At 36.5% G+C, this 144179-nt stretch overlaps 6 protein-coding genes across 16 annotated transcripts; 1 reads left to right on the plus strand and 5 right to left on the minus strand.

The window, feature by feature from the left end:
• Nucleotides 1–7133: 7133 nt before the first annotated feature.
• Nucleotides 7134–13985, minus strand: atp6ap1a (ATPase H+ transporting accessory protein 1a). Its single transcript, XM_030138586.1, has 11 exons — nt 13834–13985; nt 12957–13083; nt 12228–12302; nt 11914–12107; nt 11309–11349; nt 10946–11031; nt 10689–10838; nt 10431–10588; nt 9400–9450; nt 9026–9263; nt 7134–8256 (listed from the first exon to the last, which is right to left on the minus strand). The coding sequence occupies exons 1-11, from the start codon at nt 13962–13964 to the stop codon at nt 8047–8049; spliced, it is 1461 nt and encodes a 486-aa protein (XP_029994446.1). The 5' UTR covers nt 13965–13985; the 3' UTR covers nt 7134–8046.
• A 1248-nt stretch (nt 13986–15233) lies between these two features.
• tafazzin (tafazzin, phospholipid-lysophospholipid transacylase) lies at nt 15234–20150 on the minus strand. The gene is made up of 11 exons (XM_030138588.1): nt 20102–20150; nt 18494–18640; nt 18250–18378; nt 18123–18168; nt 17945–18030; nt 17784–17864; nt 17645–17686; nt 17045–17107; nt 16844–16896; nt 16549–16626; nt 15234–16406 (listed from the first exon to the last, which is right to left on the minus strand). Exons 2-11 carry the CDS (start codon nt 18600–18602, stop codon nt 16305–16307), a joined length of 789 nt encoding a protein of 262 aa, XP_029994448.1. The 5' UTR covers nt 18603–18640; nt 20102–20150; the 3' UTR covers nt 15234–16304.
• Nucleotides 20151–20363: 213 nt separating this feature from the next.
• Nucleotides 20364–29502, minus strand: si:dkey-150i13.2 (mitochondrial carnitine/acylcarnitine carrier protein). The gene is made up of 9 exons (XM_030139251.1): nt 29267–29502; nt 26778–26870; nt 25435–25562; nt 23442–23532; nt 23084–23201; nt 22654–22726; nt 22452–22561; nt 20996–21117; nt 20364–20848 (listed from the first exon to the last, which is right to left on the minus strand). Exons 1-9 carry the CDS (start codon nt 29378–29380, stop codon nt 20786–20788), a joined length of 912 nt encoding a protein of 303 aa, XP_029995111.1. The 5' UTR covers nt 29381–29502; the 3' UTR covers nt 20364–20785.
• A 1926-nt stretch (nt 29503–31428) lies between these two features.
• Nucleotides 31429–35812, plus strand: ndnl2 (necdin-like 2). Of its 7 annotated transcripts, none has more exons than XM_030139300.1 (11): nt 31429–31515; nt 31747–31843; nt 32307–32426; nt 32505–32568; nt 32646–32725; nt 32839–32933; nt 33018–33097; nt 33185–33227; nt 33325–33387; nt 34244–34358; nt 34560–35812. In XM_030139300.1, the coding sequence occupies exons 2-11, from the start codon at nt 31793–31795 to the stop codon at nt 34653–34655; spliced, it is 807 nt and encodes a 268-aa protein (XP_029995160.1). In that variant the 5' UTR covers nt 31429–31515; nt 31747–31792; the 3' UTR covers nt 34656–35812. The 7 variants fall into 7 exon arrangements, with proteins under 7 accessions (XP_029995160.1, XP_029995164.1, XP_029995161.1 ...); XM_030139304.1 differs by having other exon boundaries at nt 31437–31515; nt 31771–31843; XM_030139301.1 differs by having other exon boundaries at nt 31440–31484.
• Nucleotides 35813–36986: 1174 nt separating this feature from the next.
• On the minus strand, nt 36987–58564 carry LOC115422768 (6-phosphofructo-2-kinase/fructose-2,6-bisphosphatase). 2 transcript variants are annotated; one of them, XM_030139297.1, is made up of 14 exons: nt 58024–58564; nt 51699–51824; nt 47982–48078; nt 47751–47817; nt 45669–45743; nt 45519–45575; nt 43554–43675; nt 40942–41149; nt 40721–40867; nt 40539–40643; nt 39003–39132; nt 38601–38663; nt 38013–38077; nt 36987–37935 (listed from the first exon to the last, which is right to left on the minus strand). In XM_030139297.1, the coding sequence occupies exons 1-14, from the start codon at nt 58103–58105 to the stop codon at nt 37876–37878; spliced, it is 1404 nt and encodes a 467-aa protein (XP_029995157.1). In that variant the 5' UTR covers nt 58106–58564; the 3' UTR covers nt 36987–37875. The 2 variants fall into 2 exon arrangements, with proteins under 2 accessions (XP_029995157.1, XP_029995156.1); XM_030139296.1 differs by lacking the exon at nt 58024–58564 and adding an exon at nt 52563–52730.
• A 2387-nt stretch (nt 58565–60951) lies between these two features.
• Nucleotides 60952–119788, minus strand: LOC115422839 (neural cell adhesion molecule L1.1-like). Of its 4 annotated transcripts, XM_030139417.1 has the most exons (30): nt 119625–119788; nt 103413–103817; nt 100397–100411; nt 97050–97152; nt 94827–94996; nt 90298–90420; nt 89577–89747; nt 89311–89425; nt 87487–87671; nt 86092–86223; nt 84691–84693; nt 81077–81217; nt 78603–78714; nt 76741–76901; nt 76291–76450; nt 75390–75517; nt 75187–75294; nt 74198–74404; nt 72852–72922; nt 72535–72760; nt 71404–71510; nt 70862–71111; nt 70001–70123; nt 68768–68944; nt 67734–67847; nt 67475–67630; nt 67259–67390; nt 67071–67143; nt 65601–65612; nt 60952–63854 (listed from the first exon to the last, which is right to left on the minus strand). In XM_030139417.1, exons 2-30 carry the CDS (start codon nt 103549–103551, stop codon nt 63596–63598), a joined length of 3873 nt encoding a protein of 1290 aa, XP_029995277.1. In that variant the 5' UTR covers nt 103552–103817; nt 119625–119788; the 3' UTR covers nt 60952–63595. The 4 variants fall into 4 exon arrangements, with proteins under 4 accessions (XP_029995277.1, XP_029995276.1, XP_029995280.1 ...); XM_030139416.1 differs by lacking the exon at nt 84691–84693 and having other exon boundaries at nt 81077–81221; nt 86093–86223; XM_030139420.1 differs by lacking the exons at nt 84691–84693; nt 100397–100411 and having other exon boundaries at nt 81077–81221; nt 86093–86223.
• Between the last annotated feature and the right edge of the window lie 24391 nt (nt 119789–144179).

Genomic DNA, 144179 nt, shown 5'->3' on the forward strand with positions numbered 1-144179 from the left:
TTCTCTTCTTTACATTATAAACAGTCTTTATGGACACTCCAACTATTTTTGAAATCTCCTTTGGTGTGACGAGTGCATTCAGCAAATCACACACTCTTTGACGTTTGCTTTCCTGATTACTCATATGGGCAAAAGTTTCTGAAAAGGTATGGATAATAGTGTTAGGTATGATTATGACATCAATATATGTTTGGTTTCAAAACAATTGACGTAGTGCCTGCTGAGAACAAACAACTAAATGTTCATTGTAAATTTTGCTTCCCCACCCTGTATATATATGTGTACTACAAATAGCTCCTTTAAGTTGACATTTTTAGCCAAAAAAAAAAAAAAAAAAAGTTAATATGTAGAGCTGTAGCCAAAAAGTATAAAACTGACTCCACTGTCACAAAATGACCTAGGATTTATAACTACATCACAGATCTGGAGTTACATTCGGCCATCAACATGAGTGGGCACAAACAAAATATGTCCTCCTATAATTATTCACCTGTCTGAAGCATAAAAGGCTTGGTGCTCTTTTGCAGCTCCATCATTTGACCCAAACTCAAGACTGTCAAGTACCTAATATCAAACCATTTAAATATATGCCGTCATATTGGCTTTAATTTCATTGGAAATAATCTGTCATCTTCAGCCACATTAAGCAACATGTTCACACATACATATATACTCATGAAATAAACTTAATCTGAGAGATGTTGTTTTCGTCTACTGCCTTTTTTTTTTCATTTCAATACCTATTTTTACTAATTCCATCATTCATTTCTTTATATTTTACTGGATTTGTTTACTTCATTGGTGATCTATGGATATTCATTTGCCTTGCTCTGATTGGTCTCACACAAGTATGCCAAAATATTGAATGACTCAATAAAACAAGTACAACTAAAGTAACATTTAAACATGTTCTCACAAAACACAGATTTCTTACTTTCTTTTTGTTTCAGTGTAAGTAATACAATGAACAACATGACAACCATCTTTTTGTTTTTTCTTTACCTTTTCACAATAGAGAATATAAATGCAATTGCTTTCTCAAGAGGCAGTAAAAAAATATAATAATTAATAATTTACTCTTCAAAACTAGCACAACAAGTAAATAAACATCATACTGTAGTCAATCATTACAAGAAAACAACATTGTTGATTTAATTTTTTATGGTTAACAACACACCTGCCAGCTTTTAGACTGATTAAGACAACCATAAAATGATCACAAAGAGCAGAATGTGCCAACTTTTCTTTTTTGCAATAAATCATATATTACTGCTTCTTTCTAATGGAAAAGTTGCTAAAATATATTTTCAATCAGTAAATGATTCAAACACTTGATTTTATTTCAAAGTGACCTTGATTTGCTGATTAAATAAGAAACAAACAAAATAAAAACTAAGGTAAGAGCAAGAGTTCACTAAAAACATCAAAATAAAAGTGAAGGAGATTTAGGGTGAAATTTTTAAAATGACCAAAAGGTTTGACTGTATTGAATGATTAGTTTGTCTTTACACAGTGGTGCAACTCTCCTATTAAACCTCATCATTACAAGACCTTTACCACATATTAATGCAAGTATTGACAGAAATAATGTTGTGACATTGTATGAACTTATTGAAACAAAGCCAACGTTAATATGTGCATTAATTAAAACTACAGTTGCCCAATGAAACCTTAGAGTATGGGACTTTAGTCGGCCAGACTGTGTGTTTTACATTTATTCCTTTAAACTGTGTCAATGATGAATTTCCAACCATGTAGAATTTCCCATCACAAAATATTCAAATGGAGTTTTTTTCTTTATTTCACTTTGTATATAATTGCTGTGTCAGTTTTAGCACCAGACCTTTAATAAACATTCGTAGAATTATATCCCGTTATATTATGCTCTCATGTGTTTGTGATTAACTCACTGCTGTAATACCGGAGTTTTCCATTGTGACATCAATAAAGTTTATCTAATCTAATCCTAAATCCTATTTTGGGGCATTTATGGTTATCACTGACTTGACTCAGCTGTCTGACTGATAAACACAAACTATTAAAGCTCTCCTACTGGTCATCTCTCATGTATTTGAATCATCTTCTGGTTCAATAGTATATATATATTAGTGGATCTAACATCATCAGTTCATTCTTCACCTGTGACTGGATTTTCTGAAACCATGCTCTGCCTCAGACTTACCACCACCCTGTGTGAGTACATTACATCACATTAACATCTCATGAGATATTCAGAAGTCACAAAAAAGAATCTAATGTCTGTTTTAATAAGCTGTACTGTATGTCAACACACACTTGAGCGCTGATGTTTGTTTTCCAGGGTTTGCAGCAGCTTTCTTGCTAATGAAAGCAGGTAATGTAGTGATTAAATGAGAGTATTGGAATGTTCCTGCATAAATGTCTGTCTTAGACTTTCACCAGCTTGGTTTGATCACATGGATATTTTTACAAATTAATCAACACACCACTTATCACCTTTATCTAAGTGTTTTATTAAACATTTACACTTCTATAATTATCTGTTATTTTCTATCATTGTTTTGCTAATCTCCTCTTAGCTAAAACAGCAGGGTTCTATGGTTGAAATAAACTTAACTAATGGCTGAAAGACCACATGAAAAGCAGTCTGTAGCTTCACTTTAGTTTAAGAACCCAAAAATTTTCTACATAATATTTAATTTGTAAACAAATCTTTTGTTTCAGACTTCTCCAGAGCTCAAATGAGCGGCGGCTATGATGAACCTCTCTTTTCATACAAAGTTACCACATGTGATGATCTGGACAATGTTCAGCGTCTCAGCTGTGGTAAGTCTGACCCCTCTATTACCTTCACAACACTAAATAAATATGCAACTATAGAAATAAAAATAACAAAGCACACTTTTGGATGTTGCACATTAGCTATTATAGGTTAGAAGTTGAGTTATCTGCCATGGTCTATAGTTGTCACACCTTAATTTTGCAGAAATGTTGCAAGCAGATATGTCAGCATTCTTAGACAAAAGTGGGACATTTATAGTATCTGAGCTTGTGAGCTTTAAATGAATAATCATGCCATATTATCGCAAGAGTAATAAAGGCACTAACACAACTGACTTGCAGAAGTATGTATCTAAAATCTAGTCCAGGGGTGTCAAACATGCAGTCCGGGAGTCAAAACTGGCCCGCCAAAAGATAATATCTGGTCAATGACATGAATTTGTTAAATGCAAAAATGACACTGAAGATATTAAGAGTCAACGGTGTCAAAATCATTTTAGTTCAGGTGCCACATACAGACCAATATCATCTCAACTGGGTCAGACCAATAAAATACTTGCATAAAAACCAGTGGTGTAGTGGTCCCTGAAGAAGTTGGTATACTCTCAATTTTTGGCTTCTTTTTTTTTTTTTTTTTTAATTTTTTTAAAGTAGTCTAGAAAATCGTTGTTTTAGAAACAGTGACATATAAGACTACTCAATTTAGTTTACCCAAAAAATCCATCAGTAGTATTTGCTCACTATTATAAAATTATCATGACTTGATCAGGAGCAGTTTGTAGGTTTTACTGGTCACACAAACAGCTGCATGAACGTAAATGTATTCAACATGAGGCAAACATAGGATGACGTTAGCCTTTCATAACATTAGCCTGCCCACACAGTTAAACTATTGCTGACAAAATCTCTTCTGTAAATGTGCAGTCATATGGCCAGTAGTTTAAAACAGTGACTCATTTGGAAACTACTTTAAAACTTACCTCAGAATTATGTATTCCATGAAAGTACAGTCGGTTCTCTCGATATGTGTCACTCACTTGAAATACGTTTATTCTACCTTTCTCCTTCGCATTTCCCATAATTGTGCATCTTTCAACGAGACGTGCAGTGACCTGTCAATCAACTGGGGTGGCACTGGCACCTGAGGTGTCCAATCAAGTTTCAGAGGTGGCCAGCCCCAGTTAGCAATATTTTCCTTGGTATAGCCCGCCCTACTCTGCCTCTGATTGGCTCATCAGTCCTCATGCCTAAAGTTAACCAATTTAGTCAATGAAGGTAGCGAGTACTAGCCAATTAGAGGCAGAGTAGGGCAGGTCATGGCTTCACCATCCTAGGGGAAAACATGGGCAATTTAGCTCAGATACTAGTGAATGGTGTGCATCAGGGGGATTTAGAAGTGGGTATACGCAATGCTGACTGAAAAATAAGTGGGTATACTCCATTTACCCCTGTATACCCTGGACTACACCTCTGATAAAAACCTATAAATAATGGCAACTCCTAATTTTGTGCGTGTGTGTGTGTGTGTGTGTGTGTGTGCGTGTGTGTGTGTGTGTGAAAAAAGCAAAATTATATGATGAAAATGTTTACACTTACAAACAATTTTTTCATAACAAACTGAATAATCTAAACAACAATGAATTGGTCAGGCTAGGTACCACCCTGAGCTGGAAGTACAACAGTCTGAGTGTGATAAGCACTAAAATATCCTCTGACCCATAATCACACGACTGAACTCACTTAAGAACTGATATATAGATGATAAAACTGATATATTAAGCTGGTCTGTCTTTTCCTTTTCCAACCAGATACGGGAGTGATCAATGTGCAGTCGGCTCTGTATGGACGAGCAGACAGGGAAACATGTAGTGAGGGCAAACTTCCACTGCAGCTTAATAATGTCGAATGTTCTCAGCAAGGCACTCTGGACGTCCTCAAGACAAGGTACAGCCTAAATCAAGGGTGTCAAAACCTGCCCGCCAAAGGTTGTGAAGTGCAAACATTACACTAAAGATATCAACAGTCAAGGGTGTCTGACTCATTTTAGTTCCAAATTCCAGAATTCAAACTTACTACTAAAGTAACTTTACCTTTTTACACTAAAACAAGGAGAGCATTTAAGAGTTCTCAAAATTTGTATTTTATTATATTATTATTTTACTGGTCCAGCCTGTTTGAGAACAGCTGAATGTGACCCCTGAACTAAACTGATTTGACACCCATGGCCTAAATCCAACTAATTTAACAGGAAGTCATTCTAAAAGGATTGGGACAATCTTTACAGGTGTTATATATTTTATTTTTATGGCATCATATATTTCTTAAATGTTGTGTTCTTTCCAAAAGATAAAAGCACATATTTAAGTTTTGCTTGTTCCTGAATCCATGCTCTTTATGATTCCACAGATGTGATGGTAGGAGGGTGTGTGAAATAAACACAAACCTCATCCGTACTTCTAATCCCTGCTTTGGCACCTATAAGTACCTGGAGACCACATACACCTGCAACCCAGCAAGTCAGTACCATTCTGTATAAATTAGGGGTATGAAATATAAGGCCAACAGTGATCCAGTCCAATACTATCATAATATCCTATAAATAATGAAAACTCCAAATATTTCCCTTTGTTTATGTGGAAAATGTAAGATTACAATGAAATGTTTACATTTACAAACTATCCTTTCACAAAAACAAATATGAACAACCTGAAATATCTTAAGAGAAGTCCAATTTTACCAATATTCTGCCTGTTACTAAATGTTTTGTACATCTGTAGACCCCAGATCACATATGTTAAAGGACAGTTTGTAGATGTAAATATTCAAAGTAAATTTACTTCTTTCACTCTAAAACATAGAGAAAAGTTACGAGTTGACAATATTTATAGGTGATTATGATATTATTTCACTAATCCTACCAGACTTGAGATCATAGTGGGCTGTCTGTGACTCTTGAACTGAAATACCCCTAGTATAAACCTAATCATTCACAAAGCTCACTATTAATTGCAATATCAAATTTATTTAACATTATGTTATCAGACTGATGCAATGTATACAGGATTTGTGCTATCCATAGTGAATAGTAATAGTCAATAATAATAGTGTTAATTAAGAAAATCAAAATAACTAGACCAAATACTTCAAAACAGCACAACAAAAGCTTAATGGCTGCTTAGATATGACTCAGTGTTTAGAGATTTGTCCTTGTTTAAGCCACTTTTTTTTTTTCCTAATGTGACTCCTGTTACTTTGACAGCCCACAGTGTGACATGTGAACACTCGTTGGCCCACCTCCAGTGTTGTAAGTTTACACTGTATCTGAATATTTACCCCTGATGTCTGCACATTTCTTCTAAAACACTTCTTTATTCTTTCAGACTTGGGGAGGAAAATATTTGTCTATGGTGCTCATTATGGGCGCCATGACCGGACCACATGTTCTTACCAACGACCTACATCTCAGATCCAAAACGTGGCCTGTTCAATACCTGCCAGCCAAGTAGCTCAACGGTACAATGGGTGAAAAGTATTCTCTATATATGAGTTAATATTTGCTTTCACACACATTTACCAGCCTCTATTCTCTCATCCACAGCTGTAATGGGAAAACCAGCTGCACTATCAAAGTAAGCAACTCAGTGTTTGGAGACCCCTGTGGGGACACTTACAAATATCTGGAGGTGGCGTACATCTGCCAGTGTAAGTGGTTGACATTATATGCTTTTTTTTTTTTTTTGCTACCACACAATAACATAAGCCAAACACAACTCACTCATTTCTTGTTAATTTCTTAGCTTTTTTAGACTTTCTGCTGTAATTAATTAATTAATAATCAAAACTATTGCAACAAATAAATTAACTTTTAATAAAACATAATGCATTTTTGTGCTATCAGTCTAAAGTAAATGTGCTCTTTTGCAGATTTGTGAAGAATTGGCATCACCACGTATACGTCTTTTTACCCTTTACAACAAATACACTCCATTCTAGTCTGCTTGTTTTCATTCTGTTCTGCAGTATTAGAATGCTCTGGTGTAAAGATAAAGTTTGTATCACTGGCTTTAAAGGTTCATTAAAGTACCATTTAATAATAGGTCATAAAATGTTATTTGTCATTTTATTCAATAACTTCACATTGAATTACTTTCTGTATATCATGAATGGAAAAAAATCTATGGAGAAGCTCAAATTGTAAATGACAAAATTTACACTTTATATATTTAGGGGAAACTGTACAAATGGAAGTACAAATACATTGGGATAAACTAATGTCACTTAGAGGCAAATCAACTATCTGCAATCAATAGAAGATTCTACAGCTCCTCAATATTTAGCAAATATGTTCTTATATTAAAATAAATATGAAAAACTTCGTCTTTATACATGTTTTATTGGGTTCACAGCAGCAGCACGACACAGGACCATATTCAGGACCTTACATCATTGATATTCACGACAAATGATCAAACAAAATAAATTAACAAATAAAAGTAGAATTTACTTTTTCACATTAAGTATATGTCAGTGCACATCAGATGTGAAAGCTTAGCTTGTATAATAAATAAAACAGCATTCATGAAACAGCGATTCAAGCTTGGGATTTGGAAAAAACACCAGATCATTCAGAATCTATGGGATATTTCTAACTTTGCTGTAGTGTTTGCTTTTAAAAAGATTTCAGGTTTTTTTTGCCATACCAAAAAAAAACAAACGTAGAGAGTTCATCAAAATGTCCTGATCGAGAATACTGAGGTTAAAAGAACACAATGGATATGATGCCGAACTGTTTTTCATAAAGAAAACGTGTTCCCTTCATTCAACAACTAACTTTCACTTGTCTACTCACAGACACAAATACAACTGTAAACACACAGAAATTATTTTGACCAATAAATAGCATTTTCTATTATTCATAACATTTTTCACAAGTTATTTTTGTCCCTTCTATGTACAATTCGATCCCTTTCATGTGGGAGGTGAATCCCAATCTATGGCAGCCTGGGAACAATATCCTTTAGTCTCAGGATGCACATTTTATAGTAACAACTGGATTGCAATGGCGACACATAATGTACTGATATATAAACCCTTATTTTAATGACAACACTACTAATTTGCTTTGATAATGCCCAACTACACATGAAGGGTGAGTGGAATGTTTAAAGGAGAGTAAAGGGTAAGAGAGGAAGCAGTAAAATAAGGGAGAATTGGAGGGAGAAAAATAAAGAAATGGAATGGAAACGGAAGTGTAGGGACACTGCATAAGACTGGACATGTGGTGTGTTACTCTGTCTGGGGCACAGAGATGGCTGGGCCCTTGGGGTCATCAAAACGGTCCATTGTACGGAGCTGCATGATCATGTGCAGACCATAGGTAAGCACTAGGACCATGAGGAGGCTGGTCATCAGGCCCATCCAGATGCCAGGGGAGAAGAAGCCTGCGCAGTCACTAGCATAAGAGAAATCACTGCCTGTCACATTAAAGCCTTGGATCTGTGGAGAGAATAAATAAAAGAAATCAAAAATAAACTCTTGACTCATGTTTCACCTTTTACTGGAGTTTATCAATAGATGATAAACTCTTGGGGTCAGTAGAACAACTATTTCTTAAGCCCATTTCAAAACAAAAAGGATGAGATGAAACCAGATATCAGATGTTACAGGGAAAAGTGAATAAAATGAACATCCTATCTTCCATCAGAGTGTATACAAAGGTGGACAGAACCATTATGACCATATCAGCTACTGGATTTGGACTATTGGTTTGAAGCCAGAAGTCTGCATTTTGGTTGCTGCTATGTTACCTCCATGGGGCCAGAGGAGACCATACTGGGACAAAAGTGTGGAACAAGGGAAGTACAAGGGGTCATGGGTGAGCTAATGCTAACACTAGCTTACTGACACAGAAAAATGTAGACTTCAAAAACTTTCATAACAGAGTCATTTGATTGTCTTGTTACAGTGACCTATTGAGAACAACTACAGTCAAGCTGTCTTTTTCTATTGGACCACCAGAAGACTTATGAGAGGGTCCAAATAAAAGGCATGGGAGTGGAATGCTGTTGGTTTTTTCAGATCCAGCATCAAGTGGTCATCAGTGGTCTCTTGTAATTTAATCTGTTATTCTAACAACAATTTATGGTCAAACACCGGTCAGAATGAAACTATACCTGTTTATTGACTACAGAATTAAGACAGAAGGTAAAAAAAATAGATATAAACACTTTTTTAGTATAAAATTGTTAAGGAAGAAAACATTTACCTGGAAATCTTCAAATGTGACCCTCCACTGATTGGATGGATCTTTGGACGACCGTGGAACAAGCAAGGGCCAACGGAAGCTGGTGACCAACTCACAGCGGTAGGAGTACTCAGCAGGGGCGTAAATGTTTCGGCTGCCATTGAATGTGGCTTTAGTACCGTCATACTCCAGCTCCACAATGTCTAGTGTGAACCAGCGACGCGCAGACACCTTGTAGTAACGCTGACTCATCCCAAAGCTATATACATAGATATATATACACAAGTATTAACAGATTCGTCCAGGTAAGTGGCAGATTTTTTTTTTTTAAATAAATATATATAAATGTTCATGAGCAAGTGCACAGGTAAACATATATGTTTTTGTGGACTCACATCAGTTTGAAGCTGCGGTGTCCAAGGACATTTTCATAGTTAAGAACCAACCTGCAAAGAACAGGGAGGAAGAGGTTTGTATAAAGAAAAATTCTCTGATGACTTCTATATTTTTATGATTGAATAATTAATCACAACATCTGTAAACATCTGCATCAGCTACAAATAAGTTCAAATGTAGTGTAGTTTAGGCACTAATAACATTTTAAGGGTTGTACTATCTTAAATAAGTGTAAGATAACATAGGTGAAGACAAGTCAATTATACCATCTGTTTTATTTTCTCTGTATCAGATTACAGAATTAAATCCCTGTAACAGTACACAAATGTTAATATAGTAACACACTAGAGTGGTAAAGCTCGTAACTTAAATTTGACATTAGACACTTACATTTGAGGTTTGGCAAGCAAATACATTGGGTTATAAAATGTATTAACACCTAATAATTTATTTAACAGTTTGCCACTGTAGGCCATCATGTGTTAGTTGTAAGGATACAGTTTCATGTGGTCAACAATAGGGTTCTCTCATGTAACTCTATGTTGTGGTTGAGGGTTTCACCACTTGGTGCCAATGTTATTTCCCACTAGCTGTAGATTAAGTGTAGTTAGTGCTTAATGACAAAGCTTTGTCTTAGTTTATGAACCATTGGTTGTCTATTTATTAGTGACTTCAGCTATTATTAGCCATTAGTCACCAAAGTGTTTAAAGATAACAGGTGTGAGTGAGATGCAGCTTCTTAACCTTCAGTGACAAGTATACTTTGAGAATATACAGACACACCATTTTCATTCAGTATTTGCTCCACACTCATCATTTCTATAATTGTATTACTAGTTATTAAAGTACAGATCATTTTTTGTTAAACAAAAAAATTGTCATTTATTGTTAAATACTGTAAAAACTGCTCTCCTAAGTTGTCCAGGTGTCAAACTAAACAGGAGATAATGTTATACCCTAATAGAAGGCCTCAGGTTAATAACTGTTACAGAAGTCAAAACACTTCATGTCAGTTACAACAGTTATGTACCTTGCTTTGGTTTTATCACAACTTGAACCATGAAGTTTGGGGCTGGCTCCCTCGCCAAAGGTAGATGAAGTCAGGTCATGGTCTTCCCAGTTGCCACTACGCAGGATGCTCACTGACAGACCTTTTGCCCACAAGAGGATACAGGTATTTTCATTTTCCTATAGAAAGAAAAAAATAAAAGTCAGTGGGTACAAAGGGTGGTAGAGGAATGAAAATATAAAAGGGGTTTCCAACACAGACATAAGACAGCCACCCCACCTTAAACTCCACTGGGCCGTAGACCCCAGCCTTCTCCTTGATCCTACGCTGCCTCTCTCTTTCTCGCTCCCTGTCTTTATATGGACTCCTGTACTGCAGAAGAGAGCGTCCTCCACCCACACCTGCCTCCAGAGAAAGAGATGCCGCCTCCTGTAAGCAAACAGAGAGAGATGAGCGGGATCAGTCAGTTAGGTCAGAAAATATAGACTAGATACCCAAGATGACACTGGATTAAACACACGAACACAGGAACCCACCCTTGAGGGACGCAGGGCTGTGTAAATAGCTGTGTATGGAACAGCCTGGGTCTTCATGATGCTCAACACCTGGCCAATCACCTCATCTATAAAAATAAATAAATAAAATCACAAGTTCAACTACTGAAATGGAAAATTTGAAATGCAAACAAATTAATGACATTCCTATTATACCAGAAACCTGAAAAACATCTTTACTGCATGATGGTTTACTTAGATGCTTTTTCTGTTTTTTTTTTTTTTTTTTTTTTTTAAATTTGCTACCAAATTGTACAGTTTGTGTGGGAAACAAATGTATAAATTTATGTCAGAGGTAAAAAAAACCCAAACAAAACAACAACAACAACTATGTAGCAGACTCACCATTCCCACTGAGAACCTCTTTTGCAGACATCAGATCAGCCCTGCCACAATGTCAAATGATGAGATATTTACAAAAGGGAAAGGACAATGGACACTAGGAATTTAGAGCTGGAGTTAAAGTAATGTCTGAATTTCAATAATTAAAATACCAGTTGTAAAAGCAACAACAGCCTAAGTAGTAAGAAAAACCAACTGTAACATTGGAGATTCACTGTGTCTTCATCCATGCATAAGATGTACAGTAATTTAAAGGTAAATTTGGCGATTTTTTAAAATACATTTATTAATGTCAACAAATCCAATAGAAAGACCAACACAGAAGTGAATTTTTCCCACAAACAGTATATTTTATGTATCCATGACCCAATGTAGCTGCACTATTTCCAATGTCAGACACATTAATGAACCTCTTGTTCCACTACTATATTTCTTCCGTACAAAAAGAAATAGATTACCACTTTTTGCAAAAACTTTGAAAGCACAATTCTGTCATTATAGATTGTTCTACAGTTTGTTTATTTTATTTACAGGTTTGAATCCTTTTGCTTATTTGAGTTATAGATTGCTAACTGTATTTGGCCATGACAGTTGTCTACTGCACCTACCCAATGCCATAAGGCAGCCTGAACACCAGCAGGGCAGGTGAGGAGGCGTTGAGTCTGAGCTGACTTAAAGTCTCAGGGTCCATGTACAGAGGAGATGTTTCTAACTGGTCCTGCAGCTGGCCGATTACTGCATTAGAGGCAGGCCAAGACACAGCAGGCAACACCACAGAAGAGGCTGAAGACCTCAGAGCCCCCTATGGCACAGAACAGACATAAACACGCATGTTGGTGACAATGAAGTTCAGATGGCATACTTAGAAATTCATACTCTCACACAAAAATATTTCAGTCAGCTACACTGAATAGCATCTTACCTCTAGGTTTGGAAATACACTATCCTGCTTGTTTCCAAAAGCCCCACCATACATAGTAAAATCTTCAATGCTCATCTGGACAGAAGACAAAAAAGAACATGAATATTCAAATAAGTTAAATATAGGATTGCTGTGAGTACTGAGATAATATTTACTGCTGTGATGATTACAAAAAAAAAGTTTATTCTCTTCATAGATTCACAATTCAAAGTAGCCTGTTTTAGATCATTAAAAATTAAACCTCTATGAAAAACTTCACAAGAAATAATACCAGACTCCAGTAGCAAGTGCCTATAACAATGACTTATTTATCTGTTTATTTTGTTTTCCATTTCTCATATTTTGTACCAGAGACAGGACTGATTTAATGTTTCTGAGCCCTTTCTACAATTCTACATTTAGATGAGCACAACTTCAATCATCAAATGATTTATATAATATTAGATGAGACATGATGAGGTGAACTTAACCCCTTAAAATACATAATATATAATAACAGATAAACATCAGCCACTGCCATTGGTGAAATGTTATCTTATTTGGCAACAGCATCCATTATATACTGACAAATACTAATGTTTGGTCTATGTATCCCAATATAATGACCTTTTGTCATTCTTTTCCATAGAGTAAAGCACTTTTAGTTAAAGAAGTCATGGTTAAATTATGTGGTAACACAACAAGAAGTGCACAAATACCACACATGGTTGTGCATGGTTTTATTTGTACCTTGTCCTGAAGAAACAGTACTACATTTCGGGGGCCAACGTTGAGAGCCTTCTCTAGGTACGAAGCCAGCTGCTGCTGTCCAACAATGTGACCGGCTGTTGGAGGGGACTGCGTTGGCATGGAAATCCTGATGGAGATTAAACCACACACAAAAAACACATAGACTTGAAAGTAGATCTGCAACCAAGGGTTATTTTCACCATCAATGAATGAAACAAAGCCTCTAAACAAAATTTTAAAACATTCAGGTAAGAGCAAATGTGGTGCTTGACAGGAAAAACTAGTAAATACAATAGCAGAAAAACTGTAAGCAATATTTTTTTCATTGATATCATCTTTAAGACTGCAAATAATGGAATGTGTAGAAAATAGTTTTGTGATAAACTGATTAACAGACCATTTCAGCTAGCTATATATAAAAAAGTGATAAATGGGTGTCACTACAAAGGCCCCTTTATTTAACAGAGGGACTAGCAGGTGCAACATAGCTGTATTTGGTTTGATTTCAAAGCTAAGGTGGAAAGCATGTAAATTAACCCATAAAAATAAAGTTACTTTATTAAATATGTTATTCATTTGTGTGTGTTTCAGACAGTTGACCTGAGCGACATTTTGGTCGGTTTACGACATCTGATAGGGCACCTGGCATTCACTAGATAATTACATTACGGAGCTTAATTTACTTATTTTAATGTAATGCACCACAATGTGATGATTTGTAATATTTGAAAGGCTTACAGAGGTCAGTGTACATTTTGATATCATATATCCTAGCTAGCAAATGAAGCACAAGCCCGTAAAACCGTTAACCCAGGTTCGCTGCACGACACCGCCGCTATTTAACAAATAAATGAATGAAAATAAACCCATTACTCACCCTTCGCTTGTCCACAGAATAAGCGGCACCTGCTCATCGCAATTTCCTGAATTAAATACATTTAATAAACCGAGAAAAACGGCCAAACACGGAGGGATGCGGCTGAGATGCAGTATCCTTGTCGTCGCCATCTTTATCCAACTGACAGCAGGTGACGTGACGTCAAAGAGGTCATGTGACCGTGATGAAGACGACGCTCCTCTGCCTCCTCATCCTCACTCACAAAATACATCACAAATAAATGTCGCAGCATCAGATATCAACATCAGCCAAACACAGGGTTTCCTACAGTTTAAGACAAGGTACATTTCAGATTTTTCCAGACATTTTAATGCTTTTTGTCAAATCTGAGGCTGCATTCAAAATAACCAACACTTTGGGGGAAAAAAAATCACAAATTAATATTTCTTAGCTCTCATCATGTATCAACCTGATCTGAGATGCATGAAAACAATAGAAATTTACTGACATACTGTATGTTGTCTTATATGTATGTACAGTCGCAGTAAAAACGATTAGACCACCCATTTTTTCTTCAATTTCTTGTTCATTTTAATACCTGGTACAACTGATATCTAGCCATTTTCCATGGTTTTCTTGCTAATAACCAAAATCACATAAGTTCTTACATCAATATCTATGGCATTGTACTGTCAAAAATAGTGCTTTTAGGCATTCCATGTTTTCTTTTCTGTCTGTTTTAGTCACATGATACACACAAGAGTTAGTACTTCATTGCATAACCATTGTTTCTGATAACTTTTGATTGTGTAATATTTTTTTCTGCGACTGTATATATGTATCTTGTCTTGCCAGAAGTCCATGCAGATGTGTGGGCAGTGGGACCTCCAGCCACATTCCCCTAGTGTAGTAGAGTCCACAACTAACTCCCTCTATGGTGGTCAGTGGAACATTTTTGGTCATGGATGCACCAAGGAAGATGTAACCCTATACCACCAGAGCTCCCAGTAGATGCACCCTGCAGTAACCCAAACATAGAGCACTGAACACGCTTTTAATCTTAATATACTTGTTCACGTCACGTTGCTATGATAATTGATATGGCGATTATTAAAACTTTTTGGGTCTATATGTATGATAGTTTAACAAAAGAACCCCCTCATGACATACAGCTGTTATAAAGCCAAGACTTAACATGAATGTTCAGGTCAAATAAGAAATGCACAGGATTTCTTTTCTTTGCTTGTTGTTTTTGTTGTTGAGAAGTGCTCCTTGCACTGGGTTATTTGGCCTTCAGTACTAAACCTTCATGTGAACCTCTGTGTACAGACTCCTGTTTGAATTTCAACTTACACACATGCAGTTTTCACATCGAATATACAATACAGATAGATAGATCGATAGATAATACAGTCCATGTCACTAGCATTGAGTCACAATTTTAATTTAGAAAAAAAAAACTTTATTGGCATTCACATAGGAATGAGTGGCAATCATATTAAGGCAACACATTTATAAAATAACCACAGGTATAGTCATTGTTGCCATTTCTCTCTTACAAAACTCAGTAATCTCTGTGATATAACAAGATATATACATCTGTGATTGGGTCACATCCAGAGTTTCAAACAGTCCACAGAAAATCTTGTAGAAATGTCTATCTACAGCACTCAGAAATGATTTGAATGTACAGTTGAACAAAACCCAATTTCCATGGGACACACGCTGAGGTTAGGAAAATGTGACACAGCATTCATCTGGTTCTACTGCGTGCAATGGTACAATTAGCATTTCTGAGGTAATATCTAAAAGTCTAAAAATCATTTAACATGAAAATCAATTTTAAATGGTTTACTCAGATGAATGGTTATTTTCCTCTTTTAGATGCGGTTTCACTTGTTCTGTTTAACTGCAAGTTACAAATCTATAATGCTCCATGTGTGAGCATGACGAACATGCTACATGCCAATATGGACCATTTTATTTATACATATAGTAGCTTAGTGAAGCGCCACATGATTATTTGTGGGGTAACAGCAACTCGGGTCATTATTCATTCTTAAATACAGCAACAATTTTCTTCCAGTTCAGTTAAAAAGTAAATACTGAAGCTTCAAAAGGCATTCACAATCTGTCACTGTAATTCATCAATTCAATGACACAAACAGCAGTGACTGAATAAAACCAAAGCCATCATCCAGTTATTTATCCATTAAGTTTTTTTGGTTTTTCTAACGTGAATCAATTAATCCTGGTGGATGAATCAAATAAATCATGCATTAGCTAAACTAAAAATATGACTAACTTCCCTCAGACAGTTACCATGATGCAACAATACCACAAATGCATCATCTATTTGAGCGGAGGGGAGTTCACAACAAAAGACACAAGTTGGCACCAGTTTTGTGTGTAATTGGACTCCAAATAGTTGTGGAAATACCCTTGGTTTTGGATAACATATCAGTCTTGTTTATGTGAGGAGTGCAGCAGACAAATGGGATGGCCCAGACTCAGGATTTGGTCTGTATGTGTCCATGGAGGGCTTCAGCCTGGGCTTTCAGACTCCGAAACTCCACCTGGATGAAATCTGTCAAAGTCTTCCTCATTTCCATCTAAAAATAAAAAAATCATAATACATGACAATGATTTAAACAAATTACACCTTTTTTGTGTTAAATTACAAACCACCATAAGTATCCCATTGCTATTGATCCACCCAGTGTGCACCCAATGCGTTTCAGATTATATCCTCACCGGGCTCTTATTTTCAGCTTGGAGAGATTCAACAAGGTCTTTCACATTGAATGGTTTCCCCACAAGGACTGTGATCTTCTGAAAGCAAACCATCAGTGGCAACAGTCACTTACAGGTAACAAAAAGCCATGATATATAAGTCAGATGTAAACTTGCATAAACAAATCACACATCAGCTCTTGAACTTCAAATGTGACCTTTCAAGTATGGCTCAAATACAGTCTTTTCCATATCTGTCCTAACTGTTAAATATCATGTATTTTCTTTTATCAAAGGTTAAGTGTTTATTTCCTACCTTGCTCCTCTGAGGAATGTAGGGTTTCGCATTTGGCAGGACATCACTCAAACCTGAAACCAAACATGAACAAAAAGGACAACTTAGTATTTGGCATGATTTAATAATGAAACAATTAAAAATATTAACAAAAGTATACCGGTTTATTGTTCTCATAATATGGTATTATAATTTAGATAATATGGCTGGGGCATTACTCACCCACATGCCACAGGGGCAGAATAACTGGATTCAGGGAACACTCGGCTATTAGTCGACCCACACCTAAAACACAAAGCAGGATTCTTAACTTGTTCCATACTTAAAATCGACATAGTGACAAAACTGGTTTACAAGCAAAACGCTTTGAGAATAAAAGTAATGAAACTTTAATAATGTTGGGTCACTATTAAAGAAAAATAAAGTGAAAAGTGCTAGTTGTCTATAAATCAAGATACAGTACTGGACCAAAGCTTAAAATTCTATCAATTAATAAAAGAATGGGGTTTACTCAAAATAATACTTATTTCTGAGCAACTAGTTCTATAGCAAAACACCGTCTACACATTAGAAAACATTCAGTTTTCAGATTCCTAGATTTCTATATCTAATACATATATAAACCTATATATACATGATGAAACTTCATCGTATATATTAAAAACATTAAACAAACAGCACATTTGTCATTTGTTTTCTAATACATCTTATCAAAGTATGTAAGTTTTAGAATATTTTACCTCTAAAGCAAATACTTTCCAGTGCAACAAGAAGCAACAACATATAGTGCATCCTCAACTGGTAGCACTAATATTTACTCACCCCATTTTAACCGTATGAATTCTTCAGTCATGTTGACTTTGCCTGTTGAGATAAATGACAGGGGAGGAGCTAATTTTTCTTTACCATTTCAAAAAGGAAACATGAAAGAAAATAAATATAACAGGGTAAGACTTCAGACCTTCTGGAAAAATGTGCACCCATTCTCCCTGGTTTAATTTCTCCAAAACAAAATCCATGCCTTTCTGGTAAACACCATCACCTAAAGAAACACCATCACCACTGTGAATTTACATAAAAACACACCACTAGACCTAAATACAGGAGATAATTCTAACACACCTCTACAAACAGGAACACACTTGCCACGGCTGAAAAATTTTGAGTGCAGTTCTCTTGTGAAACAGATGTCAGACGCTGCTGGAGTCCTAACAGATGACAGGGAAACAATTACTTTTAAATATAAAATCTTACCAAAACTTTGAAATTTCTTCTATAAGTAAATGAGGCACAAACTCACCAGCGCATCTTTTTGAAGTTCCATAACTGTCGAAGTCTTAATACACCTGTAGAACACATGCTGCATTAGTTTATTATTTTATTTTTTAATTTTTGTGTCTTGTGTCTGACTGCTGGTCAGTCTTTACCCCAGATGTGTGGGTCATCCATACAAGACTGGTGATTGGACAGAGTGATGAGAGGTGTGTCTGAGGGCCTCTGGTCAATCAAATTTAACAAAACCTCTTGATTGTGGACTGTCAAGTAGTTCATGTACTCTGTTGGAATGAAAATGGTAAAACAAAATGTAACTTAAGGGAAAAAGTGTGTAAAATTGCACAGGAATTCAGATATTGTGTGTATGTTTAGATATATGTTAATGTTCCATCTTACTGGTCCAGAAGTAGGAGTAGGATCCCACCATGCCCATGATCAATGAGCTGGATATCCTCCATGCCAAAGCAGGGCATTGTGGGAATGGCCATCTGACCTCCAGGGGCATTACAGCACTCCACAGGCACTACATCCACACACATTCACCTGGCAGCACACACAAGAATGCAAGAATAATTACAAGGAAATTAAAAAAAACTTCACCTTAATTAAAGATTAAGGATTCAGTCTTTCCCAATAACAGGATGTAACTGATGAATGGCTCCAAATAACCCTTATTTACTTTGTTGATAAATCTGTTGATCAATTAATCGTTTGATCTATAAATTGTCATAAAATGGTTAAAGTGTTTCCCCAATGTTGTGTTGGATCAAAATCCCAAACATATTAATTTGACTGTAACAGAGGAGGACAGAAGTCAGACAATATACAGACTTAATCCTTACTGTCCCTACCCTCAGTGCATGGTCCGGTTCAACTTTGACCCATAAAAAGACGTGGGTAAGAAATTTTGATGACCTTTCTGACATGAATAAATGGGTAGTTTATGCTTAATTAATGTTTCAGGAAGCAGTCTTATTTTCAGGCTTTACACTGATCCTTTCTGGAGAAAAGCATCTACTATCACAGTTTTCTATGCTACCTAGGACATAAAACCATACTGATGATTTAAATATATTTTACTGAAACTGAAAAGGACCTAGACAGCTTTCAAAGTTGTACAAAAATCTGTAGAACCACAAAAAGCTCACTTTTAAAACTATTTAGTTTTTCCAACTTTTGGGTTAGTTTCAGCTTTAAAGATCTTGCCATTTGGAATGTTTTTACTTCTGTTAAACATGAGTGAAATACCACCCGGACAGTATGTAAGGGGTGAGAAGCTGTCATCGAAGAATTTGTCAAACCTGTATCGATCATCACAAGAGTTGAGAATATGTAGTTGTCAGCCTTTTTTTTATGATTTATGGACATTGAATAGTACTGATGATACTTTCTATTATTTTTCTATGGATGTGCATGCTTGAGTTTTATACAATAAGGAATAAAAATACAGAGTTAAAAGGTCACAACAACGATTCGATTCCCAAACTTACGAAAACTAAGGGAATATAGCTACATAGACTATTCATCCACTACACTACCACACTGTGGGAGTCATAACCAGTTAAGTTTGTGGTTGTTTAACTCTAGACTCATATCAAAGTGTCAACGCGTTATGAGGTCAAACAGACGGGGTTATGGACTCACTAGCAGCTAGCTGATGTTAGCCAGCTAGCTAGCACTAGCCAAAGTTCACCCATCACCTTACTGAGCTCGAAGAGAAAGTGTTGCTAAAAATATTATTAATACATTGTTTAAAGAGTGGTGCCCTTGGGTGAAGTTACAGACATTTTACACATTCATTCAACGGGATCAACAGTTATCAGTCTGTCATCCATGAGTCTGACACTGTTAACTACACCACGTAAAACCTAAAATATCATCATTTTCATTCTTAAATTATATGAAGAGCTGTTAAAATATGTATTATGGCATATCCAGTCTTTTTAAATCCATAAATAACTTGTGAAGTCTACACATCACAGTATCAAATAGTGATATATTTACCTGACGCTTCACCTCTGGTTTTCACTGACTCCGGAAACGGAAACGCCGCAATGAATTATGGTTATTGTAGTTCTTAAGCAGTACCCTGATACAATTACATATAGAGCCATAATAGTCTGTGATGTTTATGTACAGATTTTATTAAGTTGTTTCATATCAGAAAAATACAAATAGACAAATATAACTAACAAAATGGCAAAAAAAAGTATACATTCACTTTGTTTGGCAGCAGATTATAAAAAAAAAGCCTGTAATGCATCCAAATAATTAACACTTACTCTTAGCAGAGTTCAGGATTTCATTATTATAAATACTTCAATTTTAACATACTCTTTTACAAAAAAAATGTAAACCTTTAAAAATGAGGTTTAGATCTGATACTAACAACACTCTATTTAAAACCATACATTTACAAAGAAAAAAAAGGAAAAAAAAAAAAAAAAAAAAGAAAAGAAAGAAATTATACCATTGCTCAAAAAAGTGAGCAGAAAATCTTAATCTGAATAAAGTTACATTTAAAAGAAAACTCAGTTTAAGAATAATTAGTCACATTTCACTATCCTGAATTGAAACTCCAGAGACACAAGGCACTTAAAACACAGTTTGAGGTCCAGAGAGACTCAGTAGTAACTCACAGCAGAGCTTTCCATGAGAGGCAACCAGACTGGAGAAAAAAAAGGTAATTCACCAACTGGGTGCAACCATGTTTAATCCTTTTAATGCAAACTCAAACCCCAAGAAACAGGCCTGGAAGACAGAGAATGAAAGCATATTTCAGTAAATAAATAAATGACAGGTGATGGTCATAGTGATAGTGATAGTATTAGTCTTGTTATCAGAGAGTAGAGTATGAGAATAGAAAAATAAGAGTGTGAAATAAGAACAGTTAATTACAGCATTGGCAGGAAAGGCTCGCAGAAACACAGCATTGAATCCTTTGTATAGTGCTGTTGGTCCCTCCTCTCTCAACAGCGTTCTCAGGACATCAACCAGACCTCTGTACTTTCCATCTGCAGCTGAACACAGACATACAAAGTTACACAAGAGTGATCTTTGTCTTTCGGTGTGTTTTATAGCAGGTGTATACCACAAAGGCCACTTTCTCAGGAGCAAGGTCAGGATCCAAAAGTAGGTCGTGAATTGGTTGTAGCGCTTTGACGACTAACATTAATAACTGATTTAAAGATATGACAAAATTATTAATCTGATTATATAAAATTGAGAGATTTACTTATATAGATAATAACAAATGGCTCACACACAAAACTGAAATCATTTAGAATTAAGTTTTCCACAAATGGCTTTTATGCGAAAATGGTCCATTGTGTAAAGCTTCACTTACTTTGTGTGTATTAATAGTTCTTAAGAATCAATTATTAATTGAGTTTTAATACGGAAATGTGCTCTGAATGCAGATGATAATGGTAAAATATTGTCTACATTTTGTTTAGACAAAGAGTCATGATGACATTGTATACTGTATGTGCTCATGAGCATTTTAAAAATAAATTTGGCTGGTTTGCATTCAATAAACTGACTTAACCTTGATGGGAAAATGTGAATCCTAAAATGAGAACTATTGAGAATATCCACATTAAAGGAGTGACATTTTCCTTTTTTAAATGGAATTATGCATTTCAAAACATTTCCCTGTGGTCTACATAAACTGTAAATGCTATGCTTGGGTCTGAATTCTTCATTAATTCGACTCCACAGGTCTATCTTCAACCCTATTTCTGAGTAATGACACCAGAAAGGTGGTTTTGAGCGCTGGCCCTTTAAATACAAATGAGCCACTTCACACCCCACCCCCTCCATGTTGTTGGCTGTGCTGCTCTGTCCCGTTCAACCAACAACTGAACATTTTAGGTAATTGGCTCAAAGTTCGGACATATTTTCAGTATGGACTACAACCGCTGCTGCTGATAAACAGTTATGTCGTACTCGGCGAAATGTTCAATTGAAGTCTTGACCTTATATGTGCAAATGCTGTGATGTAACTAGTTATAGATGTAACAAATTAAGCAGGAATTAAAACAGGTTGTAGAAATCCACTCGATTTTTGCCTAAATGAATATAAAGATAGTTTTGCAGCACCTGGAGGGTTCAAATTCAAACTTTATGAACTATTAGGGTCCAAATACACAAATAAATGAACCAAATACTAACAAAACTGGGTTTAGCAAAATATGACCCCTTTAAGATGCTTCTGTTTTCATTACATGTTTCTATTAGAGACACAGGACAGATGTTTTTATTTTGCTTGCACCTCTGTACTATTTACATTTTGTTCATCTTCTAAAGTGTCAACCCTGACAACCTTTGACCTCTGTCCCTCTATCCCTCTAACCTGTCTGGAAGTTGGATTTGAGGACATCTGGGGGAAGAGCAATCGTCCAATTCAAGATCCCAGCGATGCCACCGGCGAGAAGAATCTTTGGTGTGCTGAGCTGTGAAACACTGACACACAAACATAAAATCAAAAGTTAGGTTTACAGGATCTAGACCCTGCATTTTACCCTTATACACTTCTTCACTGCAGCCATACTGACCTTTGACCCTCAGGTGTCAAGAAGTTTTTGAGGTATTCATAAGTTAAGAAGTACAAACCATTAGAAGGCACATCTATGAAAGAGAAAGACAGAGGGAAGTGGAAATGTCAAGATAAATGTTGTTTTTTCGATTCAATAACTATAAACTACATCATAATGAATGGATGTCACATAAAAAAACTAATTAAAACTAACTGAATTGGAGAAAAAAAGTCAAAACTAAATAAAAATAAACTATAATGTAAAATCCCAAACTTATAACCTTGAACATTATCCCAGCTTCTACTCCTACTTTATGGATCTGCTAAAAAATGTCTGAGATTCCTTTTTGGCCCGTGCCCTACTCTTACAACAGACATGACCTTCTGACAGACAGGACAAATAACAAATACATGCAGTACACACAAACACAATCCACAGTTAAATTTACCTCTAATGAGTGTAAGCACCGTCCCTTTGTAGACACTACGGATCCCTTGCTCCTTATAAAGCCTGACAGCGCAGTCTAGTGGACCTGCATATTTGGACTGCCCACTGCTGGCCTGGACCTACAACAATTCAATAAATTAATTTATGTTCACCTAAAGAAAATTATAAAGACAAGGCAGACCGACACTCATGTTTACACACATAAGGCTGAAGTCTCCAGAAACAGAAACCACCACCAATAATGGAATTTGACTGAATCTGTGAATCTGTGCATCTGCTGTTGACTGATTAGTTTGGGAAACCTCAGCCAGTCGAATAGTGTGACTAAGTCCATTATTCAAAAAAAAACCAATACTTACCTGCAGTAAGCATTTGATCCTTTCTCCTGGAGCCACTATCACTGTAGTGAAAACCCCGGCCAAACAGCCTGACAAGAATATCTGTGTGTGCCTGTATAAGATAGAATAAAGTCAGTATACAGAGTTGTTTCATAGTAACTCTATGTAAAATACAGCTGGATAAATATCACTGACTGTGTAAAGACTATGTCTTATACTGAAAAATGTACATGTAAAAAATTAGCATGCTTTTTTTTTTCTTCTCTGAAATCACTTCAGCTCTCCTTAAAACTAAAAAAAGTTCAATGATTTTCAGGATGAAATCAATGTTACTGTTAATCTCTGACATGTCCAAGACTGATAAAAAACAATGCCACGACCATTCAACATGTATAATATGAAATATATTTTGTGATGTTTCAAAAAATAAAACAAGCGGCATTTTTGAGATTTAGGTCATGTATTTTGTACAAAAAAAGACCTAAATCTCCTTATGATGGCTCTAGTCTATGGTTTATAGAGCATAATAATGAATGTGTAGATACTTAATTTATTTTATGGATATTTTAATGAACAATTTTAAAAAACAGATGTCATCTCTTAAATATGCCAAGAGTTTCAATTATTTCGGCCACCACTGTATACAGTTATTGTTTCAGTGCAAAGGGGCATTAAAAGTGTTATATTTACTTATTTACGTGTTTTTTTTACTTATTTTTTGTATGGAAAATGACCTAAATCTCCTTATAATGGCTCTATTCTGTGGTTTATAGAGCATAACAATGACTGTAGATATTTAATTAATTTCATGGGTATTTTAATGGCCAATTATTAAAAAAAGGGAAAAAAACAGATGATATCTCTTAAATATGCCAAGTGTTCTAATAATTTTGACCATCACTGTATACAGTTATAGTGTTACTGAGTGTGTCATCCACAGTCTTTCAGTCATCATACAAAAATCTACTGAAACCAGTTTGTTAGTGTTCTCCTAGTCCAGTGGTTCCCAACCTTTTTTGGCCCCATTTTAATATCACAAATTTCTAGCAACCCCACACATTCAAAACGGAGACATTTTTTTGCTACAGTGTATTTGTTTTTGCAAATAATGTTAATTTTGGACGATATTTAGTCTATATAATGTATATTATTATGGACGGAGGCAGAGAAGCCAGGTGTAGATTACTGCACAAAGTGAGAATTTTATTTTTCTTGGTCATATGTACAGTCAGTCCAGCTTGTATTTACAAGGCTGACAATTAATACTGAACAAACAATAACTCAAACTATGAATTATGGAAGAGCTGCAGCATCTGAAACTGACCACAATGAACATTTGAAAGATAAACAGTACCACAGTGCTTCAGTTTCAGCTTCAGAGTTTGTCATGTCTTTTATGGATTGTCTCTCTCAACTCACCATATATTTTTTTATTAGTAAGTTTGTTTGTTTTTGTTTTTTTTTTTTTATCAATTAATAGAAATTTCAGGCAACCCCCTTTGAATTCCAGGCGACCCCACGTGGGATCCTGACCCTATGGTTGAAAAACACTGTCCTAGTCTTTCCAGAATCTGTAAAGACTTTGAAAGCTGTGTAATGTGTCCTTAGCTTTAGAAGGAAACACGGTGGCCCTGGACACGTGCTGTACTGCTACAATAACACACAAGGAATGAAAGGACGCACAGAGTCAGAATAGCAACAGCAGGCATCAGGGTGCTGTTAAGAGTCAGGGTAATATGAGGAAGGGGGTGTAAAGGGGGTGTGCTGCTTTAAGTGAGCGAATGATTGCAGAGGGAAGAGCGTCACTGTACTGGTTATATATATAGAGCTCATATTCCGGGTATTACAAATGCACACTGTAAAGGAAGCACTTGGCACACACATAAACATGAGACACTGGCATGTGCATAAGCAGATAACAGAGACAGAGCCATAAAACAAGATACTAACGCGCTGATATCATCATATATCTGCTGTTTACATTGAGTGCGCTGTATGTTAATGTTTTACTAACGTCAGGGGTTTGCTGGGGTCAGTCTGCTGGAGCTGCTTCCCCAGACCGAAGCCGAAGAAACTGATGGCCATCATGGGAGCGACACCTGCCAGGGGGGCACCCATACCTTTGTACAGGCCAAGGACACCCTGGACACACACATATGCACACACACAAAGTGAATTAAACTGGAAGTAGTACAGCAAGTCTTCACAAGTAGTTAACTTGTACTGTTTTGAAGTATTTAACATATTACATGATTACAATGAGCAAAACTGTTCTCACTAGTTAAAGTTAATGTTACACCTTCATCATATCTGGAAAAAACCTGGTGATTCTGTGAAAACGGCACTAAACATGCACTTTTATTCATACGTCATACACTGTTTGGATTTAACTCTTTCATGCACGAATGATCATAAAACTGAATGCGATTATTTCTCCTCAATAACACACAAATGTGTCTGATTGCATTACTGAGTGATACATATATTACAATCGACCATTTGTAGCTTAACCCACAAAGACCCAGTGTTACTTTCGTGGCAGTTCCCAAATGAATTTTTCTGTCTATTGATCCTTTCTAAGTGATTTATCATCATTTATTATAATATTATTTCTTATATTTAGTATTTTTTTTTCGGTGAAAATCTGGTATTTTCCCACATATTAATTTCTTGATCATGTAGATTTTCATGAAAGTTCAGATTAAAGTTGAGGGTTATTATATCAGAAACAGAGAAAACTAAGGAAAAAGTGACTTTTTCTGCAAAATACATCATTAACTGAACGTAAAAACAAGTGTCTCCAGCCAATGTTATTTATCAAATTCCATGGGTTCTACTGGTGAATCAATGTTGTAGAAGACGACGGTGTATCCACGTTCTTTACGGAGCCTCTGAACGTCCAAATGGGTCATATCTGATAACCATGAAATAAATGAAAAACTGCATTTTACACCAATTATTTACATGGATTGATAGGATTAGTGGATTAAAAAAATTTAAACATAATAAATCAGTAGATGTGTTTGATTGCCAGGGACTGTTTGGGTCTTTATGAGTTAAACATGATTTTAATCAAAAATATATATATTTTTTTAACTTAGCCTCTCTCCATAAAACTAACATGATTGATTTAGGAAAGCATAACATAAATGTAACTGTAGTAGATATATATTAAGACAGACAATCCATGTAGTAATTTTGGCTTCAAAGTACTATATCTAGACCAAAAAGGAGTAATTATTGCAAATATTGTGGTTTTTAGTGAAGTTTGAGAGTGACACCATGCATGAAAGGGTTAAATCCATTAAGTAATGTGGTAATTATACACCACATTAACAAGTCTGTGTGTGTGTTTACCTCTTTGGATACAGTCTTGCGGAAGCAGTCATATGTTCCAGTGTAGAGCACATACTGGGCACAGGAGGCTTTGGGCTGCGTCTGTAACCTTACCTGTACAAAACAGTATTAATAAACAGGCTGGCCGACATATACGCACTAAACCTCTCACGTGTTATCGTGTGTGTTTTTGGCGGGATTGTTGAGACGGACTACACCCAACAGTATCTGCTGCTCTGTGTGTCTGATAAAGAACAAACTGACTGAAGGAGGATACAAATAGAATAACTGAAAATATTGCAGTGTGCATACCTCCTGACAGAAGCAGACAACAGCCAGTGTATGGGTAAATGCATGGAAAGTTTGGTTATGAATAGAAATGTCACAACGACCCCCCCCCCCCCCCCCTTAACTCACAAATGTTTCTATTACCTTTTCTCTTAAAATGTAGAACTCTAATAAATATAAAGTAAGTCACCTTTGCATCTCTTTGTGCTTCTCTTACACATATAAAAATAAATGAAGAAATGACTCTGCTTGAGTTCCAGAGAAAAAGTGGTGCAAAAATGTTAAGTACTGTGATTGAATCGATGCTCACAAACACTTGAACCTGCTACTTTTCCTACAAAGATGATAGTTGGAAAGTAAAAGAAGACAGCACCTCCTTCAAACTTTAAAACCTTACATTACTTTTTCTTTTTGACATTGAATCTCCAAATGAAGCAACACTTCAACAAACAGTTCTACTATTTCATGTGCAGTTATTTTCACTGTACATTTTCCTTTACTAGCCTGTAAATGTCTGATTAGATGTAGAATTGTTTATTTCTATTATATGTTTACTATTACTATATTTGCTCACTTTACTGTAAATGCTGCTCTGGCACTTACATTTTCCCACTATAAAAAAAAAAAAAAAAAAAAAAATCTTATCTTATCCAGTGGTGGCCAAATTATTAAAACAGACAGATATTAGAATTATTGATGGGGTTTTTTGCCTCCAAAACATGACTTAATTTAATGATGATCATGAAACTTGCAGATGGTTGCTCTGAGCACAACAAATATCATATTATCTAACTGTTTTTATCCATTTTTAACTTCAATATTTACTTAATGAACAGGACAGTCCTTGTACATTCAACAAAATCACACAGCTGTGTTCTTAGAGTCACATCACCATCAATTTCAGCACAATCACATCTGACAATGATCACACCAGTAATATGACTATTTCTGTGAAGGAACATTAACAGTGAAATAGACTTGGGTTTTTTTGAGAAGAAAATGGCCTAAATCTCCTTGTGATGGCTTTGTTCTATAGTTTATAGAGCGTAATGATGACTTTGTTGATATTTCATTCATTTTATATGTATTTTAATGGGCAATTTATAAAACAAAAAACAGATGTAACCCCTTAAATACACCAAGTATTTTAATAATTTTGCCATTGTATATAGTTATTTTTTCAGTACAGAAAGACATTAAAAGTGTTACACTTATTTATTTATTAATGTATGCATGTACTCTATGTATGTAACTTTTTTCACTTGTTGTAAATAAAATGCCCTAAAACTCCCTATTCTATGGTTTATTGAGCATAATTATAGCTTTGTTTTATGGGTATTTTATTGTCCTGAGACCCAGCAGTGCATTTTTGTCCTCTGTAGGGGACAAAATTTCACAGTTTTACTTGAAAAATGGACATTCCAATAATTAATAAATACATAAATAAATAAATAAATAAATAAATAAATAAAATGTTAAAAAATTTATCTGAAAAAAACTGTTGCATCACGCAATTTCCAATCAAGACAATTGTTTAAATGTAAAAAAGCTAAAACTTTCACTTTCCTGGGTCTCAGCAGGTTAATGGACAATTTAAAACAACAACAACAACAACAACAACAACAACAACAGATTAAAGCTCTTAAATACGCCAAGTGTTCTAATAAATTTGGCCACCACTGTGTATCACTGTGATTTTGCATCATATTTCGAGGCAAAAGACAAAAAACTTGTAGATCTTGAGAGTTTGGTCAAGTGTTATTTCTCTTCTTGGGACCATGTGTATGACCTTGGATTTCCACGACAATTTGAGGCAAGATCTCCACAGTTCACCTTAATTTGAACCTTAAATATCTGTTGTTTATCTCTTTCTTTCTTTTTTTTGTTTCTTTCTAAATTGGATTGTGGTTTCTCTTGCTTTTGCATCCTTCTGTGACACTGACTATCCATTCATCATGTAATACTATACTACTCCCAGACAATGAAATCTGTTCTTGTAGCTGTAGTGAGCGGACCTTGGTGACACCTTAAGCTGGTTTAGCGGTAATCTGTGGAAAACGTCTGATCACTGACTTTTTCTGGGTTGAAGTGCGCGCATGGCTTTCCTGCGTCAAAGTTCAACATCTACAAGACGCGCCTATGTAGTTGAAACATTGAAACAATACTTTGGAAAGTGCAAATATAAGTGCAAACAGGGTGTAAACAGTGTGTTTTTGGGTCACCTTGATGGTGTCCAGTGGGTGTCCGGCCAGCAGCAGACACGCTCCACCGACTCCTCCAGCCACGAAGTTCTTGAGCGGAGAAACTCTCTCGGTGATCCGCTTCTCTTCCCCCATCCTTTCCCTACATGGCCACTCCAGAGCACGGGCCACAGTCCACTTCACAGTCCTCTGTCACGCACAAGCAGACGCGCACCCACAGCCCTCCTGTCTCACGCTGTGGGAGTGGGAAGACAGACCCAGACTCAGCTGTCTGTCTGCTGCCACGTACTGTGCGTCAGTGAACTTTGACTCCTCTGATAGCTGACTACTGAACGGATTTTTTTCTCCTTCTCCTGCAAAAATGATTACTTACATTCACACATGTGTCTTAGTCGTGACATAAAACACGTTTTATTTATGTTTATATACGTTTTATTTAGTTATTAGACTCTGGGTGTGTGCTCTGTTTACTGAAACACTGCCCTCTAGTGGTGATCTGAGGGTAAGACAACTTAATTACTATAATAACTGCTACAAATACTGCAATTGCAACACTACTACTACTACTACTACGACTACTACTACAATTACAACACTACTACTACTACTACTACGACTACTACTACTACTATTACTACTACTACCACTAATACTACTATTACAACTACAAGTATTAGTACTAATGCAATTACTATTTCTACCAGTATTACTATTGCTACTACTACTATTACTATCACAACAACTAGCCCATGAGTACTACTACTACTACTACTACTACTACCACTACTACCACTAATACTACTATTACAACTACAAGTACTAGTACTAATGCAATTACTACTTCTACCAGTATTACTATTACTACTACTACTATTACTATCACAACAACTAGCCTACTACTACTACTACTACTACTACTACTACTACTACTACTACTACCACCACTAATACTACTATTACAAGTACTAGTACTAATTCAATTACTACTTCTACCAGTATTACTATTACTACTACTATTACTATCACTACAACTACTAGGGCTGTGTATTGGCAAGAATCTGGTGATACAATATAAATCACAATACTAGGATCACAATACGATATATTGCGATATATCACGATACTGTTAACAAGGTGATATTTTTTGTTTTGTTCCTTTTTGTAAAGGATTATTTCCGGGAAAAACTTATAGTGCAGCATTTGGATCAATAAAGTTTAACATGTGGCTTTACCAGTACAAGAAAACACACACACACACAAAAAAACCAAAATAAATAAATAATGTTTTGCAGACATTGCAGTTTAAGATCCTGCTTAAATGTTCGTTTTCTATTGCGAAAAGAATACACAGTGTTCAGTCCCTGACTCATCCAACATCAGAACATTATTTTTGTGCATTCCCAAAAAAAAACAAACAAACATTTGCCTCTTTCAGACAGTAAAAAAGTGCTTTTAGGATGCTTCCATTATTTAACAAAACAGCGTTATCAATTTCGAAAACTAAGTTTATGACCTGCAATATCACAATAGTACTTTTGTAGTCTACAAACAACAGAACAAAATATCCATGTGAATATAGAAATAAAAGAGCTTGAAAAACAAAAATGAGCCTCTGCCATGTCTGCATTTGAATAAATACCTAAAAATATCGATACAGTACTCTTAACTATCGATACAGTATTGTGAAGTGAAATATTGCGATATATTGTGATACCAATATTTTCTTACACCCCTGACAACTACAACAACTTGCCTACTATTACTACTACTACTACTACTGCTGCTGCTGCTGCTACTACTACTAGAAGTATTTTTTCCTCAGTTTTGTTTTGATATAATAATCTTTAAATTTACTCTGAGCTATTATGAACATCTACTTTATCAGAAAATTCCATATAGGAAAATTATTGCAAAATGCAAAGGATGATATCATAATAAATAGTGATAGATCAGTTTGTAAAGGTAAAAAGTTTGAAAGTGACCTCAAAATACTTCTAGTTTTTACGGGTTAAAACTGTTTATAAAATTTACTCTTCTGTCTCTCTCCTGGCATATAAAAAAAACAGGTTTAGTTGATAAGCTAAAAGATTCACGCAAGTTAGATATGGTTTCGTCAAAATAATCGCCGGATAAAATAGCAAAAAATCAAAAATCCTAAGAACCGCCTGGGAAGCACACTGTTACGTCATCATAACGCGCCTTACAGCACTAGCGGGAATTTGACAGTTAAGAAACAACAAAAAGAGTTTGGAGTGATCACATCCTACAGAGTAGGTTGATAATTATCAGGTAGTAAAGATACATTATTATTGTAATTTAATAAGACTGGGGAGTGGACGATAGATGACTTAAATCGTTGTCCTGGGTTTTGTTTTGTCACAGCTAACGTCTCGTGGCTAATGTAACTTTAGCATTAACTGATGTCTGCAGTAGCATCTTCATATGTTCCTCTGCTGTTTAGTTTGTTGTGTTGAGATTGGTGTGTTTTGTTTATAGTACAGCAGCGTCTATGGTCTTCTTTTAAGGTGTGTCTCAGACAGGGTTGTCATGACGCAAAGGAAGAGACTATCTAACACACAGATCTCCTCACAGAGCAGAGTAAGTACATGTAAAAATCCTAGGTTTTTATACTTTCTAATGTCTCAGCTTCTGCATCGTTATGAGTGATTTTTATTCATTACAGGGACCTATAATTTCTTAGCCCTGCAAACCGAATGTATGGTCCTTTTGTTCTTAATAGTCACACGGTTTAGACCGCAAACAGCATTTATTTTCATTGTCAGTTATTTTCTGGGTTTACTGTTTGGTCTGTAAAACGTCACAGAATGGTGAAAAAGGGTTACTCAAAGCCGAGATAACACAGACATATTAGTTACTGGTTACTGTCAAAGAAGAGGAAAGAAATCATGAAATAGTCATATTGAAGAGACTGGAATAAGAGGACTTTTTTATCTTAAAAAGTTACTCAACCAGTTTATCAATTGTAATAATAGTTTAAACTTGATCTTCATCAGACTTCTGTCAACATGATTTTTATTTTGTTTTGTTTTCTTGCATGTAGAGGCGCTCTGAAGTTGCAGTAGCTGAAGAAGAGGATGGTGACTTAACCTTCACCCAGCCAAGTACATCACAGGTCCAGAGAGGTCTGGAGAGGCTCACGTCCGCACAGGTCGACCAGAAGGTAATGGACTCACAGAAATCTTATTTGAGCTTGTTTAATATTAATGATGCATGAATACAGATTGTTATTTTCCCACAGACAGCTGAGGTGGTGCAGTATTTTTTGGTTAAGGACCAAAAGAAAATTCCTGTTCGCCGTGCAGGTAAAATACACAAATATAAGATTAGTTGGGTTTTGCCTCTGAGGCCTGATAAGTAATTTTTTCCCTTTGTCTTTCAGATCTGGTGAAACATGTGCTGAAAGACTACAGAAATGTATATCCTGAGATCATGAAGAGAGTAACACAGAGTTTAGACCAGGTTTGTTCTGTCTCAGAGGATAAATGGCGACACTGTGATGAGCTTAATATTGTCATATTGTGCAATATTACAACTATTAACTGCTAAATGTTCTTTTCTGCTCTAACAACCAGGTATTTGGCCTTAAACTAGTAGAAATAGACACCAAAAATCACATATACATACTGATCAATAAATTGGAGCCAGCTGAGGGAGCCCCATTGGACAAGTGAGTATCTCCTGTAATGTATTCTGACTTTTATGTGTATTTGTTGCTAAAGTAACTAAACCATTGTTTTTCTTGTAAGTGCAGCAGCCCAACCAATCCAAAGATGGGCCTGCTGTTTGTCATCCTGAGTGTCATTTTCATGAAACGAGGGGCTGTCAAAGAGAGTGAGTGATGCTTGATGAATCTACTTAATTTACTATTGTGAGCTATTCAAGTATGTGAAAAATGGCTGATTGTGTTTTACTTCCCAGACGTTATCTGGCATACACTCAAGAAGCTGCGCGTCGACCCTGGGTAAAGTATCATATCTGTCTTAATGAACTTAAAGAATGTTAAGACTTTTATTTCTATTTATTATTTCATAATTAATGTATGCTGTGTTGATCTTTAGAGAAAAACATGAGGAGTTTGGTGATGTGAAGAAGTTGATCACAGATGAGTTTGTACGTCAAAGGTGAGCGTCAGTAGTTGTCCCATAGTTTCAGTTACCATGGAAAAGCTTTAAGCTAATGCATATCCCCTCCCCCCACTTGAAGTGCCAATAAGGGGGGCTATCTGGACTGTTAAGCTCATAGACCTCCCCTCAAACATAGCTCAGCCAACTAATCCAATAAACGTGTGATCAGAAGGTCACAAGTTCAATCCTTGCCTGGATCAGAGGGGTTCGAACACTGTATGGGTGTGTTCAGAGCCAGTGTCTGTCAGACTATAGACTCTGGTTTATACCACACCACAGAGCAGATGGAGAGTGGACAAAACCAGATCACTGCAGCACAGTGTCTGGACCACCACAACCTCCAAACATTCTATCATATTATGCTTCATGTCAGTTTGTTTTAAAGGTCCCACTGTCTAACATTTACACAGAATTAAGAGACTGATTTTGTCATCATTGTTTAGCTGCCTGAAAATACAAATTATTGCATTTCTATTCTCTTAAGATTGAAATTTTTAATCTACAGGAGCAGACTGTCTTTCTCCATGTTTCTACATTAGCTCTCAACAGATTTTTTGTCTCCTTGTATCTGTTTTATGATGGGCTGCATCCAGCAGTACAGTGTATTATTGTGTCTTACTATATTCGAGTGTGAACCAGAATTAATATCCTCAATTAATAATTCCAAAATGTACAAAATATAGATAGATAATAGAAGTTATTTTCATGGTGCATTTGGACACTTATAGCTAAACCTTTACCAGATGTCAAGTCTTATGACTGACTGAACTTTCTACACCAGTTTACACTCCACTAGTCATCATGTACAGTATTTTCCTTTCCTTTTTGCTCATCTTGATTTGTGTATGTTCAGATATCTGGAGTACGTCCGAATCCCTCACACAGACCCAATTGAGCATGAATTTCGGTGGGGACAACGTGCTGACCTGGAAGTGTCAAAAGCCAAAATTCTAGAGTTCATGGGTGAAGTAAGTCATTCCTTGTGTCATCAGGTTAAATAGATCCACCCACTAAATTCACTGTGACTAGAAAATTACAGTTGACATACATACTTACATACAGTAAACACACAGTGAGTGTAGATTAGTTTAAGCAGAAAAGGGAATATTCCTAATGAATTGCGGTTTGATGTTTCTGATGGGAGGTCTGTGTCTTACTTTTCATTTCAGCTTCATAATCAGGAACCTCAGAGCTGGACCCAGCAGTACCGAGACGCCCACTCTACCCCCAATTCAACCCAGGCCAGCACCAGCAGCCAGAGATAACCAGTTGTTTTATTGCATATTTTAAAATTTATTTTAGATGTGAGCGTTTGAAGAAGCTGCACCATATGCCATTTAAAGAGTTTATTTTTTGGTTTTTTAACATTTTCTTCTTGTTCTCGTCGTCCAAACCTACTTTTACACTGAGAAATATAAAAGTACCAAAAAAATCAATCAAAGTTCTGGTGACAATACTTACTAAATACAGCTTTGGAAATATCAAGACCACAGGTTTCTCCTTTTGACAACTGGTTAAAATAGTAAAAAAATCGTTTTTATCAGACATAATGCAAAGAAAGTCCACAATTGTGTCTAAACACTACAATAGTGATGTTTCAACTATGGAAGAGTTCACAAGTCAGTTTCATTAAATTGTTTTTAATCAGACATTCCATGTGTCTTGTGTGCTCTCTCTACTGGTCTATCACATTTCTGTTCAGGCGCTTCATGCCATTCTTGTTGCAAAAAGGGCCTGTGACCATCCATCTTTATCATATACCAGTTTCACAAAGTGATTCTTGTCTAGAAATCTGCAGTGGTCTCGTTCCAGAGCTGTATAAGTATTTTATGTTCGGAAATAATAAATTCCCAGCACACAGAAACAGCTTGTTAGGTACCAAGTTTAATTTTTATTACTTGGGATTCAGTTTTATTTTTCCAAGTTCAGAAAATAAAATCTTTCACAACATCAACTATTGCCACTGTTTTCATTCATTTCTCTCACATATGTTCATTGGTGTACATACCACTTTGACATCCTAGCAGCTACGTACAGTACAACAGAGTCCAGAACAAACTGGCACAATTGCACATTTACATAAAACATTTTTACCTCATAAAATGTACACATTTACTGCAGAAAAGATGAACATGTCTTATTAATGGGTGGGACTGTATCATTAGTCTGACTGTTAAGGGAAAAGTGCACATAATAGTGTCATGTGCTGGCATCTGTTAAAAATGAGGATCCCCTGAGGTAAGATTTTCTTTTGCTGCCCCAGACAAATCACAAACTAATTATAAAATGTACTAATAGGCTGTAGAGAAGCACAAAGGATCTAGACCTAAAGTCAAGGTAAACCTGATTACAACACAGCTATAATGAACAGGTCAATGCACTTCAACAACTGACCACCTGTGAAATATTAGAATATATATATATATATATTAAAAAAAATACAACAATGACACATTGCACCAGATTCGTCATATTCCTATTACGTTTAAAACATACAACAGGACACACTCGTCGTCCAGTGTGTATCTGAGTATTGATGGTGCATAGAATAATCATGTTTTGTAATTAAATGAGGCACATCATGGTGTTGGGCAGTTAAGGTGACGATTTTAACGTCCGTTTATTTTGCACAGCCCTGGTTTGTCGCATCTAAAGCATTTATTACTGAACTAGTTCAACACCATCAGAACCCCACAATTATAGATTTGTGTCTCTGTTATAAACACTACAACTCTAAAGCCTCCTCACTGGTGTCAGATGTGAAGTGTTATGATGTCTAAGTAGAAACTAATTCAACAAATTTCATGATACAAAATGACTCAAACCAACATGACAGATCAAGGGACTGCCTGTTTTGGTGTTTTGGCTGCTTTAATATTGGCTTATATCAGGGGTGTCAGTCATTTTATTTCAGGAGATACATTCAGCTCAATTTGACCTCAAGCAGGCTGGAAAAGTAAAATAATAGTACAATAACCTATAAATAAGGATCCAAATTTTTCTTTTTTAGTGTGAAAAAGTACAATTTTAATAATATTATGCCTCAGCTTTACACATATGCATTAAAACTTACACAGTAGCTCTACAAATACACAAAATATTTAGTAACAGGCATAATATTGTTAAAGCTCCACTTATTTTTCTTAAGAAATATCAGTTTGTTCACAGCTGTTTAGATTATTTATTTTGTTGAAAGGATAGTTTGTAAATGTAAACATTTTCATCATGTCATCAAAAGAGAAATTTTGGTGTCATTATTTATAGGTTATTATTCAATTTTTACTGGTCCAATCCACTTCACAATCCACATTCATCCTGCGGGGCAGACTGGACCCGTTAATGGGTGGGTTTTTGCCGCATGTTTGACACCCCTGGCTTATATATTATTAAAAGTTATGGCTGGACAGTATATATAGTTTTCACTTTTTTCAGAGTAAAAAAAATGCTAAAATATGTAAAAATAAGATTAGTTCTTCCTCTTGAGACGTTATTGCTCGAAAAAAAAAAATCTAAATGTTGCAATATACAGCTTTGGAAACAATTACTGAACTACTTTGATGTGATGTTGAAATGTGTCATCTGACTTTCCCTTTTTCCTGGATCTTGGTGGAATCGGGCCAAATTTTCTTCAGGGTGTTGTAATGCAGCAACTCAAATTGTCCTCTTCATAAAAAACTAAAACATTCATCTTCTCATCATGCAATTGTTTCCTTTTGTTTGATTTCTAAATGACTTTGGACTGTCTTAACTTTATATCTGTGGCTGATCCACATTATGAAGGTGAGTCATCCAGTGTAAAATTCACACTTTAAAAATTTCAATATTTGAGGATTTTATACATAATTTATAAAATATATTTGCAATTTTCACATTTTATCATGTCTGTTGTATTAAACTACTTGAGGATGAACTTATGTGGTCTAATAATTATTTCCAAAGCTGTATTAATCGTGAATGTTCCTCCTATTTCTACCTACAAGTGGTGCTTTTTTTTTTTTTTATTTAAATAATTTTCTAACAACTAATGCACATCTACTTTCGTGCGAGTGGTGTTTTGTTGTTGGCATTACACATATACGATACAAGGAAATTACTTGTAAATTATCCACAGCACAAAAAAAAATTTGTATCACTTAGTCCTAATTAAAGGTAACGGTGACAAAAAGAATGAACACAGACAGTGATTAGACGAATGAAATGACGGGAAGACGAGGGACTACACTAAAGAGTATCTGAACAGTGATACTGGTCACTTATTCATCAGTAGTTCATTTTTCACAGTAAAGGAAACTTCATATCACAGACGTTTGGCCTGAGCCCCGCATTATAAAGTGCATTTACAATGGAAATAGGCTGCCATGTCTCAAGTTCCTCCATCACAAAGTTTCCTATTTCCTAAAAGTGACCACAATAAAAATGATCAGTATGATTATTTCAATGGAGAAAAGGCCACTTTACATCAGGGCAGATTGAAATGAAACTCCTCTAAATGTGATCGGGCACAGTCTCCAAGGCGTCTGCCGTGTCTCTGTCAACATCCACGTTCTAAAAATATAAATAACAATGTAAATATTACAGATTTGTGTATTTTATTCAGTATGCCTGTGTGTATTTTTACCCACCACTGGTTTGTCCCTGTGTGTGTTGACAGCTTCAACGTTGAGGAAGACAGACTCTACTTTACACCCTAAGAGAAAAAAAACACAAAGCAGTGCAGTGAGGTTATGGTAAAAAAAGGTGCATGATGAGTGAAAATTAAAGATTTTTTCATTTTTTTATTCTGAATATTAAAAAAAACAAAAACAACAAAGGAAAAAAAAGAAAAAGTTTTTAAAAAAACATTCAAAAAGGAGCGGGATGTATTACAACTTATATACTCCTGCCCCCTTACCCCATCTTTTTCTACTGATCATAAAGTCCCATGTCAGTTCCACAAAGTACCTTAACAAATCTTACACGTCTGAATAAATTCTAAACGATCCTGCACAAAACGGAAAAAAATATTATACATATCAAAAATAAACTCTGTCCATTTCATAGCCATATTATGCATATAGATAGACTTCACTTCATATGTAAGTAGGCAAAAAAGATTCCAGATCCAAAAGGACACTCCAATATATTGAAACAAGTCAAACAAAAAAGAAAACATATTTAAGAGAAATGAGATAAAGCCGTCATCACATAAGATGTAGATCATAAAAACTGACCGTAGGCGACTGGTGTGAGCTTTAGAACGGTGTGGAGAGGACACTTCAGGTACGGCAGCTCATCTTTTACACAAAGGAAAAGAAAAAGTTCAGTTAAAGTTAAGATACAAATAGTCAGAAATCATTTTGTAGTTTTAATCTGTGAAATTACATCAGTGCATAAAATGATAAAGCACAAGAAAAACTGAACAAGCCCTAAATCCATGTCTTCAGAGAGGTGAGTAAATCAAACACTAATTATTTACAACAGTGGCTAAAATCATTAACACTCAGCATATTTAAGAGATTTCATTTGTGTGTTTTTTCTGTCTTTTTTAAATTGGTCATTAAAATAGTTATGCAAGACTACACTCAAAGTAAAACTTGGATGGTTTTAGTGCAAGTAGAAAGAACTCATCTCACCTGCACTCTTGTCTAAGAAGTAAGCGAGCAGACATCTCATAACAGCCTGGTGACAGATGACTAAGACGTTCTCCTGCCTTTCCAGCTCCATGATGACTGGCTCCAGACGCTGGACGAGGTCTTCATACGACTGGAACCCAGAGACAATATCAATGTGTAAACACACTGCAAAAATTTGCAGCAAAAAAAAAAGGCAAATAATGACAACTCCAAATTTCTTATCCTTGTTTTTGTGCAAAATAGTAAAATTAGATGGAAAATTTGACATTTACAAACTATTCTTTTACAAAAAAATGTGAATAGTGAATAAAAGGATGTGAATAAAAGGATATTATGCCTCAGATAATCATTTACATTCATGCATTACAACTCACAGATCGCAGTGGATTTACAAAGACAAAACATTTAGCAACAAGCTAGAATTGTTAAAATTCCACTTCCTTTTTTTTAAAGAAATATCAAGCTGTTCAGGTTATCCACATTTTTTGTGAAAGTAGTTTGTAAATGTAAATTGTATTCGGGGGGGGGGGGCTGGCGGGAGTTCTACATAAGTATCTCTCTCTATATGTATCAGTCTCTCTGTCTCTCAAATGTCCCTCAGTATGTACAGGCCATACGACTGCAGGTGCTAATGTTAATACTGATATGTCGGGACTACAGGAGTAAATGCCGTGTTCCTGTTTTTAACTTTAACTTTTAACCCATCATGCAGTGTAGTACTGTGCTACAGTGATTGTAAGGCAATTGTATTCCAAAATGACTAATATCTCCAAAAATATTGGTCCTATCAACTTGCCAAGACATCCGTGGGGAACCTCGGGTCCTATTAATACTGATATGCAGGGACCGAAGCTAGTAAATGCATTGTTCCTGTTTTTAACTTGATTTCCCATCGTGCAGCGTGGTACTGCACTTCCGGTCTGAGTTATGTGATTATAAGACTATTATATTCAAAAATGACTAATATCTCCAAAAATATTGGTCCTATCAACTTGCCGAGATATTTAAAGTGGAGATGGGACTATTCCTCAACTGTAGGTACCAGTTAAAAACATCTCCATTTGTCAGAATCTTGCTGACACACACACACACACACACACACACACACACACACACACACAGCCACTCTGAGACCTTCCAGTATTATGATATAGTTTTTACTGGTCTGGCCATTTGAGATCTAATTTGGCTGTATGTGGTCCTTGAACTGAGTGTTAATATAATCACTTTGCAAGTTCATCCCGTGGGCCGGATCAGACTTTTTGGTGGTCTGGTTTTGGCCCGCAGGACGTATGTTTGACAACACTGGTTTAAACCTACAAAAGCTGCAGCAATGTGCTCTTTAATTTATCATGAGTGTAGTCTGGGAAGCATGATATTAAAGTAGCACATGGGTCAGAGATGAGTCCTCATGACCCAGGTTTGACCTCGTCCAGCTGTTTGGTTTCAGCCTCATCACGGTTAAGAAATCACTTCAGTTCCCAGATGCAGAGGAGGATCCTGTGTCATGGGTCAAAAATGATGACAAAGCCTCACCTCTCCTTTTGGGTAACGGTAGCGATACTTGTCTTGGTCCCTCAGTGCAAATTCTTCTGGGTAATTCTCCTGGATCTCTTCATAGGTCATCTCCTCACATACTCCCTGATGGAGGATCAACAGGGGTTACACATGAACGACAAACATGACTTTATTTACTGCAGATGTAAATACTGACTCACAGCATCTATTTCATTAAGGGCCTTCCACTGTTCATACTGGACCCCCAGAGCCTCTGCGGTCTGGATGGTCCTCTTCATGTGGCTGGTCCACACCTTTAAGTCTCGGATACACTGACCACGCATGTACGTACCAAGAGCATTGGCAAACTGAAAGACACCGACAAGATGACGTTACATGACGGAGATAAAAACAGTATCTCCTGTATATAATGATTTCTTACGTTTGCCCCGCGTTGTGAGAGTCCAGAATCTCCTCCGATCCGACCCACGAGGTTGAGTTCACTCTCTCCGTGGCGGCTCAGGTAGATGGATCTCGGCGTGACATGGATGTTCATGAGGTAGTAGACTATTCTGCTCTGGATGTGGTCCTGCACTCTGTTCACTAGGTACCTACTGCCCACATTGAAGATCTTGATATAAGATAAGTTCCTACATGAAGAAAAAGACAGAAAGAACATTTTTTATAACCACACCATCGTAACATGTGGACACCAAAGCTCAACAAAACAGAGATTTAGCCAGAAACGTCAGCAAAATTACCCTAAATTGGCTTTTTTTTTTTTTTAAATTGTTCATGAAATTGGAATTGTGCGTTGATTTATCAGTAAAAATATGTCATTTTCTAGATATTTTAACAATACAGCTGTAAAATCATGCACATCATTTCAACAACAAAATGTCATTGCCACACCTAAACCCTCCACAAATCTAAAGAAAATTGTTGAAGTATGGAATAAATATGACACTGGCTAATTATTTCAGTTAATATTTTCCTTCCTTTTAGCATCCTGCATTATTAACCCTTAGGGGTCCATGATGACAGCCCCGTGACTGAAACACATGATATTTTCAACACGTGGTAGCGTTAGAAGTAGACCAGGGAACGACTGCATTCGAAAGTGCGGACTGGAAACACTCTGCCACTTTTCATTTGATGTTGATAGAGCAAATACAAGCGGAGATATGACATTTTGAAACCTGAGCAAACAAACATGAATAAAAGTAAGAAAATGAGGTGGGGGGGTGTTATATTTCTACTATATCTTCGTCATTTTTTGTCCTTTTTCAAAATGGGAAAAAACTGGCCGAATCTGCAGATTCTAATCCACACACTGCATTAGCATTGCAGGTAAGGATGAGGATGACCCCACCTGAACTGGATGCGGAAACCAGGAGGACCAGAAGTGGGGGGAGGTGGGAGAAAACTGGAGAAAACCCCAATTTAAAGATATGCTTCTATGTCAAATATTTGAGTATAGTTTTAATTTATTACAATTTTGATTTTATGTACCTAATATTTGGGACCAATATTCACTTTTAAAGTCTCTGAAAAGGTTTGTTAAGCATCTTTGTGTTATTTATGTAATAAATTATATAAATTCTTCAAATCTGATTTTTTTGTGTGTGTGAGTGTTTTTTGTCCTTCTGTGTTGCTATAGTAGGTTAAAGTAAAAAAGTAATAGACGAGATAGATGAAGTTGTAAAAGCTGAAAAAAAAGATACCAAACATGGGTATAGTAAACATTTCTTTATACAGTATATAAAGGCAAAATCAACAGTACTCAAAAACGGCCAAAATAGGCTCAGACCCCTAAGGGTTAAGATACCCCCTCACCACATGAATCAACAATAATAACCCCTGAGCTAACAACATACACACTGAAAGTGAAGGTTTGCATCATGCAATGAGGCAGACCTGGCCTTTTCGCTTCCATTCTAATGCAATTTTTATCTGTATAATTGCTCCTATATTTTTTTGCTTATAATGTTAAGAGGTTAATAGCTGCTTTCTGTCCAGATACATTCAGGAAAAATTTGCAGGAAGCCCAAAGTGTTAGACAGCAAACATAAAATGACCTCTCCGAAGCATGTACGTGCAAGTATTGTGGTCTCCATGAGTCCTGACGTTTTTGTTTTCTTTTTTTGACGAGAAAAAAAAAAGACTTAGATAAATGTAGATTGATTACGTTCGTCATGTCTTCCATTCCAAATATTAGTTTGAGATTTTCTTGTTCAGACTCTTCTTCAGACAAATAGAATTGAGGAAAGAAGTTTTTCTCCCCATAGCAGGTAAAAAAAAACAACATCTTTCTTCAATTCTACTTGTCTGATCATAAGAAAATCTCTCACTGATATTTAGATAAATGTATCCATGTCCTCTCTGCTACTGGAGGAGTTTCTCCAAATTGAAACTGATCAAAACCCACCTGAGATCCACAGTGTTTCAGGAGCGTCTTAATGGTCTTGCATTAATAAGTAGAAATCATGAAGTTTAAAGGCAAGTGTCATTTGATGAAACCGCTGATAATTTTACAGTATAGAAATCCAGATATGTCAGATATTAAGCACATGTACCAGATGTTGTAGTCCTATGTGTTCCTTTACGTTCTGCATTAACTCTGTAATCTGCATTTTAACCTTTGTCATGGAATATTTTGAATTTCTGTTATTATTTTTTATGTATTCCAATTCCAGTCTTGTCCAGGGCACCAATAATAAGCCCATAGATGTTCTATCCTTCCTTGGCTTCATGCCTCCAGAGATGAGTGTGAAAGGTTTAAACACTTTTTCCGTTGTTCCAACATTATAATGCGTTCAGTCCTTTCTCCAGTTCTGGCATGTCATCAAAACAAAACTAATCTGATCTGAGGTCAGGCCAACTTGGCAGGTACAGTGAACTTGATTGTTGTCCTCATCTTATCAAATCCTGTGCCAGTGTGATCCTACTTTGATAGGAGGTGTCTGATAATCACTAAGTGAATCTCTGTCTGCATGTCACCAGATATGTCACTTCCATCCAGATCGTGTTTTCTGGCTTTGCGGATGCAGTCACCTGTCCTTGATGTCATCCAGAGGGACATAGGTCAGTTTGTAACATTCAATCCTCTTCAGAAAGTCGGCCACAGCTTCGTCTTTGTCACAGCCCACATAGTCAGGACTGCTCAACTTCACTTGCTGTTTTTGTGAATAAGAAGAGAAACACAGGATATAAATCACACAGGCATCTTTCATTTGAATTACAACACTTATCAGAATCAGTGTGAATATGTTGTGTTCGTTAAAGCTGAAGACGTGCTGTAAGATATTGTATAAAGGGCAGGCAAAATCAGCCGAAAACTTCAGCCTACTCCTTTTCAGTCTGACTGTATAAATTAACTATTTAATTAGTGAAGTTTGTATTATAAATTTTCGTTTCATGGAGCGATTCTTGGATCTATGGATTGGGTGGATCTGGGGACTGTGTTTGTTCTTCAGACTGAAATAAAACAATAAAACAAACAAATGAATCCCTCATCATCACTATTCACCTGGTGTCCCTTTTCCCCACTCCCCTCTGGGAGAGTGGCAACTGTTTCAGTTGTAGCCGTGTGGTGTCAGAAACCAGTATTTTAATCAAAAGTATTCAATTTGTATTCAAAAGTATTTAACATGTATTCATTTGCATGTCAGAAGTTATTCTTAGTGTAATGTGAAGATTGTACCAGAGTGGCTGACTTTTTTTTCTGGGAGAACCGCTACAAAAAGACACGTGCGCCCATGGAAAGTTTTCAAAATGTGGTGGACAAAAAAAGTACACGTGAGAGGAAATTTTGGATATTCAGGGAAAAAGTTACATATTTATATATGATAAACTAATACTGGGAAGTAGTTGCATGCTGCCCAATCCAGACAGACACCAGTAAAAACTTACCCTATCGGAGACGAAGCCAAGAAGATGGGCTTCTGGCATAACTAGATTAATATTCAAAATATGATAAAAAAAGGGAACATAGGGGTATGGTCTGTACCTAAAACCCAACCTATTTTTGGTCAAATAAAAGCAGCCTCCCAGAGCAAAAAGTCAGTTGTTTCTGCAGATGTCAACTCAGTGTTTATTTTGTGTATGAATAAACACTTTATGTGGCCCGAATTCTGCTTGATCTCTGAGTTTGTCTTTGGTTCTGTGTGGCTGTTACTCAGCGACGCTCCACTACATAGATGGGAGTACAGAGACATAAATCCAACTCCAGGAGTATAATCGGGAAGACCGTCAAAGAGACCCGAGTTGTGTCCCACTTGCGGTCATAAATTTTACATGACTGCTGCCTGGGGCCCAATGACGACGGGATCTGAGATGGACCCCCTCATGTGCCCCCACCCTACTGCATCTTTACTACATCTGCAAATGGACGTCCATCAGTCCTGGCTCATCTATAGCCTGTCCGTCCATGGGAGTGGAGCTCTCCTTCACTGTGGTTCTCCCTGGGGTTTCTCTTTTCCCAGTGGGTTTTTGGACTTTGTCCTTGCGGAGAAGGAGGATTTAAGGATGAGGGATGCCCTGGACATTAATCCATCTCCCTAATCTGCTGTTTATTTGACTGTTGTTTGTTTTCATATCCAACTAATTCTGTAAAGCCCTGTGAGGCAACCTTGTTGTGATACAGGGCTCTACAAGAAAACTAAATTGAATTGAATCCCTCAAAAAGACATGAAATGAACTACATCAAATTCAACTGAAATGACCTGGAAAAACAAAAAGAGGAAGGAAAAGACTGAAAACAGCAGGACAGACAGTTTCCATATGTCCAAACGGTCTTGTTTTGGAAATAAAAAAGAGCCACACCAGATTTGATCAGGACACACATGACCTGGTATTTTCTGTGCCAGCGTCTCCCGCTTACTTCAGTGTGTTTCACTAATAATAAATAAAAGTCAAACTGGGTCTTGGCTTTGAGCAGCTTTTGGCTCTAAACTGGGCTCTCGCAGGGAAGTTGGAACCACAACTTCCTGAACATAAGAGCAGACACATTTAACCTACTTTAATGTTCTCTTCAATGATTTCAGGGTCGTCACATATCGACTCCACAAAGAAAACCTGGAGGAGAGAGAACACATGAAGAGAGTGGCACACATTAAAAGCATTAAAATTTTTTGATTTATGTTTTAATAGATTAGAAAAATAACAAACCTTGTAACCATTTTCTTTGGCAAAGCTGAGAAGGAGCTCTCTGCGATCTGGGGTGGTGTTTGTGGCATCAAAAACCTGATGGGAACAAATGTCAAATGTGTTTTTATTTTTGTTAGGCTGAATTTTCATCTTCTAGGTTTGTCAAAAAAAAAAAATACACAGAAAACAGTAATGCATAAGAAAATGTAAACATTTTGTCATCATATAAAATGGAACAATAATCGATTTGCTTTGAGATGCTTTTAAGAAACATTGTTCTGATACTTTTAGTACCTTTTAAATTAATGATAGTGTTTTATATATATGTTCTTAGTTTAGTGTTTAATGTATGGTTTTAGAATTGACTTTTATAGTGCTGCTTCTGCTGCTGTCATCTTGGCCAGAACACTGTTGAAAGAGATTTTATTACCTTAATGAGCTGGTTAAATAATAATAATAATAATACTAATACTAATAATGATAATAATAATAATTTTATTTGCATGGAAACTTAAGGCAAACCTTTACAAACTGTTTTAACAAAGTAAAGACAGGAACATATCAGAGTGTAAAATCATCAGGCAAAAGAAAACACAGATGAAGTCAACAGAAAGTACAAAAAGATGCTAGATAGAGATATGAGAGTAAAGAAGTGAAGACAATTAAAATGGTAAATGCAAAAAAAACATTACAAAGTAAAAGTAATAAAACAAAAAGAATAAAACAATAAAAGACATCATCTCAAAAGGCAACTAAAAGCAATAAAACAATAGATGACGTCACAAAAAGGGAGCATGAAATGGGATTTAACCCTCGAAGACTCAAACAGCTACTAGCAACTAAAATCATCCACCAATTTGAAATGTTTAATAACTTCTAAAACACTAATCCAATCAATATGTTGAAATAGTTGAGGTACAATGCAGTTTGTTATTTTTTCATGGTCATCAGTTATGACCCGTTCAGAGGAAACACCGTCATCTTCTACAAAATTGATTCACCAGAAAAACCCATGTATTTTGACAAATGACAGTGGATGGAGACAGTTTATGTTCAGTTAATGATATATTTTGCAAAAAAGGTCACTTTTCTTCAGTTTTCTCTGTTTCTGATATAATAATCAATTTTAATCTGAGTTTTGATGAACATCTACATGATCAGTAAATTGAACATAGGAAAATACTTGATTTTCACTGAAAAAAATGCAAAATAAATAGTCATAATCATTTCAGAAAGGTCAAATAGAGAGAAAAAATAATTTGGGACCTGACACAAAAGTAGCACAGAGTCTTTAAGAGTTAAAAAGTGATTTAAGTGCAATTTTCAAAATGAGGACAAATTGTAATCATGAGTGTTTTTTGTGATTCATTTATCAATAAAATGATTGACAGAAAAAAAAGGGGAAAAAAACGGATTTAAGTGAAGTTACTAATTCTGTGTGACTTATCTCCTTGGGTTTGTTCAAAGCCAAAGGTTTGAAGGCAAAAGCACTGTCATTACAGCTGCAACCGATTAATCGATTAGGTGCTTGAAGCGAATGCAAAAACTCACGATTCGATTAATCGACTCGAATTGATTTTAGGGAAATATTCTATTGCAGTTTTCCTGAATTGAAGCTTCTTTGTGCGTCACAATAAGCGTCCGTGTCAAACACAACAATGGAACCAATGTTTAACAGCAGAGAAATGAAGGAAACAAAGCTTTGATTCAGGAGAATTGTGGTTGAATGATTTTTTTGGATCACTTTGAGCCGATTAATTGGTTGCAGCTCTAACTGTCATCTTGCGCTTTGAGTCTTGATTTTACCCAAGAATATATGGTCGGTTCATTAGAGATTAGCAATTCTGTTAATGGGTGTGTGATGACTATTACACCTGTTCAAACCTGTCTTACTGCGCCATTGTGACCCAGTTTGAGGCCTACGAGTGATTTCTGATTGACACCATTTTTGCCCCTGTGTGATAACATAGGTTTCATTTTGGAGACGGTTCATAACTGAAGATAATGGGGCTGAACATTTTTCATGTGTCGAGTGAAGCGAGACATGAGCCAAAGATAACCAGCAATTTCTAGATTAAATATTCAGTATAAGATTCCACTCACCACAACCTGACCCAGGCCTATGGTGAAGTAGTCACACACATCTTTCAGAGCAGCCAACGCACACGCCCTGTCCACACAAATAGAATAAAAACCATTAATATTGTAATATTACAAAAAAGAAAAAAAAGCCAATATACAGCACAAATCAATGCTGATTTCATGCATATTTAACTAGTTTCTATTTAAAGTAGATGAAACACGAACAGTAACAGATTTCTGTTGGGTTCATACTTGCGAATCTTCATGGCCTCTGTGTTGTCGGGTCTGAAGAACTCAAAGCTGTTGTAGGATTGAGTGGCGTTTCTCCTGTACTGCCCAACGTTAAACACTGAAAAAATAAAGAGGAGTGATGTGACTATGCAGAAATGTATCCCCGTACTGCAGCGATTCTCAAAGTGACAATCATCACTGAAATACATAACTATAGAAAAAGTGGATTTAACCCATAAAGACCCAGACATCCACTGGTGACCAAAATCATTTACTGATATAAACTGTTTAATACCTGTTCATCCACTAATCCTATTAATACATGTAAATAATTGGTGTAAAATGCAGTTTATCATCTTTTCATGGTCATCAGATATGACCCATTTGGACGTTCAGGGGCTCCATAGTGAATGTGGAAACACCATCATCTTCTACAACATTGATTCACCTGTAAAACCTATGTAGTTTGATTAGTGACAGTGAATGGACACACTGGGTTTATGTTCAGTTAATGATATATTTTACTGAAAAAGTCACTTTAGCTTCAGTTTTCTCCCATGCCCCTTGTGAGGATAAAGTGGGTTCAGATGATGAATGAAAATAAAATAAAGTAAAACAAAATAAACTAGACGCACTCAGAGCGCAGACCTCCGCCAAGGCTGATCAGTGCCCCCCACCCCCACCCCCGATCACCCCCAAAAGTTAATCATTTCTTCCTTATCCCATTTCCAACAAACCCTGAAAATTTCATCAAAATCTGTCCATAACTTTTTGAGTTATGTTGCACACCAATGGACAGACAAACAGACAGACAGACAAACAAACCCTGGCAAAAACATAACCTCCTTGGCGGAGGTAATTAAACTGATATAATAATCCTCAACTGTAATATAAGCTTTTATGAACACCTACATGATTAGTACATTAAATATGGGAAAACAGGCAATTTTCACTTAAAACGCAAAATACAGAGAATAATATTACAATAAATGGTAACAAATCACTTGAGAAAGGTTAAAAATAGAGAAAAATTTCATTTTGGAACTACCACAGAAGTAGCACTGGGTCTTTATCTTTAAACTTCACAACACAACTCATTTTTACAGGGTCTGAAATTAACACAGTTTGTCAAGTTGATCTGTGTCGGACACCTACAGATACTACGAAGGACATGATGCTTTCAGGTACAGCTCATAAACTCAGGGTGCATTCAAGTGAATTGAAGAAACTCAGAAACCTATACTTCGATAGCCACGGAGGTCATGTAAAGGAATGCTTTTTTTGCTTTGTGTAAATACATACAGTCAGGTACGTATAAGACACTTGTCAGCCAGTTTGTCCACTTACTTTTGAGCCTCTGAAAAATAAAGGGACTTTCTTTAAAATTGTTGTAATTCCTTAACAGCTAATACAATATTTGTTAAACGCCTTGAATTTAAGTTGAAAATCCACATCATCACATCTCAGTTGGTTCATCTCCATCTTGCCAAATCCATGTTGATGGATAGACAAGATAAGATAGTCTTTTATTAGTCCCACAAGGGGAAATTCCAAATGGTCTCCAGCTGTGGACCATATGGTCCACAGACGTCATCCCTTTTCTTATTCTTTCACTAGAGCATCTGTAATATTTACAACAAACCATAGTGATTATTTTTGTGTGAGGTCCAGATGACAGTGTGCCTGTTTACATATCTATTCAAATCTGATAACTGTAGTAACCAGATTATTGGAATAATCTGATCTGGTGCATTTACATGCCCTTCAGAAAAGGGATGATCGAAAAGCCCAGGTTTACACGTTTCAGTCCATTATTAGATTTCTTTTGGAGTACATGCGTATGTACTGACAGTAGACCTTTTTTTTTTAATTATTATTATTACACATGCTGATGTCAAAGAATGAAATAAACTAGATTAATAGGCATACATCCACAAAGACATCTGAGTATTTGTGAGAAATCCAGGTCTGTTCATCTGATTTCTCATAACTAGATAAATGCTGTTATTGAACACTGATCAGATTTGAAAGTGCATGTGAACAGGCTCAGTGTCAATAGATGATTCAATAATGGCCCCTCAAGCCCAAAGGTAAAGGTCAGGAAAAAAATGCCTTTTTTTTAACCCATAAAGACCCAAACATCCACTGCTGACCAAAACCATCTACTGATATAAATTGTTTAATACCTATTGATCCACTAATCCTATCAATACATGTAAATAATTGGTGTAAAATACAGTTTGCCATCTTTTCATGGTTATCAAATATGACCTATTTGGATGTTCAGAGGCTCAATAGTTACCGTGGAAACATTGTCATCTTCTACAAAATTGATTCACCAGTAAAACCCATGGAGTTGGATTAATGACAGTGGATGGAAACACTTGATTTATGTTCAGTTATTGATAGATTTTACTAAAGAAGTCACATTTTCTTCAGTTTTCTGTGTTTCTGATATAAAAACCCTCAACTTTAATTTGAGCTTCAATGCACATCTACATGATCAGTAGATTACATTCAGGAAAATATTTGATTTTCACTTAAAAATGCAAAACACAGAGCATAATATTAGAATAAATGGTGATAAATCACGTAAGAAAAGTTAAATATAGAGAAAAAACTATTTTGCAATTGCAAACTTTTGCAAAAGTAGCACTGGGTCTTTCTGGGTTAAACAGGGGGTGATATTTTTAAAAATCATATCCCAGTTCTGGAATTAGGTCATTTTTGTTTTATTTTGCATCTGAATTAGTTGCTTCAGTAGTTGCCAGCTTTCTCTAATGAAGTGCTTGTCTTGATTAACCAGACATTGAATACAAAAGACTAATTGCTGGAAAACAGTTTGTTCTTTTAATATGCTATGAGTCTTTGACCACATGGAAACCACTCCCTCCACTATGTCTCCTGCTCCCTTCTGTGCTCATCTTTTGAAAATAACATCCTTTTGTCATTGATAACTACATACCAGACCTCTTAACCTCATCACTTTGACCTTTGATTCACTCTCACTGTCTTTAATTCCCTTTTTCTTCCCACTGTAACTGCATATAACCCTGCAAAAACATCAATATTTTTCTTCACTGAAGTCAAACCTCATCTGATTCAATTCTAATTTACCACATACATGTACAGTGTCAACATTTGGAGCCAAATTTTGACAATCAAAGGTTGAAAATACGCATCTTTTTGAGATTTCTTCCTGAGTCCAAAACAAAATCTCAAGCAGATATGCATGATTGTTCCTAGGATGGCATGTCATTGCAGAGACATTATCTGCATCTTAAATTGTTACTGGCGAAATCTACCATATTCTTGTACAACAGGTTTTCAAGCACCAGCTAAATTCTAATACTACCTAACATGCACACATTTTGACTGATAAAAATATACCTGGTCAAGGAATTTCCTCTTCTATCTGTCCCCTTGGCTGCTGCTAGATTGTTTGTACACCCTCATTTTCTAATTCAGACCCAATTTCTGTATCTTAAAAAGGAAATCTGTCATTAAATAGTTGATGTTTGCGGAAATTATACAGGATTATTTTGCAGAGAACATGTACACAGGTGTGCCTTGTGGTTTTGGCACACAAAGTTTTAAAACCACCACTGTCATCAGTTAACAAGAAAAATGCATTTTCATTTAAAGTACATTTTATGAGGTCTAAATCATATGGTGTGTGAGTCCTAGTGAAATGTGAGTTGTAGTGTACATTTGTAATTCTATCCAGTCAAGTGATACCTTTTGTTGTAACGCCGATCCAGTTCAAGTATCTGGTGAGCTTCTTAGAGATGTAGGTTTTTCCTCTTGCTGGGAGTCCCACCATCACTATCATAGTTGGGGAGTTGGTGAACTGTGGCACCGATGCTGAAAAACACAGAAGCAGATGAAGTGTTAAAGCTCATCTGATGCACGACTCAAAGATCTGCGGAATCCTTTTAAAACTTTACATTAACGGAGAAGTCATTTGTTGTGTTTGCAGATCAGGGAAAGCAAAACGTGATTAGTACCACAGACACTGTCATACGATACCAAAAGTCCTGCATCACTCATTATTTACATCATGTGCATGTCGTTTCTCACTGTCACCCAAAGTCGGCTGGACTGTCCAACATATTTTAATCAAAAGAAATGGTGAAATAAAATACTGCTCCTGCTTTGGATCTCATTCAGTAGTTGTCAAATGTTTACACTAACAAACAACTCCCATGGCTTCAGGCTGAATCAAAAGAGAAAGTGATTAAATTATAAGACACTATTGGGAAGAATCACATGGAGCTGAAGTCAAAGACCTCCTCTGTCATGTCCCTCTACTTTGGGGTGAATGGCCTTCAGGTCCCTCACACCAATGGTTCAATTCAACTATCTGTCATTGATCCCAATCACATGTTGTCACACAAGCGGACAAAACCATTTTTAACGAGAGGCTCCTCTGAGGAAAATGATTCACACCTTCTCAGAAGCACAAGTGCCAACTTGTCAAACTGGCTTTAGATGCCACAGAGGAAAACAATATCATATCCATGTGTGAATGTGTCTGTGAGCTCTACATGTGGCATGCGCTTCATTAACCACATGAGCGACGGTCCATGTATGTGTACTCACAGCCTCTGCGTTGGCTCATTCTGCTCTTCATCCATGGCACCCATGTCTTCTCCAGAGGAGTCTGAGTGAGCGTACTTTGTGTCTGAGACATGGCCTCAGGAGCCAGGTGTGTGTGAGTGTAGGCAGATCTAGTGTGCTGTCCAAGTCTGTGTGTTTGACAGAAACTCAGAGTAAAGACCGGCTTTCCCAGGTGAGCGCAGAGATTTTGAACTTTCTCACAGTGATGATGTCAGAAGGGGAGGAGCCTCAGTCAGAAGTCAGTCCATTCACCTGTTTGGCTCACGGCAGACAATAGAGTGTCTGTGATTGGACAGGCAGCCTGTCAGTCATGTTAATTTTCCCAGTACTGCCCTAAATAATGGTCACCTTCCAATCACAAAGTGCAACACTAAACGTGCTCTTTGCCCGGCACGAGAAGCAGAATTGCGTGACAATCCAGTAATAAACCAGACAAGCAGCTCCATTATGATTCTGTTGGATAACGTCTAATTTAATCTTATAAAACAGCATGTGTATGACAGGCAATGAGGTGGAGTTTGAAAATATTAAACAGGAAACAGACACAAGCAGAAGACAGAAACACTATATTTAATTTGTTTGTACTTTGTGTAAGTGCATGTGTGGCCACAGGGGATCAATACAGTTATGGAGTATTTGACCACTGACATCTGTTACAATCATCAACAGGTCACACAGGGCTGTAAGTCATCTGAGAATATTTACTTAAGCTCTGCACTTAGACCACTGTTTCAGTTTTCTTAAAGCTGCAGGAGCCAAAAATCATAAGGAAAAAAAAAGACAACAAAAGAAAAAAAAAAAACCCTCCAAAATAGTATTTGCATATATTAGATTTGTATGTTTCATTGATAACACAAGGCTGGGCTACAAAAAGAGAATGACAAATTGAATAATATAATTTTATATTGTGATAAATATCTTAATAAAAATGTCCATTTTTAGCATTAATATAGGGTAAATATTTCTATTCTCATTGATACCTACAAAGTGCTTCAGAGTTTGTTTAATTTTACTCAAAGTTGAAATTTCTTAATTCATTATAAATGTTTTAAAAGTTCAACTTCTTCATTTCTAAAATATTTCTCATGTTCTGACCTTAAATAATAATTTTAAACCACTAATAACTAGAGAAAAGAATTTCTTCAATTCTTACTCAGAAAGACTAAACATCCTTTCTTAAAAGAAATACATTTGCTCATTTATCATGAGAACTACGAGCAACAACTGACATGAACATTTTTATCATGTTTAGGTTCAACTTAATAATAATCAGAAATACTTCAAGCTGTAGGTGTGATGTACCCTCATCTAGTGTATCACAGTTATAGGCGCTCCCATGATACTTGTAAGATGAGCCATATAGTAGAACAGTATAGTTACGTCTGACAGAATCAGAACAGCAATCAGGATTTAAAACTGCCAACCACATATTTAATGATCAGCCATTATCACACACTGAAACTTACATTTAATGCTACATTGCATTCATGTATCTTATATATGTACATATATACACATATATACAGACACACACAAAATTTCAGACAGAAATTTGGCTTTTTGGCGTTTTAAAATCTCCTCATGACAAGTTAAAAATGCATTAAAAAAAGGTTTACTTCCATTTAACTTCCATTCTCCTGGGGCGCACACATAGATTTTAGCTGATAGTCTGATCAGAATATGCAATCCAGTGTTATTAAAGGTTGATTCATAAATTTGCATGATAATTTCTTTATTTCTTTAGCACAAAGGGGGATAAATATCAACAAAAACAAAATGAACAAACACAAATTAACACTGGTATTCAATCAACAAATCAATCAAATTTTATTTATATGTAATGCCACATCATAAAAAAAGTTATCTCATGTCATTTTAGCCAAGCAGTTTTTTTTAAATAAATGTATGGGACAAGAATTTAACAATAGTTGCATCCATGCTAGGAGTAGAAAATATTCAAATTAATTCAATTAAATGAGCTATTGCTTTCTTAAAATCATGGAAAATACCTCAGTTGCAAGCTCTTTTGTGGCTGTTGCTACATTTTGACATAATGATGTGACACTTTCTTTTACAGGGTTTTAGTCATTTCAATACCACATCCAAACATACAAATCCTGTACCAAAACCTGTTCTTTCTAGCACAGTTCTGCTAAGACACTGTCACTGCATCCTGTGTTTGTAGAAATACAGACAACCCATAGTTTTCTACCCTATTCCAGAATGACAACACAGAGTCAGACCTTTCCCCAGCGCTGGAGGGAGTGTGAAATGAGGTCTGGTTATGCAAGACTAGGGCCTCCATTCAGATCCAGTGTCACTTCTTTGACATTACGCAAAAATCTAGAGAAATCAGCCAAGCCTAAACATTTAAATCTACTACATTCATCTGTAAAAGCAATACTACATGAATATTAACTCTACAGGACCATCAGATTGTCCAAAAAGTACATGTATACTGACCAGCAGAGATGAAGAGACAGCCTCAAACGCATCACAGGATAATAGTTAAGGTACTGGTGACGATGATGGGTGTAAATGGCACAAAAATATCTCCATCCAGAAAAGAAAATAGAGCCCGCACTAAAAAGAAGGCACAGACTTAAGTTTGTAAATGGGCCCTTTGACACAGCGGAATATCTGAAGGAAAATGACTAGAGCTGTTTGACTATAATGATCGATGTTACGGAGGAAGAAGGAAGAAGGTGAGGCTTGTAAATGAAACATGAATCACAAAATTGGTAACGTCACGTTTGTTGTAAAAGCGACTGGTGGACTTTGTAAAACTGACGCCATAGTTAAGATATATAGTGATAATTCTGCAGCTATACTGAGACTTCATCTGAAAATATCTGCTAGAAGATAGAACTAAAACGCTAATGAATATTTGAGCCACACAATTATCCTAAAATTAACTGGAAATTTGAAATAATTTCGCTAAACCTACAAAATTCTGACTATAATCAGACATAACTAGACAGTTATGAGCTTAACTGAAAAAGCAGGTTCCTAGACGGTGCCTGCAGACCTCACACAGTGTTGTAAGCGCTCTAAACACTCCTGCAGAGTATTGTGTTACGTTTGTGGAAGGATACCCCAAGTTGCACAATTTAAAGACCTCTCTACCAAATATTAGTCTCGGAGAATGTGACAAATAAAAGCATAAGTGTAAATAGCTGTGAGTGCATTTATCCAAGATGTGTCTTCATTTACAACTACAACTGTATCTGACAGGTGTATTGGTTATTAGTGTTATTAGTATCAGGTTAAAGACCAACTCAAACACGTTATAAGATGTCACAAAAATAATAAATCTGATTGAAATAATAAATAATTTGAGTTTCACTTAATAGTTAAATTGACACTGTTACATGAATCTTTAACTCCAATGACTGTAATAAAACATTTAATAAAATCTTTCTGGTACATACTGATAATAACTTACGATTAAATGTAAATTTTCTATGCTGGAGTTGTAATGTAACAGGTTTGTGGGTTGCATTAATATGTTGTTCTTGCTATGCCAGGCTTTTGGAACAACTTCACCGTTTTCTGAGGAAATGCACTGCAAAATCATCAAAATCTTACCAAGTGTTTTTTTCTCATTTCTAGTCAAACTATCTCATCACATTTAAAATAAGACAATCACCTAAAGAGTAACTTTTCAGTGAGATATAAGAACTTGCTTTTAGATAATTGATCTTGAAAATCTTATTTCAAGATATCTTACCAACATAATTTTCAATTGTTCCATTGGCAGATTTTTTGGCTGAATTCAACATTTTTTTTTTGCTTAATTCAAGCAAAAAACATCTGCCAATGGAACAAGTGAAAATTATCTTGGTAAGATAAGATTTTCAAGATCTATTGTCTAAAAACAAGCTCTTTTATCTCACTGAAAAGTTACTCTTTAGATGATTATGCCTTATTTTAAGTATAATGAGATATTTTGACTAGAAATGACAAAAATACACTTGGTCAGATTTTAATTTTTGCAGTGTGACTTACTATAGGCTGGGTCATGCCATGCAGCCCACAGCAGGCTATGTGATTGGATGAGAAGAGAGGGAGTGTGTGAACGAGCAGGGGAATAAAACACAGAGAGAAAAACAGAGAGGGATCTGTGTTAATCACATTTTTGTCCATAACATCCTGATTAAACCTCACCTGTGCTCTCGCAGCGCCGCCGCCGCCGCACCACCGGCACGTTCTGCTTGGACTCCATTGCTTCTTTTGACAGAGACCCTAAACCCACGTGGGTCACTGGTTATGTGACCCCCCCCCACACACCACAAATAACTCCCCAACACCGCCTCGAAGTCAAGCAGCCATGTGTCTTTTGGCATAAAGGACAACCTCTCTCTAGGACTTCCTTTCTGCAGCACTACCCCCACTGACTGGGACGTGCACCACGCCTGCCCCACTCCACTCCACTCAGCTCTGTTTGCTCCAAGGGACAGACTCAAGCACATGGATCATATGATAGGCAGCTCCCCAGATCTCATGGGCTACAGCAAAACTCCAGAATACTTACGTCACTGTGCAGCTAGGAGTGTTTTAGTGTGTGTGGTTCTGCTGTGGAGTGGGTTTGGTCCAACAGTTTCAACAGGATTTATGCATTTGTTCATTTTACTCATTATTATCCTTTCATACTGTACACCATTTGCATAACTATAACTATACATTTTATATGCATATACTTATCTAAAACACATGAGAGCTAAGGGGTCAAACACCTTGTTTGTGTGGAGAGACTTGGCCAAAAAAAGCTGATTCTACATACATACATACATACATACATACATATAAACATACACACATATACATACATACGAGGGCTGTTCAATAAGTTCATGGCCTCACCCAGAAATACTGGTTGTTATAATACAGGATGTTACATTCTTTCGTGATGGGATAGTGATGCTTGAACATCGATGGACCAAGTGCATTGCTGTAAATGGAGATTATGTTGAAAAATAAAATATAAGTTATCAGTCTGTGTTGTTCTGTTCTGGGTGAGGCCATGAACTTATTGAACGGCCCTCGTACATACACACACAAACACACACACACACATACATACATACATACATATAAACATACACACACATACATACATATGAACATATACACACGCATATATACATACACATACATACATATAAACATACACAAACAGATACACATATATACATGCATACACACACGCGCGCGCGCGTGCACGCACACACACACACACACACACACACACACACACATACATAACCCCATTCATTAATCAATGGAAACAATCAACAGTTTGCGTCACAGTCGCGCACGCGCAAGAGGGCACGTGCATACAATACATAACCAAGTCTGTGGTTTGATATTTCAACACACATTCCACCTGTGTGTGTGTGTGTGTGTGTGTGTGTGTATGTGTGTGTGTGTGTGTGTGTCTCACCGTGCGGCCGCTGAAACCGGAGCGTCCTCCCCGCGCCCCCCTGCGGCTCGGGCACGTCTTGCGTAATCTCCGCGCCGTTCATCCTCCAAATCTATTCTTAGCGGAATGTATATGTGTCTGTTAATGGGGGGAAGGTGTGTGTGTGTGTGTGTGTGTGTGTGCATGTATGGAGCACACACAGATGATGCCTTGCTGCTGCTGCTGCTGGTTCTGTTGCTGCGGTGCGTTTGGATGAACGGCTCGTCCGGTCGGTCGGTGCTGGTCTGAGCTGCAGCTTTGCCAAACAGCTTGAATGTTGGTCCTCTTGATTCCCTCCGGTTTAGTATTCCGTCCACTGGCCGGTTATACACACCTACTGCGACAGGGAAAGCAGCCCTTCTGGTTTTAACTCCTCGCTACCCAGTACCACGTCTTCCTTCTTCCCTGCATGACAGTAAACACAAGCCTACGTGGTGTTTCTGCACAAATATGCTCCCATTGTCCGCCACGCCTCCCCCCTATGGCCCCGTCTGTCCTCACAGCTTCCTGCAGGAGCGACGATGATGAGGATGATGATGATGATGATGATGAATATATGCGCCCACCATGTGCATGTATGGGCTCACGTCCATTTGCAGAAATACAGACATCTGCTAAAACATACACTGTAGATCATCCAATGAAAGCTGAACCCACAGCAGTGGTGAATTTAAAAAAAAAAAAAAAAAAAAAAGCATGTTATTCTGTGGGGTCAGTTAAGGTCAACTCCAAACCTTATGTTATTTTACACCATACACATACCAGCACATTAAACCAAAAGGTAAAACTCATTTTGTAGGAACAGAAGCACTGGAGCAAATCTGAATGTCAGAGGTTGTAAACTCCTGTTGTTTCCTGCTCCTCTGCATTCCTTCTATTGACTTTGGATTGTGTCACTGTCATTTCAGTTGAATTTATTGTGATTTACTGGCACAAATGTCATGAACAATATTGTCAAACATTTAACTACCACTACTACTACGACTACTACTACTACTACTACTACTATTACTAATTATAATAATAATAATAATAATATTAGTATTTTACACTCTGCTTATCTAAATATTTTTTGATCCTTGAACTCTTTTCCACTGCTCTTGTACTCTGCTGTTGTAACGCTGTCATTTCCCTATTGTGGGCAAAACAAAGGTTTTCTTATCTTATACGATCTTATTTTATCTTGATACTTAGGTGACATTAACAAAAAACTCAGCTTGAAGGACTTGGCAGATCATCCTGCTCTGAATGATACTGAGAAATCAGTATTTAATGACACAAAAACCACTGGAATAGTTGGAAGACATTTTTATGGTTTGATATAATAGTGCAGACAGCAGTGTGAGATGACACACAGTAATGTCCAGAAGTCTTAGACTATCTCTAGGTTTGCTGCTTTTGAGTGGTTGAAATGAGCAAATATATTTATTTCTCTTTTTTCTTTTAAATATGTGCACAGCTTTAAAAGTCACACAAAAAAACTGAACTATGTGGAATGTAAAGGTTAAAGTCATTTAGAGTGACCCCTGACCCATGACAAGAAGCAGCACAAACAGCTGGAAACATCTGACATGTATTGAATGAAACCTGGTGTCAAACATAAGGAAATTAATGCAATAAATCTGATGTTGACTGAACAAAAGGGTTAAAGACATATTTAATGCAAACACACCAAATGCTACATCTTTGGTTTATAGAAGGTGTTTTTTACACTGAAACTTTTGTTTTTACTGCAGTACATACTTCACATAGTGCGTGGACCAGTGGGGAACCACGGGTTCTAGATCCTCTGATACAGTTCATTCCTTTACTTTCTTTACTTTCTTGGTAAATTCCACTGGCATTTTCAGTTGAATAACCTCTCAGCTGGCATATCTGTTTCTGCACATGAAATTTGACACCATGGCAACGTGACCCTATTGTTTATCTGCAGTAGGGTAATCCAGTTCAATGATAATTCTGTGATCTGGGCATAGCAGCGTGATTGGCCTTTAGGAGGCTATTGTATTCCAAAATCACTAATATCTCCCAAAATATTGGTCCTATCAACTTGCTGTTTTCGCTAGTCTCTTCACTGACCAAAAATCCAGAAGTATGCCAAACTGCAGAAGTTAGCTCTTTCTTCATTTTGTGTGATGCCTGAGACACACACAGACAGTGTCCACTTCCCTTTTATAATATATATATATAGGATTGGATCTTAACACAGACTGATACATGCATATATGTGGTCATTAGAAATTTAATAAACCAATAATGTTGACTAAGGACTTTTGCACAGTACTTTATTGTATTGGTTAATTCATTAAAGGTGCGAATACACACAGTGAAAATACTCCACTACAAGTAAATGTATTGTATTCCAAAACTGATCTCATTGAAACTAGGCTTATAGTATAATCATTTGCGTGTGGTTAAAGAGTTCATTGTAAGTATGTAAGTATTTTAGGCTAGAATTCGATTTACTTCCATTTTGTATTCCCTTTAGCGTTGTTTAGATCTACTGTATAAAGGCATATTTTAATTTCATCTCCCACTGTTATTCAGCTGGGCTTGTAACTGATATACTGTAGCTCAGGTTTCATTTGCATGACTTGACATTTTCTTGCCCTGAACAATGACTTGCTTGACTTTTGCAAGACTTGATTGTGACTTATTCCAACCTCTGAATAACCCCAATCCACCCATGTCTTCATATGGAAGATTATCTCATTTTTATGGAAATACATGTGACAGTTAGGATGAAGAAATGTACTCCTCTGGTCAAATTTTTCTTTTCTGATTTTACTCTTCAGCTTAACTTGTCTGATTTGAGTCCAAACTTCAAGACTCTATTTTGTGTATATGTGAATCTTTTCTTACCCATATTTTGTTAAAAAAAAAAAAAAAAAAAGGTAAAGGACAGGCCTGTTCAGGATATGCGTAGTCCATGTTTATTTATTAGTTGACAGTCTGGGGTTAGTTTGTCGGATACAGTACAGCGCACAATGCAACAAGCAGGTACAACATCAGCACACCTCAATATTGCAGTACACCCCTCCACCATCCCGACCCCTTCTGCATATGTGTGTGTCCCCTCCCCCGGCCTCCACACAGACACACACATCACAGCCGCCCTCCCACCTCCAGCATAATCTTGTAAAAATCCCTGCTAGATCCTGTGATACTGTGATTTATTTAACTGTGTTACTGATCATATCATCACTACTGATGACAATACTGAACACGTCATCGTAACTGATAATAGCACTGTTGTTGTTATCATAGCAGTAGTATTATTTATAACTAAATTTTTTGTCTTTTTTTTTTTAAGTAGTTTTTTTTTATGTTGCGTTTTTTTATTCCCAACATGTTTATATTTATAAAAGAAGGCTGCGACAGACAGACAGGCAAACGGGAGGGCAGACGGTCAGACGGACAGGGCCGTAGAAACGGGAGCAGAGAGACTGGGGTGGGGTGGGGGGTTTGGAAGGGGGGGTGGTCCAGGGACAAGCTGGACCGAGGTCCGGGAGACAAGGCAACATTTTTGAGGTTAGACTATGAGTTATTACACTGATTGATAAATGCTGGGTTGTTTTCACGTGTCCTGAAAGAGCAAGTTGAATTCCTAAACAAAACAGTGCAAGAAATGCTCAACATCTTGTTAGTATTATTATTCGGGGACACACAGATGACAATGACTGATTAAACAGCTCAGAAAATGAAAATGTGTCGAATCTGAAATGCACTGCTTGGCACAAACTCAGGGCATCTTCTACTGCTGTGATATTTCTGTTCAGTCCGATCCTTTTGGGAAACCCGCTCTCTTTTTCAGATTTTCTCTGAACTCATCAGACTTGTCTCTCTGATCCCTCTCTGCTCCACCCGCGTCAGAGCAAAACTTCAGAACCGCATCCAAAAACATGGAAAATCATCTGTCAGTCCAAGGCAACACAACAAACCCTTTTATTCATAGTAGATGGACTTCCAATACTGGTCCCATCTAGACCTGCAGAAGACATAAATCCATTTCATCATTGTCCATTAGAAAGCACTGCCTTGGCGGGTGGTGTAATTTTTAACATTTATGACATAACTTTTTAATAATCAATATTTTCTGCTGCATCTCTAAGCGCTATAAAGAAACTCGATGACGGGAAAGGTGGTCTTTGTCTATTACTCTAGTCTTCTCTAAATGTCTCTGGACTACTAAGCAACACGAGCGGAAAAGATGAACCTAAGAGGAGACGATGGTGACGGTGGGTGGGGTTTGTATGATACAAAGGCTACAGCAGATCAGCGTAGGAATGCTGCAGTACAAAAGCAAACAGAGCAACAAATCATAAAAAAGTTACAATTTGATCATCTTATAAAAGAAGCGATGAAAATTAAAAAAAAATGACAATCTCAAGGTTCTATTTACATTCAGAAAACGATACGTCAGATTCTCTATTTCTCCTCCTTGTTTTTTCTCCTCTTCCTCCATCCTCCCTCTCTTCTTCAGAGGGTCCAGTTGGGTTTTGCTACAGAGGACCGACTCTCCCCGTGGATTCCACAGACCTCCGCTTCGTGTATGCATCTGCTCTTACATCAGAGTGTGTTCAATGTGTGTGCATAGGAGTGTCTTTCTGTCTGTAATCCCATTCGGGTCCTGCTTTTCCCTGCTGGAGTAAACAGGACGGTGATGGAGAAGGGAAATGGGTGCGGGGAATAATGGATGATTGGCAGACAGATGGACAGAAAGAGGAAGGAGAGGAGGATTCACTGGACTCTCTTAAGGCAACAGTTCTCCCATCGGTGCAAGTTACAGGGCAGCGACGGAGAGCATAAACAATCACACGAGCACACACCCACATACACTCTTTAAAAACTCATAGGCTAAATACAGTACCAACCGAACTAACTGTAATTAATGCCTCAAGGGGGCATGCATCTTAGGTTTTGGCTGACAAACGCACACGCATCAATAAAGAGCAAAATCATTCCCAGACGCATGCATACAAACCCAAATAAATAGTGCACAAACAAAGACATATAGTGGTGAATTTTGACAATGACAGTCAAAAAAGTGTGAAAAATGAACAGAAAATTAAGACTTTATCAGGTAACATTGGAAAAAAAGACTTAAAATGTGAGATTAAATGATATCTAAATGTTTATACAGGTTGAAATAATGCAGGGGATACAAGAAACGGTGTGACTTCTCTCCCCTTCATTTCACTCTTCAACACATAAGCCGTCAGCGTCCTTTCCTGTCCTCTACCTCCCTCTGCCTTTCTCTCTTTTTCATTGAAGAGTGACGGGTTTTTAATGTTGCGTGTCTGTGAGTGTGTGTTTTTTTTCTGTTTGTGTGTGTGTGTGTAAACTTGGAGTAGAGAAGGCGAGACATCCTGTAAACATCTTCACTGCATAAACCTGTGGAATGTTTTGAAATAGTATGTGTTGGACAACATGTATGACATTACAGGCAGTGGAGTCAGGAGTGGTCTGATCCTTTGTGTGTTGTCAGTGTGTGTGACAGTGTGTGTGTGTGTGTTGGTGTATTTATTGGGTGTGTGTCTAGGTTTGTGTGGGTCTAGCTGGGTCGGTTCAGGATGGTTGACATGGATGGAGCGATGGGTGGAGGTGGGACTGCGTTAACGGGTGAGGCGGGACCAGAGCTCTCGTTGCCATGGGGAACAGGCCCCCGGCCGCTGTACTGGCCAATGAAAGAGCCGTCCTCGTTAAACTGGATGTCCACACTGTCCCCGTATTCAGCCAGAGAGTCGTCGCTGCCCAGTTTACTGTCCCCGCAGAGGGACGGCTGACTGTCCGACCGCTTTTCATCTGCATCACTGGAAAAAGACAAGAAACAGGGCGTCAGCTCATCAATTAAAACCAATTATTATTGTATTCTTTTGAGATTATTACTATATTTTTATACAATTCTACACTAACATATTGCTCCACATTCAATTTTCTTACAATTCAATTTTCAGTTTCTTTTCTTACACTGAAGATAATGAATGAATGAATGAATGAATGAATTTATTTTTGGTTTTACATCAATCACTGTACTCAGTACATCAGTCATAATAAACATAAAAAAACAAAAAAGGAATAGGCTAGAAGCAAAAGCTTATTTTTTTGCCAATCCTTTTCAACTAATACACTGCTTACATCAACTTAAATGTGTACAGCATCGAGCATTCACACCGTAATAATAACAAAGAAAAAAAAAATCAACAACAAAAACACATCTACCATCTCAATTCAATATTTCTGAATAATTTAAACTTAAAGTACTTTTTTTTTTTAACCTTTGCCAAAGGAGTGGAAAACTTAAGTGCATCATAAGGTCCATTCCATTATTTCACACCCACAATCCCAATTCATCTAGACTTCACATCTGCCCTCACTATTAACAATTTATTAACAATAAAGAGTGTCAAAATTATTCTAGTTCAAAGGCCACATACAGACCAATATGATCTCAAGTGGGCTGGACCAGTAAAATAATAGCCTAGAAATAATAACTCCAAAATGTGTTCTTTGTTTTAGTGTAAAAAGGAAAATTATGGAAATGTTTACATTTGCAAACTATCCTTCGACAAAAAATGTGAATAACATGATAAAAACATACAATTTTAACAATATTATGGCTCAAATTATGTATAAATGTGCATTACACATCTACAAAGGCACAATACATTTAGTAACAAGTCTAATATTGGTTCAATTTTAGAGGTTAGAACTAAACTGCGTTTGACATCCTTGACTGTTAAGATCTTATATATATAATTTTAGCACTTTGCTAATTCATCCCTTGGGCCAAATTTGACCCTGTGGTTGGCCAGTTCTGGCACATGAGCCATATATTTGACACTCTGTATTAGGCTTTATCTTTTACATTAAAATATCACCCCAAAATAAATTTTCTTAATGGTGCAGTATGTGAGATTTAAGAACCTTTAGAAGGATATATTACTACTTTTCTACTGCTGGCATCAACTTGGCTTTACCAGGGTTTTTTTTTGTTTTCCAGCAGTGTGTAATATTTCCATTGCAGGTCTAATACCTCAACACAGGTAGTTGTCCAACAGTGTAAACTATTGTGATGTTGTCTTAAGCGTGACTGCAGCAACAATGGAGGATTATGAAACTTAAACCTGTATATTATCATGTCTGAAATCATTCTGAAAGACTTCCTCATTTCCTGCTAGCTCAGCTTTGTGTCTGATATTACAACATGCAGTCTGGATCCACTAATCTGTGATCTGCATGATTTTACATCACGTTTAGTCACATGATTTTGCTTGGAACCTTGGTGGAAGCAAAACTAGAAACCAGTATCTGATTGTATCTGGTGGTCCCTGCTCTCACGTATTAGATGTAGTGGATTCATGAAAACAACTAGTATCATTAAATTACCTAAACCTAAGAAATACAGATAAATACACATCAGATAAGAGAATACAAATTAAAGTTAAAACAAACATAATATTCCAGATAAATGAGTCTTTTGTTGAATTATATTCAGTGACAATACATGCACACACCATCACAAGTACAACAACATGCTTTTAACTGAACTTCCTCACCTTTCCAGAGATCTGCAGAAACAGCGTAAAAGGAAGAAAGAACAGTGAGAAAAAGGAACAAGCTGTGAATATTAGAGCTGTGAGGTCAAATTAAAGAACGCAGCAAAAGCCTTTCAAGAGCAGAACAGAATGTAAAGGGAAAAAGAGTAAAAAGAAGTTTAATTCCAAAACAAAAAATGTAATGATAATAATAAATGTTGTCAATGTTTATAAAATAGAACATTTGTACATGACAACATAATCACAGTTGTTGCAATAGTTTTAAATTACTTGACATCTATCTTTTCTATATTTTTTAAAAGAAAATCAGATTCAGGGAAGGACTATGATAAAGACCATATATTAGGCAGCCAGGACTTAAAACACATTATGTGTGGGTGTGTTAGTGAAGGCGTTAATGACAGTCTGTCACTTCAGAGCTAAAAGCAATGCTCTTTTCAATCCCACTCTGACAGTTCTGTAAACGGAATAGTCATGTCCATGGAAAGGGCCGCAGAATAACAAAGCAACAAATACACATCATAAATGGCTATAAAGGCCACCATAACAAGCTTGGTTTTACTTAAAAAAGAGACACATTTGTGATCATGTATTGTTAGGTTTACTGATTACAAATCATTATTAGATTCAGCTAATATTCACAACAACCATTATGACAAAGAGACTTAGTTTGAGTCCATTTCACCAAATCTATATTAATGCAATCAAATTATATATACATATATTAAAATTACAGTAAATAGTTGTTTTCTTGCTGAGTATCTCTTATATCTGTATATGTAAAATTAGAGAGACGGTTAGCTTATCTTAGCAAAACAAAGATAATTGATGCACCTAAAACCAAAATATGTCATAATTTACACTAAAGCATAAGATATTAAACATGAAAAATTACTTATTTTTGTTTTCAGAATAGTTATTAGTTTGTTGTTAAATAGAAAACAGTACTGTCAGGCATATTTTCCAAATGTTCAAGCCTCAAAAACATAAACAGCCATCAGTGACTCAAAGCATTTACTGGTGTTGAATACATTTGGAACCATTAATCGTATCAATACATTTTAATAATTCAGGTAAAATGCACTTCCTCAGCTTTTTAGTGTCATCAGATATGACACATGTGGACGTTCAGAGGCTTCATAGTGAACATGGGAACATCATTGTCTTCTGTAGTTCATTTTAGCAGTTAGACATATGACAGTAGTTGTAGACGCTTGTTTTTATGTTCAGTTAACAATATAATTTGCTGAAATAATTTTTCCTCAGTTTTCTCTGTTTTGACATAATAACTTTTGAACTAATAACCAACAGTTAGGATATATTTTCATCACAACAGCTGGTTGGAATCTTTTATCTTCAGTCTGAGTATCTTTGATCTAGCTTGACATTTTTCTTACAAATGTACTATTAATCTCTAACAAGGTACGAATTCCCACTGTTTATCGAATGAAACATTGAGATTGGACTCACCTGTACTCTCCAAATGTCTCATCTTTCATTGGTCGAGCTTCAGAGTCCACTTCTTTGTCTTCCTTGTCCTTCACTGTAGGAGAAAACCTAAACATTAGTTTCTTGATAATGACTCACCATTAACATCATTTATAAAACATTAAATTACTGTCAATATTAAACCCTGTATGTGGTTTTAAGCACCGTACCTGCATATTTACCACCTTTGCTTCGTTTGATGAGGCAGAGTATGAGCAGTATCAACACAAGCAGGACAACGGCACTAATGAGTCCGATAAACCAACCCTGGGTTGCAAAACCACCAGGCATCTCCGATAGCTCTGGAAGACGTCAACAAAACAAGAAAATGTTTAATACCAACACTTTTTAAGCACTATTAAACTGTGTGTGACAAACATACATACCTGGTCCATTGGTCCTAAGCTTTTCCTGCCAATGCGGAGTGGAGTTGCCTTGGAAGATCGCAAGGTGGTAGTCTGTTCCAGGTTGGAGGCCCGTTAACGTGTAGAAACCCTGTGTGGAGTTCACCACCTCTGAGTTCTGCCACTGAATGCCACCACCTACATAAAAAACACAAAAATACATTAGATTCATAAAACTTTAATGACATCTGGAAAACTAACGAATCCATCACCCAACTCTTTCCCTTCGTCCGTCTCTTACCATTTAACCTGGTGAAGCTGATGTGGAAGGCGTAATTTCTGTCTCGTTCACCTGGAACCCAACTCAGGTTGACGTAAGTGTCGCCAGAAAACATGGTGATATTTGATGGAGGGACTGGAAGGCAAGAAGACAAGATTGAACAGATTTAAACAGGAGCCATTTAAGCCTGCCATGTCCCCCATAAAATCAGGAAATTGTACTTGTCTGTGATGTTTGTTTAGTTTAATGTCATTGTCTTTTGACAGCAGAGGAGTGGTGTAATTTCACAAAATGCCAATTTATATGCCTATATACTATTATTTTACAGGTTCAATCCACTTTAGATCACAGTTGTCTGTATTTGGCAAACAGAAGGCACCACTTTAAACAGAAAAACCGTAACGATGTGTAATGGCAAAATTACTTATATCCATATATAGTCATATATATTTTCATATATTTCATATATCATATAGGCTTCTAACTCTATTTCAGATATATTCATGTCACTGTGTATTACAAAGCAGTTTGGACCTCTTTTGTGTTGTGTCCAGAGTAGAAGGCCAAACCAACATTTCTCACAGGGGTCTTATCTCAAAGTTCCTGACACTAACCAAAACACTTTCCACACGTCATAATTTTCTCATGGGAGACAGAAGACTACCGGGTGATTTGTATTTTTGGGGTCAGACCATCTCAGTCTTTGTCTGAGGGGTATCTCTTTCTATGGAGCTCCAAATAAAGGGATTTCTTTGACACTGAACGTTTGAACTTATCCTTCTTTATTATAGACGAATTAGTAGAGTAATATTTTTTCCATAACAGACAGAATGTTTTTTTAGTATTGGAAACACAATATTGACAAAATGCATGATGAACAACATGGATAGATGACAGAGAAAATAAGAAAAATGTACCACTCTAATAAAAACCTGATACATTTCAGCAAGTTTGGAGGAAAAGCACTGAATGGTTTTCCACCTATTAATGGACAGACATGTTGAAAAAGGAAAGAAAATGAGATGGACGTTCAAAGAAGTGGAACTAAGTTTCACCTCCGTCCAACAATGTGGCGCCCCTTCGTGTGATGGGCGGTCCATCTCCAGCAGCTGTACGAGCCATCACGTTGAAGATGTAATAACTGCTGGGGTCCAACGGTTTCAGTTCAAGGTGTGTCACACTGGGATCGCTGATGAACTGCATCTGCACCTCACCACCGATGTTATCCACCTCTGAAACAAAACAAAAAAACAATGAGAACAGTGAGATAAGAGCAGAGTTTGTTGTTGTGGGTCAATTTAAGTATCTGTAGGTCACATTGGACTCTACAATATCTGTTAAGAGTTATGTGAAAACATGCTGTCATTTAATTTACAAATTTCAACATGAATTAGGCCATTTCTGACAAGTATGTTTCTGCACTCACATGTTTCACACATTAAATGCAGTTTTACTTGGAGCTGTTAAGGCAGCTAAAGAAATTATACCACTCATCAAGAAATAAAGGTTCTTAAGATTTTAAAAAAGTTTTGAGAATCTTTAGAATATAAGAAACTAAACATTATATTCTTCTTAAACTTATGTTTGGTGAGGATGTTTTTTTTTCCTTTGAGTGTGTGAATGTGCCTGTGTGGTAGATCTGAACAGGCTTCTATTGTGTTTGTTTATACTATTCTAGACACTTTTTTTTTTTTTTTTTTTTTTTTTTTTACATTATTGTCATTTAGACAGAAAATGTATTACTCTAGTTCAAGAACAGCCAGGGATGGAAGCTGTAAACCAGCTGAATGCTATATACTGTTTGTGCACAACATCAGATGTTCCATATATCCTCTATGTTTCACTGCATTGTCCCTGATAAATAAATGACTAAATGAGTAAATAAATGATTTATATACAAGGTGTATGCACACTCGTCCCACCTCCCTTATTATTACTCAACAGGAGACACAGTTACATTGGCTCCAGTACAGAGCCACCACTAGAGGGCAGTGTGAGGTACCGAACAAACTGAATGAAAACTGAAATTTTGGAATGTTTTTCCACTTGAAACAAAGTCGTGTCCTTTGCATCCACCAAACCAGATCTGTGATCATGTTTAACTCACTGAATAACATTCTGTCTTCTTCTATTCTGACTCCTATTTTTTTCCCTTGAAATGATGTAAACACACAAGTCAACAGATATATAACAGCAGCCTGGTCATTTTTAGATAGTCTTATGTTGTAATAATAAATATTATAGATTTAACTGTGCAGATACATGTCTTTGGGTGGTTCAGTTCTTACCCTCTTGGTACTGGACTATGTATCCCAGCAGGATGCCATTTCTCTCAATCGGAGGAGTCCAATATAGAATCAGTGATTTATCCGTTGGGCTTTCAAAGGTCAGCGATGCAGGAGGTCCAGGTGCTAAACAGACATACAAGGAATGTGTCTGATTAATAAATTCATATACAGCAGGGGTGTCAAACGTATAGCCCGTGGGCCAAAACCGGCCCACTAAAGGGTCCAATCCAACCTGTGGAATGAATTTGCAAATATTAAACTGAAGATATTAATAGTCAAGGGTGTCAAACTCATTTTAGCTCAGGGGCCACATGCAGACCAATGTGACCTCCAGCAGGTCAGACCAGTAATAGCATAAAACCTACAAATAATGACAAGTCCAAATTTTCATTTTCACAAATACTGCAAAGAACCTAAGAATGACCTGAAATTTCTTAAGAAAAATAAGTGCAATTTTAAGAATGTTTTGCCTGTTATTAAATGCTTTGTGTATTTGTAGATCCACTGTGATCTATGAGTTGTAAAGCATATATGTAAATGCTAAAATGAGAATATTGTTCTTCAGTAATTTCAGGATATATATGGTTGTTCAGGTTATTCACATTTTTTTATGAAGAGATAGTTGGTAATATTAAACATGTTCATAATGTAATTTTACTTTTTTGTACAAAAACAGAGAAAAAATTCAGAGATGACATTATTTATAGGATATTATGGTATTATTTTACTTACTTATTATTGAGATCATAGTGGGCTGTATGTGGCCCCTGAACTAAAATGAGTTTGACACCCCTCAAATACAGTATCATGAATATGAATCTTTTTTTTTTGGAACAAAATGTCAGTTTTGATTTGACTCACCGCCCTCTGGAGTGTTGAAGGGGTGAACCTTAGAGCGTGGACCCTCCCCTTTACTGTTAAAAACTGTGACAGAGAGCTCGTACTGTGAAAAGAGCCGCAGACCTGGGACTTCCTCCGAGGTCTTCATGCCATGGACCACCACTATCCTCTCCTCTTGCTCAGGTCTTTCCAATCTCTCTTCCTCATAAAACATTTGTCCGAGGGACCTCCGGCGCCGCTCCATCTTACGCTCCAGCCTCTTGATGTAGATCTGACAGGAAGAGGCACATGAAACTCCAACATTTAACTGTAAAACGATGAATCATTTTAATAACAACGACCCCTGAGCTGGTTTAAGAATAATTCCATTAAATTTCTATATGATGTTTTTATTATATTTTCTTTGTTTTTTTTTTTTTTTTGCTGAGATTGAGGTAATAAGAGGAATAAGAATTAGAAGGAAGCTAACTGAGCCTTGTCATAGGTTATCTTTGTAACCGGCAAACTGCTGTGACTAGAAACCAGCAGAGAGTGAGCTGCTGAATTGTTGTGATGAGTTTTACCTTGTATCCCAGCAGCAGACCTCGGACCTTCTGGGCCTCATTCCACTTCACTCTGACTGTGCTGTTCATTACAGTCACTGAAACTCCACTGGGGGCTTCCATAGGCACTGAAGACCAGAGAGAAACACCAAATACAAAGAGGCACCACATAATAAGCTTCTAGTAAAATAATCCAACGGCATCAATTCAACAAAAACATTGGGCCTCATGCAGTAACTTTCTCTTAAATTTGTCTTAAATTTTCTGGGATTATTTAAATTTTTTCTACATTGTTGAGTTGATTCTTCCTACTTTTTCTCTTAACAAAAAAATAAGAGGAATCAACACCAAATGCACCAAATGTTCTTACCATCTAGTGTTGCCCTTACCCACATGTAAAGAATGTTGGCTCTGACTTGATTGGAAATGGGATGGGCGTAGCCAATTATGCTTTGAATAAAAACATATTTTTTCAATGCAAGACAGAGGGCTATAGTTTCTTTTCCTGTATTCTGTAAGGCCTTAATACATACTTTTTTATTTGTCTATGGGCTATCATGACAAAAACCTTTCACTTTAAAATGTTAAAGTGAAAAATCTTTATTTCGCTGTGCCCCACTGTATTTTTGTTTTTACTATTTCTGATACAAAGGTGTCCAATCAGACACTCCACATGACAGAAATGTGATTCAATTGACAAATTAGATATTTTTCAATCACAAATGTAATAATCAATCATATAAATACCTCTAAAACATGAAATAATCTGAATTACATTGTAAATGTGTTTCTGTGTTCTTAAGCTTTAAAACATGTGTTTCTCTGTATTTAGCAAATACTTCCGGGGCTGTGATGTTTTTCTCCTATCTGTGTAAAATGCACTTGACTATTTGTAAAATTCTCTTACCTGTAAGAGCAAAAATAAGAAAACATTGGTGAATCCCACAAATCTATGGGTACTAACAAAATTAGAGAATATGTAGGACATGAACAAAAATAAGAGACATCTTGTCAGTATATGGTTTCTTGCATGAGGCCCAGTGTCATTCAAATCAAATAACATGTCATGTTACATTCTCTCTGCTCCTTGGGTCAATGTTTGTTGGATTATTTATATGAATATGACGATGTACAGTTGGAAACGTGACATACAGTCCTCTCCAGAGTGTCCGATCTCAGCGACGGGTGCAGGTCCTTCTCCAAGTGAGTTCACAGCCTGGACCTTGATCTCAAACGGCGTGTAGGTTCCTGTGTTGTTGATCAAGAAGGGCGGACCAGTAGTGTAGCCGTGGTTCCAGTGGACACCCTTCCCATCAGCTTCCCGCCAAAACACCTTGTACTGGAAACCCTGGCCGTGGTGGAAGCGCTTGTCCATCTCCTGGAAACACATGGGGACACAGTGGGATTAATATAAGGACAAAAGCATAGTTATGAAGTGATGTCGTTAGCACCATGGTGAAAGTACTCACATCCCATGATATGATAAGAGTCCCTGGGTCTTTGGAATCACTGCGTACACCAGAGGGGTTACTGTAAGGCACTAGAAGAACGGGATACAAATGAACGCAATTAGTAGAGCTACAAAACATCCCAACTCAGGAAATAGTGAATGGAAATTAAATCTATTACAATCAAATGGCTTTAAATCGTCAGTGAGTAAGATTTGAGAGGATGCAATTGCAGAAATGTTATATGATATTAATTATAATGTATTCATTGGTGTATAATCACCTGGAAATAAGAAAGTTAGTGAACGTTTACTCCTTTTTTCTATTTTTCATGTTAAAGTGCATACTCATCAACTTGTGCAACTTTACCACTAGGAGCCATTAAATCCACTTGTTAAGCAGTGACAGCACTTAATGTTGAGGCTCTATATACATTCATTTCTTTCTTTTCTGATTACTGCAGAACTGTGTCCCAGAGTCCATAACAGGTCAAGTTATCATTCTACCATTCCATGTCATGACACGAGTACAGAGAGTTGAAGTTGCAATTATTAAATGACTAAGAAAAAGATAAAGTTTGGCGCTAGCCAACATTAGGTTAGTTAGTTCCCATTGGATCTGTCAAACTGGACTTTTATTCATGCCCCCGATAAGGCTTTTATGAAGTGTTTCACATCTTTAAACACTTTACACATTATATAATGAATGTTTTTTCTTTTATTCTGTGAATCCATTTTAAAATCACGTTTTATCTCTGATGATTTTAATATCTTTTCTCCCTTTTTGATTTTAATGAAATTTCAATGTCTTTTTTTCTTCTTCGATTTTTTGATGCCTTTGTAAAGTACTTTGAGTTACCCTGTGTATAAATAGTGCTATACAAATAAACTTGCCTTGCCTTTACACTTCATGTTTCATTTGTCAGCTCTTTATCTGTGCCGTCCGATTCAGGGGAGGATAAATAAAGTGAAGACATGGCCCTGTTTAACATTAGCAACAGATGACCATGAAGTGATGCGTTGCACTGCTGTAAACCGTAATTTAGATGCTTAAAGCAAAAAAAAAAAAAATCAATGCCAGTTTAATTGTATGCTGTACTCAGGTTATTTTCATGGTTTTATTACGTAGTAATTTCATTATATCTATCTACCAAATATGTTACCATGATCTACTGCAGGTAAAACACTGAATATGGAAATTTATGCAAATGAACCTTCACTGGTGCCTCACCACACAAAGACATAAACAAGCACACAGGCTGGACTGTTGGTAAATGTTCAGGCCTAGAAATGAGTTTTATAGCACCATGACATCCAACTAACAGGTGGGTATTACACATTGAACCTCAGATGTTTGGCGTCACTCACCAGCAGGTGGCGTGCTGAAGTGTTCCGACGGTTTGCTGGGCTCACTGTGGCCCAGTTCATTCACAGCGATGATGCGGAAGCGGTAGGTGCAGAAGGGTTGGAGTTTCAGCTCCACTTCACTGAAATCCCCAGGGGTTTTCTTCCACTCTTCCCATCTCCACTGTCCTTCCTCTGTGTGCTGCTCCTCACGGGCCTGAATGATGAACTCTGAATGAAAGACAAATGAATGAAGTTAATACTATTTTTTGTAAAAGACCGTGCATATTTGAATTTCTTTGTCATGATTGTTCTGTTTATTTATTGTCCTTGGAAGTGGCTTTAATACAGATACATTTTACAGTGACGTTAATCTTATGTTCATACAGTATACTGCAGTGGTTCTCAAACTTTTTACAGTGCAGTACCCCTGAAATATACCTTTTTAGCCAAGTACCCCCAACTCTGGCTTCAGCAAATTTGTTCCTGTGCCAAAGGTGTCTGTTTTTTATTTTTACAACTTGTAAACAAACAACATATATGTAATTGCAACATATAACAAATTTAAAAAACAGTAAAGCACATTTTGTGTGCAAAATATAAACTGGAAAGTGCCCTCTTTCACTGATAAGAAAAATGCATTAATTGGTCATTAATGAATAAATGAACCTTCCATCAGCAAAAAAAACAATGACTTAATTACTCAAACTAATCTTGAATAATATAAAATAGAAATATTCTTAAATTATTACCAAAGCTTAAACAAGATGATTGACAATAAAACTAGGAGTATCAATCCTATCATATGAATGTATTTATTGTGTTTTATATTTCAGCATTAATTTTCTTTATTTATTTTTGTATTCAGTACATGATGACTTATTTCAACTACTTTTCCCAAAAAATTTCAAGTACCCCCTGGGCTTCTTCCAAGAACCCCCATTTGAGAAAGCCTAGTGTAGTGTAGTGTGTATGTGTGTGTGTGTGTGTGTGTGTGTATGTGTATTCAGTACCTATGATGGGGCTGTTGTGTGAGTGTCCGGGTGTCCAGCTGAGTGTAAGGGTTCCACCTTGAGGGTCAATTTCAGACACAGACAAGTCCCTGGGAGGATCTGGTGGGGCTGAGTGTAGGAAACAAAAAACACTTTTAGTGCTGGAACGTAAGGACAGAAACTATCAGTCAGATCTCACACACAGACACACAGTACAAACGTACCAACTACAGTGATGGAGCCACTTGACTTGACATGGTCCAAGGAAGTGATGACCTCACAGGAATAATTACCCGTGTGTTCTGAATGAAGATTTGTTACCTTCAAAGTTCCATTCTCAAAGATGGTATACCTAGCAACACACAGAAAAGAATGAATAAGGAGTGAAATGTGTGTGACATAAGAATTCAGGAATTGAAAAGGGAACACAGTGACATTATCTTTACATTAAGAAGAACAAATACAGCAGTGGAAATTTTTTTTACACAATCTCAAATATTATCATGAGATATTTTGATGAAAAATGTTTATTCTATTGAAAAAGGTGTGGCTGCATCAGATAGGCACAAAATCTCTAATATTATCTTGAAATATTATCCTGTGTTTGCAAAAAAAAAAAGCCAATCCAAAAACTATACATTGCACCATCAATTTTTTTTTTTTTTCAAATTGCATAATAATGTTGACAAATAGATCAAAAAATTATGGCTTTCTGGGAAAAGAGATCTTGTAGGCTCAGTGAGATCTGCTGGGACAAATAACAGATAAATCAAAATAAATAAAAGAAAGCACCAGGAAATTAGCAATATCCATACAGCTGTAGTGTTGAAATTACCTGAGTCTTCATTGGCCACAACATTATTTTTCCCTTTTCCTAAATTTCATAAAAATAGGTATAACAGTTTTTGCATAATCCTGCTGACTCTCAGATGTTTATATTCTTACACTTCACTGTTCATACCATGATCATGTGATAAATAAAAATCTTGAATCTACAGTCAAATGGAATGGATCACATAACCTCTCAGAGACATTAACTGTCCATTTTCTGGTATAACCTGTCATTATGTTCTAAATATAACCATTCATAATGCTGTGAAGTGAAATGCATCTGTGTGTATTTACTCGTCATCTGGTGAGGACTCCTGTATTTTGCTTCCGTCTTTCCTCCAGACTATCTGGTATTCGTGCAGCTTAGAGTCTTTGGAGAAGCGACAGTCCAGCAGAACAGTGGATCCTCTGAGGGCGCGAACGTTCTGGGGGCTCGTCAATATCACTGTTCGATCTGACAGGAAACAGACAGGACAGTTTGAAGATGAATAAATCTGGTTTGTTTACAGTATGTTGGCATTAAAATGTCCTTTTCCAGCTTTGTCAGTGTGTGTTAGTGTTAGTTTGCAGAGATAATTTTGAGCAAATTCTGTAGATTTTTAAACCTGGGACAAAAGAAACACCTGCATTTCAAGGCATGTAAGTGATTTTTAAGTTTATTTTTTGTGCCTAGACATCAGATTTTCATGATAAAACTGAGCAGGTAGTCTACATGTGAATGGTGAAAGTGTCAGACATACATACCAAAGACCTCTAAATAGGCATTGATGGAGATATTGGCGTCTTTGATGGAGCAGGTATACACTCCACTGTCATCATGACTGACGTTTAACATTTCTATCGCTCCATTGGTCAGCAGGTCGACGCGAGGGTGTGACAGTAGTGGAACCATGTTCTGGTCTTCCCTGAACAACACACACAGACAAGGGATAATACTGATTGCTTAGTACATTATATTATTTGTATTATTATTATTACATCAGGGTGTTGCTGCACTTTTCGCATTATCCATCCCTGATATAATCTTTCAGAGACTATTCCCAAACAAAACCCACAACAACAACAGCAATAAATTTCAGTGTCTCTATTACTTGCACTGTTTTTTTCCAGACTCAAGTGTGTATGTGTTATAGACCTTGGATTAAATAGACTTCAGCCATTAGTAAATTAATGGTCCAGAGAGAGGAGAGAGAAAGGCAACTTTAACACTGTGGGCATGGTTAAAATGCACAACCTCTCACTTGGAGAACCATACTATGATAATAAAAGCTCTCTGGATACTGGATGGATGGATGGATGGATAAGTAATGATTCTATCCAGAGAAAACTGTAATGTTTTTATATTTAAGGTTTTCAGTCTCACTTTACATAACCTGGTTGTGAAATGAAAACTCTGGTGACCATTTAGATAATTCATTAATAATCCCACCACACATTAAATTAGCCATTTTCCTCCTTCCCCTTCAGTGACCAGACCGTACAACAGTTAGTGGAAATAAGTTTTTGGACACCTAAATTTTACACAATCTCAACTAATAAGATTTTTTTGATGAAAATATTTTTTTTGTGTTTCAAAAGGTGTGGCTGCATCGGACAAATGCAAATAAATTCTATTTTTTTTTTTTTTTGGCTTATTGTTAACAAGAAATAAATTACAAAACTAAATGCTCGACAGTTCAACATGTCATGCCCTGGATGTGTTTCATTATGTTGAACATACAGGTTTTAAACCTTGATGGAACAGAGCATGTGCAGAAGGGAGCATGTGGGCTTGATAATAATGGAACAATACTATAGCAAGTTCAATGACCATAAAAAGTGATTCTTCATGCAATTTATCACAAATACATGGGGGGTGTCCAAACCCTTTTGTCCTAATGTCCTGCTGTGTTGTGTGCTTTGATGTGACCACTGGAGGGCGCTGCCCCACTGAGATTAAAGATCAGAGTCTGCATTTGAGCATCAAAGGAGATCTTTTTTTTTTTTTGCCAGAAATACATTTTCCCACAATTTAACTTAATATTAGTCTTTATATTGATTGGAAACGCTTATTTTTATGTGTGCGGATTGAGAATCTGTGTTAGAATCATGCCTCGTAATAAAAGACACAGGTTCTGAACATCGAGTCTGCCATCTCTGTGCTGTGCTTATTACCATGACCCTCATTCAGTTAACATAACACAAAATTAAAACTATATCTACATCTAAATTAATGTTATTGCATTAAAATGGAGTTTTCAAGTATGTATAGTTGAGCATTTATTTCAGATTTTTTAGTAGTGATATCCAGTGTTAAAGTGCATTACTGTCAGCTACTGTGTGAGTGTGGACAAAAGTTAATATCTCCTTAGAAAAGCCCAGAACGGATAAAACTCACAAAGGACTTTCACATTTTTAGTAGCCTCTGTAGGTCAGGAGACGATGACATCAGAGGATTTAAGCACTTGATGTCATGCAATGTTACACACTGATCCTTTAAGTTTTGTTTTGTCACAGTATGAGGTCTGTTTAGATATAATGTAATTATCAGTGATTAGGAAATGAAAGTAAAGTCCCATAAATACACAAAACCCCAAAGTGTGTGTCTTTGTGTGTCTGTGTCTCACCATGTGACGTGTGGTTTTGGCGATCCAAAGGATTCACAGTGCATCTTGATGTCTCCACCCTCAGTGACCTTGTATACGACTCCATCAGATGACAGGATCTGTGGAGGGAGCTCTGAGAAACAAACAACACAGAATTGAAGATACACAGCGATACACAACCCTGACCAGCTGATCCTTTGATAAGACCATCCCAAAAACTCCAGTTTATTCCTGTTAAATTGTCAGAACAAGTGAAGACATTATGAATGAAGCTCATCAATATAAATGCTTACAAATTTAGTTGCTTAACGTACCTATGATTATGGTACGCTCTTTATGATCTCAAAACATTACTCCACTATTTTTATCACCATGTAATTTAATATAATGCAACTAAAACTGCCCGTGAGGACACATTGACGTCAATTATTGATTTGTATTTTTATGAGTGTTCATATTATCTGTGTTAGAAGTTGTTATTCCGACAGCAGATATTTTAGTTTAAAGGAGGGGGTCATAATTTTTGCGAAGCTAAAAGCCACTCTTAGCTAACTGTTAATGATAACATACTTATGAGAATTTAGGAGGTTTATTACTGACCGTGGATGCACGTTAACAGAGACAAATAAAATGTGTCTGTTTTTATTTAAAGGATGTTTGAGAACTCGTAAATGATTTTCCATCACTTTATGACATTATATTAAGCTAACTTAATGATCAGTCAGAAATTAACCGGGGAAATAATGTTGAATTTCTGTGATAATAGTTATGAAACATTGGATATTAGACAAAAAGGATTGTAATTTGCATTTCTGAGCCAATTTCATAATCTGCCTTAATAAATATCAACAAAAACTCTTTCAAGTGCTAACTATTGTTAGCTAACTTGGAACACAGTGTTAGCGCACAAAAGAAAATTTGTCTGAAATCAGTCATTTTGATGTTTCTATACATGTCATGGTGCACAGCATTCAGCCTTAAATGATACGCAACAGCCAAACTTAAATTCAGCATGAATAACTTATATTAACCCTTAAAGAACTATAAATATTTTTGTAGCAACTTCCAAATTTTTTTTTTCTACATATAACATTTACAAAGTGATTTAGCATGATTTATTACATTATCCCCTGCATTTTGTAGTATTTTTCCAGACATTTTCCTATATTTAATTCACTCATTATGTAGATGTTCATCAAATCTCAAAACCAAATGCTTTTATATCAAAACAGAAAACTGAAGCAACGTGACTTTTTGTAGAAACATCTATAACCATTTCCATTTATCAAACTACATGGGTTTTTTTGGTGAATGCAGAAAATGACAGTGTTTCCACATTGGCTATGGAGCCTGTGAATGTCCAAATGGGTCTGTATAGATAATGGGACAGGACTAGTGGTTCAGAGGTTATTAACCATTTTAGATCAGGTGATACTTTTGGATGCTGGTGACTGTTTAAGACTTTAATGTAAAAAAAAAAAAGTTGAACTGCTTTTGTTAGCTAACAGCTGTATGCTAAACAAGCTAGTTAAGCAGCTTACTTTAAAGATTTTATTGATAAAATTAACACTATATTATGAAGATAGTTCCTTTAATCCTTTCTGTGAACCTCTCTCTGGCATTTCATTAACAGTTATCACAGAAATTCCTAATTCTTTTCTTTGTAATACCTCGTTGATAACAGTGAAAACGTCATACAGTGACATACCCAGTAGTGATGTGCGGATTGATACTGAAATATCGATATCTCCAATACCAGATCTTTACACGCAAGAATCGATTCACAAATCAAATTATTGATACTTTTGAGGTAATCTTTATCAGGAACACAGTGGAAAGTAGCTAAACTATTGGAATGTTGTCCAAATGATACACGATTGGTGGGAACTACTTCTTCTTCCGCCTGGGTAAGTGTGTAGTGCGGCACACTTCCCAGTCAGTCAACTCTGACTCAGTCTGTTCTGAGCAAAAAACGGAACAGACTAAAGGGGACAGAGTCAATATGCTATTGTTCCTACACAAAAACTTGTGAATTAGGAAAAGTGTCAATGTTTGATGCTTTTGTTGATGTGTTACATGTTCAGTATTTTTATGTTTCATGTGAAAATGTTTATGTAACATGAATTAATATGCAAGTTTTCATTTTTATAACAGTTCTTACTAATTAAACAATAATTACTCTCATGTCTTGTATTTTTTATGAAGTTATGATTTGAAATATACATTTTTTTTTTTTTTTTTTTTAGAAATTTCGGACATTAAGTGCATGTACAAAGCATCAGTATCAGATCGGATCGGTATCATCGATACCAGCCTAAATTTTACTTTATTGGATCAAAAGGAAATCTGTGGTATTGAATGTCACTAATACCCAGTGCCATAGTTACACAGGTGTAGCAACAGTAACTAAGGGGGCGGGGGCTTAGCAAAGGGTCAGTTACATGTTATAAACAAAATGCATTTTTATATTACTGCACATGTGCTGAGTGACATACCAACAACATGGAGGTATGTGTTTGTAAGGATGGAGCCGTGTTTGTTGGTGGCCTCACACTGATACACAGCAGTGTCACCAAATTCCACGTCCATCAGTCTCAACACACCACCTGACACACTCCGACGAGGCTCGTCATCCACTTCGGCAGAGCGGGGGGAGGTGAGGAGGGTGATGGATGAGGGTAAGAAAGAACAAGAAGAGAAGGACAAAAGGTTACAAAAGAGAACTATGGGACAGAAAATTCCTTCATGAGAACATCCTGGTGATATTTGTCAAAACTTAGAAGCCCCTTTACACGCAGAAGACAAAGAGGTGTTTGTCCTCAGAGCAGCTGTACACGTCGTGACCTCGTCTGTGCTCTTTTTTTCTGACAGTCTTTCCACAGTTCATTACTGTTTTGGTTGCAGTGGTATTTTCACTGTGGAGCTCAATGAAGTGATTTGGTGTCTCCTCTTTAGCTTTCTGTCTTCAACAAAGCACACTTAAGTCAGCATGAGGATCTTGGCCGCTCCATCTAGGACAATGTAGCCTGGCAAATTCATCTAAGCTTAAGAGGCTTTCTGTTATAGTGAATGCTTCGAGCCAGGAAATTATTGCTTCTCTTTCTCTCTTCCCTGAACTCTATTTGCAGTCATTAAGCTTCATAATCTAATGACACGCTTAAATTAAAGGTGAACCAAAAGATAAGCTCCAGTAAAAGCATGGGATAATTTTAGGAGAAAATGCAGACATTAGAAAGAGACGGAGGGTCCAGCACTAATGATAATCTCAAAGGTATAATATGTTTTATGCAATGAAGTAATACATCTTACACATATGGCATACATATAGGTTCTTATACGGTTGACATGATGACGTCATATCGAAAGGGGGAACTGAAGTATTATTTCATTACTGTTCTTTATTATTCATTATTCTTTATTATTGTCAATTGCAGTTTTATTTTACTATTGCTTATTGATGCTTTATGTCCAAATATGTTTAGTTAAACAGGTCAGTTAGTAATCTCTCAAAAGCAGAAAACATTTGTGACCATGGGAGGGGTGACTTTTACTCTATCAGTTTGAACTGGAACACAAAGGACAACACCCTCACAGTTTTAATAGAACATTTCAGTTGAGTACACGTGAGCTGGTGGTTGGTGCCATGTTAGTTAGGTGAGGTCCAATTAGAACACGGAGTCAGATGACGTTGTGAAAGTCCAACCTACTGTGATGGAGCATAGCTGCTCAGAAGATAAATGTGACCAAAAACTGGACATTGGGGTCCAGTTCCATCATCACCATGATAGAACTGGACCCTCTGCAGAGACCTTGCTTTACATGTGATCAAAAAATAAAACCTTCTGAACTAAGAGAGAAGTTGTCAGTCCTCTGATTCTGATCTCAAAGCTTCCAATTTGAAAGATGTTAACATACGTTATGTTTCTGTAATAAAATATGGTTTAACCCAGGGGTGTCAAACTCATTTTAGTTCAGGGGCCATATTCAGCTAAATTTGATGTGAAGTGGGCCGGACCAGAAAAATAATAACATAATAACCTATAAATAATGACAACTCCCAATTTTTGTCCATGTTTAAGTGTAAAAAAACCCATTAAATTATGAAATACTTACTTTTATAAACTATCCAAAAAAGAAAAAAAACAAAAAAACTGAAAAAACTAAAATTTAAATTTAAAAACGTAAGAAAATTTAGTGCAATTTTAACGTTCTGCCTCTACTTCTCATTTGTCCATGTGCATTATGGATCAGATCTGCAAAGACACTAAACACTGAGGAACAGGCAGAAAAATTGTTAAACTTGTGCTTAATTTTCTTTAGACATTTCAGGTTCTTCATATTTGTTCAGGTTATTCACATTTTATTGTTACAGGATAGTTTGTAAATGTAAATATTTTCATAATTTAATGTTATTTTTTGCACGAAAACAAAGGAAAAAAACTTAAGTTGTTTATTCTAGATTTTTTTTTAGATTTAGAAGATTTTTTTTACTTAATTGAAGATTTTTTTTGGCTTAATTCAAGATTTTTTGCTAAATATGATATATATATATTTTTTGCTTAATTCAAGATTTTTTTTACTTAATTGAAGATCTTTTTTTGGCTAATTGAAGATTTTTTTTTGTTTACTTAATTTAAGATTTTTTGTTTTTTTTTTTTACTTAATTCAAGATTTTTTCCTTAATTCAAGCTAAATTTTTTTTGCTTAATTCAATTCAAGACTGTAGAATTTTTGCACTTGGCAAAAACATCCCAGGGGCCGAACTGGACCCTTTGGCGGGCCGCATGTTTGACATCCCTGGTTTAACCCTTAAAGACAAAAACTAATTCAACTGAATACATTCAACTTTTCCCCATTGATTTATCACCATCTATATCATAATACTGGAAGGTCTCAGAAGGTCTGTGTGTGTGTGTGTGTGTGTGTGTCTGCACGGTTCTGAGAAATTTAGACATTTTTAATCAGCCAATTTGCTACCTACAGTTGAGGATAGTCCCATCTCCACATTAAATATCTCAGCAAGTTGATAGGACCAATACTTTGGGAGATATTAGTAATTTTGGAATACAATAGCCTTACAATCATGTTGCTATGCCCATGACGGTTGACAGGAAGCACAGTACCACACTGCATGATGGGAAATGAAGTCAAAAACAGGAACAATGCCAAGATATTGGTATTAATATGATCCATGGTTCCCCATGGGTTGTTTATTTTAATGCGATCCTCTGTATTTTCTATTTTTCTTATATTTCATACACTGATCATGTAGATGTTCCTTGCAGGTCAGAGTAAATTCAAGAGTTATTATATCAGTGCAAAGAAAATTGAAGAATCGACTGAACATAAAAACAAGCGTCTAAAACCACTGTCATTTGTTAAACTACATCGGCTTTATTGGTGAATCAGTGATGTAGAAGATGGCAGCATTTCAGTGTCCACTACAGATCTGCTGAATGTCCAAATGTGTCATATCTGATACTGCTGAAAACCTGAGAAGCTGCATTTTATCTGAATTTTTAAAATATATTGATAGGATTAACAGTTCAGAAGTTCTTAAATATTTTCCTAGATCAGTTTATGCTTTTGGTTGCTGGTGGTTGTTTTGGTCTTTAAGGGTTAAAATCAGAGAAATATGTTCCGTGAAAGCTCAGTTTAGTTAAAAACATTACCATCCTCTATAATTTTAATTCATGCAAACTGTACAACAGTATACCCGGTTATTTAGACCTCTTGTAGAAGTTGAGTATTTTCTTTCTAATCATTAAAATACATTTTTTTCTGCTGTACTTTTGTGTCTGAAGATCTACCTATTTTTTTTTGTAAGCATTTCATAATCTCGTCACAGCCTATTAAATAGCATCATATCCTTTTTATTTACATCACCACTTAATATTACCTGCAGGCATTTATAATGAAATAACTAGGGCTGTCAAAATTAATGCATTAAGGTGGATTAATCTTTCATCATGATTAATCTAATAAAAAGTTTTAATGCAATTAACCCATCTGCAGCACAGAATGGCTCTGAATGCAAATGGGAAGTTGATCCGGTAGCGACAGGCAGCAGAACCAACCCATAAAGATGGAAGACAAACAGCACCATGACCCTCTGGATGGAAATTTGAGTACAAAAAAACAAAACAAAACACAAGACAGAACAGTCAACCAAAATAAAGTATTATACACACTCTGCAGGAATGAGTTTTCTTTTCAACGAAGCACTTCGACCTTAAAATACCACATTAATGTCAAGCATATGTTAGTCAGGAATTCTGCTAGCATTTCAGCTAACGTATTAGCCAGCTTGTGAAAAACATGTTAAGTGCATATATATTCCCTTCTTTCTTGGGTCTGTTTGCTCATGCAAATTGAAATGTGATTAATATAGATTAAAAATGAATTAGCCTATATTTAATCATGATTAATCGAAATTCATCCATAGCAACCTTGTGATTAATCTGATTAAAAATTTTAATCGCTTGACAGCACTAGAAATAAAATGAAATAAACTGAATATACATCATCAGATCCAATGTGATATGTGATTTCTGTCTGAGTCATATATGATTGATGGTGGTGAAAACAACAACTCCCATGATCCCATGCTTCCTCAGTATCATCTACTACATCATTTTATGTTAGTGACTGACAGGTGTCTAGTGGCAGTTATTACTCTACACCAGGGGGGGTCAAACTCATTTTAGTTCAGGGGCCACATTAAGCCCAAACTGATCTCAAGTGGGCCAGACCAGTAAAACAGTAGCATAATAACCTGTAAATAATGACAACTCCAAATTTTTCTTTTTGTTTTACTGCAATCAAGATTAAATTATGAAAATATGTACATTTACAAACTATCCAAACAAAATGATGTGAATAACTTGAAAAAACTAAATTTCTTGAGAAAAATAAGTGCAATTTAAACAATATTACACCTCATAATTTCACTTTCAAAAGTTCAGGTTTTTCACATTTTATCGTTAAGGATAGTTTGTAAATGTTAATATTTTCATAACTTAATGTAAGTTTTTACACTAAAACTAAGAGAAAAATGTGGAGTTCATTATTTATAGGTGCAATGTAATATTATGTTTTTCACATTAAACTAAGAACATTTGGAGTCATTATTTATAGGTTATTATGCCATTATGTTAGTTGAGATCACATTGTTCTGTATGTGGAACCTCAACTAAAATGAGTTTGACATCCTTGATTGTCTTAAGTGTAATTTTTGCATTTCACAAATTCATCCCAGGGGCCAGATTGAACCCCTTGGCGGGCCGGATTTGGCCCCCGGGCCGCATGTTTGACGCCTGTGCTCTACACTGTGCCTTTAAATGATCTACAAAATGTACTTTCAGCACAATCTTTGCTGCTGCCTGGATTTATTAAGAGCAGCATTTTCTGCAACTCAAACTGAATCATCATAAATTTACATTTTCCATCATTGGTGCCATACGGTTTGCATGTTAACAAAACACAGAAAGGTTCAAAACTGCTACAGTACCTGTGATGGGCTGACCATTCATGCTCCAGGTGACAGTCGGGGTGGGGATGCCTTCAGCCTGGCAGTCGAGTCGCACCGTTTCTCCCGGAGAATACAGCAGGTTCTGGGGCTCCTTCACCCAATAGGGCGACGCTACACAAGAAAAATTAATTAAAGCACAGGTTTGGACACATAACTATTACTCTCATTGTTTATTGCTGAAGCTACAGTCGATACAAAACATATAAGCGTGTTTTTCTTGTTGTTGCTTGCGTCATATTCATCCTGTTGTATCATTAACAACATTTTTGACTTTTATAAAAAATCAGATTTCTTCACAAATGATTGAAAGTCACTCTTTGAACTGATGGGATTTTTACAGTCATATTACATTACACTTTTGGCCATATCACCCACACCTTCTTTCTACACTGTTCTGAACATAATGTGCAATATTACCTCTTCTTTTTTTTCTTTTTTTATCTTCATATTACTTTCAGTTATTATTATAAACATCACGTGCGGCAATACAATATATCTATTCAATATCATAATTTCCACATATAATTTTGCTTATATTCTATTTTAGCTTACTTAACTTATATTGTATTTATTCAAATGGTTACCTATTATAGTAGGTCACATTTTCTGTTTTTATTTTTCTGTTTTGTTAATTTTTGCTTGTGAATTTGCTGGAGTATTAATAATATTCTGTCTCCTCTTGTCTTCTCGTATTAATGCTTACACTAGAGTTGAATTATAAATTTTACTTCATATTACTTTCAATTACTATAAAACATCATGTGCAGCAGAACAATATATCAATTCAATATCATGATCATATCATAATTTCCACTGATAATTCTGCTTAGATTCTATTTTAGCTTATTTAACTTATTTTGTATTTATTGTATGCTACACTAAGTCTCAATTTCTGTTTTTTACTGCTTTAACTGTTAATTTTAGTCTGTGAATTTGCTTTAGCATTAACAATATACAGGCTTATCTTATGTCTTTTTTTGTCACTTAAATTTTTATTAAGTTTTATGAATAGCAATTATAACAATACAAAAAAAATAATATAAATGAGAACAAATAAGAATAATGTGCCTGGGTGTCTTGTCTTGTCTTATCTTATCTGATTAATGTTTACACTGGAGATGAATTATAAATTACACAAATAGATAAGACCAAACTTCCTTGGAGTTTTTCTTTTGAGTTTTTTCAACTTCCTACAATACTGTATTAAATCTGAATGACTACTGTTGGAACTGTACTCATAGCATGCCTAGTTTTTATTTGGCATCCAACAGAGACTGATTATCTTCTACTTTATGGTGATTTCCATAATGTGCGAGATATGGAAGCGCTGTGAGATCAGTCCTCAAACCCAGCTCTTCTGAAACTCCAACCTACCTTCCACAGACACACTGAAGGAGTGTGAGGTGGACCCGTGGCTGTTGAAGGCTCGACACTCATATTCTCCGTCGTCATTCTGGGTGATGCTATCGAAGTACAACCAGCGCCCATGGTTATCCACTTGCCCACTGGTTTCGTCAAGTTTACCATCCTTCTTCTTCCATTCCACTTTTGGAGTCGGCCTGAAATCAAAGAAGTATAAATGAAAAGAAGAGAAACTAAAAAAAAAAAAGATGTGACTCAAACAGAATTGATTACAGATGGAAGGAGGATGGATCGATTGAAAGAGATATGGAGGAAATTAGAGCTGAATGGACACAGATGATCTTGCTAATGATGTAATATCCTATTTGATCATTAAGATGAAATTATAATGACATAGCATTTATCGTCATGCTGACAGAAAAGGGAAGGAATATAATTAAAGTGACCGCAAAATAGCAGTGAAAGAGAAGAGATAAAATGAAGAACTAGTATGAAACCTGTGTGAGCAGATGTTTGTGTAAGGGATTGAGTGTCTGCATTACACTCCAAGGAGGAATATCACAAATAGACAAAAATACACACTGAGATATAAACTACACCGTAGATACAGTATCGCACTGTTTTTGGAAATGAACAAGAAATCAAACCCCAAACTAAGTCACGACACCAAAACACCAACATGTTTTTTTTTTGCTTTACCATCAAATCCTTTTCTTCCTGAAATACATCATTTTGAATCATTTTACTTGTGCCATTAATAATTAAATCTCACTGAACCTCTGAAACTCTTGTTTTTTTTAGACATCTGAGGTTAGTAGGAACTAAAAAACTGATGACCTCAGGGACTGTATAGCATTAAATCATGAGCACAAAACTGTCAATTTGTTCAACATTTTGTAGTTTAATATGTTGCTTGTTCGATACTCCACACTATTATATCTTTTCAGTCTGCAGGATCAGACCTGGGGACCTTTTGGCTTTGGTTGAGTAGAGTTTGCAAACACAGAACACATACAGTGCACACAAGATTTCCTAGAACATCCTTCCTTTCTGCAACACAATGGACTTTTCAGTGTATTTTCTATATATTCAAGATCATTGATGTACTGAAACACATACTGCCAACTGATCCTCACCTGGCATGTAGGTATTGTCAGATGATGACACATTTACATGTCAAATTCAGTATTATGCTTTTTACCATAAAGCATAAACAGTGTCTACTAATTTAGACAGCAGATTTAAAAGGAACATACAGTATAAAATGCAGGATTCCTTCTCTTCACCATTTAAATTGAAGTTAAATAAAGTTGATCATGCTTATTATCATTTATTTCAGTACTATGTAATATATAATTGTTGCTGATATGTGTTAAAAGTGTATTTGTAAGGGTAGAGACTGCGATCTGGTAGGATCGGCGATTCTACCAGTAGAGACTCCGATCGTAGTCTCTACCAGTAGAAACTCCGATCAGAGTCTCTACTGGTAGAAACTCCGATCCTGCCAGTAGAAGGGTTAGGGTTAGGGTTAGGGTTAGGGTTCGGATTGGAGTTTGTCTACCAGTAGAGACTCTGATCGGAGTTTCTACTGGTAGAGACTACGATCGGAGTCTCTACTGGTAGAATCGCCGATCCTACCAGATCACAGTCTCTACCCTGACATATTCATGTCAAATGATAAAAATGTTTGAGATTTAGAATGAATAAAACTGCATTGGTTAAGCCTCAAATAAGTAGTGAATCTCACACACACACACACCGCACACACACACACACACACACGTACACACACACACACACACACACACACACACACACACACGAGCAGATACTCACAGGCCTTTGGGGATACATTCAAGGGTCACACTGTCCCCCTTCAGGGCCATCACAGAGGAATGCAAGCCAGTGGGATGGAAGAGGTGGGGTTTTTTACCATGTAGCACATCGTTACCTGATGACAGACAGTATTAAGTGCATTAACATACTGTATGTCATTGACTTATTCATTACAAAAATGTTCAGATAAAAGTAGTTCTGTAATTATGCTGCTTTGGCCGTGGATGTTTATGTTTTTGTGTTTTCATTGTGTTTCGTCCACTCACTGGGCATGACAGTGAGTGTGACAGCAGACTCAGGAAGGACAGTCCTGGCAGCTGCATACTGGGCGTTGCAGATGTAGTCATCTCTACTATCAGTCTTCAGAAGATTAGCAAAGTACAAGTTGCCATCCAGGCCGACGATCACTCTTTCACTCTGCCTGATGTGAACCATCTCTGAGATGAACAAGACAGACAGGAAAAGGGGCTTTCAAGAAGAATCTCAGATAGAAGAACAGGATGAATATTTATTGCATTTTTGGTGCAAAGATTGTTTTAGTTTCCTGAGCATGCACCACTCAAAGAAAAATTAAGGCATCTTGTTTTAGTGCACTGCAGTAGAAATTACTTAAAGTATAAGCAGAACTGACAGACGTCAGCATTAGCATTAGTTCATCTGTTTGAGGCAGCCAGAGAGAGAAAAAAGAGAACAAGGGAAGGAAAAATGAGAAATGTAAAGAGCATCCAAACATCAGCTGAAAGTGCTGCATTTATTAGTCTGAGTGAAAGTGGTCTGCAATGCAGTGCACTGATGCAAATCCTTCCAACAGAGCTCTGAGCTGGAACGACAGATGCACACAAGTCTTCATTCATTAGTGGTTTACAGAAACAGACATGCAAAGAGACAGAAAGCAGAGTCTGTCTGTCACACAGAACAGGACTGCGCATAAAACAGACAGAAAACTGAAAAAACACAGCAAACAGCCAAAGTGAGAGACAGACTCACTCTTGTCCATCCAGTGGATGAGAGGAGGGGTGGAGCTTTCTGGAGGGTTACAGGACAGGATGATGCTTTCCCCTTCGTACGCTCTTTTATGTACTTTTTGTTGTTTCAGAAGAACTGGTTGGGCTGAAAAATCCAAAGCAACAGTTTATTAATTAAGAAATCACATGACAGGAAACCTCTCTATGTTTGACATGAGTTACTTCTATTAAGACTTACATAATTATCCATTGTTATCTCTGTTTTGTATTTACAGCTTTCAGTCTTTTTCAGGAAACAAGAAATGATGCAGTAAGATGCTGCAGGGAGCCTGCAGTGAGTCAGTGCTGATTTCATGCCATACCGTTTTTGTTTTTTTTTTTTCCCGCAGAGGTTGTTACTGCTGAGCTTGGTTTGCAGTTTTTTACATTTTGCTTTCAGAACATATACAGGAGCTTCCTAAACTCTGTACCATATTTATTGCTTTAAAAGAACAAGTGTAGTGGAGTTCTGAGAAGCAGGTCACAGGATTTGAAAAATAATTAGTCAGTATTGTATTTATTTTGGTCATTCATATAGTTCTACTTTTAATCTCACTGTTCTTCCAAGGCTCCACTCTGTGACTCATGCTCAAAGTACAAACACTGTTATTGTTGTATTGTCCAAGATTTTATTTTCACAAATTTACAAAGAGAAGATGTAACATAAAAAGCGTGTGGTCAAAGACATATTTTCCAGCTAAGATAAAGGAAGTGGCTGATTCCACTGCTTTCTTCCAACACAGGTGATGATTATTGCTTCTATTCAAACTTAATCCTGAATAAATTGAATAAATAAATAACAGAATTATTTCCCAAAACAAATGAAAAACAAAATACTGGAAAAGTAATCATTATCTAAAGATTTTTAAGGAAGCAAAACTATACATAAAAACTCTAACAGTGTCCTTTTTCTAATTTGCTTGACTCAAATTATTGCTATTCTATATGTTGTTGCTCATAAATTATTACAATAATCTATAGGAAAGAGTTTGGAGACTCACATTTACATTCAAACACATTTAATGACTAAGTGTATTGTATGACTTCCTCTATTTATGTTGTTATGGGCCTTTTCAATATGTTTCCACCAGTTGTATCTTATTACCCCACCCACTGAAGGGGAAGCAAAGGGTATTGTTTTTGGTTCAGTTTGTTTGTTTGTTTGTTTGTTTGTTAACACGCTAGCAGCAAAAATATTGGTTGAATTCATACCAAATTGGGTTTATAGATTGCCAGTGACCCAGAAGAGATGTGATTACTTTTTGGGAAAAGTAGGTCAAAGTTAAAATTTTTTATGAATTTTTAAAATCTTTTTTCTTCTCCCATTTACTTATAATAGGCAAAATTTCACGTCTATAAAAATATCAATTTTGTTTCAATTTACTTCAAACTTGGCACATATATAGAGGCAATTGATATGCTGACATCAGTACACGTATAGACATGATGACATCAGCTAGATCCATGCCAAAATAAACTACCATTTGTGCAAGGGGTGGGGTTTGTTGTGCTGGGCACCACTTGTTATATAATGTATTCTGCTGAACAGAGTATAATATTTACAGAATGTCCTCAAACGTGAGGTTAGGAGGATCGTGTTTGTCACTGATTTCCTGCTCTACACGCTGTGTGTTTGCAGCCTCACTGTTTATCAGGTGAAACACTCCCAGCACCCCCCCCTCTGTACCCGATGGACCGAGTGACATCACAGCTCTGTCTCCAGGAAATGGTTGCTATGGTAACACAAGATGAGAGAGCAGAACAGGTGGCCCCAGTCAACCTCCCTGAGTCACTGAAGTGTGAGTGTGGATATATGTGTGTGTGTGTGTGTGGGGGGGGGGGGCAGAGACAGATACGGAGAAGTGAGCTGTACACACTTCCTAACATTCAACCATACGGAAATCTATGAATCAGCTGGTATGAGCATCCAGTGGGTTTACAGGACTGTATCATGTGTCAGAACATACTCACAGGGTGATCAGGTGTCCCACTTTATGATGCACCACACAGCATTTTTATCCTATGTCACACCTTTCATAAATATTTAACTATATACATCTAAAAAATACCTGTGTACAGTTAGATGACACCTTCAGCTAGAAGGCTCATGTTATGTGTTTGGGTTTTTATCTGGATGTTTTTTACGCATAGTCAGATGGTATGGTATGGTATGGGCCAGAGAATGATATTTCATTTTATCAGGGTGCACTAAATAGCTTAGTCCAAGTCCAAGAGACACATTGATTTAATTCGTTTTATAAAATGATTAATCTCTGTGTGGTTGGTCGTGCAGATGCTGGAGCCTATCCTACTAACACTGGAGGAAGGCGGGGTACACCCTGGACATGTCACTGCCTTATTCCAGAGCTGACTCATACAGACTAATGACCATTTTCACCTTCACTGTAAGCCTGGACTTTGTATTTACTAAAATGCATTAATTACAATGTACTTAAATGATTTAAGTTTTATTACATTACTATAAAATGTTAAGTATATTCTACTAATTTGTAGACATAGTCGAAAGTATGAAAAAATTTAAGTTGAATGGATTTAAATCACTAAGTTTTAGTCATGACCACACCTTTTTATCTCCACATTGCATTGTGGGTATTGGGTATGTTGTTGAAAATGTGTTATTTTTATGTGCAGGGGTTCAGCAGGGTTGTGGTGTTAGTGTTAATTTTGACTTAATGTATGTATGGCAATATTTATTGGCCTTTTTGTGTTTATTTTTGTATTTTTGTAGAGCTGCACCATGAGTGAGAGCCATAGGCTGAACAATCGCTTTCCTGTTCATCTACAATTGGTTTTATTCAGAGCAAGTCTTCATGCCCTGCCAAATCAATAGCACTTCCTGTTCTAGCAAATTACACTGAGTTAATTTCCTGCTTAACCTCGATCCACTCTGCAATGTATGAAGTTGAATAAACATAAAAAAGAAATTTATGTTGCAAAAGGTTTTTAATTAACTCAGAATTGAGTACAATAAACTAATGATATTAAGTCTATGATCATACAAAGCAATTGACATTGCGGTAAATTTTAAGTTAAATTACCTTGGCATTTAGTGTGTTGTACTTAAAATAGCAATTCCATTCAAATCAAGCATTTAAGTTTAATACACTCAAGTTTTCATTACTCATTACTTAAATTTTTTTTAAGGCAACCGGTTTACACAAATTTTTTAAGTAAACTCAACTTATCCGGTCTTACAGTGTATAAGTGAACCTATTAATGTCTTTGGATGTTGGGAGGAAGTCAGAATATACAGAGAACCCACACAGACACGGGGAGAAAAAGGGCAAACTCCACACAGAAAGGTCCCCGATGGCTGCTGGGATCCAATCCTGTGAGGCAACAGTACTAACCAAGAATCACCTTACTTTTACTCGTTCACTACCATCTAAAAAAGTTTTGATGGAATCATATAATCTCCAATACCAGGACAGATAATTGAATACCAGGCGGTCAAGGTGAAATACCACAGAAGTGAACTGAACCCAAACACCCTTAAATGTAAATCTAAACAAATGTGAATCAGAGTCATGACTTCTAGTTTTAGAAATGTAAGTTTAATTAGCTCAAAGACAAAAATGCTACCCTACAAGAACATTTAATTATGTTTTCTGGGGCTCAACTGTGTTTTTTCTGGGCTCCAGATAGTTTTTGCCCTTTAGACCTGTTTGATGTAATGTTGTGTAATATTTCACAGTATTACATCAAACTGAGCAAGATCTAATGTCTAATAAAACTTATTAAATCGAACTTACTATTATTATTATTATTTTCCTATATCTGTTGTTTAATAACAAGATGAAGTGTTGATTCTTATTGTCTGCCATCAAATGAGTATTTGTTCCTCTTTGTGCCATTCGCCCGTACAGAGCTGGTTCAAAGGGCATTTGTCTACTCTGCTCCTTGAACATGGAATATGTTGCTAAAATAGCAGAAACTGACTGAATTGATCTCCTTGAATACTTTTAAATCCAACTTCAAAGCGCTAGAGAATAACTCAATGACTTGAACTTGTTTTTCATAGTTTGACTTGTCCTGTAAATTATTGTATGTTGTTATAACTGTATGTTGTAATTGTGTGTTATATTTCATGCTGCCTCTTGGCCAGGACTCCCTTGGAAAAGAGGTTTTTAATCTATATGGGATCTTTCTTTCCTGTTTAAATAAAGGTTAAATTTAAAAAAAAACCTAAAAATTCTACAAGAGGAAGAGAAAACGACAAATTGCATGAAGCAGATCTCAGGAGCCAAAATGTACTGTGCAATCAGTATTTTTAATTAACGATACTGCATGTTACTGAAATAATTTGATCACATATTTAATGCATGATCAGACTGAATAGATCCGGTGCTCATACACATACGCTTTGTCCCATATTTGGTTTATTGAGATCTGGGTCGTATCCATACTAGTACAGTATTATGCTGATGTTACCTGTACATGTTTAAGTATATACTGTATGACTGTCTGTGTGTGTTTATGCATGTGACTCACACTCCACGATGACCTGTATGACTCGTGTCATGGCGGTCCCTAGGGTGTTGGAGGCGTAGCAGCGGTAGAAGCCTTGGTAATAGCTGAGGGTCTCATTCTGATCAGCTTGCAGCGTCCCAGAGCCCTGCGTCTCCGTCCCAAATGCCTCTCCATCCTTCACCCAGCGGAAACTAAGCAGCAAAATATCAGCAACCATTAGCAATCTGAGCACATATTAGCACGTGTTAATATTATAATACAGCTGCCTTCCCCATTTCATTTCATTTGTTAAGATCCCCATTAGCAACTGATGATTCAGTTGCTATTCTTGCTGGGGTCTCCTCTACATTACATTACAATTTTAAATTTTTACATTAATCTTACACCATTCACGCCCACACACACACAAACAGGACATATACAACAGCCCAATGCAATTAAAACAAATAAACAAACAAAATAAGTACTATACATTCGTACTCCCTCACCAAATAATAGCTGTCTGATACAAATGAGACAAACAAAATAAATGCTATACATTTGTACTCCTACACCAAACAATAGCTGATACAAATCATGAAACATCTTTCAATATTAGCAATACTCATTCCATTTCATGCCTGTTGTGTAAACAAAAAAAGTTTTAATTTCTTTTGAAAACATTTTCTATTATATTCTGACGACAAAAACCCCGGCAATCCATTCCATGCAACCATGGCCCGATAAAAAACAGTTCTCTGTAACTAATTTGTTCTGCCTAAACTTAAGAGTCAGGACCAAAAATGGGTAGTAGAACCTTATTTATTGATTTTTATTAAAAATTTTTATCTGGTTGCTCTTTGTTTGTTATTTTGTGCATGCATTTCTAGTTTATTGAGTATATTCTTCATTTTTGTTCAGGCTCATGATTATTTCCTTCATTTTAGGCTCATTGTGTTGATTCCATGTTTATTTTATTTAATCAAAAGGAAAAATTTAAATAAATAGAAATGAGCAAAATAAGCTCAAACTTCATTGTAACAGATTGTGTCTTGACATAAAAATGCTATGATAAAAAAGTAAAATACAAATTTTATGGCAGTTCATGTTTATTTTTTAAGATAGGACAGGACAAGATCATGCTTTGTATAGTAATATTAAAAGTAAGGATTAAAGTAAGAAATAAAAAAGTGTATAAAAATATATATACAAAAATCTACAAAAAAAAACATATATAAAGTAGCAGTCAGTAGAGAGGAGAGAGAGAATAAATAAACAGCAAATATTTATGTAAAAGAGCAAAGTACAGATTAGTGCTCCGTGTCTTGTACCATGCTGTGGGTAAAGTACACTCTAATAATTGCACAATTTAAGAAAATATTCCACAAGCAAAGAAAAAGTCGAAGTTTTACTCCCAGTGAGATGCTACATTTTTCATTTTGGTTCTTGAGCTAAAATAGCATTGGAATCACCAGCTTCATATAAGTCTAATTATGTTATTTTATTTGCAATATTTGGCAGGAACAAACATTAAAATCTACAATAAGTCATATTCTTAGAGCACTGCACTGAAAACTACATTCAGTATTTTTTCATCATCACAGTGATGAAGTCCTTTGTTACTCTGTAGTTATTCATCAGAACATGTGGGAGGTATACACACTGTTGTCCATAAAGTTGGAATAATTTTGTTTTCAGACACATTTGTCTTGATACACATCAGTAATCACTTTTGACCAGGTATAATTTATCTATGAAGAATAAATCACATTGCCACAATAATTTCATGAAAAAAGTAAAAATGTATTATTCCAACTTTATGGACAATAATGTATTCTGAAGCCTTATTTTTCATGTATTCATATATTCTGTCTCCATCACATTGATCTTTGGGAGTGTATCACTTGGCTGGTTGTGGAGAAATTCCTTTTTTGGTTAAATTAAATATAACTTATTATGCTTTTATAAAATACGGCTCTTTGAATATGACAGAAGTACAGTGAGGATGGAAATGAACCAGGGGAGGGAGACCGGAGTGAGAGGGATGGAAAGGAAAAAGAGAAATGGAAAGGCAGAGAGATGATTTTGTTATTGCTGTGATTTCATTAAAAGAACATTTATCGCCATGCCAACAGAAAGGCCAGAGGCAGGAAATGCACAGACAGACACATGGATACGTCTTGCTTTTCTATTATGCCTCCTCATTCTGTAAACACACAGGCATGCTGGGTAAATGGCACATACTGTAGGTTTAACTATACGTACGTTGGTGCTGGGTTACCGGTGGCCTCACAGGGCAGATAGATGTCCTCTGGAGAAAAGGCTGTGTATGATTCCGGCGTCTCTGTCAGCACCGGAGGCTGCGATACTGAACACACACACACACACACACAATGTAATGAAATACTCCTAAATGTACAAGTGAAAGCACAGTAGTTACTGCTGAGTACAGGCAAGCAAATACAGGATTACAAATACTCTCAGCTTTACTCTGTTGTTAAGAAGATACCAGACTCAACATTTATTGATCTACAGACACCTGAATCTCTCTAACACGGCCATTAAAGTGACAAAAGAGGTCGATTTGTGTATCAGTATTGAGCGCTGGAGTCGTAAACTGGAGCCTGTTTGGAGTTTTCTCTATATTTTCAAAGTTGATGGTTTATTTATCAAGTTGCCCGATGTCTATGTTGTCCAATGAGGGGTAGAAATAAGGATTCGAGTGTCTGAAGTTGTCTTTTGGTTGGTTTATTTCAACTCACAGCAAGAGGAACTCTGTCACATATAACACACAGTACTGTAGTGAGGAGTGTCAACTTCTATAGCTGTGAACATAAGTTACATACGATGAGATAAACAGGCTGTTTATCCACCAGCGCAGGATGTAGATAGGCAGTTTCTTTAACTTGTATGTAGATTAAAGGTTATTATCTAGTACATCTGGGTGCTGCTAAGCTCTTCCTTTTGGAGATTAGACCAGTGTGCAATGGTCACATTGTAGAAACATGCAGAATTTAGGGTTAGATTTGTGATAAGTGCTGAATATTTTAGGTATACTCATATACTGGTACACTCCTGATCAAAATTTTAAGACCGGTTGAAAAATGAATTTACATTTTGCACTGTTGGATCTTAAGAAGGTTCTAAGCAGAGTTTCAAAATGCAAAAAGAAGAAATGGGAGTGAGATTAAAAAAAAAAAAAAACTGAGTTAGCTATTTATTGAAAACAATTAAACTGAAATAGAAAAGCAGAGACCATCATCAGGGATTCGCACCATGTGTTATCTAAGAAGTTTACTTTAATGCCTTCGGGCCGGCGTTACCATGCACCTCAGACGAAAACCAACAGATCTTCAAAATCTTTTGTTCCTTCAGCGATCACACTTTTAAACTCTGACAGCAGTCATTTTAGTCATTTTATTTAAGATTTTTTAATGTTAGCAGAACCTACAGGATCTTTCAGTCTTTTAGCCTGCATTGGTATTTATTGATTATTTATTGTTGATTATTTAAAGCATTTATTGTAGTTGCCTTCCTATGATCTCGTATTTGTAAACTGACTTATGTTTGTCATACTACACTTTGAATGTTGACTGATGTCTGTGGTAAGCTGCAAATGAATTATCCATATGGGATAAAAAAAGTTTTCTGAATCTGAATCTGAATAGGCTGTTCATCAGCTGATCAAAAGTTTAAGACCACAGTCGTTAAAAGCCCAAATCTATGTAAAAACGTGGATTCAGTGTTATTTTCTGTCAGAGTCATGACCTCTTTTAACGTGGTCAGATTGTTGAGCTGCATAAGCAAGGTTTCTCACGCCATCAGCCACTGGTCTTAAAAGTTTGATCAGGAGTGTATATGATTGGTTCTAGTTTTGCTCACATGATGCACTCAATAATTCATATCAGCTTCTTCATTACTAGATTGCTCTCTGATTGCAGAGAAACTTGCTCCACTATCATAAAAAACATCCTAAAATAGGTGCTAACCACATCCTCTTCTGATTGCACGTCTGTGGGTTTTATTTAAATGAATAATGTTTGGCTTTGAGAGAGTGCTAATTAGCGATGGGAAATAATGTCTTATGCTTTGGTCACTGCAGTGAAGCAGCACTATAGCTGGAAAAAAAAACCTAAATCATTAATCCTCCTCATCCCTCAGATCTAATCAGCCGCCAGCGACCAAAAGCATCGACTGATCAAAAATGTTCAATAACTTATGAACCACTGATCCTATCAATACATTGAAATAATTAAAGTAAAATGCAGTTTATCTGGCTTTCAGATGCATCAGATGTGTCTTTTTTGGATGTTCAGAGATTCTTCTGAGAACAAGGAAATGCTGTCATTTTCTGCAACATTAATTCACCAGTAAAACCCATGTAGTTTAACAAATGGCAGTGGTTTTAATGGTATATTTTGTTGAAAGTTGGTATTTCTTTAGATTTCTCAGTCTTGATTTAATAACCTTTGAATTTATATGGAGCTTTTATGATTAGTAAATTAAATATAGGAAAACAAATGCAAAATACAAAGGATGATATTAAAACCAATGGAGATAAATCACTCAGGAAAGGTTAAATGTAGAGGAATTCATCTGAAAATCACCACAAAAATAATTTGACGTCTTAAAGGTTAAATGCTCAATGCATGCCAAAATGTTACATAACTGACCATTTCCTCCGTAGATTTATTTTTAATAGGAACACTTATTTTGTATAGTCCACCTACAGAGAGTTTACAGAACATTTGTAAAACTTTAACAACTTATTAGCTGAGATTCAACAAATTGTAAGTAAATGGATTATCGTCTATACTCTAACTTGTGAACATTGTGTGTTCTTGAATAAAAAATCATGTTTTTTGTGTGTTTTAATTTACTTCCATTTGACAATTTTTAGATACAAAAACGTGCTGTATGTGAGTGAACATAAAAAACAACTATATACAATTATTATATATATACTCTCTGTGGGCAAACAACACAAAAAAAAAGAAGAATCTTTAATATTTTCAGTATATAAGGGACAGGCAACACACACTGACCCACTGCATTTAACCCATCATAAGCTGAGTAGTGGGCTGCCATGTCAAGGTGCTTGGAGAGCAAATGTGAGGTTAAGTGCTTTGCTCAAGGGCATATCAGCCAACAATTTCTGTGCTGGGATGTGAAATCAAACCACCGACCCTTCAGTCACAAGCTGCTAATCCAATCCTCTAAGCCACGGGCTAGAAAGTATTTGACTGGCCCAAAATACAAAGTATGTAACTGCGTCATGTACTTGTGTGTGTCAGCTTTGTCAGAGAAATGACTTGTAGTGAGTCTGAATGTAACACACTCCTCTTCAAAATCATCCATCTGACACATGACATCAAGAAAGGTGCTGGTGAATCAATATTTATCTGTCGCTTCCTGCTCTGTGTGACTGAAGAGCGGAGGAATGGATGATAGAAATCTGACAGTCAGCAATACAGAAGGACCAATAGGGCGTAAAGGACTGACGGCTGCAGCATGGAGATGACAGGTTGGTGGGAATAAAGTGGCACTGAAGTACATCGTGGAAAGCCACTACAAACATGTTCACACTTGAAGCTGTAAGAGAAACCACTTACTGTTATGCACTTTATCTGTTTGTCCGCACGAAAGCAGGAGAAAGAGACCAGAGAGAAAACAGTTTAATATGATGCAACACAGATACGAAATGATGAAGTCGGTGGCCTGTTTAAAAGATGCTCAAGCTGTGGGATGTTGACTTGATTATAAATGATGTTGGTATTTTGAAGAGTCATCTAAAGGATTTGCCTTCCTCCCTGTTTTCTGGCTCAGACATGCTGGCGTCGCATATCAATTTACATCCTTTCTCTCTCACTTCTATCCTCCCTTCTCTCCATCTTTATCCTCTCTTAACCTTCTCCGTCCTTCTTCATCCCTCTCTATCTCCTCACGTCGCCCTGTCTCTCATTTCTCCATCTTTTCCATCCCTCTGTTTTCTACTCTCACGAATCTTCCTCTCCGTGCCACACCCAGAGGAGAAGGACATTAACTGAAGGTCATACTGAATCTGATTCCTCCTCTCATCCCTTCTTTCTCTCCTCTGGGACGGCTAAGCTTGCTGACCTGTGACCTTAACCTCTGTGGCTGGAGGTCAGTTTAACCTGATTGCAAGGACATGTGAAAGTGTATTTATGTGTTTGCTTTACTAAATGTGTTTACTTTCACCACATGTTTATCTCTTGGCATATGCCCTTTGCTTTCCACTGCTTGTGTTCTGTCTTTGTAGTTCAGTTGTTCACTTCTTGTAACAGCTCCATGCTTTGGAAATGTTTTAGTTTAAAGATCATCTTCAATATACTTTCAAAAATTGGTAGCACTTTAACCCATAAAGACCCAAACATCCATCACTGAACAAAATTGTTCTTCGTGATCTTAACTGTTTAATACCTGTTGATCCACTAATCCTTTCAATATATGTAAATAATTGGCGTAAAATACAGTTGTCATATTTTCATGGTCATCAGATATGACCCATTTGGACATTCAGAGGCTACATAGTGAACATGGAAACACCGTCATCTTCTGCAACATTGATTCATCAGTAAAACCCATAGAGCTGGATCAATGACAGTGGATGAAAACACTGAGTTTATGTTCACTTTTTCTTCAGTTTTCTCTATTTCTGATTTAATAACCCTCAACTTTAATCTGAGCTTTTATGAACATTTACACGATCATTAAATTAAATATAGGAAAATACATGATTTACACTGAAAAAAATGCAAAACACAGAGGATAATGTTATAACAAATGGTGATAAATCACTTTAGAAAGGTGAAATATAAAGAAAAATTCATTCAGGAACTGCCACAGAGGTAGAGCTGGGTCTTTATGGGTTAAATAAAAGTCATATTCACCATAACACGTTGCTTATTTGTATTCACACTAGTAGCATATTAGCTCTTTATTTCATTTCATTCATTTATATCACTAATTACTGCTTTATTACGGATGACATAATCTGCATCTACTAGACCATTAAATGTTCTCTCTCAATAACCTCTAAAATATTGCTAATTGCTTGTGAGGAAGAAAGATGTGCTTGAATTACTATGTTAATGTCACTACAGCAGTAGTTTTTATTCCTTCAAGGTTCAGGGCATTTGCATGTTCATGTGCTTCTGTGAAGTTTGCATTCATCTTTTTTGTTGACATTAGCTAATTGTTAAAAAGTTAAGAACATGTCGTCTGTTTCTTGATACCTATGTTTTTTAAGTAGGGGACATGGCTTTGATTTTCTACAAAACTTCTTTCAAAAAAAAAATAAAAAAAATGCATTCTTCAAATCTGCTCCTCTATAGCAGCAACATGAAAATCTAACTAATGTTAACTTAAAAATGGAATTGATTAACGTCAACAAACAACAGATGCAACACTGGGTTCAATTCAAACTTCATATTGGCAAACGCAAGTGAAATATTATATAACAAAACACTGAGAGGACATAATAATTGCAGCCTGTTCTCATGTAACAAAACACAAAACTATAAGTAGTGTAATGTCCAAATATATCGGTGAATTGAATCTTTGTAACTCCTCAATTTGTGTTTTTTTCCATCGTATGACGGCATAGATGGTGGAACAGTGACATCTACACCTGCAGTTTACAGGAGATTGGTCACCAGGTTGGTTTTCTGGGACCTGAAGTGACCGTATTTGGGCAAAATGGGTGGAGCTACAGAAATACAAGGGCCTTGGAGCTATCACCAAGAGGTCAGAGGTGAGTTAAAGCTCATTGCTAGCTTACTGATTCAGTAAAATAATCAATTTCATGAAGCACTTTGTATAAAGAGGTCAAATTACGGTCTAGTTGGTGTGGTCTGTTGATTCTAAGGGACCAGGCTGTCAAGAAAAATGATGGTTTATTAAATAAATAGAAACTCCAAAAATAGGACACAGCAGGTGAGTAAACAGTGATATAGATCTGGTAATCAAAGCTGAACACTGCAGATATAAAAGCTCCTACTGGACCTGAGAATGTAATGATTTAAAGATGGGCTATCAGGTTATTTATGTCTTCAAACAAACAAAAAAAACTAAATTAAACAAAAATTCTAAAGATCAGTATAAGTGGGAGCCAGGGCTTTTTGGATCCAACCACAGTGGCCATCAGTGATATTACAACTTTAAGAAACCTGTGGTTTGACTTCATTTTGGAGTCCTCTCCCTTTCTTTAAAACACTAAATTTATTTTCTATTACCAATATCTAACCAAAATAGACTAGAATATAGGCTATTTTTGTTTTACGACTATCATGTAAAGTGCACAATGAGATGTAACTTGGAGATTATTCAGGGAAAACTATTTGTTAATGGCCTAGAAGTTGTAGAACATATTCATACAAATAAAGCTTTAATAAGTCATTTATAAAAAGTTCCTGTGCTACCAATATGCCAGCTAGTAATTAACTTGTTAATATCGGTATCTTAATATAAACTTAACAAATTTGTGTATGTTTTTTTGACATTAGTCCATTTTATGTACTTATTGCTGTAAATGTTTAATGTTTGCCTCCAGACTGGTTAATAAATATGTATATTTAGATTTTGGGCTTTTAGATTTTGTGTACTCACAGTCTTTGGGGATGTGGAGCGATCCCTGAGCGAATGGAGGCGTGGTGAAGATGAAGGACATGGGGAGGAGCAGGAGGAGGAGGAGGGTGGGGGAGCACAGCCCCCTATAGCCCGTCCACCGACGCTGTGACACACACATCTCTCAATGTCCCATCAAAAGTGACGCAAGACACCCACACACTCATCAACACACAAACACACACACACACACCCTCTCAGTTTATGCACACCGCCAGACACACACTCCGGGGACCAGCCAGACCCTCTGGAGAGCGGAGGTGTCTAAACACGAGTGTGTTTTAAGTTGGCGAGTGTGTGTTGCTTTCACAGTCCAAAGTGAGGCTTTCAATGAGGCTGTGCTCCCTCTGTCAGGCCCACAATCCCTTCTCCAGCTGATCACTCTGACTGTAGAGGGAAAGGGAAAAGAAAGAAAGGGGAGAGGGGATGGAGGAGAGAGAGGATTGACCCCGGAGAACAAAGGAGGGAGAGATGGGGGGGGGGGGGGGGCACATAGGGCAGACGGGACAGGGAGGGAAAAAAAACAGAAAGCAAAGAAATCATTAGCATTATCAAACATAAAGGAGGGCAAATATTATTACAATGCACAGTCAAATTAGCCCTGATAGAGAGGATAAACAAACCACAAATAACTGAAGGGCATGTGTGTGTTGACAGATCATTTTAGTGTTTCATCGCTATGTGAAATGACAATGCATATATATATTTTTTAATACCAAGTGAGAGAAAAATGACTGTGTGCTCTTACTGATGTGTCTTATGTAAGTGTCCTAATCTGTTATGATCTTGGTCTGTCCTGTAGTGATTGTTTTTTGTATCAAGAAGATGATGTTACTGTTACTATATCATGTGTCTGATGCAACTATTGGATATAAAAGTGTCTTCCTTTTGGTGGAGATCTGTCTTCACCCCCCAACTGTCTTATGATTGCTATGTAAGGTCTTATCTGTGCACAAATAAGGCCTTGAAACACACTCCTTCGAGCACCTCATCTCAGATTAATGATTTTCCGTCCTAAAATACCAAAATGGTAAACAAAGAGTGCCGGCCTATGTTTGCATATGTGTGTGTGTCTGCGCATGTGGGAGTGTGTGCACGTACGACACAGGGATTAGGTCATCCTGATAAAGACAGAAGATCAGATCAAAGCAGCAGGAAACATCTTCTCCACTAATGACATTACAAAGACGTTCTGTGTTTGTGTGTGTGTGCGTGCATGCGTTTCTGTCACGTCGACTGCTTTTCCATTCATCTAAACATCTCCTCCTTTGTCCTTGACTGGTGACTGAACATTGACCCGTGACAGCAGGAGTGTCGGAGTGAAAGTCGACGCAGATGGATCGGGCTTTCTGCTTTTGTTCCCTCATATCGCCGCCTCACCAGGCCAAAAAAAATCCAAGTTTGGTCATATTTGTGTGTTAGGGATTACATGCTCTTCTGTGGGTTGATCTTAGGCAGAAATCCTTAGAAAATTCACTCTGTACTTGGCCGCGCTAAAAATATCTCAAGGATCTGTTAAAGTCTTTGAAATCCAGCTGCAGCTCCCTTTATGAGAACACTTTCATAAAACACAACAGGGATGAAATAAATCCAAGGAGATTCCCTCTAATCAACAAACAAAACTCTGACAAGGACGGTTCTTACACTGTGAATCGTGCTCTTCTTGTCTCATTCAGATTTTTTATCAAAACACACAATACGTAACAGTAAAACACCTATGGATGCAACTTTCTAACATAATGCAGGACTATTACAGTCAAAATGAAAAGAAAAACTAAAACTACATTGAAAAATGGAATATCTGACCTCGACAAACTGACTAAAATTTGGAATATTAATCTGAAAGATCTTTTTTTTTTTTTTTTAGATTTATTTACTTATTGAGACTTAATTTTGTTAAGATTATTTGACTTGTTCCAAGAATTTTCATCATGAGCTACCCCACTTAGATATTACAACTCATTTTAAGCAATATTTATAACAAAACAAGCTCCATTGTTGGGGGATGAGTATGGTGAACACAGGAATTGTTTGCCCTCAATACATTTTTACTTGTTTTATGCAGTTTTGCCTATAAATACATATCTATTGAGTCAATGCATTTGCATAAGACCATATACCACAGATACAAAAAATCTTACTATGAAGACTTGAAACAAGTATATTCCTCTTAAAATAAGAATTTTATCATTCTATAATTCTTAGATATATTTTCTCATTTTAAGAAAACTTGATAAGTGCAGTTTTCTTACTACACTGACAGATCATGTTACTTGAAATAAGACATTTTAACCCAATAATGAGATTAATTTTCTTCTTTTTGTACAGGCCTTTTTTGCAGCGTAGCCTGAAATAAAAAAGGACTTAAAGACTCAATACAACAAAAACAAAACAGTTACCATTTTCTTGCTTTCCCCAGTGTTAACCCAAGAATAAAATGATTAATAAACAACGGTTTAGTGTGACAAATGTGATTACATGTACATTGTTACACTTAGAAAGTAAAGCCTAATTAAGTAAATGTAAGGCTAAAGGTGCTTTTATTTGTCGCATACATATAAATATAGATTAATCTTGCACTGAAATGGTAAAACATTGCACTATTTTTGTGCAAATTAGGGAAAAAAAACACATAATAGAGTAAATGATAAAATATCTTAGTACTATATATACTTGCATACTATAGTAAGAGTAGTATTTTTAGTGCAGTTAATGTTAGTCAAAGCTTAATTAAAAAAAATTGCAATAATAATTCTTCCACTGTAAAGCACTTTGGATGCCATTAAAGTAAAAATAAAAAAAAAGAAGTGTTCCAAAAGTAGCCTATTTATCACTTTTTAACCATGTGATGACACAGCAGGACCATACAAAACATACTGAAATAAGAACAGACAGTGAGGTCAGAGGAGGTTACAGGAGGTGTCATAACTTATCAGCCGATGAACGTAACCGCCCTGACTCGTCTGCCAAGGCTCGTGTGAGGAGCTTCTCTTAAAAACACACGCCCGCGGAGGGGTGAGGGGAGAGAAGTGACAGCTGGCTAATGTAGACCCCCTCCTACATTCAATAATTACGCAACCTGTGCCCAAAACACACATGCCTCTCACGTACACACACACAGGAAACATACATGACCCCCATTTCAGCTCCTATTGTTGTTAGCTCCTCACCCATCTTGTCTGCTATTGTTGTCAATTATGACTCTCGACTCACACACATACATCTGCCCTACTTCATGGTCACTTAAACACACACAAACGCACAAACACACTAACACATACCTGGTTTTGGCGCCCGGGGCTGCTGTTACCTGCCAGGCTTATTTACAAAATAAATGACCCGAGCATAACAGTGGGACATAAGGTGTGTGTGGCGTTAAAGGGGGGAATGATAACGACCAGCAGCAGGGGTCTCAAATGTAAAGAAATGAGGGCGGACAGAAAGTGTAACAGACTTACAAGAAACAAATGATGGGTGGGGAAAATGTCCCAGCATGCTTTAATTCTAGTCTATCATTACTGACAATATGCAGCCTAATTCTGGTTTGCAGTTGTAGGAAAAAAAAGAGGTTATTCATGTGGACTTCCTTTAATTTAAATATTCATAGACTCCCCACTGTGGAGTGGAGTTAAGGAGGGGGGAGGGCCGCTGCTTATTAATGAATTAAGTCTTAATCTAAAGACACACGATGGAGGATTGTTTCCTTTTCAGACCTGGACTAAATCTGCGTGTCTTCCCTTTGATTATACCATGAAGATACTTGACCTCCGCTGACAGGAAATTCACTCTTTGTGCACAGTGACATTCTCTGCACAACATTACCGGCAGTATTGTTCACTTATATTGTCTCTTTGTCATTCTGGAAATGAGAGCCATTATAGCCACTTGAATTAAATCAGACAGAGGCATTAGAGAAGAGGAAAGTCCATTTAGGGTTTAGTGATGATGGGACAAGTTTCAACACTGCAAAAACAGGTCTGAGAGAAAGATGTCAAATATGCTTAAATATATACAAAGTGTTTAGATTGAGGCAGAACACTTTGGCTATATTTCCATAATAAGAGAATAAAAGTCCAGTGGTTGAAACACAAAAATGTACTAAATTTGGGGAAAAATGCAAACTTTTAGCAAGTTATGTTATTATAACGCTGTCAGATAGACATAACATTGTTAAATTGAAAAGTTTTGCAAATGGACTCACTCTTAACAAGAAAAAATACTCATATTTTTCTGCAGGGATGTTGTGCAACCCCATGTTCTTCCTTATTCCTGTCTAATGTTGCTAAATATTAACTTACAGCTGGATATTTCCTCAAATTTTTTTCTTGAAGTTTCCTTTTTGTCGTACAATATCCAAATGAAGAAATCTTCACCTCCATAGCTATCAAACATATTAAAAATGCTGCCTATAAGTAATAGAAATCTGTCTTTTAAACATTATAAGATACACTTGGTCTAGGATGATGTAAAACTTGGTTTAAATCTCACAGAAACCAGCGACAGTGTTTATTTAGACCCGCAGGCAGCCTCTCCGTTCTGTACCAGCTAACATTAAACATACTGTACCAATTTCCTCTTTGTCAACCCCCCCACTCCTCCGGGGTCTCAGGTCATCCCACAGAACCTGAGGGGCTTGAGGGGGGCGGGCAAGTGGACTTGTCTACTGGGAGGCCTAAGGGGGAGGCATACTGGGAGGGGAGGCAGAGTGGGTGCAGGTGGGACGGTCTGTTGGGAGGCCTAAGGCGAAGGGGGATCGGGGGGTTTCTGGACTGGCGGGCGTAGAAAGGGGGGTGCAGGTGGACGGATTGTGCCCGACGGAGCGAAAAATTAATTCATTGATAGATTCCGATCTGTAGGAAAGAACTGGAAGTGTGGATGCAGAGATTAAGCAAAGGCGAGGAGTGAGGAGTGAGGAGGAGGACGCTTCCCCCTCAGTGAACGCACAGATTTACTCAACACACACTCACAAAGTCAAGGCTGTCTGTCTTTGTGAGGACATTCATTGACATAATACATCCCCTAATGCAGAAGTGTCAAACATCCAGTCTGGCCCACAACATGAATTTGCAAAGTACAAAAACTGCACATAAGACACTAAGAGTTAAAGGTTTAACTTAGTCTTGACAAGTTGTTTTGATCATAAAGTTAAACACTATATGCCTGTTAATAAATGTGATCTGTAAGTTGTAATGCACATGTGCCACACATAATGCACTTTTTTTTTTTTTTTTCAATTTGCAGGTTGTTCATGGTTGTTCAGGTTATTCATACATTCTGTGAGAGGATACTTTGTAAATGTAAACTAATTCATAATGTACTTCTACTTTTTTGCACTAAAACAAAGAGAACAATTTCTGTTGTTTTACTTGGTATTTTTATTTCACTGTTTTTAATTGCACAGCTGCTTTTTATGTCTTTTTAATCTATTCTTGTATTTTAGTCTGTCATTTTGCTTTTTATTCTTCTGTACGACACTGTTTTAATTGAACAGCTGTTTTATGTTTTTAATCTATTCTTGTATTTTTCTTTTATTTTTGGTTTTTCCCCTGTAAGTTGCTTTGGAATAAAGCGTCTCCCAAATGCATAAATGTAAATGTAATTTGGAGTTGTCATTATTTATAGGTCACTATTATTGTTATTAGTACTGTTATTATTATTGTATATGTTATTATTTTTACTGGTCTGGCCCATTTGAGATCTAATTGGGCTGTATGTGCCCTCTGAAATAAAATAAGTTTAACACCCCAGTCCTAATGCCGACCTTATTCTCATTTTGAAACCGAGTGTTACACCCAAAAGGCCATTTAGAGCGCTGTAGACCAACCAAAACGAAAACACATCCACAACACAAAATCATAGACAGACGAAGAGGATGAAAGAAAGAGCTTTTCCCGTTTGTCCCTCCCATTTGGCCGCGTGACCTAAATTCACCTAAATTCATTATTCAGTAACTCACATTTACTACTCCACAATGGCACACAATCACACACAGATGCTGACCATGCTGCTGCCTGGAGCAATGAGGTGTGGAGAACAGCCAGTAGGTGATTTCAACTATATCATCTATATCTACGTCTATATATGTGTGCATGTGTGTGTGTCTGTGAGTGTGTGCAGGTCGTAGATCATACCGCCAATGTCCTCCACATCAGGCCTCATGAATATGTAATAGCACTGTCATTTTAATAAAGCACCACTGAGTTTAACATGTCTGTGTGTGTGTGTGAAGGGGGGATGTGTGTGCATGTGTGAGTACCGTCTGTGTAAAAATGCCTCCGACTTAATGACTTGACTCAACATTTCTCCTCAAGTATATAAACAGTTTCTCCAGTGGTTTTAGCGATTTACAGATGTCTCCTACCACAGTTAAGTGTGTAATAGCTCCATATCCATCATGGTGTTTATCTGCTTTCAGCTGTGATGACTTGCATTTGAATCATTGCTTTCCTGTGCAGAAACGTGACAGAACACACATGCAAGGAAGAGTCAGTGACCATTAAAACCTAAAGGGAACGACGCCAAATTTCAAAGATTTAAGATCCGACTCCTTTTATTGAACTTAATGGGAAGAGAATTGACCTTTTTCCTCATATGGGTGTCATTGCCTCATGATTTAACCCATAAAAACCATTGTTGGTATGTAATTATTATAGTGTAAGTTGATGGCTAACCATTACCCGTGGTAACATGTACTTCCTTTCGATTTTTCACCCACATTTTGGTTATATAATGTGAATACTGTCGAATGAGTTCATTCTAATTTGGTATAGGCCTATTTTGGTCATTGTTCTGGCTGAAGTCTAAGGACAGGAGTGTGTATTTAAAATGTTATTATGTTAAGTTATTTGATGATGAGAATTGGGGTGGGATTAAATAAGTTTTTCTTCTTCCCACTCCTTTTCGAGTGTAGATGAATGATTTTGGAATTCTGAATTTGCATGTATTCTGTAAATGCTCGAAATAAACAAATTTAAAAAAAAAAAAAAAAGCAAATGAAAAAGACCCAACATCCACCATCGAACAAAATTGTCTACTGTTGTCTACTCAAATTTGTCTACTTGTAAAACCCATGGAGTTGGATCAATGACAGTGGATGGAGACAGCTGTTTTATATTCAGTTAATGATATATTTTGATTAAAAAGTCACTTTTTCTTCAGTTTTCTCTGTTTTTGATATAAAACCCCTCAATTTTACTCTGAGCTTTAATGAACATCTGTATGATCAGTAAACAAAATATAGGAAAGTACATCATTTACAATGAAAAAATACAAAATATAGAGGATAACATTACAATAAATGGTCATAAATCACTTAAGAAAGGTTTAATATAGAGGAAAAAAATCATTTGAGAACTGCCATAAAAAGTAGCACTGGGCCTTTATGGGTTAATTTTCAAGTAACGATTCCCACATACTGCATTCCCGATATTCACTGTCGTTTTGGTAAATGACAGGGGTATTTTTCAAATTTATGATGACAAGACCCCCTCCGAGTCATGCCTCTGATGTCATCACCAGTTCTTTTATTTTTGGCGAATGACCTCAACTCATAGACACGCATTCACGCTGAGACTGTGACACCCACAGCCACGTGCTGATGTTAAGCTGCCTTTGTGTCCACGTCTAACTAGCCTGGAAGTCCCTGTGGAAGAGGAGAGATGAGTAACTCAATAAATACGAGGAGGTTTCTGACCCTAGAACAAAGCGTATCCACTGACAGGCCTCCAGCCACCCGCTGTCATTTTCCCGTTCCTCTCTTTGTTTCCTCTCCTCCTGCATCATTACTTTCTTTTTTACCATTCTGTTTGTGCGTTTTCTGTGCCTGGCGCTGCTCCCATGATGCATCTCTAACACTGCTCTAGGCAAGGTTTTTACATGAAAACCGTTGCGCGTTATCAGCTTGAAACATAAAGGTAGAGCTGTAATGAAGAGAGGAGCGTCCCACTGTCACTAACTGAGCTTAAGTAAAATTCAGATTTTGGCTGGAATCTGCTGTACAAAAACTAATCTCAACAACAATTAGACTGGAATAAAAGTAAAAGCAGAAGCAGAAAGCATGGAGTCAGCTTGAATGTGGAAAAACTGTTCATTTTTGACGTATAGAAATGTCTGGCAGCCTTTCTGCATCTATAGATATGTATGTTTGTCTGTTGACTATTGAATTATGCCAGTGTGTCATTTCTGTCTATTTGCCTTTCAGCTGATTCGGGGGCGACTTCACCGTCTGGTCCCAAAGCGCAACCCACTTCTATTCTCATTCAAATCAGCTCTTATTGGCGTGACAGTGTTCAGCCACCTCTGGATTACACCACCCTCCATCCAACCACACACACACACACACCTCTGCAGACACAAAGCCATTATCATATGTTTGTTTCTGATTTGCTTCTCCACACTCGACAACCCGAGCGACTGCATAGGAGTGCATAAATCAGTCATTAGTGACGGTATGTGAGTGGATAAACAGCAGACACCCACACTGGGTGGCTTCTGGGCCCGGCTGGGGTCGTTTAGATTTAGCTGAAAGGCGAATGGCACCAGCTGTGAAAGGCCACAGTGTAACAGAGCACCCTGGGCGGTATATACAAGACCCGCGGCCATACATCTATCATCACTTTCAGACAGAATAAACACTGGGGAGGGAGGGCGGCACAAAGTAAAAGAGGGGTCATACAGTAATTTAACAAAAATGAATTTATAGGACGATGAAAATAGATACTAAAAGAGGCCAAATTAGAGAATGAAGGCAAAATCTTGTTTTAAAATGTAATCCTCTTACTCATATAATAAGCAGTGGATGAATCTAATCTTGTGTTATTAATATAGTCCAGATTAACACATACAATCATGTTGGCCTTATTAGGATAACAATGCTGGCAAGGCTCCCCTATGGTAATTAAATAAAAGCGTCCTGTAGACAGTGAGATGGCTTCCCTGCACTGTATGGTCAATCAATACGTGACATGATCAGGTATCACATGTGTGTGGAGGCCCAGTTAGACAACACTATTAAAACACTGCTGACCAGCAAGATCAGTGAGTAAGACTAACTCGCCTCCACTTCTGCTTCTGCCGCTTCATTTGCCTTCATCGACTTAAGAAAGAGTTGAGACAGGGCTACATTAAGATAGGAACATCTGAGACTTCTGTCGCCAGCTACTACTGATTTATAACAGGTCAAATGAGCTTAAACAGTGTGTTTATCTGGTGATGTGCATGTTGAACAAAATGCGATGGAAGTAAATCAGGTTTTGTAGGAGAAACATGGAAAATGATATAAGTTTGCTGCTTTTTTCAGTACAATTCAATTAAAGTCTGAAACCAGAAATGTATCAATAACATTTTTAACTGTAACACTCAATGTTAGTCTATGTTAGCGTCTATCCAAAGTGTAAGAAGCTCTTTAAAGTGAAATCATGAGGACAATCAATAAACACTGAGTTTGAGCAATAAATCATATGATCCTCCGAAAAACATAGCTGTAAAACTTTGTGAAGCCTGAAGCAATACCCTTACTGGAAACTACCCTGTTCTTTATATAAATCAGCTCCACTGAAATGTTTTTACCGTTGCCACACTCATGACACATTCATCCACTCACTGACACACAGTCTCTTGCAGCCACCCCTGCACATATCTAAATCCACCCACGCACACCCTCCAGAACCCACAGGCTCGTCTGACTCGAAGCTCCCCATTTTTATTTCTAGTTGGTCCCCCCCCCCCCCCCCCAAGATGCTGCAGCTGCTGCCAAACTACAGAGAGCAGAGACTCCCAACAGCTTCAGCAGCCACTCACATCTCATCTAATCCCTGCTGGCAGGTAGAAGACGTTAGCTCGTGCTTTGATTTTGGCTCCCCACATAATAACATCATCCGCTTGATCTTCAAGGTGAGGTCGGGCCCAGCGGCGGCACTCCAGTTTGAGAGGATCAGCTGGGAGAAGATGCACACCTTTTAGCTCCTGTGATCTACTGGACTAAAACACAACAACTTAGATATTGATGCTTTTTTTTGACAGCTGAAACGGTCCAAATTTATCAGGGTAAATCTTTCTGGATGCATTTCTATATGGCTACAATCATGTCTCCTTTATACCAAAAGCCACAACTCTAGCTCCAAGTTACACCACTCCCAGGTGGCAGATCATGTTTCTTCATCTCCACTCAACTCAGAGAGCCTCTCTATTTATCTCCCTCTTCTTCTTCTTCTTCTTCTCTCTTAACATCTTTTTCTCTGTGTCTGTCCTCCCCTCATCCCACCTTGAAAAAACCGGAAGGAAGGTTTGAATTAAAAGGAGATTTGATGCTTATCGCATTATTTAATCAGTCAGTGAAAATGTCAATTTACATTGTGTGTGAGTGAATATATATATGTGTAGCCAGTCTCTCCACCGTCCCCTCCCATCTTTCCCTCATCACCATGGTAACCCCCTGACTCCAGCAGCACACAGCAATATTCCTCTCCCCCATCCCCCATACTGCCCCTCCTTTTTTTTCCCTCCCATCCCCCACTCCGTCCCTCCACACCTCTCTCTCTCGCTTTCTCTCCGGTGCCACTCCCTACATTTCCTTGAATCACCTCTCCGTCTGTCTTTCTCTTGCTTTTCCTCTCTCTTTTTTTCACACATATAGTTCCTCGCTGCCATTGTCTCAGTTCCCACCTGCCTCTCCTTCAGATGCTCTGCTGCAGTGTTTCAGAGCAGCCTCCGGATTTGGGGACATGTTTCTGATTTCCTTTTATGCAGCTTATTAAAGTGTAGGAAACATTCATCTAACGCGAACACAACTCATTAACATCCCCAAAAAAGAATGGAAGCAGATGGCTAGGTTTGGGAGAAGTTATTTCATCAGGGACAGACTGCAGGTATCAAAGAAAGAAAAAAAGGCAGAAACAGAAGGAGTGGGAATATAGTGAATACGGACATTAAGAGTGGTGCAAAATATAGAGTCTTACCTAAAAAAATGCCCAGTTCTGTAATGAGGAGATAGTAATATATTATATGTCTGGGTTTTTTTTTGAATTTTTTATCTAAGCATGGTTGTTAATGTGTAGAGTTTTTACGGTATTTCTCAGGTGTGTATTCACTGCATCTGTTGTATTTTGGTTAGTATATTTCTTTCTATATTTCATCGGTCTATGGCATATAAATATAGTGGTTTGAGCCTTTGTATGATGGAAAGACTAAATCTAAAAGGTGTGCATGGTATAGAATGGTTTCCATACCATAACTAATGGAAATTTATAGCCAAATGTTAATTAAAAAGATGATGAAAAATTAAAACAGTCATTAAAGATTAGGTATGATTGGGGTAATAATAGGGATTATTGCATGGATGGGAATTAGCTACTGATTTAAGCCTGCATCATATGAGAAAAACATGTAATGTGTGATAATATTGTTCAATATTGTGATGACAATATGACTTATGATGAATAAACAAATTAACTTCTCCTTTGTGGCCAGACTGACAGCAGTTAATTTGAGGGTAGCTGATGAGACGTTCACATGCTGTGAGAATGAACGACACATGTAAATAGTGGGTTTGTCCATATGTTCATATTGGAGGAAATGTGAGTTATCGGTCAGCACCACTTCTGGTTAAACCCAATGGAATAAAAATGCCCTCTGATCACAGATTGTTAGTCCACGTCTGGCAGAATGTGAGTCAGGTTTGCGTCATGTATGAGTGAGCTGCTGGTCACTGTGCTTTATGTTTTGGATTCAATACAGTAATAAGCCTCAGTATTTGTCAGTTCAGTGACTGATGATATTGTTGGTTAGATATTTGGCTGATAAAGTGTCCTCTGTGTTTGTGGTCACTTCATGAATGGACTCTTGTCATGGTTCCACCACATGGGCCACGAAAACAGACAAAAGTCACATATTTGCTATTTGCAAGAGGACTCGCGTCTGTGTGTATGTGTGTGTGTGTGTGTGTGTGTGTATGTATGTGTGTGTGTTCCCTAATGTGTTTTTCTTTTTCTTGCACATGTGTGCACTGTATGTGTCAAAGCCATTGAAGATAGATTAGCTGTTTCTGAGGAGATTAGAGCCCAAACACATAAGGGCTGTTAAAACCCTCCTACACTCCTTAATCCGAGCTAATAGATGCACCCCAAACCCACCACACACACACACACACACACACACACACACACACACACACACACACACACACACACACACACACGTATATATATGCACTCATGCACAGGAAGAAGAGCTAAAAGGAAAATGAGAAGAACAAGGGAGAGAAAATAGAGTGAGGGGCATTCCTCTCATTTCTCAACACAAAGGCCTCATTCTGTCGAGGAGAAATGGAAAAAACAAGGGGAAAGAAAAAGAAAAAAGACCAAAAGAGAGGAGAGATGTATCAGAAGGAAGTTAGCGCGGGCGTGAGAGAGATGGATGAAGATGGATGAGAAAGAACACAGTTAGAAATGCAGAGGAAGACGGAGGAGGGCACAGGCGGAGGAACGGAGAAAAGGCAAAAGTCAGACTAATCTCATTTTCTGGCCCAGACCTCCCCCTGACCTGCTGTTCCACAACTCAGACCTTTTAGTCTGGCTCCAAACTGCATCCTCAACCTTTCTCCTGGGATGTTTATTGACTTTATAGACCTGCCTGGACAACTGAAATTCCTGTTGTCCCTTTCTACTCCGTACACTATCGTACACATCTAAAGGCTAGTAGGAGCTCAGACAGTCTGTCTGACTGTTAATCAACATGGAGCTTCACTCAGATACTTAAACTGTCAGTCACAAGGAAACAGCGGCATTTCAGGCCATAAAAGATGCCGAGATCATCAGAACTCAAGCTTTTATGTTTTCTCTTTGCTTGTTCTTTTTGTTTTTAACATAAAGGGCACAGGAGGACAAGAGGACAGATGAAAAATGACCATAACATCTTCTCTAGTCTTAAGAGATCATCACTTTAAATATTAACTTATAAATATAGATTGTTGCCCATAAATTGGAATAAAATATTCTCTCCTCCTCTCATGATATGATAGTGACAATGTAATTTATTCTTGAAAAAGTGTAACTGGGACTCAGTATGTAATCATTGTACCTGGTCAAAGGTAATACTGATGTGTATAAATAGGAATAAAAGGAGGAATGTGTCTGAAAACTAAATTATTTCAACTTTATGCACAACAGTGTGGAGTAAGTCCTTATTGGTCAACTTACTGATTTATCTCACACACATTGGACAACTAATAATAACATATTCTTAAAGCATTGAAGAAACCTTCTGTACGCCTCCAGTACGTATTAGGTACTAACCTTATGTCTGATGTAAAACTGAATGAGACTGCATGGATTTGAAGGATTTTATAGAAACAAACCATGACAAAACTCAAACATTTCAGTGTTATTTAGTGATTTTTAGTAAAGGGGATGTGGATTCTGAGATTTGGCTCATATTCCCCAAATTTTGGACCAAAGTAATTTGAGTAAATATAAAGAAATCACCAAATTTCTTCTCATGATTTTAGACTCTGATGTGATTACACCAGAATCTAATTGCATCACCTCTTAAAGTAAGGATAATAATTGTATTACAATTTTCTGTTTCTGCTGGGTTTCTGTAAATTGGCTTATTGTTTGGTTTTGACCAACTCTATATGTATATACTCTAACTCTATATGTACTCTATATGTGCCTCTATATGTGTCATGAGATAACTTTTTTTGTGATTTGGTGCTATATAAATAAAATTTGATTGATTGATTGATTGATTGATTGATTGATTGATTGATTGATTGATTGATTGATTGATTGATTGATTGATTTGATTGGTTTTCCCCTGAAAGTTGCTTTGGAAAAAAGCATCTGCCAAATGCATAAATGTAAATTTTCTGAAATCATTTTGTTCACCTAAATGAGGTTTGTTGAAAGGAATGGGATTGAATACTTCTTCAAGAAGAAAATTCCACTTTTACCTTTCTTTAAAAAGTAATCTGTATTGTAACTTTATCGCTTACTAGAGATTCACTTATTCATATTATTGTAAAAAATGCTTCTTGGGCTGCATGGATGGATGGAAAACATGTTAATTTTTTGACTGTTCCTTGAATTCTGACAGACTTTGGAAAAACAGCATTTTCCTACTATGCACCATGGTCACTGAATAATCTTTAAAAAAAAACAAAACAATAAAACTACATACATTCATCTCTGTTAATGATTTTAAAAGTATCATGGAGAATGCAGTAAAGGAGGAATGTCACTGTTTTTTTCTTTATGCCATAATGGTTGAATAACTGTTATTGTTTTATTGTTCATTGTGTATCATGTATGTGTTTTGTATTGTTTGGACTTTGTATGGCTGCTACCTTGGCCAGGTTTCCCTTGCAAAAGATATTTCTAATCTCAATAGGACTTCCTGGTTCTACAAAAAAATAAAGTGCAATAAAAATATAAGTGAAATAAGTGATTTGGCTGGAGGTTGAAATGCACACATGCATCATTCTCAGTATGGGATGATTCCTGATAAAGATGCATACTGTTTATTTTATCTAGTTATTTTATTAATTTTATTTATCTGTATACATATATAGTACAATTTAGGAAGACCAAAAACTTGACTTTTTTTTTTTTTTTTTTAGTAAAACATCAGAAATGACCTGCAGACTCTTAGATGTTGTCATCCTCTGTCTCTGGGACCTCTGGATGGCAGTTTAGTGGCTGTAAATGTACAAAGAGAGCTAATATAAATTCCCGCCAGATGGTTTCAGTCAAGTTGATCCCTGCCAAGCAAGACAGGAGGGAAGAAAGAAATATTTTGGCTAATATAGTCCTCCTACTCCAGTAATTTCTAACTTTCCCTCCCCCTCCTCTTACTCTGACTCTCTCATCATATTCCCAGTCCAGACTTCTTTTTCATCTCCCTCTCTCTTCCTCCATCCTGCCTCTGCCTTTTGGATTTATCCTCTTTCGGGTTAAATCGTTCCTCCTCCCATTTGACAAACCCCGCCAGCCGCTCTTTCACCAATATCGCCTCCTTTCTCTCCCATTGCTTATCAACTTTCCCTCCTCTCATCTCCTCCCCGTGTCCCCCTGCTTCTCCTTTTCCTTTATTGTCCTCCTTTTCCCTCTCAGGTTCTGGCCTAATTTGAGGCAATTGCTGCCAAAGCCGTCACAATGAGAATACCCACAGTGTAAACGACAGAAGTGGAGACAGAGGAATGTGTGTTTGTGTGGCTTAAATGAAGTTGCCATGAGTGAAAAGAGGAATCCCTGAGTAAACACACACAATGGAAACCTGGTTGAGACGAGACAGGCAGACAGACAGAGGCAAAAGAAGGATGAGAAACTGAAATGAATTCTCTGGGCAGGTTTGCAAAACTGTTAACATCAAATCATAGGAGCTGACAGGTAAGGAAGTCCACTTGCTGCCCCGTCGCTCACTGCTTTCACTTTTAGGAGTCTTCACTGTCAGAAAATACCCCTCACACACTACAAAAAGCAAAAAAAGTACCCCTCTGTTCTTATTAAATGAAGAGAGAGAATGTCAGAATGATGTGACAAAGTCAGCATCTCTATGACACAGTTCACATCCAATTGGAATACAAAGACAAAAAAAATGGGGGGATTAAATGACAGAAATCATACCTGACAAAAGACTGTCAGAAAATTTAGGCATGAAAGGAAGCAAGTCACAAACAGCCATGAATTATTGAACACTATAATGTTTTATAGTGCAGCATTTCATTCAATATTAATAAAAACATGCTGCTGCAGATGACATATCAGATGTTAAAAAGCTGAATCAAGCAAGACACTCCCTACAGACGGATTTACTCAGACGTCGTGTGTTTGTCTGCACTGTAAAATCATGAATGAGTGTTTCATTTATTTGGAGATCCAGAGGTGCAGACAGTGAAAGCAGACACAGAGGAACCATGGACATACACCCACACATGTACAGTCTGCATGTATGGAAAGTAACACACATACTTCTCAGTGCAGGGGTAAGGAAAGCGGCGTGGTTGCTTGTACCTGCTATTATGTAAGACATGATTACACCCTCCGGCCCACATCCAGCGTACAGCCCACTGACACACACATACAGTACACACTCACATTCATGCATTGCAGCCTGCACACACACACATACACACATACATACAGCAGCAGCAGCAGCAGCAGCAGCATGGAAGGATGCTATTGTTTTTGCCTCTCTTACCTCTGCAGGTGTCGCCTCTCTTCCTCAGCCTCCTCTGCCTCTTATCCCTTTTCTGTTCCCTCCTCACACAGCTGTATCTTCTCTGTATGTGTTTTTTTTCCCGCCCTGTCCACTGAGTCGAGCGTTTTCTCGTTTCTTTTTTGCACTGATGCTGCAGTGGTACATAAAACACACCCTTCTGAGCTCTGCCTCTCCTCCCTCCCACCTTTCCTCACTGCCTCTCTCTGATTGGCTGCAGGAAAGAGATGACATCAGCCTCTCTCATTGCAGCCTCTCTCTCTCTTTCTCTCTCTCTGTGTATTCCCTTGGTACCTTCGGCCCCTCCCTTCTATTTTACCTCCATGCTACTACCCCCCTCATTCTCTATTTTTACCTCTCTTCATCCCTCTGAGTCTCCTCTCTGTTCTGGTTTTCTTGTCTCACTGGTGACCCAATGGTTGGATTATAAGGAAATGAATGAAATAAAAACACATTTACTTGCCTTGTTATAATAATAATAATAATAATAATAATAATAATAATAATAATAATAATAATAATAATAATGTATTTTAAAGGGTCAAAGTCTTGCATTTAGGAAAATCTAATTGCAGAGATGGAATATAATACTAATTATTATGGTTTTTATCAGTGTATAATCTCTTGTATTTCACCCAGTTATTACCAGAAACCAGTCTGGTACTATACATGTGTCAAAATACTAGTCTATACTTTCTGTCACCATTATACAGAGGTGAAATCCCACCCATAGGACCTCACTTCAGAGAACATAAGAACAGTAGCCCACACTGAGAAATGTAAATTGTAGCTTCATTTACATATACACTGTAGCGCATAAAGTTAGAATAATGTTGTTTTCAGACACATTCCTCTTTATATTCCTATTTATACACATCAGTAATCACCTTTGACCAGGCATAATGATTATATACTGAGTCCCACACTTTATCAAGAATAAATGACATTGTCACAATCATTTCATGAGGAGAGCTAAAAGTTTTTTAGTCCAACTTTATGAGCAATAGTGTACAGGGTGTCCCATAAGTCTCCATACATAGGAAAAATAAACGTTTCCTGACATAAACCATTTTTATTTTTATAATATGCTCTATATGACTGCCATTTTGTCAGGAACACATTTCAATGCATGTCCTCCACTGCTGAAGAACTACAAAGAAGAAATATAAAGAAATATATGTTAGAACCATATATGTATGGAATGTATTATGTCTCCTATGTATGGAGACTTATGGGACACCCTGTATAATGCTGGCCAAGAAAAGTACAGTTTGACTTAATAAGAGGCTTTCAGATGCTGTTTTGACAGTGGAAGACAGGGGCAGACTGGCCTTCCATTGAGAGCACTAGGAGTTTTCCCTGTGGGCCGCTGGGTCAGTGGACCGGTAAGAGGAAAAAAAACAAAAACAAAAACAAAACTGCTGTTGCCAATGCCTAGATGGTCCTCAAGTTTGTGGCCAGTGGCCCACAACAGGGTGAGTATTGGCACAGTCTATATATATATGCTTATATCTAAAATGCAGTGGCGGGTCTTCTGTGGAGACTGCCATGATGCACAATCTTGTTTACACAAGATTGTGCAAGATTGTTGGTACAAATGAGCCTTTTCCTTTTCTTTCTTTTTTTTTTTCATTTGATGGTAGGTGACATCGGGCATTGTGTCATGAACTGTGACAGAGTGTAGGCTAGAGTTTATATCACTTTTGTCAAAGGTATAAGAAACTGGACTTAAAGTGTTTGACTCAAGATCAACAGCAGATTTGATCAAAAGCAGAGGTACAGGTCCAGAATCCATAATCAGACACATGAGCCAGGTTCAAAAACACAAAGAATTAATCACAGGCAACACAAGTGCTGGTACAAAAGAGTACATGACGAACTGGTGGAGAACATGAGGGAAAGGGGAGTATATATACACAGGTGGACGGGGATATCGATACATGGGTGCAACACATTAGGGTAGGGACAGGTAATCAGACAGAGGACTCAGACTGGGGAGACAGGACCTAAAACAAAAACATGACATGCTCGCACTTGAAAACCCTCAGCCTGACTTCAAAATTTTGACTGTCACTGATAAGTTGATTTGCAATATGTAAAATGTTTCAGACTGTGAATTAATGCAGGAATTGGTTTGTGCAATAGATGTATAAAGGAATCCAAGATTATTCTAAAACAGCACATACAGTGGTAAAGAATTAATGTAAATGAACCATAAGTATAAGAGAAATAAATATACAATGAAAAATAATTTAAACTGTTTAGATACTTTGCATGTTTAAGAGATCATGTGAGTTGGTGTCATGCCTTTTAATAGTGAATAAGAAATAAATGTGAATGACAGAATCCACAAAGTGGGATAAATGGAATAAAGATTTGACATATTGAGGCTTGATTATGATTTATTTAAGAGAAAACATGTCAAGGAAGTGTAAAGGGTGCGTTTCAAGTTTATTATACAGATATTCTAATTTATTATTTACTTTTTAAATTTTATTTTATTTTATTTTGTGTGTGTGTGTGTGTGTGTGTGTGTGTGTGTGTGTGTGTGTGTGTGTGTGTGTGTGTGTGCAATCCAGCAGATGGCGCCCTAAGCAGCTGTATTGTGTCGCCTATACCCAGAGCCGGGCAGACTCTAACATTGCATTATTAACAATCATGTTAACATTAGGGTCATTTTCACAGGCTTGAGCTAAATAATGGTGAAAATTATTCTTATTTAGTTCCATTTCTCTCACCCATTCCTCCGCTTTATCGCATCTCCACTGTCAAACCTGCAGTGAAGCTGGACCGGAAGTGGAGACTCCAGTGTTCGTTTTTCCAAATTATTCCAAATGATGTTTCACAGAGGCATTTTCATTCATCTGTCTTTTTTTTTAACGATGCTCTGCACTGTCACGTCCGATTTGGGTCCGCACTGAGTCCAGTCCGAGTACACAGGTACACGCAGATATCCACGGCCAACTCTGCCCCTAGTGGCCGGATTTATTACTGCATGGCAAAGTTTTTGGACGGATCAGACAGACGGACGACTATGGAAGTAAATCTGTGTCATCAGATTTTGAATTATAAAAGACATTGAATTTGTAGCACTGAATTTTTTTTGCACTGAAATTAAGTATCTGAATTATTTTTTGCGCTGAAATTAAGTATCTGAATTATTTTTTGCACTGAAATTAAGTATCTGAATTTTTTTTTGCACTGAAATTAAGTATCTGATTTTTTTTTTTTTTTTTTTTTGCACTGAAATTAAATATCTGAATTTTTTTTGTGGTGAAATTAGGTATCTGATTTTTTTTTTTTTTTTTTTTTTTTGCACTGAAATTAAGTATCTGAATTTTTTTTTTTGCACTGAAATTAAGTATCTGAATTTTTTTTGCACTGAAATTAGGTATCTGTTTTTTTTTTGCACTGAAATTAAGTATCTGAATTTTTTTGCACTGAAATTAGGTATCTGATTTTTTTTTTTGCACTGAAATTAAGTATCTGAATTTTTTTTTTGCACTGAAATTAATTATCTGATTTTTTTTTTTTGCACAGAAATTAAGTATCTGAATTATTTTTTGCACTGAAATTAAGTATCTGAATTGTTTTTGCACTGAAATTAAATATCTGATTTTTTTTTTGCACTGAAATTAAGTATCTGAATTATTTTTTGCACTGAAATTAACTATCTGAATATTTTTTGCACTGAAATTAACTATCTGAATATTTTTTGCACTGAAATTAAGTATCTGAATTTTTTTTTGCACTGAAATTAGGTATCTGATTTTTATTTTTTTTTGCACTGAAATTAAGTATCTGATTTTTTTTTTGCACTGTAATTAAGTATCAGAATTTTTTTGTACTGAAATTAGGTATCTGATTTTTTTTTTTTTTTTTTTTTTGCACTGAAATTGAGTATCTGAAATTTTTTTGCACTGAAATTAAGTATCTGAATTTTTTTTTTGCACTGAAATTAAGTATCTGAATTTTTTTTGCACTGAAATTAGGTATCTGATTTTTTTTTTTTTTTTTGCACTGAAATTAAGTATCTGAATTTTTTTTTTTGCACTGAAATTAATTATCTGATTTTTTTTTGCACAGAAATTAAGTATCTGAATTATTTTTTGCACTGAAATTAAGTATCTGAATTATTTTTTGCACTGAAATTAAGTATCTGAATTGTTTTTGCACTGAAATTAAATATCTGATTTTTTTTGCACTGAAATTAAGTATCTGATTTTTTTTTTTTTCTACTGAAATTAACTATCTGAATTTTTTTGCACTGAAATTAAGTATCTGATTTTTTTTTTTTTTTTTTTCTACTGAAATTAACTATCTGAGTTGTTTGTCTTTGAATTCAACTATGTTCATAAATTCAGAATTAAAAAAAATCAGATGCAAAAAATTCAGATACTTAATTTCAGTGCAAAAAAAATCTGTGCTAGAAATTCAATGGCTTTTATAATTCAAAATCTGATGACACAGATTTACTTCCATAGACGACCAACTGATGACGAAACCGTAAAAAAAAAAAAAAACAAAAAAAAAACAACAAAAAAAAAAACATCAGACTAGGGTGAAATGTGCAGATATGACAACTTAAACCAAAAAGCTGTCAACAAACAAAACAAACACCGACCTTTACAAGGATTTTTGTAATTCAGGGAGAGTTGGGAATAAAGTTTTTTTTGCAAATTACTACAACACACAGCACAGATTACATTAAAATTAGTTAAAATAAATAAATAAATAAAGGTGGTTTATTGTGGACAAATGCATATTCAGTGGGTTTTTTTTAAATCATTATTAGAACACAATGACCCACTATTTTCTCACATAATTTTCAGTTTATTTTATTGTTTCAAGAAGAGGGGGTAATTTCACAAGTATTTTCTTTCTTTTTTTTTTTTTTTTGTTAAACTTTATTTAATCATGTAAAGACCAGTTGAAATCAAGATGTTATTTGCAAGCGTGACATGGCCAAGAGGTTAGCGACACATATCAGAATAATAAATTCAAGTTATAAGACAGATCTAAAACATTAAATTACAATAAGTAGTAGTTTAGAGGACTGTAGCTACATTAGACAGTTTCATTTTACACAGACAGTAGTTCCCATATATCTTACAAACTTTTACTTATCAAACTGAGCATCATGTTAAAGCTCACCAGTTTAGTCTGATTCATTTTTATTGGAGGAAAACTTCTGTTAATATAAAAGTTCACATCAGCCAATATTTAACATGTTGGTATTTGTCAAAAACAAAGCTCTATCTTTAGCAGTTTTTATTGTTAGATTGTTGTAGTAGGCCTATAGCAAGGAATTGGAGTCAATGTAAAAAAAAAAAAAAAAAAAAAGAAAGAAAGAAAGAAAAAGTGAGAAGGGACAATTAACCAATCTAATTTGGAAGAAAATTAATGTGAAAAATGGAAACGGTCACTGTTTGACCAGAACCAGCCAAAGAAGCTGCTAAGGCTTCTTTGACTGGTTAAACAGCCAATATTATCCTGCTAGACCAACCATCTGTCCTATTATCTCTAGCTGATGACAGCTGTAAAGAGTTGAATCATACAGTATCTTCTGTGGTTAAAGCCAAAATATGAAAGTAGAAAGGCTCCAACCCCTTCAATTAACTTTATGATGTGCAGCCGTGACATTACAGAGTCTAAATTAGTTAAATTAACTAAATTACACTTCAACAACAGTGTGGTGAACACAGACTGATGGTGCATAAAGTGTCTTGTGATCAGTTCATTTCAGTTCACTCTCCGTTCTCCACATCGTCCTACATCTTCATATATCAATCTCCTTGACTCTGTCCAGATGCTTTTCCCGTTCGGCTCCTCCTCCTCTTCCTTTCCTTTCTCCTCATCCTCAGTTGCTTAAATGGAAATTCTGTTCGCTCGTATCCACACTAGAAAGGCCAGTGACACCCATGTGGCATTTTGTTATCTGCCAAATAGAGCAGGCGGCCAAAACACCCCCACTCTTCCTCCGTGTGTGAACGAGAGGGAGAAAGCGAGAGGACAGATGGACAAGGACAGTGTCTGTTTATGAGGGTTTTTCTTTGGCAAAACATACATACGGTTGGAGCACTGTAACAGTGACCAGTTTGTACTGTTAGTGTGCCTCAGTTCCCCTGATTATTATAGCCTACTGTTCTGCCCTGCTCTTTGAAGTCAAAATGTTAAAATTCAGCGTCTCTTTGTCTGCATATTTCTGCATAATTGCAATTAGTTTAAGACAAAATGAAAGTTTGATTTATGTCCCTGAAAATGTCATGTAACCACAAAGTTAACTGGGTGCCAATCTCATATTTTTTATCTTTTTTCCTGATGAGAGCACTCAACTCAAACTTTGTACTTTGTTTTGAAGCAGCAACCTCAAAGTCTTCAAAATTGAAACCAATGAAGTATCAAAAACCTGCAGTACCTTGATGCACCACTAGGGGCTGACCCCAAAAGTGAGTCAATTACATAGACCCCCATCTTAAAGTTACTGCATAAATAAACATGTATAAAGTCTAGTATGAAAAAATGTTTTTTGCACTTTTAATTTTATATACAACTCACGTATTTATTATATTTTAAGGATAAAAGTCATGCATAATTTTCTGGGACTGTGATTGACAGGTGAATCTGCCATTCTGTGTGGGCTTTGATTGACAGCTGGGCTGCCAAGTCAGACATTCAGTGACCGTATTTACTGAATAAAACTTATTTCTTTCGCTAATAAACAGCTCTGCCATTGCTGGATTTAAGAGGTTACACTAACAAGGCTGTCAGAGGATTTATACCAAGTATACATATAGCCAGTATCTGGACAAATGGTTGTTTTCTGATGCATTTTTGTCTTTCATCCACACGTATTCTCTAATTTAGGTCACTGAAAACAGTTATTTCTGAGACCAAAGTAGAGATTTTAGAACAGTTAATTTTCATGCTTGCATGAGTAGAGGAGGAAATGGAGTTTTACAGTCCTGAATGTCACAGTATGCTACAAAAAAACGCATCAGTGTCATGTGTGCAACCTTTGTTTATCCTAACCCTAACCCCATGATGTGACCTCTTTATTTTTTTCTGAAAACTTGTGTATACGATGTTATTATTGAAATTGGAGGTGGGTAAATTTCTATAAATACACAGGTAAGTGTATGTTTGGCCTTAGTCATGATGGTAGGGATGTGTCGAGACCAATATTTAAAATGATAGCTGATGTTGTTTTCTGTTTCTTTACTTTGTTTCTGTTGCCATTTTCATCCTTTAAGAAGAAAATATTAATTACTAATAAGTATAAGTAACTTTCCATCTTCATCCTCTTAATCTAATATATCTGTTTATGAAAAAAGCAGCAAGGTGACAGTCTTGCCAAGCATCTCATGGGTTCAGAAATTTCTACTATTTGTTGTTTTATGCCAAGATTTAAGTCACAGCAGGACGTTCATTGTATGTAGTTAAATAATAGGCTACATAATCATACACAGGAACACACGTAATGGGCACTGCGGGACTCAACTTTCCATTTTACCACATATAATGCAGACGATTTTTCCCAAAGCACTAAACTGCTGTGTTGGACAAAAGCAGGTTTTTTTTTCTCCAGTGCTCATGAGTTACCATGGCCTATGACCTGATCCACTAAATGAGTTGAGTTCCCTCTTTGAGTCTTGGCCTTGCATACAGGTTTCCAGACAACCAGAAGAAACTCCAGTAGGTGTCTTTTACCTTTTGTCATAAATTGAATCAAACTCTCAGCAAGAAAGTGAATGAGGGTACTTCGTTTGGTGTTACTTAATTCTGTTGGAAATGTCAGCCATTCGTTCCCAAACACAATCGCCAGATAAATTTTGTGGCACCTTTTAAACAAGATACAAAATTGAAAAACAGCTGTGGGTGCATTTTATCTCTTCCACTATTAAAATCTTTCATTTATTTTCAAAACTGCACTTTTTAATATATACAGGGTGGGGAAGCAAAATTTACAATGAACATTTAGTTGTTTTTTCTCAGCAGGCACTATGTCAATTGTTTTGAAACCAAACATATATTGATGTCATAATTATACCTAACACTATTATCCATACCTTTTCAGAAACTTTTGCCCATATGAGTAATCAGGAAAGCAAACGTCAAAGAGTGTGTGATTTGCTGAATGCACTTGTCACACCAAAGGAGATTTTAAAAATAGTCGGAGTGTCCATAAAGACTGTTTATAATGTAAAGAAGAGAATGACTATGAGCAAAACTATTACGAGAAAGTCTGGAAGATACTATTAAAGAAGAATGGGAGAAGTTGTCACCCGAATATTTGAGGAACACTTGCACAAGTTTCAGGAAGCGTGTGAAGGCAGTTATTGAGAAAGAAGGAGGACACATAGAATAAAACATTTTCTATTATGTAAATTTTCTTGTGGCAAATAAATTCTCATGACTTTCAATAAACTAATTGATCATACACTGTCTTTCAATCCCTGCCTCAAAATATTGTAAATTTTGCTTCCCCACCCTGTACTGTATATAACTGAATATACATACTGAATCATTTTTAGGGATAATGAAATTAGCTAAAAAACTGAGATAAAGACATAAAACATATTTTGGCCATAAAATCTATGAGAAACTGTGATAAAACGTCTGTGGTGGATAATTGCATTTACCATAAAAGACTCGGTGGTTCTGCAAACCCATAATTCATAATCATATTTTGACCCAGTGCCCAAGAAAAATACAATCTGCCTCTGTCAAATGTCTTGGTTCCATTGTTAGTGTTCAGTTTTTTTTCTTAGGTTTTTCCTTTTTTATGTTTTATTGGGCTTGATAAGTGCATACTTCCAACAAAGAGCCAAAATCTACACCTGTGAGATCTAGTATTTGGAGGAAGAGTCAATAAATGTCCACTCAGATAAGGTTATTTTATATAATGTGTGGGTTCAGAGGGGGACGGTGAGTTACTTCTGATGAAAAGAATAGGCAAATAGGAACAAGAGCAGTCAAACTTTACTATTCCACTTCACAAGCTGTCATACATGTACACTTAACTTTTACACTCACCAAAAGAGTCCTAACTCTCACCTGCCTTTACAGCCAATCAGGAGTAACTGCGTAACCAATCAGAATCCAGGAAGGTATGCTGAGGACAATGCACACGAAACACAAAAGCAGATTCCAAGAGGCAGATGTTGTGAAATGTTGAAGTAGAAAAAAAGACAAAAACACAGGAGTCTTGCAGTCTGAGGAAAAGTCTGAGAGGTTTTCTTTAATCCCACCCTTTAAACACACATAATAACTGGAAGTCCTGCCCCTCAGTGGTCCTAAACTGGTGGCTATCTTATCCTCAAATTACCGTAATGTTATGATATTACAAAACATCTTGGCCATGAATACATAAATATGAATATAAACAGGAAACATCTGACCATCATTAATCATTGCTGGAGGAGAGTGTGGTATTGTCTGGTTCCATCATTTCCCAACCGAGGTCACAGAGGTCACGCTGGCCTGGCCTGAACAGCATTGGAATAGAACATCCAAAAATATTAGATAATTTACAATATTCTCTCTTTGTGTGATGACCATCTCACTATTATCTCTCAATGCATGTAAAGGTGAAAAATCTGAACTATGTTATTCTCAGGAACATCACACAAAACCTCATACCTACTAAGATAATCATGGTCATATATAAAAAAAAAAAAAAAAAAAAAAAAAAATGAACACAAATAAACCAAGTGATCAAGAAATTTATGAAAATCATTCAAAAATGGCAAAAAAGAAAGCACACAGAAAAAAAATCAGGCCAAAATTTACCATTTTTGTGCCTTTTTAAGACTGACCTGAGTAGAGAGATGTAAAAAGTTGCTTAAAATGACAAACTGTGGGTAAAGCATAGTTGGTGCCATCTGTTTGATAGTCAGTGAATGCATCGGCTGCAAGTGTTGATGGTTTCAGAGCTGGATCTTTGAGAATCACTATGTTTAAGCATTCATTAAAACCGCTCTTAATGCTTGCATTAGACATCAGCATGCAGAGACCTTTTGATTTCTTGTATCTGTACTGTCTCTCTTGTTCTTGTTCTTGTTTATCTTCCTCTGCTCTGCAAATTGAGTTTCCTCTCTCAAGCAGGCAGCCGCTCCATTATCTCCTCCACCTCCTGCAGGTTGTGTTTGTCTTTTGCTCTCCTCCGCCCATACTTTCCCTCCATCTCCATGTCTTCCTTCACTTAAGGCTTAATTCATTTAACCTGCATGTGTATGTGTGTGTGTGTGTGTGTGTGTGTGTGTGGGCGCAGGGTTAAGATGAAGTGATCAATACAGCAGATGTGGATCTTTCTCTCTCTCCACTCCCATGTCCTTGTCTTATGTCTGGTATAGTCTGGGACATGTCATCAACCCCCCCAGGCACACACACACACACACACACACACTGACACGTGAACATACACTGTATTGATGCAAAAACACCCTCCCACACACCACCACCACTACACACACACACACACACACACACACAAATACACAAATCCTCATTCCATATGGATACTGTTTACCGTAAGAGTGACTCAGCCTCCCTGACAGGAATACAGAATACCAAGGACCATGGATCTGCAACACACACTCAAGCACAAACCTGTAGATCAGAGACGACCTGTCATTTCAGTCGTCTTCGGTGTGAGGGTAGAGTGAAAGAAACGGGTCAAGGGGGGGAAATAAATTCTTAACAGAAAGCAGCAGCAGAGTGAGAGTGCAGCGCTGATGGAGAAAAAGATCAGGAGAAGTAATGTGAAGATGCAGGAGGGTTAACTGCTTTATTTAATTACACATCAATAAATCCTGTAAGGCAATTAGACCCATTAGGCTTATGAATTCTTCGCCTGCTGCTGCCTCCACTCTCCTTGTAAAACTCATGATGCTGCACACGTACTCTACTGTTCCTATGCTTATTCATTTCCTAATGTCTAACCCGGACCTGAACCCTGACAAACAACACGATGCTAACACCAAAACACTTTTTATTGTTAGTGTAATCAAGGCTTCAGTGTAATCTAATTATAATGTAAAAAGGTTTAAGCAAACTTTGTCCCACCCCACTCAAACCTTTGTTTTAACATTGTTCTGTCACTTAGATGTTTTTGGCTTTTTTATGCTGAATGAAAAATGTACAGAATGTGAAACTTGATGTTTTTTGGGGTTTTTTTTTTACTCTTTTTTTTTTTTTTTTTTTTTTTTTTTTTTACTGTATTTAACTTGTTTAAAAACCATAACACACTGAAGCTGTTGTTTAACCCTGCGTTCGTCTGCTGGGGATTCCAAACATGAGTAGTCCCCTGGGGTATTTACACACCCCAATACAAAAATGTTCATAGTGTTATTTTACTGTAAAATATAGTCATACTGCTAGTTCAGGATATATCTACAATCCCTGTTGAATAATTTGAATTGCTTGTAGCTGGTTGATATTGATAAGACATAATACAATAATAATAATAAAAAAATAAAAATAAAAATAAAAATAAAAATAAAAATAAAAATAAAAATAAAAATAAAAATAAAAATAAAATAATAATAATAATAATAATAATAATAATAATAATAATAATAATAATAATAGTGTGCTTCAACATACTAACCACAAGTAGCATTTTATTCCATATTTATATTACAGAGTAGGCTACCATCACCCCAAAAGAAGCAAGAATACTGTCTTCCAAAACTGACTACATTCTCCTCAGTAGATGACATGAAATATTAGTCATATTTGTATAGACCACTGATTTATCAGTATTCTCTATTAATAGACAACAGTACTTGTACATAACTGTAAAATAACTACTTTTGTCACAATCTGAGGTGGCTCGGGCATCTGTTTCGGATGCCTCCTGAACGCCTCCCTGGGGAGGTGTTCCGGGCATGTCCCACCGGGAGGAGACCTCGGGGAAGACCCAGGACACGTTGGAGAGACTATGTCTCTCGGCTGGCCTGGGAACGCCTCGGGGTCCCCCTGGAAGAGCTGGAGGAGGTGTCTAGGGAGAGGGAAGTCTGGGCATCCCTGCTTAGACTGTTACCCCGTGACCCGGCCCCGGATAAGCGGAAGACAATGGATGGATGGATGGAGTAGGCTACCAATACATAATATGTAATTATATCTACATATGAATTGTATGTGATTATATATAAATCATAACAAAATACCTGTGTTAGTCTAGTGGGGTGACTGAACACCCCAGAAGGCCAAAGCGACATCTAACTCCAAGGACAACCGAGCCATAACTGCGCCACACTACATGTGATACACTCTTGTTGAGTTAGAAGAGTACTAGGAGGGAGAAAAAGAAATAAGTTACCAACTAGAAATTACAAACACTAAAGCCTCTTTGTGCATGTGTGTGTCTGGGGATTCACACAAAATCCAGAAAGAGCTGACTGCTGCAGTTTGGCATATTTATGTATTTTTGGTCAAGGAAGACAATAGCAAAAACGGCAAGTTGATAGGACCAATATTTTGGGAGATAATAATTTTGGAATACAATAGCCTTACAATCACGTGGCTATGACCAGAATGCTTTGGCGGTGACTGCTGGACAAATGCAGTACACCATGCACAAATACACAGCATAAAAACTACCACTTCAATGCACTACTTTTTTAACCCTTAAATATTTAGAAATCATTTTTCTCGTGACTTACAACTGAATTTTTCTGTACATTGAACCTTCCCTATGTGATTTTTCACCATATTGGTTTATTCCAATATTATCCTCTGTATTTTGCATCTAGTGTAACTTTAATGTACTGCATCATTTACTGATCATGTAGATGTTCATAAAAGCTCAGAGTAAATTCAAGGTTATATTAAAACAGAGAAAACTGAAGAAAACTGACTTTTTTTTTGTTCAAAGTGACTTTTTTTTCTACATATCGAGTCACAGAAAAGCATAATACAATCACTGTTTTTTGGTGTTTTTTTTTTTTAACCCAAACCCATGCCCATTCCCACCCTGTTGCACCAAAAAAAAGATAATTGACAACAACAATAATAATAATAATAATAATAATAATAATAATAATAATAATAATAATAAAAATAATAAATTAATAAATAAATAAGGAACACAGATATTAGTCACAGACTCGTATTAATAAGACTACTGTGGAATAAGTGAAGGATCTACCTCTTTTATGTGATTCAGAACAGGTTGCCAGGCACTGAAAAACTTATTGGCACATCCTCTTATAGAATATCTGATTTTTTCCAATGTTAAATTATGTAAAAGATCCAGAAACCAAGATGTAATGTTGGAGGTTGTTTATCTTTCCATTTTAATAGTTAGTCTACGAGCTAGAAGAGTAGTGAACGCAATTCGATTTTTGGATTTTTGGTTAAAATGAAAAGGATGTGATGTAATGCCAAATATTGCAATTGTTGCCTCAGGTTCAATATGAGACTCTGTTACATCAGAAAGAAATTTAAATATAGACTGCCAAAAGTTTTTTAGCTTTGAACAAAACCAGAACATATGAAACAGTGTGGCCGGTTCAGCTTCACAACGATCCCAAGAAGGATTCAGAAAACTGACTTTTTCAGCAAAATATATCATTGACTGACATAAAAACAAGCCTCTACAACCACCGTCATTTATTGAACTACATGGGTTTTTTACTGGTGAATCAATGTTATACAAAATGACTGTTTCCATGTACACTATGGAGCCTCTGAACGTCCACATGGGTCATATGAATTATTTCAATATATTGATAGGTCTAATCGTTCAAAAGTTATTAATCACTTTAGATCATATGGTTTTGGTTGGAGGTAACTGTTTCAGGGTTAACAATTCAAAGATTTTCAATGCGGTCTTTTGCTTTTATTCATTAAATCAGCTGTTGGATTTTTCATCTGAATGGTTAAACAGTAAAAGTCATTCTTAAAGCTCTGACTCTGAAATCACTAACACTCACAGCCAGTGCATCCATCAGGTTTGTCTGACTTAATGCACATTCTCTGATTTACACTTATTTTTGTAAAACTCTAATCATAGTTCACTGCTTTTACACTCACTTTTAATGATACATTTCCAGTAAAATGGCTGCCTTGTATCATTATGTATTAAGCTTTATGGTCACACACAAAAAAATACAAAATTTGTCTTTTCTTGCTCTATTTTTTAGGTACATTTGTTGTTTATTTCCAATTTTGAATAGTTTTTGCTGTTTCAAATATGGTTTCTAATTCACTAAGCTGACACAAAACATCAGTTTTTCAAGGTGTTCTAAGAGTAAATCGATAATTCTTTGCTTTCGCTAGATATTTTACTAGTTTATGTGAGGTTTTGTGGTTACTATGTGGAGTTTTGCAAAATTTACAGATAGTTTTAAAGATCATGGATAGGAGTTAAGAAAAAAAAAAAGTCCTGCAGCAACTAAACATTCCAAATAAGAGACAGAGCTGCAGAGGAACATTTAGCTAATACCAGATGTTTTCTTTCATTGATGTCGAAAAAGAAATAAAAATATATAATAAGTTCATCATTTTTAAAATGTCTGTACTATTTTAACAGTGACATTAACAGTGGATAAAAGTGTTATTGTAAATTCAGATTTTTTCTACCCCTAACCCTAGACTTAAGATGTACCAACTTTCATTCATCAAGCTTTCATTTACCTTCTTCTTAATTTACAACCGCCAACGTGGTCACTGATCAGATGTAGCAAATTTTACAAAACATGTCCACATAATATAAAATCCAGAGATTAATTCTATTATCTTAAAATAAATAACTTAATTTAATATCAAAAACCAAAAACAGTACTGAAAGATGGCTGAGGATATCACCATAACAGCAGCATTTGTGTATATATAGAAAACTGTTAATCAAAACCATAACATAAACATATTGACTTTTATGCTCAGACTGATTGTTCTCTGAGGGTAAACAGGGCTTGTGTAACAGCATGTAATTTAGAGATGATTTGTTTTTACAGTAAATCAATATAAACAGTAACCTGCCAATACCTTTCAACCTGAGGGTGAAAATGGATTTTCTCTTTTAAACATCTGCTTTGTGCTGTTTTCTTGAAATACTGTTGTAATCTATTGAAGGAAACACTCTGAGGAATCTTACAAAAGGATTTAAGACAAAGAACTAAGTCAATTTTTTCCCCTTATTGGCAAATAGATTCAACAAATGTGACCTTCCAGCTGTTTGACAGACATGTTTTGATGTGACTATAGGAGAAAAGACCTCACATGTGACCTTACTTAAATGATACAAAAGCCAACGGGTTACACACATTAGTACACAAACACAAAGGTCTGTCTCAGTGTGTGAGTTACTGCCTCCATCTACAGGACACGCAACAGAATGCAACCTCATTCTTAAGAAAATGGTCACCTACTGTGAAATGTTCTCTGCAGACATGACCCAAAGTGTTTTCACAGTATAAGGATGCTTTTCAGTGTCATAATAAATACTGGTAATATCACATTTTAAAGGTGATCAGGCTGTGCTCCGACTTCAAGGTGGACATATAAAAATTCTTAGTTTCTGTGTTTGGGGATGAGTCATAACTTAAGTAGACTCAACTGAAAGTGTAGGCTTGATGTGATCAAATGAATAGATGCAACTGAACCTGATAAGGCTTTGAGGAGAAAAACACACATTACATGTACTGTTTTCCCTTTCTGTTCATTACAACCTCACAACTCTCCAGTCCAGAGTTACAAATGAAGCTGAACAAACAAAACGTGAAATATGTTATATTTGTCATATCTAATCTATAATCTGTATAATATGAAAGAATGAACTTTATTTCAAACATAACTAGGAACAAAATACATACGTGAACGAAAGGCAAAGAGAAACCACAAATTCAAACAGATTATTCCAGAATATCAAAGGTAATAAGCCAGTGTTTTTCAACCTTGGGGTCGGTACCCCATATGGGGTCACCTGAAATTTCTAGTAATTGATGAAAAAACAAAAAATGTATTGATAAAAAATATATGGTGAGTTGACATAGACAATCCCAATACATAAAAGACATAACAAACTCTGAAGCTGAAACTGAAGCACTGTGGTTCTCTTTATCTGTCAAATGTTCATTGTGGTCAGTTTCAGATGCTGCAGCTCTTTCATGATTCATAGTTTGAGTTATTGTTTGTTCAGTATTAATTGTCAGCCTTGTAAATCCAAGCTGGACTGACTGTACATATCCTGACCAAGGAAAATAAAATTCTCACTGTCTCATTATGCAGTAATCTACATCTGGCTTTTCTGCCTCCTTCCATAATAATATACATTATATAGACTAAATGTGTCTAAAATTAATGTTTATTTGCAACATACTATAGCAAACTATTACATGATCAAAAATAAATTAATTTTAGCAAAAAAAAAAAAAAAAAATTCTCTGTTTTGAATGTCTGGGATCACCAGAACTTTGTGATGTTAAAATGGGGTCACAAGTTAAAAAAGGTTGGGAACCACTGCAATAAGCCAACCAAAAAAAAAAAAAAAAAAAAACACAATATACAACTACCTCATTGTGGCTCCTCAACAACACTTTTTGTCTGAAATTGAGTTAGAAAAAGCTGAGTTTATGTTGTCCTACCACAGTTTTACATACAGTCCATTAAAAAAAGAACAGATCAGCGCTAAGTTACTGATGAAAAAGAGCTCAGGTTATAATACACCATAGAAAACAACGTTACAAAACAATATAGCTGTATTTCCTTCTTCAAACACTGACATTACCATCCTGGGTTAAAATGCTGTCCCTCATCCTTATATTTCCTCAAAAATTTTATTTTATATATTCCTTCAAATTGCTGTATGTTTTTACTTTGCTTTAATTCATCTGTTACACTGTTCCATAATTTAACCCCTGTGATTGAAACAATACAGAATAAATAAAAGACAAGTCAGATTAAACTTTATCATTGCATTCTTTCTTCATTAAACATTTACATACTTTTATAGCTGTTTCTCATTTGGGAAGTTAAGTACTACTAAAACATGTGTCTTTATTTCAGTTAACACGGTTCATTACACTGAAACTGTGAGGTACATGTTCTACCAAGTGAGACATTTTTAAGAAGTAGATTCACTCCCTCTTGTAGCCTTTACATCTTTAAATTATGTATTATATGTTATATATCATGTATATATAATGTTTATGTTTATGCATTTGGCAGACACTTTTTTCCAAAGCGACTTACAGGGGAAAACCAATCAAATCACTCAATCAATCAAATTTTATTTATATAGCGCCAGATCACAAAAAGTTATCTCATGACACTTTATATATAGAGTTGGTCAAAACCAGACTCTAAGCCAATTTACAGAAACCCAACAGAATCCTCCAGGAGCAAACACTTGTGACTGGTGACAGTGGCGAGGAAAAACTTCCCTTTAACAGGAGAAACATGGAGCAGACCCAGACTCCTGAAGGATGGCCGTCTGCCTTGACCAGCTGGGGTTAAAGAGAGAGGGTAAAGAAAGAGAAAAAGAGGAGAGCGATAGAGATAGAGGACTGGGGGAGAGGGGGAGACACATGGAGGCAGTTGAGGATAAGTAAGTGATGATGATGAGGGCAGGGAAGAGGCAGGACCACCGCAGCAGGTCCAGAGATAATCCTGGAAGAATCTGTGGTTATCCTGGGAAAAACCTTATTAGAATATTTAAAATGGAATGTTTGAAAGTGCTAGGATAGGAGGTGCTCTCGGAAGAGCTGGGTCTTCAGGAGCTTCTTGACGATAGGCAGGGATGCCTCTGTTCTTGTAGCACTTGGTAGAGCGTTCCACCAACTTGAAACGACCCATGAAAAGAGCCTGGATTGTCTTTTACAAGGTCTGGGGACCACCAGACAATGTAATGAGTGAATCATTGTGAAAGTTACCTTAGGATGAACTTTTGCTTTCTTTAATCTAGTACTTAGCTGAGTTACTGGTTGACAGATTATATGTAATGCTTTAAGATCAATTACTGATAACCAAATTGTAAATGAGGTGACTAACAACGTTTGACAGTTCTGTGATCACGTCCCAATGTATTTGCAATTTCAAGTGTGCTGCATCCCTCTGAAATTATTTATGTATTTATTTATTTACAATTTTTTGGCTTTTCAGAGGCAGTCAAATCCCTTTTTCAGCCCATTTTGCCTGAGGAAAATAATCTGCCTATAATTATGGACACCTTGATATAGGGAGTTGATCTCCTAAGGCCATACCCTCCCTCATTACACAAATGCATATCACCTGATATGCTAAAATCCAATAGGCACTGAAGTTTATAAAGCTTGGAGTTGGAAAATATGCATAAAAATGATGATATGGTCAAAATACTCACTGGCCTAATAATAGTGCACAGTGTAAACAATGAAAACAAACTTTTCTAAAGTGACTAAAGGGGTGGGGTTTTGGGATCACAGAAAAAAGCTTAATTTCAGTTTCAACTTTACTAAACCAACAAACCTCAAGTTGTCCTTGGGCTTTTGAAAATACTGAAGCCAGTGGTCACGCCTTTAATAAAACATTTCAGAATTTCCTGGACCTTAAACATTTCCTTATCAGTAGTGCTCATTTGTTTGACTCAGTCTAAAGGTTTATGGACCAGATCCTTTGTCAGGTCTTTAATTTGTCATTCAAGTTAATGATTAACTTCAGTATCATTATGACAGTAAGGTAATATACATATTTAGTTTCAGTTTGTGGAAAGCCTTGAACACAGGCTCTACACTACTTTCACTTATTTTCCATGGTGGTTCATGAACTGACCACATTTCCACATATATCTTCTGTCAAGTCAATACATTCAGGTGAGAATTCTTTAAAATATTATTCTATTTGGTCAGATGGTGTATGATGTCAGTGCAGATGATTTTTTATTTAGTCTTGCTGCTTCATTCAGAGGAATTTGCCACTACATTTTATTTTCATTTAACTTTATTTTTATATACCAAAAAATATCCTTATAAGAGCGTCCTGAACAATGGCAGCAGCACATTTTACAGGCTTAAGACATAGAAACAAATATGCAAAGGTCACATCAACAACATTCTGAAAATGATCTTGACTGGAAGATATTTACCCCACCCCCTAAAGGGGAGGCAAGGGGTATTGTTTATGGTTGGGTTTAACTGTTAACACTCTAGCAACAAAACTACTGGTTGAATTCATACCAAATTGGGTTTATAGATTGCCAGTGACCCAAAATAGATTTGATTACATTTTGGGAAAAGTTCAAATTTTTTATGAATTTTTAAAATACGGTATTTTTTTTTTTCTCCCATTTACTTATTAGGGGTGACATTTCAACTGTCTATAAAAACACAAATTTTGCTTCAATTTACTTTTAATTTGACACATATATAGAGGCAGTTGATATGCTGACATAGCACACGCATAAACATGATGACATCAGCTGCATCCATGCCAAAATGAGCAACAACACATGTGAGGGGCGGAGTTTGTTGTGCTTGACACCACTTATTTTTTTATTTGGGGGATTTGGTTGGTTGTTATTGACTTTTGTTGCTTTAGTTTTTCAGGGAAAGCCTTGATTTACAAGAAACTGAAAATGAAAGGATGAAAAAATACATGACAGAAATGATTTATAGAAACCACTGATTATTAAAGTATGTTGGCCCTGAAGGGCAGACCACAACAACAAATCGCAAACCACACAAGGAAAAAACACTCACAAGAAAAAGAAAATACCACGAACAAGAAAAAGGTCCTATCGGAAAAGGTACCTGCAGTGACCAGGATCTGGATGCTGATTGGACAGATTTAAATATAAACTTCTGGGTTTCCCACTTATCAGAAAAACAGTCCAATCAGCATCTAGATCCTGGTCACCACATACCTACTTTTTCCAGTAGGACCTTTTTCTTGTTTGTGTGATTTTCTTTTTCTTGTGTGCTTTATTAAATTGCCATATTAAAGGCCTCATAATGTACACAACCATTTTATTATAGGACATCATGAACAATTAAACTTTTTCCTGACATACTGTACTGTTTTATTTTAAGGTGCATTGTTCACGATAATTTGTTTTTGTACATTCTCATGTTTACTTCTGTTAATGCAATTATTTTGCTTAGTATTCAGTAACTGTATTAACTCAACATCTTTGTCTTTCCTCCCTTTTCTATTAACAGAGATCTTCAAATTAGTAACATGCTTTAAAGAATAACTTTAACCATTTCTAGGATCTATTTTTTTACTTTAAGGGGACATTGTTAGACCACTCCCATATGTTTCTCTCTAGGAGCATGTCTTGATGGCGGGAATCTTTATGAAAACGACCCCTGAGTGTGTGTTTCTTTCAGAGTGAAATATCTGGTCTGAAGATGTCTACTAGTAGAAGTACAGGTAAGTTGCACAATGTACTTCCATACTCATTGAAGTGCATGTATTTACATAGACAGTCAGACCCATAAGTATTTGGACAGTGACAGTCTGTACACCAACCACCAGAGTGGATCTGAAATGAAACAATCAAGATGTGACTGAAATGTGGACTTTCAGCTTTAATTCATGAGTTCAACAAAAAAACAAAAAAAAACAAACATTAACCATTTAGAAATGACAACCATTTTAAGCAAAGTCCCTCCATGTTCAGAGCTGAGATAAAAAAAAAAGACAACAGAAATTTGTGTGACTGAACAAAAACACTTATGGATCTGATCATACATTTAAATCAGGGTCTATTTTATTACATAAAACATTTTCAGTTAAACAAAACTCCCCTTGAACACCAACATCTGCTAAATGTTCTATGTTTTTTCTTTTCAGACATTAAAGTATATGGTAAGTGCAGTAATTAATTTTTTCAGGGACTGTTTGCATTTTAACTGCTCTTATTCTTATGTTCTATTTTAGGTTGTTTAAATTTTATTTCTTTTATTTCTAAATGAAAATATTTTCTTTCACATTTTGCTGTAATGGTTTTAATGTTATATGTAAATCTATGATTTTGTTTTTTACACATGAAGACTTATAAAATGTGTGATAAATACACAATCCACACAATTTACCTTTCTCAATCATGTCTAAAATCCTTTTTTCTATATAAAGGGCAAATAAGCGCAGATCATGAGGGATTAATAGAGATGACTGACACCTTCGAAAATTTAATTCAGGAAAATACCTGGTTTATCCTGATAAAATGCAAAATATGGAGGATAGTATTATAATAAATGCCGATAAACTAATTCGGAAAGATTAGATATAGAGAAAATTCCATTTGGGAAATGCCACAAAAGTAGCACTGGGTCTCTATGGGTTAAACTGAGATGTAAAATTGATATCTTTACTGAAAATTGGTTAAAATGACTCACCTATGTTTCAACTGTAAGGCCTGATACTGCATAATAACGTGCCCCTATGGAGGGCATATCCTCAAACTTTATCACAAAGAAGAAAATTAATATGGACCAATCAGACAATACTACCGAGTCCTTTAATTAACGACCAAGAAAATGAAGCCAATCTCCAGGCTGGTTGTTTCCTCTAAGTTTGTTCCAAAGACCAATCAATCAATCAAACAAATTTTATTTATATAGCACCAAATCATTACAAAAGTTACCTCATGACACTGTACATACAGAGCCGGTCGAAACCAGACTCTCAAGACAAACTTCTGATCCTGATGAACTGGACTGTATTTTTTTATATTATTTATTGTACATTTTAGTCTTTGTCAGACAGTAACAGTAGAAATTATAAATGTACATAAAGACACTAGAGGTATGATATACACTATATAGTCTGGGACTGGACCTGAGGACTCACTGCTCAGGATATTTGTGTCCATGTTGATAATGAAAATGCACAAACTCGAAGTTACTCTCACACACACACACTGAGTTTTTCACGCACACATACACACACAGTTACACACTCACAATTAAGGTGAAGACACACCATCTTTCTTCTTCCACAAGAAGCCCTAGAGCTGACAAGTGCAGAACGTAAAAAAAGGCATCAATATATCAAGCTCTGACTTCGAGAGGAGCTAAAACCCAGACTCCCTGGACAATGCCTTTTTCCAATTGGAGAAGCCTGGCTGCGATATAAAGGCAGAGTCTGGTGCATTAGGCAAGGAAAAATGTCTACATGCGAAGCAGTAAGAAGAGTCTTGGAGGATAGAGTATTCTAGCCAGGAATTGTCTCTGTACCAGGAGCTATGGAATGAGCTCTTCCTTGTTCCATGCTGAGTTCTAGGGAATTGTGTCAGACACAGCTGAACAGGACCCTCGTCACTGGCTCTTGAAACATCTGAAATACAAATAAAATGGTCACGGAAACACAATTAAGGGATCCAGAAGATTATCAGACTAGCAGGTTTCAGGTAAGTAGACCTACCACTGGGTCCTCTTGGAGGAGCAAAAGCAGAGTTGGACGCAACTGGCTCTGGGTCGGGCTCTTCTGGCTCACCGTCAGAAGCAGAAGCCTCTGTGTCCTCCCTCGATGGAACTACATTGTCCAATAAAAATGCAACCACAAGTTAAAAAAGTAACACATGTTATTAGTAACCAACATTTCAAAATATCTCAAACTAAACTTAATTACTGAACTGAGCATGTGACTGATTCTGTAGCTGCTCTGAACTGGTGATGATGGGCTGGCTTGTGCCTGACATTCTCTCTCCTCCTGACTAGTCCCAGGATGGGAGCTGCAGGGACTGCTGATTCCTGAGCTGCCTTCTATCTGCCTGTCTGCCTTATCCTGGTCTGCGTTGCTTCTTCTAACAAAGAAGTCATTAATTCTCTCTCTCTGCCTTTTCATTCTCAACTGACCCTATGAAAAAAATAAGCCAGTCCTGTTACTCTTAACATCACTTACAATTACACAATGTTATTAAATCTCCACTTCCAACCTAAAACTACTATTCCCTAACTATTTCCCAGTTTTGGGATCAATAAAGTATATCTACCTATCGATCAATTGAGCGTCAGGGAAAATAGACCACAGTCCTGCACGGGTCCATTTTTCCAAACCCGCCTGTACCCGCACCCCGACCCGTGATTAAACACATTGTCTACACAGTAACTGACTTTTAAGGGCTTTATTTTTGGCTAAAACGCACGCCATCAATAAATCTCTAATATGTGCTGCTCAATGCCGTCTGTGGGTGGATGTAAACAGAGGTGCTCACTTCAAAATAAAACAATGTGGATTAACCACTGTGCAATTAGATGATCATTAATCCATCCATCCATTTTCTTCCGCTTATCCGGGGCCAGATCCCGGGGGCAACAGTCTAATCAGGGATGCCCAGACTTCCCTCTTCCCAGACCCTCCTCTAGCTCCTCTGGGGAGATCCCAAGGCGTTCCCAGGCCGTCATTAAATCATCATTAACCCTTTCATGCATAGTGGTCACTACAGTGGACATTTATTCTACAGTTGCTCTCTTGTATATTCATGGATTTTATTGTTTTAGTTCCTTATCTGCCAACACAGTGTACAGTTATACATCATCCCATGTACTGACATTCATAGCATTGCTGTAACTATGCTGTTCTTGATAAACTTAATCCGCAGGAACATGTTTGAGTGTAAATCAATTCCTTGTTATTGTTATGAGACTGCAATTAACAGGTTTTTTTTTTTTTTAAACAAGTTTTTTTTTTTTTTTTTTGCATATTATCTCCATAAAGCGAGTAATAACTAATATTAGAGTATGTTAAAATGTGACAAAACATCAGATTAACGGCAATAAAAAAAATGTATTTCATAGTTTTCACACATTATATCAGTAATTACATGTTTCTTTGCTTCAAAAATCAAACTCATGGTGTCCAGCTGAGTGGATATTTTTGCAATTCCATGAAAAATAGGTTCATAAAAAAATTCAATTGCTGTGTTTGTTTTCATGCCTAAAGAGGAATAAAAACACTCAGGAAAATAAATCTTGATTAAGTTTCTCAAAATTCATGCATGAAAGGGTTAAATGTCCTGCAAATATTTTCATCCATGAATCTCATTGTTTCACTTCCTTGCCCGCTACTCGTCCGCATTTCGTTTAATTTTACCTGTGCTCGTACTTGCGCAAATTCTAATTATTTACCCATCCCCATATGTTTTTTGCGGGTTACCCACCTGACCCTGTGCAGGACTCTGAAATAGACCACTGTAGATGTAAGTTTAATATTCAAACTTTTCAGCTAGTTGACAGGTTAGCTAGCATCTTCATGTTACATTTCATTTAAGCCAACAAAGCATGAAACAGCTAGCTGGCTGATCGTCTGCTGGTCTCATTCCTCTAAATCAGGGGTGTCAAACTCATTTTAGTTCAGGGGCCACATTCACCCCAGTATGATCTCAAGTGGGCCAGACCAGTAAAATAATACCAGTGAAAAAAGTAAAATTACATCATGATAATGTTTACATCTACATTGTGTCCTTAAAAATCTGAATAACGTGAACAACTTGAAATGTCTTAAAAACAAGTGCAGTTTTAACAATATTCTGCATCAAGTTTATCATTTACACGTGCATTACAGTTTACATTACAATTATAAATACAAATAATATTGATAGAATTGCAT

This window comes from Sphaeramia orbicularis, chromosome 7 (assembly GCF_902148855.1).
Source record: "Sphaeramia orbicularis chromosome 7, fSphaOr1.1, whole genome shotgun sequence".
In the NCBI taxonomy this organism is placed as follows: domain Eukaryota; kingdom Metazoa; phylum Chordata; class Actinopteri; order Kurtiformes; family Apogonidae; genus Sphaeramia; species Sphaeramia orbicularis.

Excerpts from the sequence above, each read along its gene's own strand:
- tafazzin (XM_030138588.1), bottom strand. The coding sequence starts at position 18,602 with ATGCCCCTGGAGGTCAGATGGCCATTCCCACAATGCCCTGCTTTGGCA. Across the intron at positions 17,687-17,783 it reads GGTGCACATTTTTCCAGAAG|GCAAAGTCAACATGACTGAA; the intron begins GTCTGAAGTCTT and ends TTATCTCAACAG. Across the intron at positions 16,627-16,843 it reads ACATTCCTCAGAGGAGCAAG|AAGATCACAGTCCTTGTGGG; the intron begins GTAGGAAATAAA and ends GTTTGCTTTCAG.
- atp6ap1a (XM_030138586.1), bottom strand. The coding sequence starts at position 13,964 with ATGGCGACGACAAGGATACTGCATCTCAGCCGCATCCCTCCGTGTTTG. Across the intron at positions 12,108-12,227 it reads GTGTATTTCCAAACCTAGAG|GGGGCTCTGAGGTCTTCAGC; the intron begins GTAAGATGCTAT and ends TCTGTGCCATAG. Across the intron at positions 10,839-10,945 it reads CAGCCCTGCGTCCCTCAAGG|GAGGCGGCATCTCTTTCTCT; the intron begins GTGGGTTCCTGT and ends GTTTGCTTACAG.
- LOC115422768 (XM_030139296.1), bottom strand. The coding sequence starts at position 52,653 with ATGTCTCAGACACAAAGTACGCTCACTCAGACTCCTCTGGAGAAGACA. Across the intron at positions 40,868-40,941 it reads TCTCACAACGCGGGGCAAAC|TTTGCCAATGCTCTTGGTAC; the intron begins GTAAGAAATCAT and ends GGTGTCTTTCAG. Across the intron at positions 38,664-39,002 it reads CTTCTTAGACAAGAGTGCAG|ATGAGCTGCCGTACCTGAAG; the intron begins GTGAGATGAGTT and ends TTTGTGTAAAAG.
- LOC115422839 (XM_030139416.1), bottom strand. The coding sequence starts at position 103,551 with ATGTGTGTGTCACAGCGTCGGTGGACGGGCTATAGGGGGCTGTGCTCC. Across the intron at positions 75,295-75,389 it reads TGGCTCCATCACTGTAGTTG|CCCCACCAGATCCTCCCAGG; the intron begins GTACGTTTGTAC and ends TCCTACACTCAG. Across the intron at positions 67,631-67,733 it reads CAGCTTCACCAGGTTAAATG|GTGGTGGCATTCAGTGGCAG; the intron begins GTAAGAGACGGA and ends TTTTTTATGTAG.
- ndnl2 (XM_030139300.1), top strand. The coding sequence starts at position 31,793 with ATGACGCAAAGGAAGAGACTATCTAACACACAGATCTCCTCACAGAGC. Across the intron at positions 32,569-32,645 it reads AATTCCTGTTCGCCGTGCAG|ATCTGGTGAAACATGTGCTG; the intron begins GTAAAATACACA and ends TTTGTCTTTCAG. Across the intron at positions 33,388-34,243 it reads GATGAGTTTGTACGTCAAAG|ATATCTGGAGTACGTCCGAA; the intron begins GTGAGCGTCAGT and ends GTGTATGTTCAG.
- si:dkey-150i13.2 (XM_030139251.1), bottom strand. The coding sequence starts at position 29,380 with ATGGGGGAAGAGAAGCGGATCACCGAGAGAGTTTCTCCGCTCAAGAAC. Across the intron at positions 22,727-23,083 it reads GGTGCTTACACTCATTAGAG|ATGTGCCTTCTAATGGTTTG; the intron begins GTAAATTTAACT and ends TCTCTTTCATAG. Across the intron at positions 20,849-20,995 it reads GAGCCTTTCCTGCCAATGCT|GCCTGTTTCTTGGGGTTTGA; the intron begins GTAATTAACTGT and ends TCTGTCTTCCAG.